We start from the raw sequence: 121,896 nt of genomic DNA on the forward strand, positions 1-121,896 counted from the left end.
CAACACAAACAATCCCCGTGTGCGCGGGTTCAAAGGTGAGGTGGAGTTATAACCATTGGCGCGTCGTAAACACCAACTTAACTAATTAAATAACCATCCCGACGCAATTCATTGGAACCAATTAATGAATTAATGTACAGCTGGTCTCTTGTAGTCAAACTGGACACAACGTTGCTTACATAATATTCCATCTTTTATAGCTCCTTTTAAAACATCATTCGTCTAGCATCGTGTATTTAAATGCAAATTACGAAAAAATAAATTGTTAAGGATCATATTATATTCCCCTGCTTCGCAGCTATTGGAGAATCATAGGCTGTTTGTGCACCGTTGATTAACCTATTGACATTGTGTTTTACTCCGAGAGCTAAAACCCACCGAGCAGGCAATCGCTTCATGCATAAAACATACCGCCGGGGCCAAATGTCATCCCAAGGGACCCCCGATCAGCGAACCGCCATAACCTCCACGGCCTCCGTTGGCGTCTCCAAAATGGTGGGAAAGAAAAGTATTTCAAAACGAAAAAGATCACCCGGTCCTTGCGAAGCCCCGAAGCCTCGATGTCCAGCCGGTTGCGATGACCAGACAACGCAGCACCGCACCCCGTTGTCCCTAAAGCGGGCCTCATGAAAATGGGTATTATCTTAATTTCGTTTATTTGTTTACCGATACGTTACCGATCGTTATCGACAGCGCAACCGCACATACCGCGCGTCAGTTCGAGGGCCCAGATTGTCTTATCGACGGTAACTTCTCGCTGCTTAAAATCCCACCCTCGAGGACTTCGCAGCATCAACATCCCAATCGATGCGAGAAGTTATGTCCCAGGCCTCCAGATTCGGTTGTTTTTTTTTAAGCTGACACGGGACCTTTCATCCGATCCAGTGGATCGGGGTTTTGGGTTGCCTTCAGCCAAATTAACAGGCGCTTGTAAGTGGAAACAAAACATCAACAACAATGCCAGTACGAAATCCTTCCACTTGCGGTATGTGCGGTCCGGATTACTACGCACTTGGGCGCCTTCTTGCCGTTGCTTCAGTTTCGACATACAAAGGAAAAAAATAAAAAGCTTACTGTCAACCGGAGCAAAAAGGTTCACCTGATAAGGATACGTTTAATGCTGATTCGATCGATCGAATAGATAAGAGATTTAAGATTTGTATTACGCAATTTCCCGAACTCGCAGCGCGAAATCTCGTTGGCATTACATTTTCGACCACGCTCTTCCAACCTTTCATTTCCCGTTCTTAACTTCTTTCTGTTATTTGGCAATGATCTTTAAAGTTTGCGCGAATGGCGCAACTTGCTAAGAAAAATATTAACACATTGCGGCGCCTTTGACGTCGAATCGTAATTCAATGCAAAACTCTCAGCAAGATTATTTATTGACGATGTTTTAAAACGGCGTTTATGATTGGCAGGAAAAAAAACAGCACTCCGCTAATAGGATAACCACACATAAAAGTATATGTTTAAAGGGTACGTTGCAAAAGGAACGGTAAAATATGTTTCACCACAGCTCTTTCCTACGCATCCACGCGATGGTTTCGCCAGAAAAGGAAGACATTCCTCTGAAAAATTCCTCCCTTCACAAAGTGTAAAAACGAAATAAAAATGAAACCATCAGGCACTAATTTACAAGATTGATAAAATTTATAAGTTAATAAACAATGGCCCAGCTCAGGGTCGCGTCCTCGCACGACGCAGTGCATTCCGTGCGCTTTCTTGTCAGTCACTTAATCATGTACCCCCAAAAATAATAAGCTTACTTTAATTGCACCCTCCTTTGAATCGCTGATGATACTGAGGTCTTGCGTTGGGGTTGTTCTTTGTTGTTTTTTTTTGCTGCTCGATAACAAAATTTAAGACATTTATGCACACTCATAAAACAGTAGGTGTTCGAAGATGAGATATGCCCGCTGGGGATGGGGGAACACATTCCAACGCCCGAAGCGCATCAGCCGAGGGTCGGAACGGAGACGAGCGTCCTTTTTTCAGCGTCCAGCTTTATAAACAGCCCGTGTTTAGCCCGTGCCCAAAGAGCGCCCGAAGTGATTCACGGCACCATCGATTTTAATCAATTTGAAATGCATTACCATAAACACATCCACGGGACAAGCATTAAAAATCAATCGCAAAAACATTGTCCCCCATCTTGGCTGGTTTGGCCGTTTTCGGACCTGGCAGAGCCTCGGAGCCATGTCCGATGCATCAGCAGTTTTTCGATTTTGTTATTTTTTTTTTATGACACAAAACCAACAATTTAACAGCATCATTCGTGGTTTGAGTATATTAAAACACAAAGGTGATGCAACATCGAATAATCGTCCACAGTTGGACGCTTTCGTTTAATGGAACTGCAGGAAAACATGTACGGCTTTTTTAAAGCAAACGCAAATAGTTTTCGGAGGCTTCAGCTGAACGAATAAGGAAAAATGTATGATATTAAAATAATCTAAACCTTTTAATGGTACAAAATTACATCCGTGATTAATTTTTTATGATCGAAAAGGAAGTAATCAATGCGTAGTTTTGTTATACAAGAACGTTCATCCGGAAACGTTACGGAAACTGAGAATGTTTTTTTAATGTTAATTACAGACAAAAATAAAAAATATGCATCAAGAAAAACTTGTGCAATAGTTAAAAACAAATGCAGGCCCTTCGTTTCATTCTCAGGTGCAAGGAAATTGTTTCAAACCTGTCCATCCCTCAGCGAAGCATATATTTGCACTTTCGAATGGTTTCAGTGGCCACCCAAATTTGGGCAGGCGTCCTTGGGTGTGGATCGGTGGTAAGCAATCTTTTGTTTTCGGACGTTTCACCAACCTTTGCGTATCCTTGCCGGGAGGGAGAGAGCGAGATGGAGTGAACGAGCCTTGGTGCTGGTGCTTAAACACGGCCGATTCGAATCGATCCTTCCAACTCCATCGTTCGACCGGCAAAAGGTGAGTGGACGCGCATTGAATTACCTACGAAAGGCTGGTGTCGGTTTGGCATTTTCGAGGATGGCTTCGGCTCACATTTTCCCGACACGCATCCCACCCCGAGCAGGGTGGAGTTTCCCCTCCCGCCATCAAGTCGTTTCGCTGTTCATTTGTCAGAATCGATCAGGACTCCCGGGGATGGTGAGACCGACGGTTAATGAAATAGTCAGACACCGTTACCGAAACGTCGCAAGAGCAACGACAAATCGTGACGATGACATCACAAAAAAGGGTCGTTGCTCGATCCTCCTCCTTGAAGTCCTTGGAGGAGGGATGCATGCTCACAACGTTCGTCTTGTTTAATGACAAAATTTCCCTAATTAAATAAAAATTCCCCGAGGGGCTGGGCTGCACATGCCGGGTGCGTGGCGAACGAAACAATTTGCGTCTTTTATTAATCAACCACACGCAGCGCGACGGGCGGACCTGAACGAAATTCGATGAGCTCGAGAGGATGTTAAAACAATGAAAACATATGACGCCATTGTTGTGCACGGTCGTGACGGTGGGCGCATGTCAAATCACTTCCTGACACGCCCTTTCGGTGTCCCATCATCCGAACGGGCAATTGCTCACTCAAGTGCATCCATCGTGCGGAAGGTGAGTTGAAAGAAGAAACTCTGGCCCAATTCCATAGTAGTTTTTTTTCGATCAACTGATTCGAGGTGATCATAGAAGATTTTATTTTAAGATTTGCAAGATTTGATACCTCACTAAAGCACAAGAGTGGTAGAATACAACGAACACTTTTGATGATAATGATATCAAAAAGAAGTTCACTCGCGATCCACAACACACACCGCATGATCTTATCGTACGTGGAGTAGACGGAAAATCTGATCTCCTTTAGTCCACCAAAGCGTCCGGGCCAAAGCCATTTATCACCGCGCACCGAAATTAATCAACCGCCATGATCTCAATAAAGATACGAACCGGGAGCGCTTTTATCTTATCGCGCCGAGCCTTCGCTTGTGCAATGCATCGGCGATCGGCACTTTCGAGCGCCGCCCCATATTCCATCGGCGGAAAACCAAACGGCCCCGAACCGCGCAAAGCAACGTACCGTGGCCTAACCCGATCTGACAGCCACCAGAAGAGGTTCAAAGTAGCGCCACAGCCCGTACCGGCGCCAACAGGTCGCTCCCTGCGCTCCACGTGGCTTCGGTTGAAATTAATAAAAATTAACAACAAACAAACATTTTAACAAGTTTCTTTTTACATTCCCGGCCCACAATCCGCCGCCGTCGCATAGACTCGCCCTTATGGGGAGGAGTTTTCCCTTTGGAGTTCTCCGCTTTTTCAGCATCAGTGCGGTCGCTTCGTGTCGAACCTACCTAGCAGTTGATGCCACGGCGTGGAAATGATTGCCCGACATTGGTCTCGAAAAACGTAAAACCGACGGTTTACCACCCTTTGTCGGCCACTCTGCGCCTCCCAACTGGCATCACGAATTTGTCCGTGACAAAACTGTGACTAGTTTTTGTCGATCGACGATCCATTGTGGCAGGCAATCGAGCGAATGATGGACAGGGCACCTTTTTCTGGGTACACTGCGAGCTGGTTGGTAGATTTATCTTGATATCGAACGGTACGCAATGCGCCGTATTCACCTGATCCGTTCCAGTTTATGCGGACCGGTGCGTACCGGCTTTCTTCTGTATGTGCATTGTCGTGTGTGGCCGCTTTAAAGAGGAAAAAAAAGACGTTGGAAACTCCTTGGAAATGACTCCGGAGTTTTTGTGCCGGTTGACCGATAGGCAAACAATGTTACGGCCATTTGGTGATCACATTGAGCTCGAGAAATGCGTAACAGATTTGGACACCGAATATCGTTGGTAATGTCTAATCCAAGCCGTGTCCAACAAGATGGGAAGTTGTAATCGATCGAGATTTCGCCGGTATCGAATGTCAGCGTTAAATTGTCTTGCGGACTTCCTTTGAGCAGCAAGAAATTTGTTTAATAATTTAAGTCATTTTTTTTTTTCAACTAAAACATATTGTCAACATATTAGAAGCTGGTATAATGTCTACTCAAACGAAATAATAGCCCAAAAAATTATACAAATATTGTCACACAGGAATATTTAACCACAAACAATATTTAAAACAGATAAAAACAAAACTAGTTAGAGTGAACCATTGAATGTCGACAACTGATTTTCCGCTTACGGAATAGATCTTATTATTTTAAATGAATTTAAAAAATGCGGAAAAAATACAAAAATAGATTACATGATGCGCAACATGCTAGAACGCAATTTATTTTCTTTTAAACCTTCTTTTAGTACATGATGAAAAACAACCCTAGGAACATGCGTTTGTCCTCTAACAGCCTTATACCTGCCAAACTCGTTCCGTTCAACCGTCCTCAACTTGTTCCAGCTGAGCGAAGTGCATGTTCTTCAAACCCCTAAAACACGCTTTAAATTGACAGTTTTCAAAGGCACGGATTTCATCATCGACCTATTGAAAGGCTAAGTTTAGCTGAGAAATAAATGTTGCGCTTTCACACAAAAGCGCCCCGTTCGCTGTGCGAAAATCTGCGCCATGCAAAAGCCGCATGCAAAACGCAATGCCGACATGTTCTCACTAAACAACTTGAGCTGCATACACCACGGCGGTGCGGGCTGTTTGCATTCCGCTGTCGATCCTGTCAGCGCGTACAAGGAAAACTTTAACCATCGTAATAAATCCTTTCCGTGGCTGGCCGTGTTTCCTCCGGCACGGTCCTCGCAGGTAAACGTTTACGCTTGATTTATCCTCGGTTTTTACCTTCCGGCCGGGATTGCAAGGTCGACGCCATGAAGAATTCACGCGGTTAGCATAAGCATTCTTTACGAAACGGAACACGTGGAGCAACGAAGTGTACGCCGCCACAAGCAGGTTGTAACTATCACCGTCACTAACGCAAGAAGGTGATCTGCACTACTATAACACATTTGCGTGCCTCTTGCTGGCCAGGGAAAGAATATGTACAAGCTAAAAATAACTCTAACCCTGGTGCATACATTCCTTAAATTTTAAACGTTAAAGAACTTTTTAACTCATGTTCTCACGTACGGTTGTTTTACCTGCTTTAACACCCTCAAAAGTGTACAACATAAGAGTGTATATTAGACACAAATGAAAATGAAATATTTCTTATATCACTGTTTTAAAATTTTTAAATAAAGAAAATAACATTTTAAGTGAAAAATAAAAAAACTAAATTAGATCATAAATTTATGTAAATGGTACTATCCACATTCGCTGCAGCTTCCACTTCACTTACGGCTCCCAAAACATTCCCGAAGAGTTCGTAGCATTTCCTCTTTGACAAGCTTGTACGGTAGATTTTCATCGTGGAAACCTGTTAACAACACTCCTAGCTGCACAAGGAACCGGATTGAGCAACAACGTGCCGTTTTCTTACACTACCGTTTCTGCTACCCTTAAAGCCACGGCTCGGAACTTCTCGACGCTGGGACGACCGTATCGACATCTCCTAGGTGGCTCCAGATGAATGTTCGGACCACCGAAGACCGACGCAATACGTACTGTAACGGAACAGACATCGGAGATCGTGCGAACAAGCACTCCTGTTTGCGATAACACAAACTACCCGATCCGGCATTGCATTGGAAGCTCGGTAAGGTTGAAGGGTTTGCCGCCGTGTGTTCGGAACTCTGTACGACCCCGACGACAGCTGGCAGCTCTCGGGAGCATGTTTTATTTTATGTTAATTCTGTTCGATACTTCTTTGATTATTTCGATATAGCCGCGCTGTGCGAAACGCAATGACCGATAAGTTTTAGAACGCCCTTGTGTCTAGCAGAGCCTGAAGACTTCTGATTCCTCCACGCTGCTGCTAGCAATGTTGCAATTTTACCTTTGGGATTTACTAGCCTATGGTCGCCACGAGTAATGAAGGTTATTTTAAATTATAGTTAATAGAACGTATATTCATACCTTGTGATGCCACAAAATGGAATCTGCTGATCAAGACATTATAAGGAATAGTATTGTAACAAAATAGCTAAATGAAGAGAGTGTTCCAAGCTCTCCCAATAACACCCTTCGGAGGGTAATAAACAGCATCACATGAATCTTCATTTGCAGCCTTTATGTCCACCCGACCGTCCAGTAATTTGTAATCAATATTTGGACAACTATTTCGAGTTAAGCTTGGGTAATAAATTTCGAATGATTAAAATTGTTCGCTTATCCTTTTTGCAAAAGCTGGTGCTACGCCACTTTCGCCCGCCGCAAAGGCGCTGATAAGGTCGTCCGGGGCACGAAGCACCATCGGTATGTCGTGTGAAATTCGATACATACTGACCAAACGGACCTCGGACTGATTCCTTCTTCCCCCCCCCCACCCACTTCGATCGTTCACACCGTGCAGCTACACGAGGTGCACACACGTTGGTACTCGATGGCAATTTTTTGAAGTTCATTAAAAATAATTGAAATTCGAAAGATTAATCGATTTGATTGCGGTCGGCGCATTCCAATGGCGTCGCATCGCATCCTGACCCGTCCGGAGGAAAACCGCCCGAATCCTTACGACCAGCGTACGTCTTAATTTTCATGTCGGCGTTCATTAGCGAAAGCCGGTCAGTTCTTTCACGGTGGATTATGGCATTCGACGATTAATCTTGAGCCATGCCCGGCCATCGGTGCCTTCCTTCCTTAGCTCGGTCCAGCACTTTACCGATCCAACGGTCATCGGAACGATTTCATCAGCTGCAGCGTGCGAGTGTGTTTGTGTGGGTGCACCATACACCACCTATGCCCGGATTGTCCTCTCTCGAGGGAATGCTTTTATGCAAATTACAATCATGGATCTTTTTCATCAGCATCGACCATCGATAGCTGTCGGCGGAATGTTCGATCTGGGAACCGAACTCCTCCGCATAAGCACGGGAATACCCGAAACCTTGTCGGGACTGCTTAAGAGCTCATGGATTGTATAATTGATTCCCAAAAAAGTAATCATGGCCATATCGATAATTTGCGTATAATTAAACCCATCATACTTTAACAAGGTATTGAGTCAGGTTAAAAAAATAAACAAGTCGCTGCACTTCGGAAACATCTTTTTCTATATAGTTTTTATAATTTTAAACCATTAAACAGACTAGGGAACAGTCAACCAAATTCCAGAAGAATGTATGAGAATATAAATTAAAATCGGTCACCAGCATGTAAACACTTCTATACTGTTTGAAAAATTCCGTTGTTTGGAAGAATTTGGTTTAATTCATGTATATTTAACGACCTGATGAATATGATTGACACTTATAGAACACAATAATGTCTATATTGTTCAGAAGTCCTGTAGAAAAAAAACCCTCAAATGAGTCCTCTTTTAAGACACAACCGAAGACATTCACAAATTAGAGAATGTATCGCTTCCAAAATGTCCCAAAGAAATGTCTAACGACGCACCACCAAAGGTTTATGGTGGGTATTTGTAAAACTAATGACCATTCAGGTGAAAACCAGACCCGTCAACACCAGTGTCCAAGCTCGGCCGCCCCACACATTCCCGTGTTCTTATCGAAACGGCGGCCACTAATGAAAGCGAACAGTCGATTGGAACACCTCCGTTGGAAAACACCGGGGGAAAACGAATGGTTCTCCTTGGATATTTCTGCTCCCGTGTGGGGGTTAGCGCGGGTTATCGTTCGGGATTGGGCTCCAAACCGGATAACTAATGATCAGTGGGCCACGATCCAGGTGATAACCGTGCAATTAAAAATGACGAGGAGCTTCACTCGGGCTCAGAATCGGTCATACATCAACCGATCCATTCGATAACATTCGGGGAGCAAGACCATCTCAACCCGGGGACAAACATGGTTCGGACAGTATTTGCATAAGGTCCCACAACAGCGAGCGGGCTAAATGGACCTGAAATGAGCCAAAAAAACGCCAGCTCAACGAATGGATCTGCATGGGTTCTTTCTTCTCGTGAGAAAGTTCAAACCGATTGAATTAAGATCGCTGCGCGAGCAAAAGCCGCCGGCTCCAAATTCGCCGACTGGATGAAAGTGGCATCTCTTCAACCCCATATGACCCCACGATGATCCGGCATATGGCCGCGTGTTTGTTCGCCTTCAGAACCGTGTCCGCAAAAACCGTGCGAACCGTGCGAACCGGTGCGTGTCCCGAAAGGGTACACCTTCCCGGGGGACATTTGTCATCGTTTTTCTCACCTCGGACACCGCGGCCTGAGTTTGTGAACCCTAAAGTTTAGCCACCCCAAAACCACCGTCTCCGAGGTCGGTAAAGTGCGAACACCTTCCGCCTGCCGAGCGAACGGTAATAAATAGCGCCCGCGAGACCGAACCGCAAACTGTAATTATCATCCCCTCGTACCGGGAGGCAGGTCCTGGTGACGCTCGAGGCCCCGGTTTGTCCGAACCTGAACCTGATGGGTGGACGACCACGCATTGAATGGGAAAATGGTACCCCCGTTTGTTCGGGAGGTGGTGATCGCTTTCGGCGACGTGACGAGCGATCCTAACCGATAGTTCAAACCGCGTCCGGAGTAATAATTCGTGCTCCTTGCCGCTTGTCGCACGCTTCAACAGGTCCATCCAAGCAAGCGGTCGGCACACTCTATTATGCGCAACAGTATCTCACCCTTCTCCTGCATAGATCGCACCACCGAACGATAGTATTGTGGAAAACAAACAATCATCTTCCACAATCAGTCTAGGATGATCTTTAGCAGGGGTGTCAAACTTCACCGACGTTCGGGACCATATTCAAAAATGTTATTTGGTTCAGCATATATTGTAATATGAGATATCGTTAAAATCTTGAAAGTTCGAGAAGTTTACGAGTTTTTGATTCCTTTAAACATAATTCGAATGTTTTTTCCCAAAACGTGTTGATAACTAAGAAATGTACCCAAAAAATTAAAGTCCTGAGATCAAAAGATGAATTCCGAAATCTGTACTACGCTGCATTTACCCTTTGGACACCCCTGATCTAACGCCGGAGTCGTTTACTCTGCGGGTCGATGGAACTTTAGCTCCAGGGGACACCGTAGCAAACGAGGCGTTAAAGACATCGCATCTGCTTTAGTGAAGTGACTCGTGCAACTTGTTACCAACTCCCAAAGAAAGGTGACTACGAAGAACGCAACAATAGTCAACAGTTCCGCGCGGTCACCATCCAATCTGATCATCGAGTACCCGCGACGAAAAAACCCTCGGCCAGAGGCACATACTTTCGAGGATAATAAATATTAATACTCCTCCAAATCGGGACCGTATGCAGATGGTGATTGAGTGTACGACTCGCGGCAGCAGAGCCGAGCTTCGAGAGGCCCTGGAGTGATGCCTGCACTCACCGGGTTTACGCCGCACATGCGCCGAGAGTTTCCAGTTGCGCCGTGGCCAATCGGTTTCGGCCGACAAATTCCAGTCGTAGATGCAATCTCTCCGTCGGTGCACGGGACCATATACACTCACACGCGGGAGCCGCAAGATATCGAGATTCCCGGCCGGACCGGACTGGACGCAATAGAAGGAAAGGCCGATTGGCCACTTGTCGACGACGACCGAAAAAGGTTCGCCCGTTTGCTACCGCCGGGGAACGCTGGCCGGCTGCAAAGAGGGATACTTTTACTGATCGATCGGCACTGATTTGACTTCAATTGCTTCGAGAACGCAAAATCAATGATGGCGAAAGGGAAGCGCCAGGCTAACCGCGGAGGCAGGCTAACGTGTTCGGAAAGTACTTAAACCGTATCTGATCTGGTCGGGAATCGAAGGACAGACTGTGTTGGTTGGAGGTAGCAAAAAGGGTTACCTTTTTCCAACGCATTTATGAATACATTTATGTCTTATGAAGAAAGGCAAAGTTGGAATGAAAAACAACATGAAAAAAACAATCTCATATTTCGAACAGTGGTTAAAAATTAAAAACTTTAATTTTTTATTGAATTCCAAAACTTCAATGCAGAAGTTAAAACAAAAAAACTCCATTAAATAACACGTGTTCCCTTCGAAACACGCTATTACGCCAATTAAGATAGCTCGAAAACGCGATCTTTAAGACTCATTGATCCGCGCGCAATCTACATTTTATCTAGCAAAAAGAAAACAACAAGGGTTTCACGACACGAATTTTCCAACAAATCTCCTCGAGCCATTTGTTACCACTCGTTCCGGTCCGATTAATCATGGTCTCATCGATCGCGGGGATCGCTTAACAGACGTCCATCCGAGACAACTAAATTCCATAATCTCCCCGTCTAGCAACATTCGGCAACCGTTGATTTTATTTTGCGCTTGCGCACAGTTCGCGCAGAAGGGCAGGAAAGGCCCACTGCCAGCTCATGTACATATGTTTCGCACCATTTGCCGATTCGTTGAACTTCGAAAGCCCTGATTTATGGGACCTGATGTGCGCGTGCTCGCCCAAACGGCGGAGTGGTTAGCGGTTGTTGGGTGTTTTTTTGTTCGAAGAAGAACGAAACGAACGGATCGAGATCGGTACGATACGTGGAGGAACGATGGAGCAAAAATCAAATTTCCCTCCCAAATGGGACCCTCTGGAGCAGGGTGGCGAAACAAGAGCAAACAGGCGAATGAAAAAGTACATCCACGGCGCAATCGCGTTTCCCATCGTGATTTGGCGCGCGACAACGAAGCCTGAACGCGAAGCATTCGTAGGCCGCCCGGTGCCCATAAGCCACGGTAGAAACGGCCGACCATCGATCAACCGGGTCCGGGCAGGTCGTACCCGGGGACATGCGCAGACATTGGCATAAACCCACCTTTCCCGGGGCTCAGCATTCCTGGCATTGCACGCTGCTCCGGGCAGCACGCGATAAAATGCTTATTTATTTCCCAATAAGTGTGATTTGGATAGAATTTATTTTAAATCATTACTTCGCCCCTCGTCGTTGGCGTGTCTGGTACGGGTGGTGGGAGGAGGTCCAAAGGGAGTTGAAATTGCAGCAACAAAACATTGCGAGTAATCGCGGCCCTTATAGACAACTACACGTGTTACAATGTAGTTTAACAAAACGCACCGGCGATTGTTTTTACCGCATAGGTTAGGTGCTTGACTCGTTAGCATTTGACCGGTTTTAAATGACACAGTGTCATACAAGAAAATGTTACTGCTAGAAAAAGCTACTGCAAGGAAGAAAAAATTCTTCCTAATGCCGAAAATTGAATCACTAATAGATTACAAAGAATTTTGAAATAAAGATTGCAACACAAGAACACACAAAAGAGAAAAGCAAAATGCAACATTTGTCTTACCAACTGTAGCGCAACAATTCTCCCTAAACAGCCTGCCGCAGAAAAAAAAACACCATCCACGAATAATACGCACGTATTAAAAACAATAATAATGGCAATATATTTTGATTTGAATCTCAATCAATAAATTCTCCCACAGACAACGGGAGATCGGCGGGGTTTGGAGCTGGCTGCAATCTACCGTGAATGACACATAGTGCACACGTCTAGCGTTTGGCATCGGTTAACCCCGGCGTTCGGCCGCCAGATGGGAGGAATGAACGCCGCTCCACACGCGCAACCATGTTTTCTACACGTGCAATGACAGATTGTGGCGCATTACGCATTAGCAGGATCGGGGTTCGTCAACCATAAGCATAGGGAAATGGATACGGAACAGATTAATTATTTTCAAACGTTCATGTTGGTAAATAAAGAGTAATACTGAAATTTATCTTTGGGAAAAATTATTAAAATTGTACACATTATTCAACTGAGATCAAAACAGAAGAATAGAATAAATTTATAGATTAGTTTAATGTGCAGAAGAAAAGAATAATTTTTAAAAAAATTCACAAGGGGTTGATCGATCGATTAACGATGATTGAATGAATCTTTTAATTAGAAATTGTACAGTTTCATGGAGGAAAAGTATGTTGATCCATAAATTGGGTTCATACCAAATGTTTAAAAAAATCTCTAATTCAAATAAAGTGAATAAATTTAACAACATAACAATTGCAACAAGGTTTACGAACAAAACTTGAATTGAATCTTCGGGCGATAATAGGTTAGAAATGCCAAATAAGAATTGGTGAAGTTAAAAACAATATTTTGAAAGCTAAAAAGATATCGAATATTCAAACTTATTCTTATTTAGCTTGAATTTTAATGTAGATCGTATTCCTGATCAAAACTATGACCTATTTACCCTTGTTCTAACGCAATTATATTTTCATCAAAACTTATCTATATGAGTTCAAATCTCTTTTAGCTATATGTTGCTCTATTTGTAGCATTCAAGCCTTCTAATCTTGTGATGATACTAACGATGCTTCCAACAAGGTCCTTGGAACATTCCTCTATTCCAAAAGCTACCGACCACTGCCTTCTAGCACTAGCTTCCCCGACATTCTCCACCCACTCTCACGCCCTATAGCTATGCATTGTTATTATGACCGCGTAAAGGATCATTCCGGTGCAACTGCCAGCTCGAACCATACACCGACCACCGGTCACCGTTCCGCCAAACACCTGCAGCGCCGCAACCGGTTGCGAAACGGCGAAACTGCGGCACGGGACGTCGCCCGGCCCGGCACGGCATCGATCAGGTGTCAAAAAGCAACACCCCTTTCCCTTTCGAAACCACTCCCGCGAGGGTCCGTCCCGTTCCCGATCTCGACGCTTTCTTCGGGGTCCCCCTCCGCCTCGGAATGCCCGATCGATCCAAATAGGTTGCGAGACGTGCGGGCAGAGAAGAGAGTAAAAAAAACACGACAACAACAACGACAACATGGCCAACGATGCTGCCTTCACGCGACTTCACGCCGTGGCCTGGCAGTGATATATGGAAGCGCATTACGCGACGCAGGTATGCGCAAATTGAAATTACCAATTAAGACAAGATATGCAACGGTCCGGGGGCGAACGGGCTGGTCGCGGGTATTGCGCCGGCATATCATCACTCTTCCCTTCCCTCCGCCCTCCACCGCAACGCCGACATATCGCCGAACGTATATGTTGACCCACTCGTGGGAAGGGTGGCGATGGTGGGAGGGAAAGATTGCGATCGTGATGCCAAAAATGGATTGCATTGTGGTTTTAGGTTATGCTCCGGCGTATCTTCGTCCCGGCAATCGTGGCGTGCGCCGCGCGGCCAGCGGGTGAACTGTTTGCGCAATGAGCTTTTCTCGATCGTTATCGATCGGGTCCGGTGCCCTTTTCGATAGCGATCGTCGGTTTGCGCTCGGGGTTTTCCTTTTCCCTTTTGCAAACGCCTCCAGCTAGGACTTAAGGAGCGTGTATGTTTTGATGTGTTGATGATGCTTTCCCTGGACGCGTGAAACTTTGATCACGATCCTGTAAAGTGTGATAAATGAGTCGGTTTCAAGATTTCCAGTTATATTTTGCGAATAAATTCGGCAAAATTACATGAAACTTCTTTTGGCAACGGATTTGAACAATCTGGTATAATAATAATACATTAGCTTGACTTTTAATATCGGACGCACCCCATTTTATCTCGATCTGGTGTCCACCCAAAGTAAGCAACTTGAGCAGATTATTATTGGTCAACGCCCCCCTCCCAGTCCTCCCCACCAGGCCCAACGAGACAAACCATAACCATTCCACCACCGATTGTAATAGCCGATTTTTATCACCTCCAAACGGTAATGCAGCGGTATTTGGCTACCATGAACCATCGACGATCCAATCTATTTCCAATTTCCCCTTCTCGCCGACTACCCCTGTTCCCTAGCACAGCGGGACGTGTCCGCTGGCGAGTCCTCATAAAAGGCTCATAAAATTTGAAAAAAAACACCCCCACGATCCCGAACCCGTGCGGTGCCTGGAACAAATCAAACCGATACCGTTTTCGATCGATCGAGCCGGCCGTCAGGGGGTGCAGGATTTAATTTCCCCTAGAAGGCGCTCTGCGGACGGAGGATTCGCGTTCCGCCCGAAAGCGGCACACGCCGAAATGTCGATACGGAGACTCCCGCGCGGTTTGATTTAACGGTTTTACGAGCCAAATATTTTACGACAAATCGTTGGCTCGCGGTCACCGACTTCTCGCGACAGGTGGCACAGGCGGTGTCCAGAGGATCGAACCAGAGTCGCGGTTGATCCGGATCCCCGTTCGGTGGTGGGGAACCCATCGGGACGGGATATGGTCACGCTGTTAAATTAATTTATATGTTATGGAACAATATTCACCCATTATTGTCTTAGGCGAAGGCAGCGCGCCTAAGAAGCACGCGCTGCTGGTGGACCGGGGCCACTCTTTGAAGCGTTTCTATTCGTAAAACTCCAGTAGCCCCGCTGAGATTGGATTCGTTTCGGTTCCACTAAGACCACTCAAGCTCTCCGCTTCCTTCGTTTTCTCTTAGGCAGCGTCCAGATTCGAGGCGTCGAGGCGATGATGGGCCCACGGTGAAACATTAAAATATGAAAACGGGTTCCATCGAACCGCTCGCCGGGCTTGGGGGCGCATCCTTCGGAAGGCCATCCATGGAGTGTGCCGTCCGAGGAGGTGTCGGTAGAATTATTAAACTTTGATTTGTCGCGTCCGATGGCCCGGTGACTTTTTTTTACGACCATCGCCCATCGTAAACCGGCATCCCGTCGGCGCCGCAAGGACTTTCCCGCTCAGCCGGTTTGGCAAGAGGGGTTTGAGAAAAATTTACGCTCTACCATTTGCTATTGAATTATTTTGACGGCCGCACAATGGACGAAAGCAAACAGAAATTAAAAATTATTGTCCCACCACCCCGAGGGATTTCGGGTTGTCGCGCGCTGCGCATAGTGCTTTTTCTATTTTATTTATTCATAATCGCCGCGCGGGAAAACGAACCAAGCAACGAATGGTGGCTAATGATTATTTATGTTCAGCTGGATTGCCGATGCACACGCCACTTCTGTTTTTAGCGTTCCACATAGAGACAAATGTTTGTTTTAGCTTTCTTCGGAAATTTTTGTATTTGACTAAGTTAGAAAACATTAGATTCGTAGTGAACAATTATTGACGGCATAGCAAATTGATCATTCATTTTTAAGAGCAAGAGCAAAATAAAAGATTTTAAATTTAATAGGGCAATACTAATAAATCACATCATATTGATGCAAAATAATTATGCCGTACATTCACCTCCCCGTTCACACGATCGTTTATGTCACGAGCTGACACCTCCACCGACACTCGGGAATCAATTTGCAACATTTGCAAACAAGGCGCGTTCCTCGACCCATCATAACACCATCGGCGGGCCATCGACTTGCAGTTGCAGTTGCATTACGATCGCGTATCATCAATTAACACCAATCCTTCACACCGAAACGCAAGCGTTAGTACTATTACTACTCATCGTTTTTTATCCCACCCCGTAAACGATCGATTATGGCACCCAAGGGAGGTATGCTGGGAGGGTGTTTGGTAAAAGTGCAGCAGCATCCAACGGTGTCAGTCGTCCGTCTGCAAACTGCAAGCCGAGTTCACCACCGGCCGAGTTGCAAGCGTCCAGAAAGGGGGAAAACCCCATAAATTGCCGTAATAACTTAATAAAGCCATCAAATCGATTGCAATTATCGGCTGACAGTTTCTCATCAAACTTTTACCACTACACGCGGGACCCTTTAGGCCTATCCCTCTTTTTCCACCCCATCCGGACTGTGCGTACTGTGTTGTTGAATGAAAAGTTTTCCAAACGCACCATTAACTCATTCTCCAGGCGGTGGAGGAGGGTAGGAGTAACAGCATCAGCTCGAGAACGCACCGAGGGAGTTTGAAAATTAATAGCTCCATCATAAATAACTCAATAGGCAGCCAGTCAATGCCAGTTGCGGCATGCCGGGCCATCTCGCGCCGGGTTCGATTGATACCGCATGGAACATATTTAACCAGTCGCGAGGGAAGGGTCACGAGAGGGGGAAGACAACCGTCAACATGGGGCACGTCCAATGCACCGGGGGTTGAAGAGGGAGTGCAGTGGGAAAATGGTGGGAAATAAAAACTCCCGATCGCGATCGCGCGAATGCAGTGGGAAAATGCAATTAGTTTTATATTTGCAGCATTGGGATGGAATAAATGTATTCCGACCACCGTCGGTGTGCAACCCGTTTTTGCTAGCTACATTCATAAATAATTAAAAGCAAATACGCACACTGCCATTTTGTTGCAGTTTATTGAACGCAACACTGGCGTTCCGAACGGGGAAGACGATCGGTCGTTTTTTTTTTGGCTTTCGTTTCGGACGAAAGTTCCCCCCCCCCCCCCCCCCGGTAGGACATACGTTTAATTAATTTTCTCCTTTGCATCGGCACGCAAAGATGTTGATGTTTTCTTTCTGTTTTCCTCTCATCAACATAAACATGTTGCAAAAATCTCACTCAAGCGTTTTTCTTGCACAACCGTGACATAACATTGAATCAATTAGCTTCACACCAATGAAAATAAAAGTTTAATTTGTTTTCCCAGCTTTTAAGACGTCTTGTGTATAATTATTTAGTATCTAAATTAAACCGCATAGGTTGCAAAATAGCTGGGCTATTGGCAAAATAATTTAAAAAGGACCAATAGTAATTAAAACAAATTATTCTAGTTTCCATTAGCCAGTAGCAACTGCACGGTGGTAGTAGGTTAGGCTCCAGTTAAAGTTAAACTCTTGAAAACCACACAGTGCGCAGTCGTAAAACGAAGACAACTTCTTTCGCTAATTTCTCAATCAACCGGTCACTCTATTTGCCGACGCCGAGTTTTGATCGCCGCCCATCGTGTTGCGCACTTGTGCACTTGTCAAAGGTCCCTTGCGCACTTTGCGGGCCTAAGCCTAAATGAAGCGTGCGTAATCGCGCGGGCACCTTGTGCACTCCGAACATGGTCGGGTGTGTGAGATTGCACCCCGAACTGGTCACAAGCCAACCCCAGCAGCGGATGGAACCGTGAGAAAGCATAAAATAATGCGCCAAATAATGCTGCACGATGGTGTAGCCTTCCGTTTGCCGGATCGGTAGCTCATTTGACCAAATTTGGCATCGCTAGCCGTGGCCACATATAATCAACCGTGGTGCCGCAAGACGCCCGGCGGAACATCTCATTACGAGCGTGTTTTGCAAGACGGTGGCCCCCGTGGAGGCAACCAGTTTGCTGCATAGACTCCGTTTGGAGTATGAACATAACAAACATACTCTACTTTACGATATAAGAATGTAGCACGCTACCACAAATTTGTATGTTTCTTAAAAAGATTCTTAAGCCGTATCTTCTTAAAAGCGAAAAATGTTTCCATGACAATTAATATTCTTCTCGGTTTTCCAAACCTGCCAATTTTGTTTGGCTACTTTGAGACGAGTAATTTATTATATGAAAATCGCTGTAAAACTTTGAAAATGATAACGAAAAACATACGATCTCATCGTGGGCCGAAAGCTGGTGGGCTTAATTTTAAATAAAATTGTCCTTAAGGCCAATCAACCTTCCGGAGGTGGGAGCCATGCAAGAGGTCATAATTAAGAAATCATTAAACATTTTTAATTCCTGCAGCGTCCGTCCTACGCCGGGTGGAACCGGTGCAAAACAAGCAATCTCTTCCGACGCATTCCTTGCGATGGGATGCATGTGATCTACCGGAATGTTGCGTCCGGGACGCGATGTGCTCTTGTTTGCGTTTGAATGCGTAGGATCCCCATGGACGTATCGATTGGCCATTTTTTCACCCTTCTTTGCGACTAACCAGACATCGGACGACCGAAATTAAAGATTTTACTCGCCAAAAAAAGGGGTGAAGGAACGACGCCGCGAGCGTGTTAATTGCAAACGCCTGCCGTTGTCGCACTCGGACACCTCGTTCGACGTGCCAATCGAGCAACCCCGAGCCCCAAGGGCAACGGCAGGCCATTGGCAAGGACATAAATATTCAGACCCTGGGGAGAAAAAAAAAAACAACCAAATTTCACGCTCGTTCTGGTTCCGGTGGGTGTGGAAATTGGCAGACGTGCATTAATTCATGCGCAACCAACGTTCGGCCTAAAAGTGTCCGAAAGTCGTCTGAATCCCTACCTACGACGCACGCCCTCGGTTTTGCTGCAACGATGCAGTTTTCTTCGGCACTCGAAAGATTTTGGAGGATTTGGTATGAACAGTCGTTTGGTGAGTAGTGTTTATGTAGGCAGTATTTAAAACAAATTTTAAGGCGGGATTTTTCTTTATTTTGCAGCAGAAAGTAATAAAAAGAGAAATGGTAGTAACAGTCAGACAGTGGAATCATTAAAAGTGTAAGAACATATACTTGATGATATAGAATTATCACCAAAAAAGGAAGCTTCTAATTGGTTGATACAGATTTTTTCAAAACCTAATTCAGTATAAATAAAACATCCATAAAACATACTCATGATTTTCAATATCAATTAGACCCCTTGATTTAAAAATCCGTTCCAAAGGAATCGATGATATACGACCGGTTCAGGCGCAACATCACAGACAAACTGTTGCCTCGTGCTGGAAACAAGAGGCTTTGAGTGAGAAATTGAAATAAATTGTATCACATATGTAGATTAAAATCATTTATTTATGTTTTCGCGTTCGCGCTCGGGTGATCAGTTATGTTGTAAGCAATCCTACAGCGAGGAAGAGCAAAACTGAACCAGACACGAGATCCAAAGTGCCCCAGAACAACTGATCGCGACGTCTTCCAAGAACGCACCCAGAGTGGAGCGGTGTTGTTTCGCCAAATATCGCCCATGAAGATGGTACTTGGATTCGTGGCATTCTCCCTGGCCCGGTTTCGCTAGAAAATTTCCTTCGAAACACGGCACAATCTCCGACAGAATAAATGTTGAACACGCTGTCGAATCGATCGGAGGGAGGGCTCGTGAACATGAACATGGACGAATTTAAATTTGCACATAAGTGCGAACGATCTTCACAGGGTTTGCTCGATCGCAGACGATGATTTCGATCCAATTCGGGAAAGAATCTCGTTCGTAAATATCGTGGCAAAAAATATAGTCAGTTGTACGAGAAAAAAACGACTAACTCTGCGATCACTATCCACCGTTTGTGGAATCCTATCACTCAAGCGTACGAGCTGCCAGTTGGAACAAATTTTGTACAAGCCTACCACAACAAGCTTGCCGATGGAACATGATTTATAAGTGTCAGAAAACTGATGTTAGCAACAGTATATATTTCTGTACGCGAATCGCTTTTACAAACGGACAATGGAAACTTTGTTTCATTTCATGTTAAGAAGGATAATATGTTTTGTCATGTTCGGCCGATAGTCAATGAAGTCATACGTAACGAATTATCATTTTAACAATAAGTTCTTCATTGCACTTGAAATACTTTCAATGTTTTTGAATTTCTTCGAAAGCTAATTATGTTCCTCAATTATCGCAGAAACACATGGATGGATATTTGTTATATAGTTAATTTTTTCTGAACGTAGTAATTATTTTTTGTTTTAAATCTTTGTGCACTGTAATAAACTATTTTAATGAGAAGTTGTTTCCTTCTATATGTTTTTAAAAATATATAATTTATTTCCACTTGACTTTCGGTACTTAACAAAACTACACTTAACTTTTAACTCATTATGAATTATTTAGACTTTTTTTTAAGTAAAGTATGGTCGGAAACGGTATGGAAATTCAAGCATGAAATCGTTTAAATGTTGTTAAAAATCTTTTTGCGTACTTGACTGTGCTGGAAGAAGAATTCTCGCCAGAAACGGTCACAAGTATTTCACCAATAAAGTAACTCGTTTTCTAAGGGTACAAACGGGTTAAAAACAATCGTGAATACGGTTAATATATTAAACCAAACAGAAAATAACATTGTTGGCAACTGTCAGCTCTTGACAGAACACGAGCATCGGCACGCCGTTATGCTTTATTTATTTAATTTTACGAGCTCGTTAAGATTTCATTAGCGCTACCCGGAGGTTGCGATCCCCACCGACTAATACAAGCTGACACTAATTTTGCCTATCGATATGCATCGATTAATTACTCCGGGGACCCGGTTGGCGTGCCGTTACGCTGCCCGATAGCGGCTGGTTAAACGGTGTTATCTATTGCTCGCGGAGCAAGATAACCTGCGTGAACCCAGCGTGCGAGGGAAGATCCTCTCGGCCACATCCTCGGCGTCGCAACTGCCAACTGCGCATGTCACGTGGTCGTGCTTATCGGCCGATCTTTCCACACCAGCGGACACGCTGTTGGGCGAACACTTTGTACATCAATTGATTCCGGAGGCCGTGGCGTGGTCCCGATTTGGACCGGCCGCATCCTTGGCACCGGAGTGCCGGAGTGTGTAAGCACACTCCGAAACGCATCAACCGACGGCTCCTAACACCCGATGGAAAGCGATAAGATCCTGGACTGCCACAAGCGAAGATCAATATTTATATGTTAATTAATGTTAGATAACCGCCGGAGACACCGGTTCGCTGGAAGTGCTTCCCTGGTTCACCTTCGGGGACAGGTTGCCCGTGGACACGGGATGATCGAGTTCAGAAAAAAAAAACAAGAAACCCTCGGTCCGCGAAAATGGGCCCGGCAAGCTTTTTATCACCGCCAACGGGACGAGACGTTGTGATAATAATTTATTTTCAGCGAAAGAAACTGCTCCCGATTCTGCTCGCGCTACGGCGTGTTAAGTTATGTGAAACAAGTTTCACTTCCTCTCGCCCGGTTCGCATCGCTAAGTGCCCCGCAAACCAGTCGCCCTTTCCTCCACTCAGGGACCTTCGGTTGGACGCGTACATAATCTGCTTATCGACGTGCTTTAATCTCGGACACCCGACACGTCTGCCGGGGCAACTGACGCCGCCCGGCCGGCCGGGATGGATGTTCATGCAAATGGAGCATAAATTCGTCCACTGCTTAAACTGGGCCTAGTGCATGGCGAGCTCTGACGCCGATCCAGGATAACTCCCCCGAAGCACCTTTCGCATGAGAAAGGGGTTTGCGACAACGCTCCATAAAAATGCCCTTTTTTCCCGAGTGACGGCGGCGAAACGTCGAGCCGGTTCTTATGTAAAAACCCATTCCAAACGCATTCTTCAGCCACTGGCACCAGGCATGAGCCTAATAATAGGGGCACCGGTGAGCACCTCGAGCCAACGGCCAAACCCATTCCCAGCCCCTGCCCCGCGAGTGTCAGTTTCGGATGAAAAGTGTAGCAAATTTTTCATCTTAATCGACGCTGTAATTAAATCATGCACTGGCAGCGTCATCTTCAGCCTGGGCTTTGCGGTGGTCAAGGGCAGAACGTGCGGTTCCATTATTTTCGCCCTTCGTCCGCATCGCGTACGGATTTCGATCGCCAAACGGCTGGGGTTGAGTCCCATCGGCGTGTGTGTGTGTGTGTGTGCGTTTCCAGGTGATAAAATATGCGCACCACTTAGCACGGTTGAGGGAAGCGCTGGGGATGTGCCTGCACCGAAGAAGAGCGAGCCTTTAAATGCAATCCCGTGGAGAAACGAATCGTAACCGATCGGTGGCACTGTCATTAAAATAAGTCAGTAGCAGAAATGAATCCCCCGAGTTCGAGAGCCCGCGGAGAGGGTCAGTGTCGAGCTACACGTGCTTCCGAACGGGATGCGGTTTAATGGCCGAACCGGGCGACTTGTAGTACATTTTTCGCAAACGACAAACCCCCCCTTTCAAGCTTAAGGGACACTCCTGTCGCGCCAGTAATGGAGTACCTAATGGCTGCCAGGGCGAGTTATTAATTTATGGCAGTTAAACTTGAAAGCATAGCAGTTTGACCACTCGATCGGGAATCAGATAAGCGAGACAGCAGCAACATTTAGGGACACAATTGCGGAAAAATTTGCGGCTAATTGTCATTGGTAGTATGAAAGTATAACATTTTTGTTCATTTTTCAAAAACTGTCAATAGTTTCGCAATCGCTTATTTCAATATAACCTTTAATCATAAAAATTGTTAATAACACAATTTAATGAATTTCGAACTAAAAGAAGAAGCTTCCTACAACTACATAAAATTAACACTGTCTTAAAAAAGAAAACAAGTTAACGTAAACTATAAACAACCTCAGCACAAATATATTGGACGATCAGCAAAACACCTGCCGTTAATAATGGAACGCCAACGTAACGTTTGGGTTTTAAATAAAATCAAATAAACCAAAACATTTAAAAGCAACTGTCTTTGGAGGTTAGTTGAGCAAGGCAACAACGAAGCATTTGACTCAGTTGTAACCTGTTACTCGTGAAGAGAAGACGTTCGTTAACTTAAATGGAACATAATTCTATGGAATTTATGAAACCAGCAATAACACTGACCTGGTTTCTTCGAACATTTTCTAAAGTTATCCTCCAGCATTGTTCAGTGTAATCAGCACCTTCAGATCCACAATCAATCGCAGCAAGTGACAGAGGAAAAACGTCAATCATCCATACACACACACACACCAGAGGGAGCATATGGGAAAATGCAATTCCGCACATTCAACCGCGGCGACCCACTTGCGCATGCGTTGGCGCAAAAATGCAAACAATGGCGTTTTCGGCACACCCGAGCGTCCCCGGCAAGCGGCCGGTCCGTTTGATCCGCGACGGAAACCGATTCGTTCGGTCATACACCAAGTGAAAAAAAAAAATGGCACCGCATCCAATGGTGATGACCATTGCGATCATATCTGGCACGCAGAAGCTGCCGCCGACGAGTTACAAATGCAGCTGCCGGCATCCGAAAAGGTGTTAAATGTGCCGCACTGCAATGTCATCCTTCAGCGCGGAAAGGACGATCCGGGCAGCACGATCCGCACCGATGACAACCGGATAATGTTCCGGCCTCGGGACTTCAATCAACGGGTAGCACTTGCGCTGGCCCCCGTTGAAAGTGTCACTCAGCTCAAGTGGTCGGGAGTGGCCGGGGAAGGGATAAGAAAGCAAAAATGAACATCATTCTTCTGTCACTGCACATCTGTTAAAACGATTGCCATTTATTTCCATCGTTTCAGGTGCATCGTGTTTCATTCCCCCTTTCTACAAATATTCAGCTAAAATCTGCGCGAAAAGTTTTTGCCTTGAACAATATCTTCTGATTCCACCAGTTCCTTAACGTATTCATTATAACACAAATGAAGAAATTAGAGTATCTTGACTGTGAGGCGTAATGTTTCCACCCTTTTTCCACCACAGCAAGGCCAGTGTGCCTTCAACAAAGACTACGCGATCGCCAACATCAGCGAGTGGGCCATCATGCCGAAGAACGAGGATGCTCTCGCGTATGCCCTGTGGAAGGTGGGTCCACTGCCTATAAGCCTGAATGCAGCACCAAAGTCCTTCCAGTTGTACAGGTACGGAAATGGTTTTCCCAGGTTGGGATGGCGCATCTGAACTAGCTCTTATTTCCGATCATCCTTCGGCAGCAATGGGATCTACGACGATGAGGCTGCGTGCGACAACTCGAAGGTGAACCACGCGATGCTGCTGCTCGGCTACACCAAAGACTACTGGATCCTGAAGAACTGGTGGGGTGGCTGGGGCGAGGACGGTTACATGCGGTTGGCGCGGGGCAAAAATCTCTGCGGCGTCAGCAACTACGCCGGGTACGTGGTGGTTTGAGCGAAGGCGTGAACCGATTTGCAACACAAATTAGGGATAGGATTATCGTAATTTGGGAGACAATTGAGGTTAAATTTATGAGACAGTTCAATTAGAAGACCATGGATACACGGAACGAGCTTTGGTTTCTTGGCCTTATGCCACGCTTATCAGAGAAGACAAAATATTATTTCACGAAATCTTTACTATAACAAACATAACAATAAAGAAAATAATTTAACCAATTCAATAAGACCAAAATTTCATTTTAAATTTTTAACTTCACTTCATCTTCTTCGTAACTTTTCTCTTCTTTCTTCCATTGAATATAAATCTGTACCGAGAGAAAATAATTTGTATCCACTACCAAGTGGACAGGATATTTAACGCCTGCGGCTACCGGCGTGAATATCGGAGAGCCCCGAAATGTTCCAAAAGTCGGGCTTCAACACCCCGAACTCGGATGAGACGCAAACAATCCTGCATAAATTACGCTAATCTGATTTCGGTGCGAGGACGGCAGCACCAACAAAGAAATTTAAAGATTGCTTAAAATGACCATAGCTGAAGAAAGGGGGGGGAAAAAGACAAGGAAACAAACCACATGGAAAGACACAATTGTACCGGTTTGCATCGCGAGCCGAACGGACGGAATGAAGTGTGAAAACGACCATTTTCGGCCCGTCGATGGTACTTCGCAAGAATGAAGGCGCGAAAGAATCGATCGACCCGCCGCGAATATGGCGTGAGGTGGCCATTTCCATGCCGGCGAAGATTGCACCCAAACAGAATCGGGTTTTGGAATACTGCAATGAAAAGGGGGTGCGGGGGATGAGCGACCAAATTGCGCCGCCCCGATACGGTCTGCCGAAAGCCGTGAATTATTGCAAATCAAAAAACATTTATTCGCCGGGCGGAAAATCACCGATCGTACCCTTCCTTGCGCCGGCGTCCCTCCTCCAACCGAACGGAAGCGCTTTCGGGCCACAATTTGGTCGCAATGACGACAGTTCGATCTCACAAATCGGCTAAAATATAACCCGAACGCGGGAGACAAGATGGCAATTTTCTGTCGTTAAACCATTCCGTCAATGTTTTATGGCGTGCCCGGAGGGCTGGCAGGATGAGCGCATCCTCGTGGAATATGGGAAAACAGAGACCGATCGAGGGGCACAAAATAGGGTGAAATAAAATTTACTCTTGAAACTCTTTTTGAAGAAAATTTGAAGAATATTAGAAAAACGTTGAAAACAATTTCTTCAAAAGTTGAATCTACGTTAGTTTCACTAAATATTTTGCATCATGCTTTTTTCAACATTTTTTAAAACATATTTTAAATGATCATTCTAGAAAACATGTTAAGATGTCTTTGTCAATTTTAAGTGCATTACAACAAACGACTCATAGAATTGATTTTGCCCGTTGTTCTTTGGCTAAGCGTGAAAGAAAACTCCCGAATCACAACGGTGTTATCGTTCAAATTTATAACTTATGGTATGGCTGCAAATTGCACACCCGCAAAAGGAATCCGCAATGTCGCGTTTTCTCAACTTCAATTTTGTCTGCACCGAGGAAGCGTAAAATCTTTTTATTGTTTTCTACATCTTGCTTCTTATCTGTGTCCTCTCGGCCACATCTTCCATTTTTTGAGCACCCAAAAGTATTATCATCACTCAACCGCGTATCTGCAACGCGCAGCGACTCTGCTAACGCCTCTGAATTGCCTGCTAATTGACGATGAAATGCACCCGATAAGAAAACACAAGCCCCTTTTTGGACGTTTGCAGCCCAAAATGCAACTGCTGCTGACATCACAAAGAGAAAAGCAGCGAAGGCAACTAACCACAGATCGGAACATCGGTTCGCAGGATGCACATCCGCACACCCAACCACCCGGCTCTGGCCTCACCGTAGTTGATGCATGGTGCAACCAGCGTTTCGACAGGTTGTGGCATTGTGTTTTTGTGTCGGCTCAGTCAGGGCCCACTTTCGCCTTCAAGAGCATTGTTCAACATTCCACTGGCATGTCGAAATGCATCAAAGGGCAAGATAAATAAACCTGCGGATGCATTCACATCCTGAAGGGAGTTTGGGGGTTGTCCGTCCAGGATCTTTTTCTTCCGAGCCTTCTTTCGCTAAACCGGTTGAACAAATGATCAACACTTGTAAACCGTCAACCGGGGCTGGAATTTGAAACGTTGGCAATTGAAGAACATGTTTTAAAACGCTAGTACATGGTTTTAGAGAAGTGTTCTTCCTTCAAACGATCTAGGTACGGTGTAGAATTATGAACAGTTTTAAAAAAGATTTTATTCTCTCAGCAGCAAACATCAACGATTCAACATAGATATCAGAAGAAACCGGCAATAAAAACAGCCAAAGAGTGTGACTCAAACATCGTGCACCACCGGAGTGCCATAAATCAGTGGTTTGTTCTGGGTGGCCTGGGCCACGATCTCCGCTTCTCCATACCGTTCTAAGCTCTCGCCCGGTCGTGCGTGATTCGTTATCAAAGCGCGAAAAAATGCTAAGCCTAACCCAACGCATGATAAATCATCGCACCGTGAGCATAAATCAAACCCCTTGTTAATGCTCCATCCACTATCGCGCACACACGGAAGCCTAAGCTGATGAAGTGTTGAAAAACTATTAGCGAATAATGAGTCGCCCGATAAGCGGATTTGGGACCATTAGCAATCGAGAAATCCCAGCGATCTCTTACCGGCATTAGCTTCTTAATACCGAAGTCGTAACCGCAGCTCTTAACCATCGTGGAGAGGACATCTTTTAAGCGGCTTTACGAAAAGTGGCTGATTCTAAACGAACCATTTCTAGGTCTTTAATGGTTGGATGGGATTCTAGTCTGATTGAGTCGGATGACCGATCCGTTTTGTGATCAACCGAATGTATGGTAAACGTAAACCACGGGTACATGTGTTAAGAATGAACCAAATCGAACGTCCTGAAAAATGTGTTGGGTTAACCTAAATTAAGTTTAATTATCGATGACAGAAACCACGCTGCTGGCACACTTCCTTTCTCCAATTATTTGATTTGATTATTAACTCGAACCCCAGGCCATGACGTGCGCTATACAACCTTCGAAGCCCAATTCCATGTCCGGGATGAGTTGTGGCTTTGATGACCGCATTATTTACCCATCGCCGATAGCGTCGACGGTGCGTTTTGATGCGAGTGAAATGTTTTTGACGGCCAGACAACCTTCCTCAACTGGACGCACATCCTGACGCGCCGTTGAACACGGATAATGGAGTCATCAGTCAAACAAAGACGTAAGGCTTCATTTTTCTGTAGATCAACATCGCCGAATCTGTCGATCGGTCGCTTGATGTTAGCGGATTTTGTGTAATCGGATCAAATTGGCACGAATTCGGAGCCCATATAAGCTATGGCGCCTTACGGCCGCGGTGCAATTTTGCTAGCGTCCTTCAGCGTTCCGTCCGCCATCGTTTCAATATTTACAGTCAAATTAAACAGACTTGTTAGCTTACATTGCGCGTTATGTTTCAATATGGTTCCATGTTCACCGGAATGCTTTTGTTTAGCACTTAAGGTTTCCTAATCAACCCAACGGTTGCCTTCCTCTTATGTGCCTTTTGTTTCAATAGTTTAAAATATTTGCAATCACCAGTCAGACATTTGTCATTTCCCAACCGCAACCTTCACGCCCAAATTGGCGTGGCCGTTCCTTTGATTTATGAGACTGAAGAGCGCAACTAGACAGGCATAGTGCGCACTCACAGCTTCACTGCCATCGGCCACGAATTCGGCATTACGAAAAATCAGCCAAAAGTTCAGCCCTGGTCACGTGCGGAAATTCCAACGTGCGAAAGGGGGTCAAACGTTGCCAGCCATCGCCAGCTTACATGAATAATCGTCCAGTTCATTAGCTGGGATTAGACACGGGATTATCGGGATTGGAGCTGGAACCACGGTGGCCTCCAGAATGGTGGGGGAATGATAAGCCCCACGAGTCGCTGGCCAGAACCACCGCAAGGAGTCACGGCTACGTTGAGAGAGTTGTCGAACACGACCTTCGAAAGGAAAGAACCAGATTAACACATATTTCACGAATCAATAACGACACGTCGAACATGCGGTGCTTGAAAAGTGCCAGCGAAACGAAAGAGCCATGATACGGCATATCGTTCGAGCAGGGCCGCACACTTCGCCACATCGTAACCGTTAAGGCAGGATAATGGTAGTACCACTCTCGATCATATATAAAATTAATCGACTTACCGCGGCCGTAATGGATCTCGATTGACAACGTCCCGAAAAGCGGGCGTATTCGACAGGATCTGGGTGCATTCGAAATATCTACATTCACTCCCAGCCGTCTTGTAGCTTAGCGCGAGCGGGTGATAAATGCATAACTGCAGCCGGGTTGCGCTATATTGTCCAACACATTCTACTTACCTGGCGGTCCAGCAACTGGAAACGGATATACTTCACGGTCAGCTGAAGGTGCAACGGAAAAATCATATCCATCAACCTGTGCGCAATCGGTGAATGGACGACACAGAAATGGCGATGAATGAATGTGGTGGAATTAATTGAAAAGCTCAATCCGAAAGTTGTACACATCAATAAGGCCCGTCGAATGGTTTGAGCGTATCCGTTCTAAGATTAAAATTATTGGAGTAAAGGCAATCACATTTGAATTTTATAAGGACGTTACTTACGTTGCGTTACGAACGTTACGAAAACACAAGTGTATGATTAAGATAATGATGAAGCAAATGATGAATAAAATTTACATAAACACGTAGTACTGTTTGTAACAAACTATCAAGCAATTAATTGCACCAAACATTGCAATGTGCACTAAGCATGTGCTAAAAATAATTGAGTCTGTTCTCGACATAACCGTCGTGTTCTATGAACCTTGGATGAAGAGACCGTACCGCATCACGGTAATTTATAATTGTTGATCTAAATAAAATGTAAATTTAAAAAGGAAAACAATCTTTAAATATTTGCACAGCAGACAGAACAAATAACTTTGTAAGACTCTTTAAGGCTATTCCGAAAGCCAAAGGATGGACGAATCCGGTGATTCCGGTTCGGATGAATCCGGTGAATCCGATACATCCGGTGAATCTGATTCTGGTGAACCCGGTTCGAATGAATCCGGTTCGGACGAATCCGGTGAATCGGACGAATCCGGTGAAAACTTTTTGAAAACTTCTTTTACTAATGGAATTCCAAAGTAACCGATTGCATGTTCCAATTACTGCAATTCCTACGTTGTTGAAGTAATCTTGGCAGTATACCACTGATTGTCAAAACGATCTTGGGAAATGTCAAACTATTCGAATGTAGTATACCTCGTTATTTACCTTCTTCTGTCGTAAGAACAACAACATTGTGTCAAGTTTTCAATTTTCCTACTCACGCTGTCCGCCCCTGGCATATTTCTTCCAGATTTGTGAAGAAAACGTGGAAAAACTTTTACAACCAACGCACAATGAGCGACGGCGAGTGTATTAATGGTGTAGGCAATGGAATACGTATAAATGGCGGCACGGATGGCGTGAAAACGCCGTTTCTGATCGGTGTTGCGGGCGGAACCGCCAGCGGAAAGGTGAGTGTGTATGTCGGCCGACGGGGTAGTGCGCAGTGCAGCGAAGATGAAAATGTGTCCCCGTCCTTGAAAATGGTGCCAAAAATAAGCACCACCAGCTGTATGTACAAACAATTGATAAAACACGGCCACTAACGTCGATGGACAACCGTTACCCCCTTCTTCCCGTCCCGCAGTCGACCGTTTGCAAGCGGATCATGGAGCAACTGGGTCAGGCTGATATGGATCATACGCAACGACAAGTCAGTGCACACAGGCGTCAAACAGTTTTACGTAATCGCTTCTGACCACAATGCATCTGCGTTTGTTTTGGCACGCGCTTTGTAGGTAGTCACCATCAGCCAGGACAGTTTCTACCGCGAGCTGACGGCGGCAGAGAAGGCACGTGCCGAGCGGGGACTTTTCAACTTTGACCACCCGAGTGCCTTCGACGAGGAATTGATGCTGCAGACGCTGCAGGACATACTGCACGGCAAGAAGGTGGAAATTAGCGAATACGACTACCGAAGGAATGCGGTCTGCCCGGAGAAAATCATCACGATTTACCCGGCCGACGTGGTCCTGTTCGAGGGAATCCTGGTGTTCTACTTCCCTGCCATCCGTGATCTGTTCCACATGAAACTGTTCGTCGATACCGATTCGGACACGAGATTGGCACGAAGAGGTAAACAGGTTTGGCTGATTTGCTTGATCCATATTGAATGTGTTGTTACCTTTTCGCAAATACAGTTCCCCGTGATATTAACGAACGCGGCCGGGACCTTGATCAGGTCCTTAACGCCTACATGAACTTTGTGAAACCAGCGTTTGAGGAATTTTGCTCACCGGTAAGGCCACTCCGTACCGTTAAAAGCATCGAGCCAATACCAATCCACGCCTTACCCTTTTCAGACTAAGAAATTTGCCGATGTCGTGATACCGAGAGGAGCAGACAACACAGGTAAACAATTTCGCAGCCGGATTGGTATTTGGGAACTGTACTTTTGTTGGTAAAGTTGTATGTGGTTCCTTCCTTTCCTATTTCTCTTTAATTTTCGAATATATGCTAATTATGAAGATGTTATTCTTAAACCAATCTTTCTCATGGACGAATGAAGACAATATTCAAAAACTTCTGTACTCCACATCGCTTTTTTAATGGAAAGTACGGGCACATTAACCATGGATCACGTAACACTTTCACATCACTTCTACTAATAAACGTACTGGTTGTTTCGTTTCTTGGGTCGAAATTAACCACAATTAGCAATAATGATTGTGATTTAAGGTGTAGCACGTAGAGTCCGTATAGAGTATAGTTCGTCGGATATAAGCTGTTTAGGTGTTAGTAACAATCGGTGGTCAGTCCATGGCAACCCCAAGGGGGCAAGCCTTCGTTGTTCCAACTCCACGTACTGGAAATGCAACTTAGTTCTACTGGATGTTTCTCTCTTTTCTCTCTTCTTGCTTCTTTCTCCACAATTTTGCAGTTGCGATCGATCTGATAGTGCATCATATTAATGAGATCTTGCATCCGAGTGGCGGGCTCAACCAGAACGGGCACTAACTCGCGATGTGGTCTCTGGGTGGTCGTGTGGGTGGTACGGAAGGGATCCTCCTACGCAAAATATCGTAGCTATCACCGCACAGCGGCCAGCAGCTGCGCACTGGTCGTCTGGTGCGTGAGAAAGCTGCCGAAGGCGCTGATCATACTAACTTAGCACCATCGGACCGGAAACCAAAAACGATCCCCGTAGCACCGTCACATTGTTCCCATACCAAGCTCTCCGCGTGTACTTGGCCTAGCAAGGAATATAAGCGTAACGGCGAAAACCTCAGTAAAGCGCATGCCAAACTAAAGTTCCAAGCAAATAGACTGCATGGTCAGCTATTTTTTTACTCTACCGCTTACGACTCAGGACTGACCTCCTGTCACGTCGGGGTTTAGAAAACAAAACAGTTAGAAACTGCTAACCAAGAACTGGGAAACCAATTAATCTACGGATACGATCAGAAAAAGTAACAGTTAGACTGAGCATTGCCGAAAAGAGCTTTTTCTATAAACATTAACCATGGTTTTTGGGTAGTCTTTCCTCCAGTCAATAAGCATACATTGTGCAAATTGTATCATATTTGCAATCGAGCAAAAACCACTACGGACAGTTTTACTACACTTACTGCTGTTATGTTTTTTAGGTTAAGAATTTCCGCATTACTTAATGCCCGCCCCCTAATCCTTCTTTACTCCTAGTTGAATTGAGCAAAAGGGAACCATAAATTTGTGACATAAGCCTAGCTACAATACCGTGTAGCAGAATATTAATGCCAATGATCCCAGTGCAAATTGACCCCACAAACAAAATTTTCTGCTGCGATTTTTCCGACAGTAATACCTAAATTACCACCAACATTCCTGATGCAATTAAATTTTTTATACGTTTCTTTTTAACTTACGTTTAATTTTTTACTTAAATTTTTGACAGTTAGCCATTCACATTCCTTTTTTAATTTACAAACCTCCCCGCGCTACTGCCAGATTATTGAAACGACGCTCCATTGAACAAGAGTAGAAGATGATCGGGATAAACCTGAACCCTACCAAACTGTTGTGTCAATCTAAAGTAAGGCCAATTGCAACACTCGGTAAAAAGAATACCCTAAACATAGCTCCCCTTCGCTGGGGATAAATGAATATGCTCACCAGCTCCTAGTTATAGTATCGTACAGATGAGAACATGGTTACATACTGCAGTTTAACAACACCGGAACAGCATAATTGGTAAACTAACTACAGTCAAACCAGACCGTGATCATTGATAGCGAATATTCTAAGGCATGTTTCGTGTGTGGCACAATAAAGAGGACATTTTCAAATACGCATACATCGGTACGTCTTATTTCATTTCGTTTCCGTTTTCATCACATTTTCGCCCGTTTGTGCAGTCGTGTGTTTCCACTTTTTGGAACTATTCCTTATTCTTGTGTCCTCAAAAATTGAACACTGTTGATTGGTTTTTGAACTGATTCATAAAAATTTCTATCACATACTACTTCCCTCCCTTCTTGGTTATACTTTCTTTGTCAGTGGGAACAAAACTTCACCGATCAGCGTCCAATCAGCTCATGAAACGTTTCTTTTTTTCCTTTTCTCACTCTTCCAGTGGCTATCGATCTGATTGTGCAGCATATTCGCGAGTTCCTGAACAATCGCACCCGCAGTGATCACAGTCCCCATTTGGCAACCTGCGGCACGAATGCCCTCAACCTGGCCGCTGGTCGAGGTAAGCCTTCCATTAACGATTCCGAGCAACACTATCGGCCTCACTGAACACCGTCAGTGCAGGACGGCCGGCCAATCGTAGACCGTACCGGCGAGGCTCGACTCGCTTTCTCTGTTACTAGCAAAATTCAGCCGGCTGCGGCATATCCTTTGCCCTGCCCCTGACCCTTTCACTTTAACGCGCATCACACATCGATGCACGCTCTTTTTCCACATAGAAAGTACAGAAACAGAACAGACCAACTCAGACTTAGATAATATGTAACGCCACTGTCCACCAAGCAGATATGCGGGCCTTGCTCTTCATGTTCAGTTTTGAATCTTATTGCACCGAACAGCCTCAGAACCTTCGCTGGTCGATTGCATTGACGAATTCATTGATAGAGACAGAAATCAAAAAAGCAAAATTTTGCAACAAAATTTACCAAATAACAGGCTAAACCACCATCACGTAATTTTACTTTCGGTAGAAGATTTTTCGTAGGCTGTAGTGCGTTTTGTATAATTTTAATTTTAAACGTACATTAGAAACACGTATATCGTGATAACATTAGTTTTAAGTACATTTAAACTAACACATCAATATTGGTTTTACTTTATTTCCTCTATCAAATCCTCTACAACAAATGAAGTTTGCATTTACGTAGGTCGGCATTTTGGGTATAACTAGGGTTATTTTTAATTCCTGAAGATGCACATTTCTATTGCAGAAATATTTGAGCCTTTAAATTATGAATTAATGCAACGATTACGGTTTCATCACCTTTAAAATTATGCATTTGATATTTAAATTTAATTCTTTGCTTAACGAGCGGTTTAGATACGCTTCTGTTTACATCCGTTTGCATTAACAATTCATTATTCTGTCCCATCAAGCAATAGTTGAAATAAGTGAACGCATTTCGAACGTATTTCCAACAAAAATTAAAGGTAGTTAGATCAAACTACACAAAACAAAAGATACGTTTTACTAACATAGCTTGTAGAAATTCGTGACAGTAAAGTTTCATTAGTCAGATTTGTAGCGTGAAGCACACTTTCTTGTCCTCGAAATGCTCGCAAACATACAAAAAAAACACAAACAAGAGAAAAATTAGCAATTAAAACACATACACACAACCTTTACACTGGAATATTTAAGTGAACAAGTAAGAAAAAAAATTCTTATTTTCATATAGAACCAGCAAACATGTACGCCATTCTGAAATGATCCCTGAAGTGATGCGCTGTTTTTGTATTTGCCGGCAAAATCAATCTCTTCCGTACACAAAGTTGCTACTATAGCGCCTATGGTTGATATTGAAAGTCTCTTTAATGTTTCTGCTGCATTTATTTTGCATTCGTTCCTTATATTTTAATTTATGGTTTTTGTTTTTGTTGTCAATGCTATTTCTTTTTGTTTTAGTTTGTTTTCCAATATTTTTCCTTTTCCTGTTGTGTACATTATTAACTGTGTTTCGTTTCATTTCTTTATACCAAATCTGATATTTCTAGTCCGTTACTTCGTGTTCCACTAGAGGGTGTACGTGTGTAAATGACGAAAAACCATATACCAAAGCGAAAACATATGTACGGGTCACTTAAACTGAAACAATCCGAATGGAGAAAAACTAAAGAAACGAAGCAAACGTCAAGTCAACCGTTATAAGGAACTTTGTTAAACCGCACAGCGGCAAAGCATACCTATTTGGAAACGAATTGAAAAAAATATGTGAAACAAAAACTGTCGAAAAATACGAATGATTTGTTCCTCAAAAAAAAAAACACTCAAAATGCAAAAAGGCACCAAATACTATCTTTAGTTTATCTGAGAACACACAACATGTGACCTGACTGTGTGATTGCTTTCAGTTAAGATACGAAAAGATGTGTTTATGTTCACAGGGTTTCACTTTTTCCCTTCAATGTGCGTCCACGAGCTCAAATCGAAAATCGAACTCACTAGTTTGCAGGATGTAATAAGTTTCGTTTAATGCTAGCTACACCGTTCATGAATTTTAGGAAAGTGCCATTACTTTACCTTAGTGCTTAATTTTCGTTACTCGTCCATGTTTATTGTTATGTTTACCGTTTATGAATGTTAAGATGAGGCTACAGTAACAGCAATGCAATGTCCTGCAAGTCCTTGATCCGTTCCCGACACCAATCACTAGCTCGATGTCAGGGCAAGAGTAATTTTGTTTGTTCTGTTCCCTCGATATGCCCAGTGGTGCACAACTCCCACGGTAACGGTAACTTTGTTTCTCATATGTTTTCGTATCGTTCGTAGCCCGTGCCGATATGGAAACACTCTCCCCTTCCGTAATCAATAGACAGCTCTATTCGGTGATGTACGATTACAGTTGAACAGCCTAGTAGCAACCAACTTGATTGTGATACGGACGAATGTGTGAGTGTGAGTGTGTGTGTGTGTAGCACCTGAAAAACAAAATTACCAAATGACCCGCGTCTCGCGACTAAGGAGTATATTATTTTTGTGAATGTCTTAAAGGAAGAACACTTACAAGTACGCAAGCAAAATGGTGGACAACAGTGAATCAAACAAGATTGAAGAGCAATACATCAATTACTGCTAAGAAATAAATTATGTTGCGTAGGATACTAAGAAAACCGGCAGGAGACGTGCAGGCGGGCAATGAACGTCGCACGGATTACCCAGTTCTACACCCAGAGGCTTCGAAGGTTGACGATGGACGGATGAATAGTGCAAACTCACCACGGTTGCAAGCTTATTATCGGGCAAGAACCCTCAGCTCCCAAGAGGACTGATAATCTCGAGTAGAGAAGGTTGTAGGAGTTAGATAAATATTCCTTTGAATAGGTAGATAACTATACTTGCAATTCTTTTTCAAACTCTGATCCAACGACGTTTTCTCTTCGCTTGCCTGTTCGGTTGGCACCGAGAACGAAGGGAATGTAATACAGAAGCAATTTAAACTGTTGGCCCAGATTCACAAAACTGTATGTACAATAAAGATTTAAAAAAAAACACCACCAAAAATATGATTATGTTGCTGTAAAATTTGGAAATAAATCAATTTTAATGTATGTTTAAACCTTGTTTATTCTCAATTACAATTTTCGTTGTTTCGTTGCGTTGTTTCGTTGTAAAGTTTTCTATCACTCAATATAAAATAAAAGATGACGGTACACCAAAAGTAAAATTTCCTAAACGTTCAGTAAAATTCTGTTATCTAGTATTTTAAACTTGTGGTGGTTGTATGTTAATCATTATTAGCATATTAGCGATGTTAGCGTTTTTGCAAAACAAAAGATGAAAGATTTTCTGCTTCTTCACAGATTTAAAACTTCTGGCCATGCTCTAGAAGTGTTATCAATTTTAAGTAGTAAGTGTGAACAAAAGGGTTCACACTTTGTTACTTTCACGTGTCAATAATTCAAGAAAATTTTGTTTTCACTGAGGTTCGTTCTTCGGTGGCCGAGACAATCGAACACAGGTGGAAAAGACTGTATGTAAATTTTAGAACATACATACAACATCTTTAATTTCATAAGTATGTTCAAAGATTTTCAATCTTCAAGTGTTGAAGGTTGTTTGGTTCAAATTCTTACTATTGAATAAATTGATCGATATAATAACTTACCATATTCACCACATTTGAAGCTTCGCAGAGTATTGGTAGCATTCAAGAAGGTCATTTTTAAAGATCCACGAAATCGAATCCTTGCATTGTAACATTTTAAAAACATAAGAAATATGTTTGAACTTTTTGATGCACCCTATTCTTCCGTTAGCTATTGCCTTCGCTTGGTACGCACTGTGGGAGCCCTGTCGAGGGCGAAGGCTCTACTGTAGGGTTTCACCTGTCCACACGCATACACCCGCACGTGGCCAGGTAGCTAGGCAAAAGTTTACAGCAACCTCCGGTGGCTGCATTAGTGTCCATTTGTTTGCCTCGGATCGACGCGACGGTGGCCATCATGCTGCCCGGTTGTTTTTCGTTCGTTTATGTCGCTTTTTGTGCGTTTTTTCACTAGTTGTTGCTAAGGAAGTTAATGGAGAAACATTCTCCAGAGTGAACTGTGTATCGTTTTTGTGTAAATTGTTCCGCATTCTGTGCAATTGTTTTAATTGTTGGCACGAGCATCTCGCCAACCGAACCGAAGTCAGAGCCCACGAAAGGTACACCTGTGTGAGCCTCGCGCTTAGAACCACCGCAACCACCAACACCAGCGTGGCAACGCGGTTTCGTGGAACCGCGACGGTGGTGGCGCCGTTGTCATGGTGTTCGGAACGCGAATCCGCCGCCGATCTCCGTCGTAGTGTGCGGCTGTTGGTGTGCAATAGAGACCACGGGCCGCAGCTTTCCGGAGCCGCCGTCACGTTCGCGTGCGTCAGTTGAGTTCGAAACCTGGTCGCGTACGGACACGGCACCTGTACGTGCACCTCGTCGCTGTTTTCCTCCCCGTTCGCGGCCACCCCCCCCGGTGCGAGGGTCGATCAAAACAAAAAACAAATCAACCAAACAAACCACCCCCTCCCGGGACACGAGATCAACCGAGAGGGGTAGCGTAAGTGTGGTGCGTTTTCTTCCTTCCGTCCGAGTTTTTCCCTCGACATTCGCTTGCGGCAGGTCTCGGCAGGTGATGTGGCGCGTGCGGTGTCCTCGCGATTGGCGCACCAACTTCTTGTTCTAGCGCTCATTCTTCGGCCCATTGTTTCCCCCCGTTGTTACCGTGTGCTAGTGCGTGTGTAAGGTGCTGGTTGAGCCCGCCTTTTGCGTAAAAGCAGTAAAAACCCCGTGTGGAAAAAAAATCGCCATCCCCTCATATACGCCCCCTTCATGGGGAGGAAATGAGCACGGCGCGATAAATTTGCGTGCGTATCTCGCGGCCCGTGCTGCTGCGTGTCACCGCGATCAGTGTATTTCTCTGTGTATGTGTGTTTGCGTATGTGTGCACCTTTCGATGGGAGTATACGTGTGATTCTGTGGCCACACATTTCTATCCACGGTTCTTGATGTCGCGATCGTACCGATCGAGCGCGCGCGCGCCTTCCGGTGGAGGATCGTTTTTCCCCTCGGTTTCATGTTTTGATGTTTCAATGTGATTTAAAAAATAAAACCTTCACCTCGTCCGCGTGCTCCAAAGCAGTAGGCGTTTGCCTTCGATTGTCAACATTTGGGCAGATCCAAGCAGCCGGATCGGTTCGGCTTGCCGTTCGTATTTTCGCGACGAGAAGATTTCGCTACACTCGGGCGAAATTTTACTTTCCCACGGTGTCCCCACACACGCCCGAGCGACGCCGCACGCGAACTGCGGCTGTAAGGAGGAAGCGGCTCGGTGCGGATCGGGTTTCGACGGGGCAACAACACTGACAACGCGGCGGTGTGGTAAGATTTGATGCGGTGGAAAAATCGAAAGGTTCGTCCGAGAGAGAGATAGAGAAAGGGTGTAGAAGAAGCAAGAGGTGAGCGCAGTGGAAGAAAAGTTACCTAGCGAGTGGAAAGTAAGCAAGCGATCGAGACGCGCAACGATAAGCGAGATCGAGATCGAAACGAGAAAGTGCATCATCACAACGGTGCTGGAGTAGAAGAAAATCGACGAAAGGAATAACAAAACACGATACGAAGTCAAGAATCGAACTGCTGCAAAGATGAGGATCCGAAGTCTACTGCTCGCTCCGGCCACCCTCGGGGTGTTTATTATAGGTAAGTGGGTGAAATGGGATAGAAAATCATAATAAAAAGCCTAAGGTAGGACACTTAATGAGTGAACGAAAAGATAATCTTTATAAATACAGTGCTTCCAACCTTTCGTTATATGAGTTGGTTTTAAGTAACTAACACACATTCAGATGATCTACTGTCAAATGCGGATTGATTTACAATGCAAAACTACGATAAAGAGAAGGCAGAAACTTTATCACCTTTACCATAAATCGTATACTATTAACGACAAACCACCTTTCCGACCCACTGATCGCCTACGTTTGGATCTAAGGCGCGACTTTTAGCAGTCTCCGGTCTAGCCGCAACGCCGTGAGTCATGCGTTGGAATTTGTAAACCGCCCGCGTCGTCACGACCACAATGAGGTGTTTCAGGTTACGGTGAACCAGCACCAGCATCGTGCCCTTCCATTGAGCTACTCCTACGGGGCTGTTTCTTGGAACGTTTTTTTTTCGCTGCCTCAACGGTGGTCGGTTGTAGAGACGGGATTTTCAATGAAGAAACAATATGTACACTCAATCCCCCTTTGCTGTATGACATCAGAGTAATTTACACATCCTACGACGTCGATGGACCAGTTTTATCGAAAAGGTTTTTTTATCCACCTTTATTATCGCTGAAGATGTACAACCTGGCAGGGCTCCTTCTAAGTGGTTCATCGTAGGAGAAGCCCACAGTCCAAGGCGTGACAAACACGCATACCACCGCATGCTAACCTGTACGAAAAAAAAACCCAACGATCAACAAACACTACCCTGCACTGAGATGAATTTGAATTCCACCGGTTTCCATCGAGCCAAAGTAAAAGGGCGAAATAGAGACGGAGCGTGGGAGAGAAAGGGAGAAGGAGAACCGATCGCGAAGACGATGGTGGGATGGGATCGTTAAGAAAGTTCCAACCGTGTAAGACGTGTACGTTATTCACGTGTGTTTGTGAGGGGGCACAGTGTTCTCCCTGGTCGTTCTTGCCGTCGAGCGCGGTTGAAAACATGCCGTAATGGTCGAAGACGCTGCGGGAATCGGCAAACCTGAAATCATCATCACCGTCATCATCAGGTCAGGTTGTGATGCGAGAAGCAACACACGCGGCAGCGACATCGCAAAGACCAACCGTGCAGGAAACTTTGAACCGAAAGCACCGAAACATCACTCCGGCAGACGTATGCGTGTGCTGACTCAAGTAGGACGAAGCGAAAAGACGCGCAAAAGACTAGCAGGAGATGGACAACAACCAGGCACGAAACGTAAAGACAGACCAACAAACAACACGCTTTAGGAGCGGGGAAAGGAAAGGGAAGAAAAGGAAGCAGTGGAAAAGAAAAATACTCACCGCGGAGGGTTCGTCTCCGGCATCCCGTTGAAGTCTTTCGTTTTTGGTGCTACCTTTCGCTTGGCTTTCGTAAGAACTTTTTCTCGCCGTACGTTGAGGCGGCCGTCTATTGTCTCGTCGCGCTGTGGGAACTAATTGGGTTCTGTTTTATGGCGGACGGTGGAGAAATGGTGGCCGAGGTCGCTCCTACGTACATGCGTGTGCGCATTAGAGTACTACCCGAAATTAAAAGGAATAACCATTTATTTGCTCGGGAAATCCGGACAGGCAGAACTTACAACAAGGGAAAAAACCAGGATTGGAACAATGAAGTTTGTGAGCAAATCCCATTAAAGCAAGATGAAGCAGTAAAATTCTAATTTTCATTACACCCGAGTTGCCGAAAGTCCGGTGCTGGTTCTGAACAAATAAAAGGGCGAATTGGTCGTAAAACTACCCGCATCCGTTGAAGGTCCGTTTCCGGAGGGAACTGAGAAACGCCTTTTTTTTGGAATCGTCAAATTTGTTGCTTTTATACAAACGAAGGGCAATCGAGATGAAAATCACAATGAAAAAGGTCCAATGGGAACTTTAAGATAGTTTTTGTTGACATCAACATCTTTTGAGGTAGAAACAAAAACTGTAAGCTAATTTTTAAATTCTACTGTTCATTTAAATATTCTTCATATCAAACAAAAAGAGTACAAACCCTGAGCACTAAACTATTTCACCTTGTTCGGTTTCTGGGCGGATTTTCTCTAGGCAAAGCGGTTTCACAGCGAAACCTTGAACTTGTAAATGTTGTCGGTGCCTCTTACCCTTAGTCAGGATTATCCGTAACGCTGCAGTTGCACCACATGGCGAAACAAAACTTCACTTTCGCAGGAATATATTACCTGCGACTGGTCGCTCCTCGAGACCCTTTCCAAAAAGCTCCAAGGAGAATAAGTAAAAGGTCACACGAACATACAAATCGATAAATTATCCTACATTTCCGCCCGTCGACGGGCCGATCGATTCTTGGTTGAGAAGTGGCAAAAGGAAAGGTTGTTGCAAAACGCTTTTTTCTGTGCCATTGAAGGTAATGCAATTAGCACGCAAAGGACTTGAACACACGTGTCTTTGGCAAACGTTTAGACGCGAAGCACCAACCAAGAAAATCATTTGCTCGCTTTCTGGGTTGCATTCTTTCGCCCAAGGGACAGAGCCCTTTTTGGGGTTCAATTTTGTACCGAAGATCGTAAATAAAATCCCCGACATCCGGGATTCCAGCTTCTTTGTTACGTTGTAAAAACAGTCCGAAGCGAAAACCAATTCGCAACATGGCGAAATCTAGCACATATTTGCTTACTTTCACGCTTCGTTCACCTTCACAAATTTCTCTCGCCGACCGGGTTCTCGCTTTAGACTAAAAACAAGGCAAAGAAACACCCTCCAAAGACGGTGTCCGTTCTTCTGAAAACTCCTTTCCACCGTCAACAGCCTTTCGAGCCTTTGTGCGAACTTCTTCGACCCGGTGCAGCACCCCGAGCGAGGCGCATTTCTTTTTTCTGTTTTGTCGGTGGCGTGCTGGAACCTTTCGACCGAAAATGAGGCCACCGACCGGCGGTCCGACGACTCCGAGAGTGCTCTTTCGCCCAAGGGCCACCGGGGAGTGTCCGGATGGTGTCGCTTTCAACCCTCAACTGGCTTGCTTGCTTGTTGTTTTTGTTTTCTTATTTCGCCTCTTGCTTGACCGCAATGACGTCCCTTTCGGGAAAGGGGATCTCGATCGGGGGCAGCTTGGCTGACTCAACCGGACACAAAAGGGCGGCAAAGGAGGACAACCGCGATGCTGTCCGATAGTGCTGGCCGGTTTGAAGCCAATGCTCAACGAAGCATGATACCGAGGTTCGGTAATTTTCGGGGCTTCTTAGGAAAAGCCACGCAGAAAGGAGTGTGAAAAGATGCTGAAGAACTGCAGACTTAGCTTTCGCTGAGTTGATAAAGTAATATTTACCTTCTTCTTACCACAAGATGATGATCCCATCATCGTCAATGTTTGGGTACGTTCAATGCTTTTTTTAACTTTGTATTCCATTTCACTATGAGTCAGTTTTAAAGTTTTTGAAAGAAGGTGCTCAACCTAGAAGGAGTCAGGAACCCAGTTTTTACAGCTGAAATGACATTGCGGTCCGGAGTGTTTTTCCTTGCAATTCACAAGTTGATTAACAATTTTGTCGGTTTTACACATGCAAAACATACGGAGGGATGTAAAGGTGGAAGAATGTTTACTTATTGGGTTATTGTGAAATCTTTTCTATATCGTATCGAAAGCAGCCTTTATTAACACCATAAATAACCCACGCCTCTCGTCACGAATTCATAGTCCACCACTAGTTCGGAAGAAAACTTGTTCGACATAAGCCCCAGAGCTGCGAACATTCGCCGTAGCTACAAAAAACCTAAAGCACACCTACTAATTAAACCATATTCGCCAAACTGTGGACACCGTTTTCACACCCTCTACGTTTGCATCTCAAAAACCGGGTTAATAGCCGTACCGACCTCGAGCCGCCACCTACGAGTGCGTGCAGAGGTAAATGTGAATGAAAACATTCGTTCGTTTCATTCGGCAAACACATTTCTTCGGCCCAAAACCCCGCCAAGGTTTGCAGCAAAACCAATTAAATGATTCATCTAGCCGGTCACCTTTCGCGCAGCGGGATGTAAACTATGTTGTTTGCGTTGTCATAGCGCACGTTGCATGGTGTTGTTTTATGCTAAGCTACTAAACACCGTTAGAGGCGCTCCGCGGGCGCACTGGCAACGGAACAAATCAACAAACAAAGAACATACCAGGCAGGATTCGACGGGAATTGCTGCCCTTTTAAAAACCGGTAGCAGATGGCTGGTTTGTCGCCAGGATTTTCCCAGCAGACTCTCTACCGCATGTCATTGGCATGAGTCATTAGCTGTATATCAGTTGATCATCGATCAACTTTGTTCAATTACTCATTAGCATTGTTAAGATAAAAGGGAAAAATAAGGGAATTATTTTACGGTCATTCTTACAATTCATTCTTTCCTATAAAACTGTGTTGGCCGAGCGAAACATAAAACTATCGGTATCGAATATACTTTAAGACAAATATTCGGTTTTAAAAGTTGCGATCATCGGTATAGATAAATTGGGTTTTCTGTTTTTACAGAAGTCTTATAAATTTCCTCAACAACATCTACCATTTGATTTGTGCATTTGGTTGCGGCAACCTCCTTGCCATATTTATATTGGAAATATTTTTTTTCCAATTGAGGAAACCAAGGCAAACTTTACTTATAAGCATGCGTGCTCTCAAAAAGAATCCAGAATAGCATAGTATAAGTAATGCTACTTTACTTGTAATGATTTAAAAACTATCGTTAAAATTTAAAATCGAAGATTTGCAAATAACATTTCATAATGTAGAAATTTTTGAAAGATTTGAAAAAGTGATCCAAAATTAAGTAAATCCGATTGATCCATTATTACTTTACATTTTATGAACAAACTTCATACAAATACATTTAGTATTTACGATAACTCCAAATTATAGAGCGACAAAGGAAGATATTTACTAAATAAGTATGATATACTCGGGTCCGCGACAGCCGAGCGGTAGCGCCGGTTAGAAAATCGTCCCATGAGCGCCGGGGCTCACCACCTCGACGGCGTGGGTTCGAATCCCAACCGAGACCGTACCCTCCCCTGTACGAGAGGACTGACTATCCACGTACAACAGGGAAACAAGTCTCGTAAGCCCTTAACGGGCAGGCATAACCAAGAGGTCGTTACGCCAAGAAGAAGAAGTATGATATACTGCATACAATAAATACGTACTCCCAACAGACCATAAAACTAAAACAGTGTCGATCGTATCAGATCGGGTTTTTAGAGTTTAATAATGAAATTCCCTTCAACCTGCTTTCATCGCAATACATAATGTCATTTCCATCAGACCAAACATGCAGGTGCATACATACATTTCACCCATTGCGTTCGAACAATGTGTGCTAGCCTGATTTCAAACCCACAACATGTACAATGGGCTGCCGAACACGCCACGTCCAGACGGGAGTGGTGGAATGTTTCCCGATTTTCCCAAACCCACCCTTTCTGTTTTTCCCCGCCCAAACCCAGCCTTCCCAGCGTCCTGCACGCTTGCTGTCATTCATTCTTTCTATCGCTCTATTTTCTTTTTTCTTCCCTTTTTTTGTCATTCCCGTATCATTGTTGGTGCATGTTTTTCACCCTGGCGGGAAATTACATTGCGTACCGGGCTGCAGCATAGAGGCGATGGTGGAAAATGCAAATTGATACGCGCCACTGAAATCGTACCGAAACCACACCGTATCGTATCCCTTCGCCAGGTGTGTGACACATCTCGGGCCTTTGGTTTGCTCGTTCGAGCATGCTACAAAGGTACTTTAAGTGGATAAAGTGCCGCGCCGGGTTTGGTTGGTCGTGGTGGGTGGGGTAGCATCGGCTGGCCTTTCGCCACCACCCTAACCAGCTGGGTGGGTGTTCTTTCGTCATTTTCGCTTCATTAGGCTTTGCTTTCCACTGGCCGGCCTTCGGTCAGAACGTGGGCCCCCCCGTCAAGTGTCCGCCGGTCCGCCGTGGTATCGATTTTATCGTACGCCGACCTACAACCGTCCTTTATGAGGGGTGTGTGCAATTGAGCGTAAGTGTGCGGTATTGGGTTGGAGTTGGTGGAGCACGCCAGTCGCCACCGAAACCGCGCAAGTTTCAACCCCGATCCCCGGTGGAGCAATCGGACGCCTCGGTCTACTCACGTGTCCATTCAATCCGTTTGCTCGTTCGTTAACACCGCAGGCCAAGCAGAACCCGAACGCTAATCACAGCCTGTCCACCCGGGGGGGAAATACCTTCCGAACAGAACAATCGGCGAGCGCCAAAATTACTACCGACGTGTGGCAGCGATCAATCTCTTGGCCGGTGCCGCATACCGGCGAACACTTAAAGTGTAATTTATGCTGCCGCATCGAAAGGTGTGGGTTTTCTTGGGGTAGCAAAATCGCCCTGGTATGGTAATGTTCCCTCTCGGGGGTGAGAAACGTTGATAGTTTAATAGCAAAACGCACCAAAATCACTAATTATTATGATTACTTATCCCTTTTCCTAAACATTTCTCCTTCTGGGTGCGTGGTAAAGGCTATGATTGTGATATATGATCTCCAGATCCGCCGATACGGACAGTCAAACTAGCGCTAACACGTGTGAAATGCTTGAGAATCATGAGCTGAAAGTTAAGTGAGTTTTGATTGCTGGTCTTTAAAAATAAACTAAGCTAACAATAATTATTATTTAATGATTACTTGACCAATTATTGAGTTATAGAAACGGATTGGTTGAAGTAAAGTTAATCTCCTCCTATTTTCGATCCCGGTTGGAGATACGTGTTCGTTAAGTTGTATCAAATAAAGTAACATGTGTTTAACTATAATTGTATTTTTGACAATCAACTTTTTTAACACGATAATTTGTCTACTGACAATCTGTACACTCCCATCCCCTCTCATCCCAGGGGCGGATATTTCAAAGCACCACGTTAACTGGAAAATTGACGTCAACTATGATGTGTACATCATTTCATTTTCTTCATATACCCATTTTTTCTCCTCCCTTTGCGATCGCGCTTGGTTCGTAGACGCCGTTTATTTTTATTTTTTTTCGGACACGTTACATAACCCTTCGGTCCATTGCGAACGAACCGGCTGGTGTGGTGGTACTATGTATCATGGTTGTAAGTTCGGTATTGTGCTAATCTCAACCCCCTTCTCCACCGTCTCGCGGTAGGGTAGGTCTGCACGTGGCACTGTAAAACCCACCCACCGTAGTGTGCACATGATTGATTTGTGGGAGATCGTATCGGATCGGTTTGCGGTGCGGTGCGAGACCGTTTTGATTTGAAATTCCAAAAAATTAACCGCAAAACCAGCGAGAGTAGCGCTACCGACTTGCGGGTTCGGCACGCTTTATGCCTTTTAATCCCATTTCTTAAACTATTGCATATGCTCGGTTACGTTGAGCGGGCTTTCTATTGAGCAATCATGAGCTGTACACTTTTTAATCGATCTATTGGGAGAATTTAATAGGTTTTTATGTTCTTTCAATTGGTCTCTTTTGTTACTATTTTGTTTATTTTAAATTTTGTTGTGTGCACCAAACCAAATTTTTTATTTTATAAACAAACGATTATGCTGTTGAGAGCCTCAATCCTTTTAATGTGTTTACTTATCTCTTATGCATGTTTGTATGCACTTTTGCTCGAGGACGAAATTAATGGTGAACAGAAAAATACCCCCAAATGGCTTCCCGAAGAAAGCAACCGCACAACAAAACGCTCATAATTATGCTGACCGAAACCAATCGCCGGTAAGTGACTATTTAACACGAAGCTACAAACCGGGAAGCGCGGCAAGCTTTTGAACGCCGGTACCATGTTGCCTCCGAAAAACCGGCACTTGATGCGCGCCTCAAGCCTTATGTTACTTTCCCCGCATAAAATCACACACACACACACTCACACACAGACCAATTGGCAGCTTGGGACGGGATCGTTAGACAGGCTCTCGGTTGAGGCTCCATTAGCAAGTCTTAATGACTTCCTCGACGGTACGATGGAACGTGATCTCGTCGAAGCCTGTGGGAAAGCAAAGACGCGCTCGCAGAAAAGGAAGGAGTCGGGTGAACATGCTCCATAACACGTCCCGTATAGTGCACATTGCCAGTAACATTGTCTGCCGGTTGAGGTTAAGACTGGTTGTTCTTAAAATCGGAAGAAAGGGGAGCTACAAGCGTGATCCTACAAAACCCCGCCTTGGAAAAGAGGTGTTAGAAGATTATTTGTTTTATCGTCGACAACGAGTTGTATGTTTAGATTAGAATAATGTATCATTAGGTGTTGATCGTGAGCAGTTCGATGCATGAGTTCGTTAGAAGCTTCATATGAATTCATGATCAAATGCCTCACGACCATGCCAAAGGATTGTCATTAGACTAGAATTGATATGTTTAGAGTGTGTCCAATTTAAAACTGTAATGGAATCATCGCATAGGCAAACTACGTTGCAATAACAAACAACCTCCATGAATCTCCATAATGCACGTTCTATGGTCATTAAGACGTTAAAAACACCATTCCCACTTCGACTGTTTTGAAGTTAATTGAAGAAGATCCCAGAAAGAACCACCAAAAGCATTACCTTCACATTCGAACATTGAACTTTCTTGAAGCCTTTTTTCAAGAACCCCGTCCCGACGTTGTGCCACCGTTGTGTCACGGACTTTGGCCACCGTCGTTTACTTCGGCTCTTGCTTTTATTTCTAGCGCACGCGAAACCTCGCAAAGTTACGCATCGCGGCGACTTATCTTCCGTCTGCAGTTTTCCGTTGTTTTCATTTCGCTTCTTTTCTTTCTGTTTCCTCCCGCAAGGCAGCATTCGTGCGACATTTGTTTTGGTTCGCGGGGCACGTAATTATGCTGACAGTTTTTTCTTCTTCTATTTTTCTTTTATATATTTGGTCTTGCCAGTGTTTTGCACCCGCTTCTGGGTGTACGATTCGATCCGATGATTAATTCGTACCCCTGTCCCCAATCACCTTTGCGCCACCCTCCGAAGACGTAATCTGACAGCAATACCGTTTCTTCCAGCGGAGGTGCATGCTCGTTTTTCGACCAACTCTTGCTTCCTGTCCCTTCTACCACGCGACGGTTTACGTTCCGCTCGTTGAAGGTGGTTCGTCGGGGTGGCAGAAATTTAATCGCTGAAAAAGCTGCCAATTTCCGCTGCACGGTGGAATGCCGCGGGAAGTGGAAGTATTTTTCATATCCGATACACTTCGTTTTGATTAGTGTCAACCTTTTAATGGCAAATCTGATTATGGAGCAATCTTCCGTACAAGAATTATTATGAAATCATTCGCATCGTTTAAGCGGGACGGCTATTAAGGTTTTTTAAGCAAAAAGATTAATTTAATTCCAGATGAATTTTTAAAATTTTAAAGGCTATTTTTGGAGCTCAACCTTAAAATGAGTCATTGATAGAAAATGTTCCATCGCTATCTTCCCATTCCTCTTCGTTCCTTGCGTTCATAAGTCGCGAGTCAATGTATGAAATCAAAGTAAACAATCCGCGGAAAAGATTATCTCTTTCCCGCTTTTAGTACGACTGATAACGGACCCAACGACACGAATTACAGGACAGTGTTTTACAACGCCCCCATCATCGATAGACAACCCTTCCTATTCTGCTCCCCCAACATTGGCCACGTAATGTTGTTCTGATTAATTATGAGCCCTTGCCCGGACCGAAGGCGATTTGTTGTGCTTGGGTTTTCTTATCAGCCTCGTCGTAAGGTTCGTCGGTGGAATGCAATTGTTTGGATAGAAAGAAAAGACGATACTTTCAAGTTTATTGAAAATGACGCACCTACACCAACGCAATTCCGAATTGCGAAAATGTGTACATTATCTTATCTCCTAGCACAACATTGTGGGCCAATCGGCGAGAGTCAATGTTTCCCCGTGGAACGCCACAATATCTATCGTGGCACGTAGCGAAAATATCATTTTTATCCAATTTGAGCAACGGGTTTTCAGTTTAGAACATCATAAACGAGTATAAACTGAAACCTGTAATTGATAACTTTTAAAACAAAGCCCTTTTTCCAGACCCTTTTTGTGGGTCGGGAGTGGGAGTTAATTTGATATGGGTTTGTTCTTTAATTGAAAAATAAAAAATATCTTCAAGCCAGGCTGCAAACCGGTCTGATTGAAAGGAAAACCCAAATTGATCAAAATAATTGGTGAAATTAATTGCGACCGAAGGTGGGCGTAGAGGTTAAACATTATATCACTCGAGCGGCTGCATAAATGGAATTTTTTCAGTTGGAAAACGTTTTCCTCACCACCGCAAGAAGGTCAAGCAAACGGAGGGGGAGATGAAAAAAGTGCGAGGGGAAACCGAAGCGCACGCGGTAGATTTTCACTTTAAATTTCACTTTCGATCCACCAGCCAAAACCTTCACGTAACCTCTCGCGGTCGGTGTTTTTCTTTTTGTGTTTCATTTTGTTTTGGTTTTAACACTGACTTTTGTGTTACCGCCACGTTTTTGGTTTTACTTTTCGGTACCTTTCCACCATGCTGTCGAGCATCTTGTTTTCGCAGTTCTCGTTTTATTGTTTTCCTGTGTGCAAATTGCCCGCCAATTGGGAATTGGGAGGAAAATTTCCATTCAATAAGCCGCTCACTTACGACGCAGGGCTCCTACTGTTTAGGGTACGGTCGTTAACCTACGAAGCGTTCGGATTGGAGGAGCAAAACTAGTCGTACCGGGCGTGAATTGTCTTAATTTTATGAGATCAGCCCCTGTTTGCCCCTTCTTTCCGCGGGGAAGGCTTAAGCAACGGAAAAAGGAGTGAGAGAAAAAGGTTTGAAGTCAATTATGGAGCAACTTGTGGAGGCTGATTTAATGCCGGTTTCCATTGGCAACGGTTCGCAATCAACTCAGCATCAGCTCACTTCATCGATTGCTTTTGTTTTTCGTACATAATTTCTTCTTTTACCACTCATTTCCAATAATCATTTTCTTTTCCTTATACCATCGTTCAAAACAACTCTGATCGTTCTCTACTCGGCGATGACCTCAGCTATCGTTTTTCACTTTCGACCATGAAAAAGCATCGAATGGTGTGTCTTTCGGTGCACGGTTATTTGACGAGTTTTTATAACCTCATCCTCCCCGGTGGAGAATGCCAGCTACTGATGGAGTGGTTTTCGATTCCCTCGAACGGCTCCCGGGTGAAGCGACGCACATAACCGTCGACCGTCGTCGGCTGCTGAACACGAGACGTGATTCTTCCAAGCGATTCTCTGCACCTCGACACGGTCAATGTCGCTCGATCGTGAAAGATTATCGGCTAGTTTTGTGCAAAACAAAGACATTCATTTTATTGCCCCGAAGTGGAGTGAAACGAAAAGACTCCGTGAGTTTTGAGGGGGAACGTGTGTGGAGTAATTAGCGACCGACGACAAATAAATCTACGAAGACTGTGCCGGTCAAGCTATCGGCGTCGTACACGTGCCAGGGAGAAGTGGGTAAGAGTTGGCAACCATTCGCGACCGTTACGTAATCGCTGCCTGAGGGAAACGGGCATCGTTTACACCAAGTGGCTTAGTGCCCTCATTGCAGTTGGTTCTGTTCAACGTCATCGTCGTTTTCCTGAGGCGTTCGACTTTATGAAGTGAACCAGGTCGCAAGATAGTAGCAAAGCATATCATTTTATGGTCCAGGTTTGTTTGCGACTTCGGAAGGAATAGAAATCTTTTCAAAGCACGTTTCTAGGCATTGAAAAGCATCACCCATAAACTCTCAAGTGATTTGAAAACAATGGCTCATAAAAATTAATATTTGCAGCGCCACCGTTTGCAGAGTAAATTTAAAACACGCTTCCATCGAGAGATGAATCATGCTAAAGTCACGATCAAGTAGCACATGTTAATGACACTTTGCTCTTCTTGAATCCACGACGAACGGATTTAATGAAAATCCACACATTTTGCTGCTCCGAAGAATGAGCATCGCAAACGCTTCATGCAAATTGCATCCGAGAAGAGTGAATCGAACGTCCAACTTCCTTTAATTTCCTTTGCGCGGTTTGTTTGCCATCGGAAGTGGCAAGATGCGTCCGGCAACCTATTCGTCGCTTAAATATGCGGAAGGCGTCTTTCTCATGCGCGTTTCGCTTCGTGTCTTAGTAAAGTCCTCTCATATGATCGTTGCTCTACCTTTGTTCAATCACTTCTTAGGCCATTCGCCGTCTTACGGGTGTTGCGATAAAGAGCATCGCTAACGCTTGTCCGTCTTGGGTAACAACCTCGCAAGAAGAAACAAACCCACGGAACCGTGACCACGGCGGTAATGACCCCAAAAAAGATGGGCGTCGTACAACGCAGCCATCCGTGCGGTTCTTGTTCTTCACTGGTGTTGGCCCAAGTTGAATTTCTTCATCAACAACCCGGGGGCTGAGGTGAAGCAGTTTAGATTTAGCCTTAGATGATACCTTTGAGTTGAAAACCTACCTAATTTGTACGTAACATAACACCTACGCTCGAGAATACGAAGTAACCTGAAAATACCAGCATGCGTCCATGAGTCAGCAGTGGAAATATGTTGATGGAATGTTGCGATTAGTTAGCATAAACGTGTGTCCATCGTCTAGTTTGTCGGTTCGTCCGCGTGTTGGAGCGTGTGACCACCCGCCCTAGCAATGAGCTGGTACATTGTATTCGGTTTGGAGGTGATTTCGAGTCACGATTGGTATTTCAGAAATTGGAGCGAACGAAAAAATTCAATGCGAGACGCAAACCACGCTCAGTATATGATTTATAACCCTCGCCTTGTTTGGAGGAATTTCGTGTCGCGTGATTTAGAATCGAATTGTAGTTTCGTTTGGAATCGTTCATAAATGGAAATATTTGAAATAAAGCTTCTAGAACGTATTTAAAAAAAATCGAGACATTTTGTTCTATTTGAAATGCAAAGCAAATTAATTTATAAATTGCAAAAAGTCATGAATAATTAAATAGTTTTGATTAAAACTTCCAATAATTTGAAAGGAGCGGCGAATTATCTGTTTTCCTTCATCTAGTTCATATGGGAAAAAAATAAATTGGTATGTAACTAGCGAGATAATATACCGGCTACAGACGGAAGACTTCAATCAAATTATCTTACCTCCCCGGTGAGTAGACGACGAACCCCACAATGAAAACCTACCACAACTTTCCTCCGACGGTCAGGCGAGAGAAAATATAATCCCGCGGTGCTAATTAAATCCCTTATCTCACCGATCGCCTGCCAGATGGACAGATGACAACGTTTTTTCTCACGATCTCACCAGCCGGCAGCTATCTGGTTGAATTTCCACGCCTCCGTCGCTGCCACCGGTTGCAAACGGTGGTGGATAATTTACCTTCCGAAAGCGACCGATATGACGCCTGTTTTCACTTTCCGCCATTGGGCAGCATTACTCGCACACGTGAACCAACCCGGGCGGGGAAATTGTCTTTTGATCCCCGCGATGGTGATGGTAATTGGTGTGCGGAAAAGAAACATTTGTGTGCTGCCAAAGTTCCGGTTGGTGGGGCGACTTTCCAGGCGCCATTAACATTCGTCGCCGGCAGAATGTTAATGAAATTATCCTCTTCACCAGCCACCCCGCCCTGCACTACTTCTCGTCTCGCGGCCAGCGTCTCAGCAGCACCGCAGGTGGGAAATAAGTTCATCAGCATGGAATTGCTTCATGTGGTGCTAGCGTAGAGTAACATCTCGAGCCGAGGACGGTCAAAGGGCTGTCGAGTAGAGGAATTCAACATAACAAAACAAAAAATCAAGTACACGTCAAACACCACTGAGAAAGTATGAAACAATGAGTTTGCATAAGACGACCTGCTCGTGACGATTGTTGCGGTTGTGATGAAAATCATTTGTACTCAAGAGAAAAAAACTCTGGTGCGAAACAAAATTGCAGAGATGCTGAACTTTTCATCCAGTTGGAAAATTATGCGAAGTTCAAACGACTCCCCATTGATTGCCCTCAACTGGTGGTGATTGCGTGACACAAAGGTGTGATTCTGTGATGAATGACATGTGGTACGAATGGTAGCCAATTCTTCTCCCTAGCGTAACATAATCGATCGAAAAAGTGCTTGGTATTCACGCCGATACTGTTTCCACATGGAGATAACTTGTGTTCGAAAGAAGCTCCCCAGGTTGGATGCTACAGTTGAGACCGTACCATGACACGCGTTTTAGAAACACTACATAACGGCACTTCTTACACCCTGTTCGGGGACCTACTTTGGACAGAAAAATACCTGACATCTTCACCTTGGAGCAGGTGTCGCCAGGCGCGTTTGGAAAATTTTAGCAACGTCACCGGCTCAATTTTCCTAACGGGATCGAGCGTTCTTTTTGTTTCCTTAAACGACCATCTTCGGGTGAGGTTGGAAAAAATCTCAATAAACGCTATCGGATTGGTTGTTGGGGAGCTAATAATCACTGATATTAATTTTCTCGATTGTTTATAGGATTGGAATCGAGAGAACATGGGGATACTTCTCCCTTTGTCATGATGAAATCCTTTCGACACGCACCGTATATAAGAGACAACAGTTATATTAACTGGTCTTGTCATCATTTAGGGGTTAAATAATTATTTTTTTCCGATTTAGACAAAAAATCGATTGAAATTATCGAGACTCCTTATTTCTTTTGTTATTGAACCTACAAAGATATTGACAAAATTTCCGACAAATTAAATCTCAAACAAGATTAATAAGATTAATACGAACCGAAATGAGAGTATATTATTGTATTCGTTGAAGCGTTATTGTTTTGCAATTTTAAAGTGTTAGTTTATAAACGGGACAACTAGAATAAATTCATCGCTTGGGAATTGGAATCGCAATAGAAATTGACATAACATAAGATAAAAGATTGAGCAAAACCAACCGGCCTCGCTCGCTAATTTATAGCTACTGTATCCATAATAAATTGCCATCCAAAATACCGTGCGATAAAATTTTAACGTTCTTGTCTTATGCTTTTTTCTCTACTCTTGTTTCTCTTCCCAGTGATCCTCCAGTGTTCGGCGCCGACCGTGACGGCGATACAGACGGAAAAGGAAGCCTACTTCAATGGTTCCGCCTACCTTAGGTTACAAACGCCAATGACCCTATGGAGCTATTCGGCGATTAGTTTTAGGTCGTGCAGAGGTAAGTTCGGGTTTTTCGCAAAACGACCAAACGCAAGGGTAGCAATTGAGTTGGTAGTTTTTAGTTTTTCCTGCCTGCCAGCAACATCGACCACAACCACAATTGAACCGCGAGGAACCGGGAAAAGAATAACCATAGGAAGCTTACAAATGGCCAATGTTATTAAGGAGCGCTGCTTGTTTAACTTGGCAACGGACATAGGCGGTAGTGAACTGTGTTTTTCCTTTCCCTACCGGTGCCAAGTTGGACAGAGAAAATTTCAAATGATCATTCTTGACCACCAAGAGCGCCTTCCCTGTCCATCGGTTCAAGGCAAGGCCGGATGGGAACGTGTGGCTATCATATACATTTATTTCCCGACCAACCACGGTCAGTTGCCGCTTTCGATACGCTTCAGGTATCGTCGGAAAACCATGCCACCACCGTGATTCTGACCCCTTCTGGTTCTAGGCCCCGAGGCCAAATAGGTAGAGGGTGGTAGGTAGAGTGGGGAAGCTGTGATGAAAAACCATAATAAAATAGAACCTACCGACCGATCCACGGTTGGATTGATGGGCAATGGCTTTATCGCCTGGTGGGATGGCCGGCATGGCGATCACGGAAGGGGCTCTAAGAGGGTAGGGGGATTTTGGAATTTTTTCGCGCACAAGCGAAACGAATCAGTATGATGCAATTCTCCACTGCGACTCACTAACGGTAGAGTTATCGAAGAACGGACCCCAATAAAACCCACGGGCGAAGCAAAAACGGAGAAAACCGTTCATTTTACGGTAGGAATGACTTTTAATTTTTAGCTAAGCGAGAAAAGGCAACGAGATGGTAAAAGCTAGGCGATCGACGGTCAGCGATCTCTTAAGAACTATTTTTCTTGCGCTAAAAACAACAATCAGTAAGGCGTGATTTGATTGCGTAAATTATGAAGAGTAAAACAAAGAAGTGCTCAATCTTTAAGCGTTAAACTATTACTTAAAAGTCCACTTCATAAAAAAGGGAATGAATTCTTCGACATTCCAGCCCATGTTGGGTGCGATAAATTAAACCAGAAAATGCCGTCAACTTCCCATGATCGTATAGCAAAGGGAGCATTTCATACTGGCGATGATCGTCGGCAAAGATTGGCGCCGAACAATGGTCTATCATCGCGTTGACCTACAAAAAACCTGTGACTTTCCTCCGCCCTGCACCGATTTCCCATCGAACCCGTATCCCACACGATTACGGATACGGTAAAGAAAGTATTGTTTGCACGACTTCAATAACCCTCCACCCGGGAAAATTCCGCCGCCAATCGAACCGACTTTGAAGAAATCACACCGAATTGTTTTGATCCACCCCGGGCTGGTGCGATATTGAGCTGGTGTCATGTAAAAAAAAGAAACCGCTCCGTTTGGGAAATGATCTTGAATTCAAACAATGACGAACATTCCGGCACAAAAATGGTGGAACGTTTTTCTTCCGAACCTGCATACATGTAGAAGGGGAGCCTTACTTTCACTTTGGATCTAACGCGTCATAAACATTCCGTAAAACTATTTTTTCCTCCCGCCGATTTCTCACTTTCGTCGCGGGAGCACGATTTTGGGAAGTGTTTGAGATTGGGAAAAAGAAAAAAAAACGAACGATCACATTCGACCCGTTTTTCTTCCCGGTGATGTCGAACAATGAATTCACGAAATTAATAGACCGGAAAAACTTTTCGCGTGCACCTGGGTTAAAGGGTTTTACTGGGCGTTCACTGATCCAGACCCGGGTGAATTTCCAATTGAAAAGTGAACCCCAAATTAAACGAACCTGTCCCGCGATGGCTTATCATCTTCCGGTGGGATGGAAAATTATTATTTTTCTGCATTAAAATTTCTCTTACGCCTTATTTTGCGATAAACAAGTGGCGATGCATAAACACCAGGCATGTGAACCATAAAAGCACCTGTTTTAGGTTTTTTTTCGTGTTTAACGTCAGTTCGGTAATTACGGAGCAACATGAAAAAGTAATTGATTAAGCAAGGTGTGTGTCGAAAAGACGTCGAATGCAACAGGCTGCAACCATAGGTATCGCGGATGTTATGAGTTTTCAATAGATTGGCTGCAACGGGGTTTTCAACTTGAGTTTTCATACTTAACACATAAGGATACTCACAGCATTTTTATGTTATTTCTTGCAATTCTTTCGTCTGAATTCAATCGGTAATATAAAATTCAGGCGTTGTTAATATCTGGTTCATAAGCAGCTTCTATTTTAGATTCAGTATGATTAGTCATAGCTGATTATTCCCGGAAAAGCATAAGAAGCTTATGGAGAAGGTAAAAATAAACGTCTTGATCAAAATGACATTCAATTTGACTCCCCGTTGCGTGATGCCGGTGTTAATCCGGATGACCACCTTCGTTGGACTATGAGTCAGTATCTGTTTTTTTTTTATTTCACACTCTTTGGAGTTTCAACGAACGATCAGCTCAATCTTCTTCTTCTTGCGAAAGCTGCTGCGCAACTGCACATGCAAGCCCGTGCAGGGTTAGCATTTATGTTGTTGCACCGAGTACGCCGAGGCCGTGCCTTGCGTAGGCACCAATGTAGCACATGGTGTTCGAAATTAGTACTTACCACTAAAACCTTGCGCATTCACACAAGCCGGCGCCGCTTCCACGGCCCTTTTGGTGGAGCGCTAAGACAGGCGCGTGCGAAGCAAAAGAATTGAAAAGTTGAAGCTGAAAAAGCTCATTTTCGTGCGGCTGGCATTCGGCGAGCGACTTTAGCGAGCGTCGGTTCCCTGTCAGCATATTCGGCGTCTTGTGTTGACTCACCGGCGGTTCGCAAGCATGTTGTAACCTTTTCGGCTCGCTCCATCGATCCTTCCCCCTTGCTCTGGTTTTGCCATCCCATGTGCGCACGCAAAAGAAACCGGATTTCTGACCGGAATTTCGTAGTCATGCCTTGCATGTCGCAGCGCCAGGAAAAATTGGGCCAAAAGCGTAAACGTGGTGTGGGGGCAGGAAAGAGGAAGCGCCACTCAACGCTCCAACGTTGGATAAATTGCAGCGTGTCGCGTTCTCAGGCGATGCTGGTAAACCGGGCTACACCGCACGATCGTTGGCTTGATGATCGACACCTTTTACCGAACACCTTTGGTGGTGTTGGGAACCACCATTCGACTCCATCTTGGCTGGCATCGCCATTGACCCTGATCACATCGAGTAAAGCGAGGGCAACACTCCCTCGGGTTCCATTTATTGGGGAAACACACACACCTTTTAGTAATCCAGTTTCCACACGGCGGGGAAGTGTTTTCCTATATGAAAAATGTATTTCCTTTCCTGCTGGTTCGGCGGGAATAAAACCGCCGTTAGCCACAGCTTTACATGGTTGAGAAAAAAAGCTCGAAGCACTAAATTTTTGACGATGTGACAGTTTACAGAGGGCGTGCTAACTAAACCAACGGGCCGCTTGCTTGTGTACTTTCGTACAGACATTTCCGCTTTCCGGCAACAAACGCGCCCCTCCCCCCTACATACACTTTACGGTCAACCTTTCTGTTGACATCAACAACAACAACAACAACAACCGTCCACCGAGCAGCGTTTAACGGTTCATTGCGATCGACAAACAACCGGGCGGTGACAACAACAACGGCAACAAACCGCTGACCATGTCGACCACGGAGTAACCTCCAACACTACGGTTCGTTCGTGGAAAAGTTCAAAAGTGTTTTTCCCGACCGTAGTACCGTAGTTCCTCTTCCGCCAAAGCTGGGTGTGAATGTCCCACTCGATCGGCCCGGCGTTTGCCGTGTGTGACAAATTGGGTTTCCGCCCGAAACTGTGTCACGGCAACCGGGATAGGTTAATGGGGCTCGAATGATGAGCTCGTTGTGAAACTGGCTTTGCTCCACATCAGCGTGATTGGCTTTTTTGTCACCGAATTCTCAAGTATTCAAAAGAGAGATGACCATTTTGGGGTGGTTCAAATCCATTGGCACTAGAAGCTTTTCCAAAGCTAGGGTGTATAATTGTCCCGAGATTAGATTCCTCGATGAGAGAGTCATTGCAATTCTTGAGAGACATAAATCAAATCGGCAATTTATTGCCATACCGTCACAGAAGGCCATTTAACAGGAACCTCATATTCAACGGACGCTTCGAACTGGGATGACCTAATCTAATGGAAACAAGTAATTTCTTAGGCTCATCCAAAAAGCAAGGAGAATTCTACGGAGCCTCGCACCATCTCAACATTCGCATATCCAAGATGGGGCTTTTTATTTTAGAACCTCATTGAGCTCCCAACTCCTTAAAAAACAAAAGCGCAACTGCGGACTCTCGAACAATGAATTATTCTTAAACTATTCGATATGAAAGGATCGATAATTTTGTTTCGGATAGAATGTCATATGTTAAAAATGATTAAAGTTCATCAAATGTTGTACCCGCTCCAGAAGGTATAGACTTTTTCTATGGCATTCTTTACCAGTTGTAGAAAGTCCATAAACCGCTCGTTCGACTTGAACTTCCTGATGGCAACCAGTTCAACGTCATGCACAACAATTTGACCCAACATATCCAGCATCATCTACTCCAAGGTCTGTTGATCTTTCGCATACAGTTCAACATTCAACTCCCCTGTGGAAGATCAATCGGGTTTAATACCAACGATCTCCATCTTCCAAACTGCTTTAACGTCTTCTCGCTGGTCGTATTTCGAGCCGTTTAGATCCTATTGTACTGCCGGATGCTTTTGTGCAAAAACGTAAATTGAGGACACGCTTCCTCGAAAACCATTTCTTGCGTTGATGGAATCGGGGGTCTCATTTGGAATTGGAATACGATCTTTTTAAACTGGCTTCAATGGTGCACATGCATCGAAACAAAAGCGTGTCTTGGAAAGCCGAGTGTAAATTGCGATCAGCTAAAAGAGACGCATAACTCTGGGGCTCTGGGGAGGACTCTATAGGTAACGTTCCGTAACGATCGATGGTCTACGATTGTTCCGCGTTCGGTTCGCTGGTTCTACGGTCGTTAGTGGGTCACTCCCTCTGGCCAATTTCCATACAATGCCGTGCCGCCGTGGGTCACTCGTAGCCCGGCTGTTGGATCGTAGATCACGAGGATCGCCTCTAACTGGACTCTTCTGGTGTCTGTTTTGCAGGGGGAGAAATTCTGTCGCAGGTGTACTTAAAACATGCGCTCCTCATTTCGGTCCTACCGGATGGCGTTTCGATCCGACTGACGACGCCTGGCAAGCAGCAGCACGTCGAAGCACGCCTACCCGGGCACCTGCTGGACAACCACTGGCACACGCTGGAGTTCGTCTACCAGACGGGATCGCTGTACTGCGTGATTGACAAGCAGCCGACGCTGATCGCCAACCAGAGCTACAATGCGCCGCTGCTGCACGATCAGGAGATCAAGAACGAGGCGGCCGTGCTGATCCTCGGCAAACAGTTCTCCGGCTGTCTGCTGCACGGTCCCGGTTTGGTGTTCAACGCGAGCGCTATGCACGCCGAAGCGGTCGTGTTTGGACCGTGTCCGCTGGCCGGCGGTCCCTGCACGGACCAGGACGTCCTCGAGGGTGTCCCGGTTGATTACTGCCTGCACGAGCCGTGTATGCAGCATGGTACCTGCGTGTCCGGGGCCGACTCGTACGAGTGTCACTGCACCGCGCGCTATACCGGCAAGAACTGCCAGCTGGACATGGGCGCACCGTGCCAGAGCTACCCGTGCCAGCATGGGGGCACCTGTTCCGAGGACAGTAAGGGGGACTTCCGGTGCAGCTGTGCGTCCGGCTACACTGGCTTCCTGTGCGAGACCGAGCTGAGCGTCCATCCGCTCTGTGCAACGACGCCGTGTGCCAACAACGGCACATGCCGAGTGCCGCCCGGAGCAGCCAGCTTCGAGTGTGACTGCCTGCGAGGCTTCACCGGGGCGCGTTGTGAGATCAACTCGGAAGACTGCAAGCCGAACGTGTGCCTCAACGGAGGCCGCTGCATCGACGGCGTGGATGCGTTCACCTGCGACTGCAAGGGCACCGGGTACGGTGGCACACTCTGCCAGAACAACATCGACGAGTGCCTGAGCAATCCGTGCCACAACGGCGGCACCTGCTTCGACACGTACGGTTCGTTCCTGTGCGACTGTCCGCCCGGCTTCACCGGGGCCAAGTGCATGCTGAGCATCAACGAGTGCAAGTCCCAACCGTGCCAGAACGGTGGCACCTGCGTGGACACGCGCGAGGGCTTCGAGTGTCGCTGCATTCCCGGATACAACGGAGCACTCTGCGAGCTGGAACCGGGCTGTGGTCAGTGTCCGCCGGACTCCGAGTGTATCGCCGGTCGGTGTGTCTGCAAACCGGGCACGACAGGTATGTCACTAGGCTTCCCTACCCCTCCCCACCATACCTATACTCCTTAGATCCAAACTCGAACGATTCCAACTCCTCGCTCGACTAGCCGCACGCGCACGTTACAAAATTCAAAATTTTATTCACCAACCATCAAAAAAACATCCACCAATCCTTCCTGCTCTCGCTTCCCACCTCCCTGCTCTCCCGTTCTATTTTCTTGTAGGCCTGGTAGGACTTTGCGTAGAGCAAACCACGGCCGCCGCCGTCGTTACGATCGCGTCCAACACCAACATGAACGCCGCCGGCACAAGTGCACAGAAATCCCAGGCCCTCACTACTAATGCATGCTCTAGCTATTGCCTCAATGGCGCCAGCTGCGTTGCCGCACCCCCGACCGGAGGCGCCGGTTTCGCTCAAAATTTTACCTGTGTTTGTGCTAGCGGATTTACAGGTTGGCTACTTATATTCGATATATTAATCTATTTTTATCTACTACTTAAGTTACTTCTAAAACTTGTATACATTGTCGGTGTGTTTCGCTTTTACTTCAAGTTTTCTGTTACTGTCCCGTCTGTTTGTTTTTCCGCTTGTGTTTCGTTGTGCTTTTACGAACAGCAATTGTCCTGTCACCGCAAAATATCGACACTGTTTCTTGGCAAATTCACGTCTTGATTCTAATGTTATTGAAATTGGTTAAATTTTTCTTAAAATGTTTTACTCAAATGTTTTATTCTGTAAAAAACTTGATTACATAAAATGCAAAAATACGTAAAAATTCAAAAATTGTATCTTTATCAATGTTTTCTATCATGAAAGGATGAATGCTCTTGTCGATATTGCTAGGATAAAATTGAACAGACCAATTTTGATAATTTCAAAAACAGATCCTTTTTATAACTGTGTACCAAAACCCAACGGAATGGTGTCGATGGAATCTGCTTCGCTCAGTGTTGCCTCGAACCTTTTTGATTGAGATATCCCTAACCTTTACCTTCTCTTGTACATCGCTTCAACAACGCCAGGAAACCGCTGTGAATCGCCGATCGCGCTTCCGTACTCGGACGAATGCAACTGCCTGAACGGTGGCAGCTGCGCACCGAACGGTTCCACCTGCATCTGTCCCCAAGGATACGAAGGGTCACGGTGTGAGCGAGAGACGAGCACCACAGGTCCCACGGGAAGCTCAGGAGGATCCCTCTGCAGCCCGTCCAACTGTGCCGAACCGTTCCGCTGCATCGGTGGCAAGTGTCAGTGTCCGGATGGTGTGGCGAGCTGCGACAGTCCGTGCGCCTCGTCACCGTGCCAGAACAACGGATCGTGCTTCCTGCAGGGCCAAGGGTACGGCTGTAAGTGTGCGCCCGGCTACGAGGGGAAGCGTTGCGAGAACGACATCGACGAGTGCAAGCGGGACGGTATCTGCGGAAACGGCATCTGTCAGAATACGCCCGGCTCGTTCCGGTGCTTCTGTACGCCCGGGTACACGGGGCTCAACTGTGATCTGGACGTGGACGAGTGTCTGAGCCGGCCGTGCAAGAACAACGCCGAGTGCCAGAACAAGCAGAACGACTACGAGTGCATCTGCCCGCCCGGGTACACGGGGAAGGACTGCAGCGTGGACATCGACGAGTGCGAGGGTAACCCGTGCTCGAAGGGCTCGAAGTGTCTGGACCAGGTGGCCAACTTTACGTGCGTTTGCGTGCCAGGAATGACGGGACGGTTGTGCGAAATCGATATCGACGATTGTGAGGTAAGCTGGCCGAAAACTCCACGGTGTTTCGCGTTTCGATGAACTAACGCCCTTCTTTTCCCGACAGAGTCAACCGTGCCAGAATGGAGGACGCTGCATCGACCAGCTGGGTGGTTTCCAGTGTGACTGTGGCGGTACCGGGTACTCGGGCACCTTCTGCCAGACGAACATCAACGAGTGCGAATCGAACCCGTGCACCAACGGGGCCGAGTGTGTGGACAAGGTGAACAACTACACCTGCACCTGCTACCCGGGCTACACCGGGAAGAACTGCGAGGAAGACATCGACGAGTGCGAAAGTGCCCCGTGTCTGTACGGCGGCACCTGTCTGCAGCACTCGAACCAATCGCTCTACCAGTCGGGGTCATTCCTGGTCGCCAAAGGGCTCCCGAGTTACTTCTCGCAGTCATTCTCGTACGCGATCGCTGACGGCTACGAGTGCGTCTGCGTGCCGGGCACGATGGGCACCAACTGCGAGACGAACATCAACGAGTGCGAATCAAACCCGTGCAAGAACGGCCAGTGCGTGGACGGTGTGGGCAATTACACGTGCGAGTGCGAGCCGGGCTTCGAGGGAGCGCACTGCGAGACGGACATCGACGAGTGCCTAAAGTATAATCCGTGCGTGCACGGCACGTGCATGGATGGGCGAAACAACTACAACTGCGACTGCGATGCGCTCTGGGGTGGCAAGAACTGCTCGGTGGCGCTGACGGGGTGTCTGAAGCAACCGTGCCTGAACGGTGGCACTTGCATGCCGTACCTGGAGAATGAGACGCAGCACCGGTTCAACTGCTCGTGCCGACAGGGCTTCCACGGCAAGACGTGCAACACGGTGACGACGATGTCGCTCGTTGCCACCAGCCTGCTGGTGGTAAACACGACCCGCGACGAAGGCTACGACATTCAGCTACGCTTTAAGACGACACTGCCGAACGGGATCCTCGCTTTCGGCAACGGTGCTACCTCGTATATTCTGGTGCTGAACAACGGGCGGCTAAACCTACACTCCGCACTGCTCAACCGCTGGGATGGCGTGTTTATCGGCTCCGAGTTGAACAACAGTAAGTGGCAGAAGGTGTTTGTGGCGATTAATTCCTCCCATCTGGTCCTGTCAGCGAACGACGAGCAGACGATCTATCCGATCGCATCGTACGAGGGAACCAACGGTGCCAACACATCCTTCCCGATCACGTACCTCGGTGGAACGACACCATCGTTGGCACAACCCTACCTCAAGCACATCGCTCGGGCCGTGTCGAGCTTCGTCGGGTGCATGGAAGACGTGGTGATCAACGACCAGTATGTGCTGCCTGGGCAGGAGCAGGAGTTTACCAGCCTCACCAACATCGACACTGGTTGCCCGCGGACGGAACAGTGTCACCCGAATCCGTGCCATTCGAACGGCCACTGTACGGATCTGTGGCATACGTTCTCGTGCAGCTGCCAGCGGCCACACCTCGGGCACACGTGCAAGTACAACATTACGGCGGCCACGTTTGGCCACGAAAACACCACCAACTCGGCCGTCAAGGTGACCGTGAGTGATGTAGCGCGCCGTGCCATCCGCTCCGTGCTGGACATCTCCATGTTCATCCGCACGCGCAAACCCTCCGGGCAGGTGTTTTACCTCGGTTCCGATCCGGAGAATCAGAGTGTCAGCAGCAGTAACCAGCCACCCGGAGACGCCTCGTACGTGTCGGCGTTCCTCGCCAAGGGCGAACTGCTCGTGCGCATGATCTTCAACGACACACCGGAGGGCTACACGGTCGGTGGGAACAAGCTGGACAACGGGTACCTGCACCTGATCGAGGTGATCCGCAACTCGACGCTCATCCAGGTGAAGCTGAACGGTACCGAGTACTTCCGCAAGACGCTCTCCACCTCCGGGCAGCTGAATGCGCAGGTGCTCTACCTCGGAGGCCCACCGCCCAACGCCGACAGCATCAACAGCCTGTACAAGGACGACTCGGAGAAGCAGTACTTCAAGGGCATCATCCAGGACGTGCAGGTATCCAATGGGACGCACGAGATGATCGTTGAAATGTACCCGCTCGCCAACGGTACCGACGGGCTGGTGCTGCCGGCACCGTTCGGGCAGGTCACCATCGACCGGAACTCGGTGCTGGAGGGCATCGTTTCGGACGATCTGTGCCGGAGTCAGCCGTGCTATCATGACGCGTACTGCGAGAACACGTGGAACGATTTCATGTAAGTGGGCTCCAGTGAGGAACCTGTTATTATCTGATATTCTGACTGCCCGAGGGAAGTCGGAGACATATAGCGATCATCTAACCGGCATTTAGTCAAAGCGTTAATCTTGGCATATCTTCACGTTTCTTCTCTTTGACACAACATATGCGCACTCATGCAAACACACATACATCTCAAACATACCTCAAACCATTCTCACCATCCAGCCAGTGCAAGTGGCTAGAGTGGTTGGGATCGTTAGTCGAAGTAAAACGGTTCTGGGAACAGTTTACCGCGGCTAGGTAACGAAATGCCCTTCCTTCCATGGTGTTGTAATTGTTGTTATCGTACGATCCTCGTGTTCAATTACGGTCAAGTTAATATTTAATGCTTAACTATCTACTATTGTTATTCTTCAAATAGTAAAATGATCCAAACATGTAACATACAGTCTTAACAAGAGCCTATCCGATCTCATCGCAACATTAATAGTTATTTGCTGAAACAATCTCATTGTTGAGATTCATAATTAATGTCAGGTCCCGCACCTGACCCGAAGTCAGTAAAAATAGCAATTTATTTTTAAATGGTAGAGCCATCTCTTCACTGACAAATGTACGACCTAGTGGAAAATCTGTGAGAACTTGTGAGCGAATAAGGAACATAGAAAAAGATGCATCCATATGATAAACTTATTTTTCCCAAGTGGCACTTGATAGAACTGTGAAAATTATCGATATATATCGTATCGTTTAGCTCTGCTGTTTTCAAAATGGATTCTTCTATTCTGTTGCATTTATCATTATTTCAATTAAATATATTGTTTTAGTTTATTTTCAATTTGTAAAATCTACTTCCATAAAATTTTACAAAATGTGTTACTTGCGGATACAAAAATGTTGGATGTGAAAGGTGGTGTTCTACAAGCAAAAATACGGTGAATGAGCACAATATCAAAATGATTTTTTTGTCGGTCATTCTAGTTGAACACTTTACCGCGATAATCTATAAATTGGGACAAACTAAGAGGTTCCCTTTTAATTTCCCATACTATTTTTGCTGGATAATTAGAGAAAGTGTGCACCATTTAATTTATTTTAAAGCCTTTTGTTGTTTCCTATTTTTTACTTTTAAACTTTAAACTGAAAGATTCAACTGAGCATTAATATGTTAAAAAAGTGTCACGATCCTTCTGAAAGGAACAAAATTAATGATTAATTTCCAAATTCAAATATTAACATGGCCAAGGCTCCCTAGTAGCTGATGTCCATTTAAAGTGCTCGATTTCTCGTTTTTCTACATGTTATTTCGATACAATATTATAAATTTTGTTAATTTGATATTCTCTCGTCACTTCCAGATGTACCTGTCCAAGAGGCTACAAGGGCAAATACTGCCAGGACATTCAGTTCTGCGAGCTGCAAAAGTGTCCGATGAATGCGACCTGCCAGAACCGGGACGCCGGCTACGAGTGCATCTCGAATATGACCTTCTACGATGACAAGGAACCGCTCGTGTACACGTTCGAGGATGCGGACCACAAGGAGATCAACATCGAGACGATCGAGATCTCGTACCGGACCAAGTTCGGTGGCACGCTGCTGTACGTCCATGATGGCGATATGTACTTCGAGATCTCCACTATCCGCAAGCTGGTCACGATCTCGTGGCTGCTGTCGAGCGATCTGCCCGAAACGCACCGCTTCGAGCGGGAGCTGGGTGACGACGATGACGATAGCTACGATTGGCACACCCTCTACGTAAGGGCGAGCTCGGGCGGCAACCTGGAGGCGGGCTGGAAGGGCTGGGAAACCGCCATCGATCCGCAGCCGAGTCTGACGGCTAGCATCGATTACTACGCGTTCCGGCACCTGTTCTCCGGCCGACGGCAGATCTACCTCGGCGGTATGCCGGCGACGGCACACATCGAGAACAACTCGGTGGTGGGCAGCGGGCTGGACAAGGGTTCCTCGTTCAAGGGTTGCCTCGGGGAGACGCGCGTCGGTGGCTACCTGCTGCCGTTCTTCCCCCACGAGGCCATCTACCCGGACACGTTCAACCTGACCGAGGCGCACTTTACACTCAACTCGAGCCAACCGGACCAGGGCTGCATCCTGTGCTTCCAGCAGTCGTGCAAGAACGGTGGCGTTTGTAGTAACCCTTCAGAGCAGTACGCATGCGATTGTCCGGCCGGTTACGAAAGCGACGATTGCTCCCAGAACATCGACGAGTGTCTGATGGCCAACTGCACCAACGGGGCCACTTGTGTGGACGGGGTGGCCAACTTTACCTGCCAGTGCGTCGAAGGCTACGAGGGCCGGCTGTGCGAGATCGAAATCAACGAGTGCGATTCCAACCCGTGCCAACACGGAGGCACCTGTCGGGATCTGCTGGCCGAGTTTGCTTGCACCTGCCCGGAGGAATACGCCGGACCGCAGTGCGAGGTGTTCCGATTGGTTACCTGCGAGAACACGCCCTGCCGCAATGGATCACGTTGTGTCGACGGTTACAGTGAGTCACCGGAATACGCAATTCGAAACGACATCAAAACGTTCTTGTAACATTCTTTATCTACTCCACACCACAGATATGACCACCGGAAACAACTTCACGTGTTCGTGCAGTGCCGGATTCGCGGGGCCACTGTGTGACACTCCGTTTTGCGCGATCGAACCCTGCCAAAACAGTGGCTTCTGTGAGACGGAAGCAATGGTAAGCATCGCAAACGACATACGGCAAAGAACTTTCAACTAAAAGTTGTCGCTTTCTCGCATCCCGCAGATTCCTGTATGCAGCTGCCAGCCCGGGTACGTCGGAACGTACTGTGAGACGGAGGTGAACGAGTGCGAATCGGCACCGTGCCAGAACGGTGGCCAGTGCGTCGATTTCATCAACGAGTATCGCTGCAACTGCACCGGCACCGGGTTCGATGGCAAGCACTGCGAGCAGGACATCAATGAGTGTCTCCAGGAGCGGATCAGCTGTGGTGGTCGAGGCGATTGCATCAACACGGAAGGTTCCTTCAGGTGCGATCAGGTGGAGGTTGCCATCGTTGAGCGAGCGAAATTATAACACCCCAATCGATTGCTTCATTGCAGGTGCCGCTGCGAGGAAGGCATGTGTGGGAAGGACTGCGCCCAGTTCGATCCGTGCCAGCAGAATCCTAGCATCTGCCTGAATGGTGGCATCTGCGTGGAGGATTGCGACAAGGAGCGACGGTACTATTGCAACTGCACCGGCGGCTACACCGGCGTCAACTGTTCCGAGCAGGTAAGCTAGCCGATCCGCAAAGCTTCTGCCTCCGACTGCTTAGAATGCACTCGCGTGAAATACGGGATCCTGCTGGAAGAAATCATCACCACAATCATCACATCGCATTTCTCATCTCACATTCTTTCTCTTTCGCGTCATCTCCGTCCCTTCTAGGCTGATAACACTATCAACGAGATAAGCTATCTGGACACGGTTTACTACTATGTGCATAACTTTGTGGGGAGTGTTCTATTCTTACTCTAATCAACTCTTTACGCACCGTAGACGAGTCTACGCCTCTCTGTACATGGTTTTGTTACGGATTTTATGTTATGTTTTTCCTCTCATGCTTTTCTAAATCTATAGAACTAACCGATAACAAGTTACAACTAACCCAAAAAATAACTTATATGGAGTATTTTAAAAATGTAGAAACGAAATAATCACTAAATTAGTTACGTATCGAGTAAATAACTAACAACTTAAGCATCTAGTCCGGGATAACAATACAAACACGTAAAATTGTTTTGTATTCAAATTCATCTTTCATTGATCAATTCATTTATGACAATGAAACCAATCATTAATAATATACTATCTCCATAAACTACACTCGATCTTAATACAGATATTTAAAAACCATGGAATTCTGCCGTTATAATTGTTCATTGGAGTTTTGGTTAAGTATTTTTGTGGTCCGATAACTGCTACAAAGCATATGAACCGATTGTATGATTTAAGAGCTTTTTAACAATTGAATCAGAAATGCTGTATTTTCGTCCTTGATTATTTCCGCTGATTACACCAAAAATTATTCGTTACACCGACTTTTTCAGTTCACCGGTTATCACTCTATTAAACTAGTTGGTTCGAATTGAGCAATTCGTTTTGTACTCAATTTTCGCATTTGAACTGCGCATTGATTTGTATTATTATTTCGTTGCTTGTTACATGACAAACAAAACTTTTAAATACTTCCCGTGTCGTTTAAATTGTTTATGATATGATTTAGGCACTTGAAAAATATGGGAAAAGGAAGTCCAATGGTACCGCCCTAATAATCTCCTTATCATCGTTGCATGTTTTTTTTTTTGATGAACGCTTTATTGCATGGTACAGCAAAGTATTCATAGCTTGTGATCTTCAAGTAGTAGAAAAGTAATGTTACTCTCTTTTCCCATTATACCCTACAGGCGACGCTTGAGGCGGAAGAAGCGTCGGGCGCAGACATTGTCATCATCGTGGTACCGGTCGTGATCGGTATTCTCATGATCGCCGGTGCCCTGATCGGAACGTTCCTGGTGATGGCCCGGAACAAGCGGGCAACCCGTGGAACCTACAGCCCGTCCGCGCAAGAGTACTGCAACCCAAGACTGGAGATGGACAACGTACTGAAGCCCCCACCGGAGGAGCGACTGATATAGAAGGGTGGAAAACGGTGCACCTCTTCCTTCTCCTTTACGTTTGTTTGTTTGTATCCTCCCGTTCCGTACGTTCCCCTCGGGTATGTGTGGCCACACACTCCATACATGTCATACATTCCACTAGGTAGGCAAATTACACTGCGTGCGCGTACGTGTAACGAAACTCAGCGAGAAGACAAGTGGTGCCTTCTTATACGTTCCATTTTACTGAACACGATAGACGACACCCCCGGACCTCGTCCTGCATTCCATTGCTAGCGATAAGAATAGAAAGGACACTCATTCTCCCACGAATCCCGAAACGGGTTTCTTCTGATTGTAAAAAGATAGTTTAGTTAACAATAGAGTATCGAGCATGAACGAAGGGTTTTTTTGTTTCTCTGTTAAGTATAAGGACACTATGACCCCGTCCCCCGGTGCCCGGTGTCCTCCGCCAACGTTCGCGTGCGGAAAGTGGTGCTTTTGATCCCCCTTTGATCGGTGGCTTTAGAGGGAAAGTTTTAAGTGGAAAGGGGGTTTAGTGTTTGTGTTTATTTTAAAACCGCTTCCGCCGACGACTACTGATTACATTGTGATATACACTGCGGAAAGTCGGCGAGTCTCTTCCGCCCCGCCCGATGCCCAGGAAGGGAGACGACGCAGGGCAACTGTTTGGACCAAGAAGGATATGGTTGCGGCCAAGCCAAGGTCGAACGTGAAAGGCATTTAGCCTAGACTATTTTTGTAAGAAATATATACCGTCCAATCAAATAATCAATAAACGATCTTTCCTGCTGGCTGACCGCACCTCACTTAAACAATTAAAAAAAAGTTGGATTAGACGAAGGGCAGGCAAAGGACAAACGACTCAAAATAAAATTTCCTCGCTCATCTGCTCGCGAGCCATCCAACCCTCTCCGTTCCTGTAGCAGATTAAACTAACATTCTAGGATTTAAATTATAAAACCTTCGAAATGTGCCTTCAAAATTATGCTTTTGGGAAATTGTAAAAAAGTTAAGCCTTGCACAGGAAAGTGGAGTGAAACAGCAGAAAGCAAGGAACAACTGCCTTCGATCATCTTCATGAGGTACGCTCAGGGGTTCGAAGTAAGAAGAATGTTATCTGTTACCGGTTTTCTTCGGCGCTTTGGGACGCTCCGTACTTCCTGCAACCAAATGCAAACTTTTATCGTAGATTAGGACACGGAGTAAAAAACCATAAAACTAATTTGTTTAGGATTTGGGTAAAATATTGCATCTCACAACATCGCAAAACAGCGGTTTCCGTCTCATCACTTCCAAAAGGCTTTCGTAATTTTTGCATGCAGCAGAGAGAAAAAAAACAATCATTTTTATAGTATGTATTTTACTCATTCGCGCATATGTGAAAACATTATCAGAGAAAAGTGGATCAATATTGTGTAAAGTAACACAGTAGGCAAAGATAAGCAACGTAATTTTATGCGATCGATAGTGTTCAAGCCGGATTGATATAACGAAGCGCTTGGGCGGAAAGGGCAAATAGTTAGTTAAAACAAAACAAAACTAAGGTAAGGATAGCGCAATGACTATGAGAAAGTGAGAACGAAAATAGAAAAAAAAATCAAATAAAAATTCAATGATTGATAACTTTCATCCTTCATGGTTTGATTTATGGTAAAGCCATATTTGAATAATATTCCTTAAACACTTCAACGAAAGAAATAAACTACGAAGTCGCGGCAAAGATACACTTTCGGATGGTATTTTCTCGTACTACTAGAAACAAAAGCCCCGATCATTGTTGAATGATAGAATTCGTATGTTTAATGTTTTCTTTTCCAGTTCTGTATTTTTAAAGAGTTTGTTCTTTTGTTTAAAAAAAAGGCATAACTTGTGAATCCATTTTCCAGATTTCCAAGAGCGAGAGTTTGATTATATTAGTTGTAACAGAAAAAATACTACCCATATCTTCAAGATTCAGGCTCCACACGTTGTCTACAAAACCCGTCCCCGATACTGTCGTCCCTGCTACCACCGTCGTGTTGTGTCGCACAAATCGTCCGAACGCTTCCTAGCGTGTCCATTGGCGTATATGTTTCTAAACTATCTTCCGATCGATGGTTTTAGGTGTTTTATTTAAAAAAAAAAGCGAGAAACAGTGGAACAAACCAACGCGTTTTAGTAGGTATTAAAAACAGTATTAAATCGTCTCCCCTCCCTGTCGTAATCTATCTCCTGCTTCAGTTCCCTATATATCCTCCTCCAAGCGGTTAACTCTGCAACCTCTAAGATATTACTTTGATAACAAACAATCGCGCAATCATTTTGCTAAACGTTTTCTCTTTGATGATCGGTGTTGTAAAGTAACTAACTAACTCGCTAACTAATCTAGAACTAATGTTGATCAATTCTCGAACAAACGTGGTTATCGTAACTTTGTGTTTGTGTGTTCGTGTGTGTGTGTGTCTTTCTCAACCCCACCAGAAGCGGTTCTATTTCAGATCGCTGTACATCTGCCTTAAATAACCCGTGTGGTTTTCTCTAGCACGCGTTTACAGCGCTACAACAATGCGCACACCGTGTTTTTGTCTATCGAACATCCTTTCGCCTTGTTCTTGTATGTATTCGTTTTGTTTATGTTGGGTAGTATGATCCTGCTGCTAGTTTATTCGGTTAGGACTTGTTTGCTTGTATACTCTAATTTCGTGATTTTTACATAATAATTTAACGAGTTTTCTTTAGTCAACATTGCGGATAGCGTTTGCTTTGCGCCGTCAATCTGCTCTACTTCAGTGCCATGGTCGCCTTCGTTTTCTACCTTGTTTTTTTTTTACTTGTTTTGTCATTCACCCTGTCACGAGTTTAGTTTAGTACACGTGTGTTTCCCGCCGCTCCTCTTACACCATGGACCTCCGCAAGACAGCAAACCCCAAGGGTGGCACTTCGTAATCCACTTCTTTGCCCCTTATGTCTTTGATTAAACTATTTTACAGCTTTCTTATATTGTTTTCGCTTAAACGTTAATTATCACATTTCATCGCGTCCTTTTACGGCTGGTCATTTTCTTTTAACGGTTTTCCACCACGCTCCCGACCCCGCTTCAACCCGGGTCGCAAAGGCCTTTGGGACCTTTACTCTCGCCTCTAACGATGCGCGTTTATTTACACACTTTTTGAATACGCAATTATTATTATTCCGAGCACCTTCTGGCCCCCCGGTGCTCGTTCAGTTCGTTGACGTAGTACGATCGATCGGTTTTCCGTTTTTCCAAGCCAACCCGCGGCCAAGTAAGCAAAACGTGAGCGTTTTTTAGCCTTCCCTGGGAACGCGTGTGCGGCTTTTTATTGTATCGTTTGCTAGCTAGTAAAAGTCGTTTAAAATTCTGGCATTATACGTGGAAATAACTAAACCACACAATGTAAAAAAAAATAAATGATCTACAATAGGAATAAAAGAACAAAGGATTTGTGTAAAAAATAATAATGATATAGAATGGAATCATCCTCTGAGCCCACAAGGAAATATACCTTCCCTCTGGCTTGGCTTGGTTCAACAATTACCTTAGCGGTTGATGACTAACGAAGATTCAACTCAACAGGTGCTCTGTGCGTATTTCCATCCGTAACAGGGTGAAAAGGAACTTCCTCTCCCAAAGGTTGAACAATTATTCGGTTCGGTTTACCAACCAACAAATATTAGAACGTAATAAAGTAACATTATCGAAAAACGGGGAACAATCGAGCCCCGGTGATGGAAAGTTTGGCATAAAACAAAAGCGAAACGTACGAGTTAAAGAATACCTAAGAATGGCGTCCGAGAAAAGGCATGCACATGCACAATACTTTGTTAGAAACTAGTTTGTCATACAGTTGACACGCTCACTCGTGGTACCCTAACCCCCGGTTGGATTGTTGGGGTTTGTTTGACGGGGTTTTCCAGGTGTAGGATGCATGTTGCTCCTAAACAGCCGATCGTCCTTCAAACCCGGCTTTGCCTATACGATCCCGTTTACCCTTTTCCTGTGTCTAGCTCTACATGTATAAGGCGATGATGAAACTAGCTATTTACAATTAAATTACACGGCTAGATCCTAGCGGAGGAGACCGTCCAGTGGCATTAAAACAGATTCCATCCGACGGGGCCCTAAAGGATGACCAAACAATGAACGCGGTCGGTGATTTTTTTGTATCGGTTAAGAACCACGGTAACGCCCAATGCTACAGATACAAGATTGATGTGCTTTTCGAGGATACTTCAAAGCACTGCGAGTGTCGTGTAGCAGCATATATTCAGTTCGTGCTTGCAGTAGCTGCCGCTTCGTCTGCTATTTCCGATTCACCTCGATCTTCTGACGCAGGCGTTGCTAATTGCTCTTTCTCCGGCTCACACTTCGTTTCCGTTTCTGTCTCCGTAACCGGAGGAACGGTGGAAGAGGTTACTTCCGGTACATCCGGTTCGGTTACACAATCACTATTGATGGCAGTCGTATTCGTTGCACTCGTTGCACACGGCACGATCGTTCGCTCTCCGGATGCACTGATGGGAGTGGTGACCTTATCCGCGCCGGAGGTGGACTCATCAACATCAGCAGACAGCAGTGGATCATCGATTGGAACGGTCGAGCTAGAAGAGACGAGCGTTTGCAGACCGGCCGTATTGTATTCCTTGACACCCTTCTCGCCGATCGGTACGTGCCGTGTGCCAATCTCCACCAGCAAGATCGTGTGGTTCACGTTCGAGCGGAAGTGATGGTCCGGATGGTTCGGCTGCCAGTAGTGCACGACGAGCCCTACCATCCCCTCCTGCGGGCACCAATCTTTCCACGACTGGCGGCCACCGCTGGCACGGAATTCTTCGTTCGGCCAGATCACGTCGATCCGGCGACCGAGATCAAGCGAGTCACAGATCTGTAACGAGTAATACGAAGTGAATAAGACATCATTCCGACCTGACCTTTTTTCGCTTTGAACACCGAACTAGAAGAGTAATGCACAGGGGCATCAAAAAACTAGAAGCGCTTAAAGATAGTCATCAAATATACTAAAAAGTAGTCGTTCCCAAAGTTATAGCATGTTGAAATAGAGCGGTCAAAATGACCGCTAAAAACATTTGGGACCGCAAGTTGATTCTCGGAACTAGTCAGACTTTAAGGAGAGCATTTTTTTATATTAAGTCGTTTTCGAGCGATTAAAAACGAAAATTACGAAGCGGTCAACATGACCCCTCTATGGATTCTTGCGTTATAGTCGAATGGAACTAACTCTAGCTGTATTAAAATACACACACTGAAATCTCCACAATTCAGAGGGCAACTAACCTGTGATGCATCAACAATAATAACCTTCCGGTTCAGGCCGATGGGCGGTGGACGAAGCTTCCAGTGTCGGTACGGATTAGCCGACGCTACCGCCGGCGTCTTGCCAAACAAATCCACGGTGGACGACTGTTCCGGTGGCGATAGGGTGAACATCAACGTTCCCGGGACACCCGGAATGCGACTTCCTGCGGCTGCCGCACCGCTCCCACTGGCCGTACCCGGCCCGCCGCTCGTATCGTCGATGTACCGCACTTTGAAACCCTCGACACCCGAAAACGATTCGATGAACAGACGCTGCTTGCGCGGCATCGTCGTACTTGGGCTGCCACCACCCGCCGTACTTTGGCTTTCATCGTCCGCTCCGGCCGAACTTTCGTTTCCGCTACCACCCGCTACCCCGCCGGAAGCGGACCCAACAGCCTCGCTCAGTACCTCCCGGAACGAGTCGCGCTTGTTGAGCTGCAGTGCGGTCCACTCGAGTCGGTCCTTGCTGGTACTGCCAAGGTTGCGCTTCGCTATCATACTCCTCTCGCGCACACCCGCTCCTCCCATCGCCGCCATCGCTTCCCGTTCGGCGTCACGCTCGCGGTTCAAAAACCCGGCCAGCAGCGTCGTACTGGTTGGCTTGTTGATGCTGGCCATACTGCCCCGTGCCGCGACCGCACCCGAGATCGACATATTCTGGCTACCGTACGACAGTGTGCCGGCCGTCCCGGAGAGCGTATTGTTCGGCGTCGGTGTGTTGCAATAAACGCCCTGCATCTCCGTCATCTCACCGTCGATGATCGTGGCACTGCCGCTACTGCAGCCCTCCCGACACCGCTGCCGAATGCGCTGCCAGCTGCGGATCAGCATCTGCTGGATCTTCTCCAGCGTGATCTCCCCGCCGACAATCCGGCACAGCTGAGCGTTCGTTTCCGCGTACGATGTGGTCAGCGGCGACACGTAGATCGGGTAACCGATCGGCTGATCGCACGACGAGTTGATTATATTGCGCAGCGCCTGTTTCGCGTTCTGAATACTGCCACGCTCCGGGTTCCGATTGCGCAGATAGATCAGCTCCTGCTGCTGGCCCGCCCAAAGCCCCCGCACACACTCGCGGTTCAGCTTGATGACGCGAAAGTTCAGGAAGCGCTTCGAAAGCCGTATCACCCGATACTCGTCCGACCCATCGTCCATGACGTGACGCAAGGCGAGCAGGTGAGGTGTCCCACGGAGGACCGCATTGCGCCACAGTGGATCGGCTTCGTGCGAAATGACCAGCTCCTTCGTGTGGAAATCGATGGCGTTGTACAGGTTGCTGTAGTCATCGTACTCATCCGGGCAGAGAAAGTGATCCTGATGAAGCTTCAACGACATCCGGACGGCCGGTGCAACGACACCATGCAGCAGCTCCATGTCGGCAAACACCCACTCATCGCGGGGACATGTAATGCGAAAGTCCCCCTTGAACAGCGCGTGCAGACCGTGCAGGAAAAACTCGACGTTACACGACGCACTGTGGCTGGCCGTTGCGAGCGTACGTCGTGCAAGCAGTGCCAGCGACATGCACAGCGAAGTCACCAGTGAGTCACGATTCTGTGGAAAGGATTCAAAAAGAAAAAAATGTATGCTGTAAAATCTTTCCGCCGGGTTTTCCTTCCTTCTACTTACCGAAACGAAGAATTGCTGCGTGTTGTTGGACGACCCATTCGTGGCCGTTGTGGTGGACGCACTTGCACCATTCGTCTGCGATGAGCCGGGTGTGGCCTCTGCACCATTCGAAGATGGTCCCCCAGCCATTCCACCGTTTCCATTGGTTCCACTCGATTCACCGCAATCCACATCAGCCTTACCGCCATCTGCACCCATCCACCCACCATCACCGGACCCGGCAGCCTTATCCTCCTTCTGCTCGACACCATCACGACCACCTTGACCCTCTGCTGTCCCCTTGTTCCCAGCGCCAACGCTCGTTGACGATGAAACCATACAGTTTCCTCCACCGGATGGGGTCGCGGCCACCGTTGTTGTGGTGTTGGTTGTTGCTCCTGCTGCTGCTGAAACATTCCCTTGTCCTTGCCCTTGCTGCGGCTGCTGCTGTTTGTCCGGACCACGATCGTGCGTGGCAGCATGAAGTTGTTGACGTTTTTTGTCACTACAGAACTGAATCCAATCACCGTACACACACCAAAAGCTGGCTCGCGTTATTCCGGCCGCCCGATAGTCGTAATCGTCGTCCAAATTGTTGTTGAACACCGGATCTAGGTCCACGAACTGCCGGTCCGTGGTGTGTTCGAGCGCTTCCTCGATCGCCTTTGACGTTAGCCAACGGAGGAGCTTCGGCGAGCGAAGTGTGTAAAAAATTATGCTCTGGAAGAAAAAGTTGCTGGTTAGTTATCGACAGGGAGAGAGATGATCATTCCAGTGAATATTCGAACTCACCTTAACATAGTACGAAATTAGAACCTTCCGAAACTCAAACACCTGCAGCGTTGCTGTGGCCGAGTTGTCCGAGATGGAGTATCCCTCCAGGACGTACTTGGATGCCATCACCTGCCAGGCGAGCCAGCGAGTCGTAAACATGGCATTAGCACTCAACATTCGCGGCAAATGGCCGATCGTACAGCAGCAACATCCTACAAAGGAAGAAAACCAATATAGATTAGCAACTGGACAATAATTGCAAACTATTCAATCATACCAATATTATCCTCCACCTCCTCTGAGATTGCTTCAACTTCCCGCTGCTGGCAGTAGGTACCACGGAACTCGAGACCGCGCATCTGAAACGTACACAGTCCGTTCCCCAGCTCAATGATGTGCACGAGACAGTTGAGATAATCCGAGGCAAGCACTGAAAGAGTGAGAAGGACCGGAATGGGTTAGAAATTTCACAAAAAATTGATCGTCAAATGAAATCGTCTTTAACCTTACCAAAGCAATCTCCTTGACTGACGTTTCCCCAGCGGCCCATCATCAAATCGCCACACAGCGAGTGCTGCAGCGAGCGGGTCAGGTGCTCGTAGAAGATGCTGTTGAGATTGTTATCGTCCGCACCGAGATCGCGCTCGAGCTGCGAGCTCAGCCGGGTGTTGGAGTGATCGATCCGGCGGGTATTGTAATCGCGCTCCCAGAACTTAATCGGGCGTACGTACGAGGTAAGAAATATGGCACTTCCTAAGGGCGGGGAAGAAGCGAATGGATTCATAAGTAAAGATCGCTTTGGAATAACCTTTCTCATTGGTACTTACCGAGGAATGGATTTAAGGGTGTCGATAGGACCGCACTGATCGCCGTCTGCAGGAAAAGCATCGCCGAGTGGGGTACACTGAACGGCTGGGCGAACGCATGGAACGCCGATCCCCACGTTATTTGCCACGGTGCGATATAGGTGACGACGAATTGAAGCTACCGGACGAGGATTGATAATAAAGATTAAATTTAAAAACACCATTGCGTGGCAGAGATGGCATCCTTCTCACCTTTAATAGAAACTCCGCCACCTTCCGGTACAGGATCGAAATGAGAAAGTAATCGAAGAGGAACGTCTCGCTGGACATTTTGTAGTCGAGGCGAAAAAATAGCACCGTAAAGATGAGTATGATGTACTGGCTGCCCACATCGGAATAGGCATTTCGAACACCTTTGAAAGGAGAATCGTACAAAGTTTATGGATGAAAATAAGAAATGCTCCCAGGTTGGAAAACCTACACCTACACCCCCGACTTACACTTTAGACTGCACACCACGATTAACAGCGTGCCGAGCGTTAGCCCGAACTTGTCCACAATCAGCACCGCATCGGCCGTCAGCGCACTGACAAAGATCAGCGGGTAGAGGATGTTCCGCTCGAAGAAACACAGCAGCACGTACATCGTCTCGAACCACATAATCTTCGAGAGGTTCTGCACCTCGAACAGGCCGAATTCGTCCGGTTTCAGAATCGGCTTGGCGATGCACAGCCACGGCAGGTGCTTGCGCAACTGCGGCACGATGTAGTGCACGAGAAACCCCAACAGGCAGGCGCCCGTGTGCAGCACGTAGTTAATTTCCGGCTGCAGCACCGTAAACACCGTACTGCAGTGAAGGCTAAAGGTGGCCAGCGACAGGACGGCGCAAACGACGGCATCGTTCTTTAGCCGGGCCGTCACCGTGTCCTGCAGTTTCCGGGGCAGTGGGTCGTCCAGCTCCTTCGAGCCACCACCATCGCCTCCTCCCCCTCGACCACCCGCCTCTTCGTCAAAGTCCCGGTTCATCTCGTCCGTCGAGCGTGCCGTCGATGACTCTGCTCCCGCACTCGATCGCCTCAGTTCTCCACCGACACCGGCACCTGCCCCCCCTTCGTCTTTGCCGTCGTCGCACGAATCGGACGATAGCTTCGAATCCGCCTTGCTCGACGCGTCCGAATCGTAGTCCGAGTGCGTCAACAGGTTCGACTTGATCACCGCCCAGAAGTACGTGAAGTCGCTGGTACAGCGCGACAGGTGATACGCCACCGTCACCAGGCACGCACAGTACATCGAGAACAGTACGTGCTGCGTACCGGTCTCCGATAGCGCCCCATAGACGAGCCCATACAGCAGCGTACATGCGACGATCGAGCGCACGACCGAAAGGAACGACGCGAGCAAACTGCACGAAGCGTTGCTCCCGAACAGATGCATATCGATCTGCTCCAGCGCGTACATCGTGAACGTGTTGATCTGCGGGAACAGACCCAAGCTGAACAGGAACGGAAACGCAAGGATCACCACCGACAGCACACTCTGCGCCGACTGGAGGAAGGTGATGATCGAGATTGGGAAACCAAACAGGACGATCGATAGCGGTGCTCGGGCTCCCCCCGCAATGCCCAGCTCCAGCTCGTACTCGCGCAACAGCCTGTGCACAATGAGCAGTAACGCGCAGCACAGACAAAAGTAAACCGGCCGCGAGTAGGTGACGGTTTTGTTGAACCCATGGATCGGCGAAGCGGCGTCCGGTTGGACACTCTTCAGCAGCGAATACTGACTACCGGCGATCACGAAGCAGAAGATGAACGCGTACAGATCCTCGTAGAACTTGAGGTACAGCACGAGCGAACCAAGCAGCGACACCAGCGTGCAGAGTGCAATCGCTAGCACCACCTGCGCCCAGCTTGTGTCACGATCGAACAACGCCAGCAGCTGCAGCCGATTCATCGAGATATTCAGGTGCTCGCGGAAGCAGAGGAACTTTAGTGGAAACCGATAGTACCGCTTCGGGCGTACCACCTTGGCGGCACTCACACCACCGCCACCGGTGGTCGTTTCACCGTACTGCACGACATCGATGGTGCTCTGGCCACGCGAAAGACTACAATCCGTCGACGCCACCAGTGCCTTATCGACGATCCCGCTTCCCGAGTTGATCGAGGCACTGTTAAAGTCATCCACCGTCGAAGACATCATTCCCACCGTAGCTCCCCCACCGGAGGCCGACGTTGAGGCGAGTCCACTTCCCACACCTCCGACCCCACCTACACCAGTTCCTCCACTGGTCGATGGACCACTGATGCTGATCGTACGATGGTGGTGATGATGATGCATATGCGAATGCGCGTGCAGATGATGGTTGAGCGTACTGAAGCGCTCCTTGATCACATTGGCCGCACAATGCAGCCACCGGTCGGAATCTCCCGTTACGTAAAAGTTCATCGGGACCTCACCGACACTGCCGGACATCAGTTCGTTGCAAAGCACACGTGCATTACCGTTGCCCGTGCCATTGCCTCCCGCAGCGGAATTGGCCATCGCAGCTATCGACTGTAGTCGGGCCTGCTGGTGTTGACTTTCCAATGTTTCCAAGTAATAGCTACTATTATTGTTATTGTTGTGGTTGTTGTTGTTATCGTCGTCCCGCCAAAAGTCTGCGCCCGGTGTGGCCACCGCACCGGTCGATGATCCGGACGCACCACCACCGCCCCCGTTATCGACACCGTCGGATGGTTTCAGCATACGCAAACGGCAGTTCAGCTGCCGATACGGACGCGTGGCAGGCAGTGGCACTGGCCGACGAAAGGTGAACCCATTGGCCGTTTGTTGCTCCGAGAGTGCGCTGTTTCCGGGCAGATAGATCGGTGGAATGGCCACGTCGGAACGGTAGTTGAGAAACGTAATCAACGGGGCGGCGGTTGAATTCTCCGGAATACGCTCCGCCGAAAGCCTCTGCGAGAGCGTCCGATTGTACGCCTTGCTGCTCGCGTTCGGATAGTTATCCTCCACGCTTAATCGACGCGCACCCATATACATCCCCCCGGACGGGGGTGTCGTCGTCTTCGGAATGGCACCCAAACTACTACGCTGTCCTAACGAAACCGTCCCTTCTGTCGAAGCACTCGCAGCTCCCTCGCCAATCAGCTTCGTCATACCGCTGGGGCCCGGAAGTTGCGGTTCCGATTCGCTACTTCCAACCGTGGCCGCATCGGACGCACCGCCTCCGTCACGAGCCGTTTGCTCCTTCACGATCAGCAGATCCTTCGAGCTGGCACTAGCCTGCTCCCAATCGCTCGACGAGTGGCACGTCATTTCGTCGAACGTTTTCATCGTCGACCGGAGTAGCTTGTGGTGCGGACCACCCTCAGTCCCACCCCCCGTCGTACTGATCGTCGGACTGGAGGACGTTTTCTTCACCTCGCTGGCTAGCTTCTGCGTCACCACCGCACAACAAGAGCCATTTTTCGCCTCCACAATGCTTCCTCCCGCATGGGCCGATGCCGTTCCGACCAGCTGCTCGGAGTTCGTTCGATGAGCCCGAGGCTCCAGCAGAGGCGATCGCGATCCGGCATTGTTTTCCGTGTCGGAATCGGTTGACTGAAGGCCCGCATCTTGAGCATCGAGATCGGATTCGTCCGCCGGATCGTCGAGCGCAATCACAGCCATCCCCGATGCGGGTAAACGTTGCTGTTCTTGCTGCTGCTGCTGTTGCTGTTGGATTTGCTTCTGCTGATGGTGCAACCTACGAAGTTGATCGTGTCGCGTAAGATCCTCCTCGCTGTCCGCTATCCGGCCGTGCAGTTTCCGTCCATCATCTTCCGCTTCCGCTTTGTGTTTGGCAGCTCCTTCGACTCGATCGCCACAGCTATTCACCTGATCTACAAGTGCGTCTTCGCCACCGTCCACATCCACAGCTTCCATCGCGCCATCGTCTTCCTCTTCGTCATCCTCATCGCCATCGTCTTCCTCCTCGTCTTCGTCCTCCTCGTCTTCCTCTTCCCGGTCCTCGTCATCCTCGTCATCTTCCAACCCTTCGTCCGAGTCCGAGTGAAGATCGAACCTTTGTACCGGTGTCTTATCATCCAGCGCCATCCTTCCACCGCTACTACTCTTGATGGGCGTACTTTCGTCCGACTGCTCCGCGATCGGATACACCGGTTCCATTCCGGCCCCTCCGCTCGATACTCCCTCATCCACCCGGGCCGGTTGACCATCGGCACCGTCGCAGACGTCCACCAACCCGGATCCACTGCTTCCTTCGTTGGACTTAGTAAACAAGTTCAGGTACGGATTGCGCGACAAGCTTTTGCTAGGCGGAGGCAGCACTGTGTGGCGCGGGTTTCGCAGCGTCTGCCCACCGATTACCTCCACACTGTTGGGGTGCGTTGGCGTGAGGTTGGGAATCGAGGCCGGACTGCAGCAAATCTCCAGCGCCGCGCTCTTGATCCTGCGCACCGACGTTAGCGAACGCGGCATTGGACGTCCCGTGGCACCACCGGCACCGGTCGTGTTGGTTGTGTTCGAGTGACGCCGCCGTTTACTGGACGAAGGGACACCTTCTCCGGTGCCCCCGTCATTCGATCCGTTGTTCCGTCCACCGCCACCACTAGATCCGATCGCTCCGGCGACGGCACTGCTGCTACTGCTCGCTACCGTTGGCAACTGCAAGGCCGACATGGTGCTACTCGAGTCCCTCCGGATCGGTGGAGTGGCCTGATGCAGCAGATACCCGGTGGTACCCTTCCCACTGCCGTTGGTCGACTCGTTTCCTCCACTCGGATCGGCGCTCGCCAGCTGTACGGCCGATTTCGTGTAGCTGTGGTCCATGTACAGATCTGGTTCGCGATTCTGCAGCGCCAGCAGATGATGATGGTGATGATGGTGATGGTGATGGTGCGAGAGCTGATGGTTGCGAAACAACGACATTATCGATTTGTTGCTCTGATCGTCCGAACTTAGGTGCCTTTGCAGCTGCATACCACCTCCCTCGTGACCCACACCTCCACTGCTGCCTCCCCGTTGACGGCGATTGCGCGTCCCATCTGACACATCTCCGTGTACCGTTCCTTCCCCTCTCCCAGCCCCTCCGCCCGTCGCATTATCCGCACCCATACCGAGCTTCTCGGAATCGAGCGAAATCTGACGCTGCAGCTGGGTGTTCATGAAGCGCTGCTTCCGCTTCGATTTGTACTGATGCCGCCGGAGCGACGCGTTCGACTGGGCACCTACCATGCGCGTACTACCCGGAAAGTGGTCCTTCGTGCGGCCACTTTCACCGCCACCCTTCGGTTGATCACCGAATTCGCGCGTCATCTCGCGCACGACCGTCTCGAGCACGAGCTCGGAAAAGCGCTCCTGGTTCGGCGTCGACAGCGAACGCTTGTGGGTGGCCGTATTGCACACGTCCGCCGAGTGCGTTTGCACCGTGTTACATCGCACGATCGACCCGCTGCCCACAATCGGACCGTACGGCGTTTCACTGTTCGCTTCCGCCACGTGGTTGCTCCGGAAGCAGGTGTCACTGCAGGCGGCCGACGCCGGGATCGAGTCATGCCTGCCGGCCGCCCCGCCACCACTCAACCCACTATCGCTCGACTCGGAGCTGTTCTTCCGGTGTACGTCCACCTTCAGGTCGATCGTGCTCGTCACCTGCTCCTGGTAGTCGATCGAGATCGCACTGTTGGCGTAGCTGTTCTCGTCGCTGTGCTGGTGTTCGACGGACGTGCGCGACGACACGTTGACCGGGGGTGTGCCCCCGCCGCCACCGACACCACCCACACCCCCGCCGCCCACCTGCCCCGTGCCGAGCATTTGCATCTCCATCCCCGGCTCGTCATCGTCCTCGACCGTTTCGTGCGGTACCTTCCCCGCTCCACCCGGACCGCCGAGCCCTCCGCCCACCAGACCGCTGCCACTGCCCGGCTTCTTCAGATTCGTTTCGGACAGCGTACGGGCCCGGTCATACATCCGATGCAGCGCCACGTTCACCGTCTTGAAGAAGGTGATGATGATCGCGATCAGCACGCAATAGACGCTCCATACTGCTACGGTGGTGGGAAAGTACTGCAAAGAGAGAAACAGGCGCACCGTTACTGATAGTGAGTAATTTTTATTGACAAAATTATGGCCATTTTTATTATAATTCCCCACTAAACATGGAAAATGAACGCGGTGTCTCCGGGGTTATCGCACATTGCACCTCTCCGCTCCTTCCGGGTATCAGCCGAGTTGCTATTTTTAGCCACACGATTACTCATTCACCAACAAACAACATTAAACATAATGTACGCGCCACCACCATTCTGTGTAATGCAAAGCCCGGTGACACGGAAGATAGATAGCTTATCTACCGATGCAACTACCGGGGGGCGATTGGAACGACCGATTCGTTAGCTTCGGTGACTCGGCAGAACGCACATAACAACCTGAGATGTTTCAAGTCGTTTTTGTCAACATACAACCATAAATAGATGGCTGCTGAGAGTGTCAGTAGAGCGAGAGAAACCTTTGTATTGGAGGTATCCTATTTAATTTATTAAACAAGTCAATTTCGATCGTTAGGAGCGTTGTTGAACACTTATTCGTGTTTATAACTATAATCAACTAGAAAAGGTAATCACGGATTACTTTGAAGGGATTGAGCCTGTTTTTGACGTTATAATTAAAAAGGTAATAAACTCTTGTTACTAATTGTTGGTACATGTTATCACAACCCAAAGAAGACCATTAAACATTCATGCACTCAAGCATAAAACATTCGTCTAGAACAGAAGTCGGCAAAGTCCGGTCCACCAACTGATTTTATCCGGCCTTTTTTTAAAGAAAATTTTAATGTTTCATACAAAAAACCCATCTCAATTTTTATCGGCTTTGTTCCCGATGTCAGATTTGTTTTCTTCCCAAAAGTGAAAATTAAAATTGTTGAACAAGCTATATCTGTTGGTATAAGTTGAAAAAAAAAACAATATTCAACGAACATAAGTTTGAAAATGTTCAAAAAAGTTTAATGATAAAATTTCAAATATTTTATCTTTTACCACATTTTATGTAACTTTACTATATAAAAGATGATACTCCATTTAAAAGGGTACTACTTTGAATACATTAAGTCATCGCCCGCTTTCGGTTTCCTTTTTAACATCTGGTTCTTTTTAGGAAATGTATGCCGTCCCCTAGGCTAGAGCAATTTTTGTTTAAGAAATCCATTCAATATAAAACGTACTTCAATCATTCCTTCCTGAGGCCATCCTTTATCCATAACACTTGTCAGCATCAACATATCCAAAGGAGAATTTTTTTTTTTTAAATAAAGCAAGGGAACTGAAAGACCAGTTCTGTTGAGTACACAGTACTGTTAAACGCGTTACACAAAAAGGTAAACAGATAATCGTAAACCAACAAACGCATTTACAGGCGCGCTGCTAATACGTAGCAGGAAAAAAAAAACGGTGACATGTTAACTCGTTATCTTTCTCCACGTGTTGTGCGGACGCCTTGGCGACACACACCGCGTGTCCGTTAAGGTGGAAAAATCAACCAGAAATAATCGACCGCAGTCGCATTTCGTCTAAGTTCCGTCCTTTGGAACGGTCCCGGCCACTGACGCAAGAGTGCCCTCGTTAATCGCAACGGCCGGTGCATAACGATGTAGCACAAAGACACGAGCATACAACACGCGGTCCAGCCCAAGAACGGGTGGTGGCCACCGGATCGAGAGGACGCGAGAAATGAAAGTGCGAACAGGTCGCCACCACCGCGTGGCCATCACCATCATCATCATGTGCTCGGAAAGAGCGTTCCGAGTAATGCAATCGTCTCCATTCCTTCACCCGCACATTCGCCTCCGAACCGCGACCGCGTAGATGTACGGGTTCGTTGGTTGTGTTGCCGGCACGAATGCGTTACGGTGGGGGGGAGGGGGGGCTAGGACTAGTTTACGCCGTCGCGCTTATTACCGTCAACCTTCTCTCGGTGGCACACGGAACCGGACGACTCGGGGAGATGGTGCCATATTGCCGGTGGGCAGGATTTGGCGGAGGTTTTAGAAAGGAAATTAGAGAAGAAAACAAGGAGGTGCAAAATAGATTAAGCGCTAGTAACAGCTACGCAGTCACAGAAGACCCAGAGGGGGTAGAGAGAAAGAGAGAGTTTGTATAAACTACTGGAATACCGGTTGCCAGGAACTTATTTCGCGAACGTCCAACAACAATTGAAACCCACGAACATCGGTCGCATCTTTTTCTGGGTTGCTGGAAAAGGTGAATGAATGCAAATGCAAGTTCATAAAAGGTGAAAGATGTTTAACAATTTACTAATGGCACTTGAAGTTGATTTTATGGTTTATTATATTGTTCGTTGGTGATTGCATCTCCAACTGTTAAACGCATTTTGTTAATAGATTTTCCTGCACATGAACTTGCCATGTCTCTGGCATTACTTTAAAACGTACCACGTTCAAATTTATTTCCCGATTAAATATTTACAGAAAACCCCGTTCAGCTTGGTTAATTGTGTGTTGAATGGTTGAAGGAAGATCAATTCAACAATTCAAAATCCACGTCGTTTTAGAATGCATCCCGAACGTCTTGATAAAGAAGGTGCATATTATAAACTTCATAAATTAATTAGTTTTCACACATGGTTTGGAGACAATATGTTTCACATACATACACATACAACCCATTTGAAGCCAACCTAATACCGGTACGTTGTTGCACAGTAGCATCGGGATTCGACCTTGGTGCTGGCAATAGCAAGCAGCAGAGCAGCACCGAGACTCAAAACTGGCAGCTTCGCGAGCTTTGTCTGGGAAAAGTGCATCGCATCTAATGTCAAGAGCGAACCGTGGAAGAAACCGTGGTGATGGAATTAATTCGCCACGGTTTGGTGCGTGCAGGGCAGGCAGCAGCAAGTACGGTGGTATCCATTACTTCCAGCTGACGGTCGGATGTGCATTATCAATTAAGAGACCAAATGCGTTTTAAGCTCGAACGAACGAACAAACGAATGCATCGCCGACGAGAGCAAAATGCGGTGAATAAAAATGATAAAACTCTTGCATGAAAGATAGCCACCGCTAATCCTTCGCCGGGGCATGGGGTTTTTTTATTTCTCCATTTCGCTGTCCATCAGGGAACAAATCTTGCCGAATCATCGTCGCTTATCAGGCCCAAAAATTGTATGCTAAAAAGATAAGCGAACGCACGACCAAAAACTGGGGAGATGTTTCTCCTACGATGTAATCCATCGAAATGGAAGACGTCCCATTTGCGAAATCTGCCCCTATAACGCCAATATAGCATCACTGTCCTCAATTTATCCCCAACACCATCACCGGGTAGGGGTGAGCGATAGCGAGCTCGGCTCAAGAACCATATTATGAAACAAGGCCATGGTCAAGTGTAATAGCTTGGCAAAGGTGGCTCGCTGGCTGGCAGCATTAAGTAACCTACTACTACGAATCTACTTGAATCAATCGACACAGAAACAACGGTCGTCCGACACACGCCGCACCTATCTCCAATAATTACGTGAGCGTTAAGGGAGCGCGGGCGTACGTCTGTGCACTTCTCTCGCATTAATGCAAGTAGCAAATGCACATTCCCTTGCCTGCAGCTTCTGCATTCTGGTGGGGTGGTTTCAATTGTGTATACGCATGTTTCTTCCCGCACGTCGTCGAGTCGTGTGCCCATCAAATGTTGAACACTTATCGTCGACCTCTATTGGTGGTCAATTTTAGCAGATACTCGTTCTCCGATCGGACATTTGAACAGTGTTTGATGTGCCCTTCTTTCCCGTCGTCCCAGTTAATCGACATCACGTGAGAGCAAATACTGTTTGCCCTCCTTCTTTTCAGGGCCCTTTTTGAATCGAACCGTTTCTTTTCTCCGCCTCAGATGGGTTAGATGCCACTTTGTTACATTCGTTTAGCATCGGGAACACGCTGAAGGTCGGTAACGTAAATGAGAATGTTTGTCAATTGATTTGATGATCGACAATTACAAAGCCGTCACAGGCCACCGTCGGCTCCGATGATCGAGATGCTTCATCTTGAGGAAAAAAAAACATTCTACCACTTCCCCCGGCGTTTCGTACCGTGCCTTCTATGTGGCGGGTTTATAGCATGAATCATCTGCGACTGGCGACAACTTACCATGTAGATGATGAACGGGAGGAACAACAGAAACAACCAAATGTACAGATGGACGGCATTGCAGAAGACATTCTGATGCACGTCGTAGTACCAGCCACCGGTCAGGCTGGCGAGCACTCCCTGGCGCAGGATTTCCAACGTTTGCGAACCCATTGCTGCTCGTTCATTGCATACTGCTGCTCGGCGGCCACCGTTTGCTGCCGTGCCGTGGCCGCACCGTATCCGTCCCTGCTGCCGACCAGTGTTGTGTTACCATTCGTGTTAGTGTGCTACCATGCCAGCCACACGGCGCGACGGTCAACGTAGCTGTTTTGCAGCTCAGAACCGGATCGCGTTCGATTGACGTAGTCGCTCCGGATTTTCACAACGTTGCTGCTGCTTTGGATTTGAAACGTGGGCTACTTTGGTATTTCCTCTGACCATTCGTTTTGTCAGATCGAAAACAACAAACTCTTTTTTTTCTCGCTGGTGCCAACACACGCGCACGCATTCGCTCGTACGACCTCGACGCACTATTTATTTTTGCGACCCAAACACTGCCTCACACTTCACTCCACGAACCTCACAGCCAAAAGGCCTCGAAGGAGCGTGATGGCGTGTTGCCTCTTTCTTCTACCGCGGAACTAATCAACTTTCTTTCAATCGCACTCCACTTCCTGCTTACTGCTGGCTCACTCGGCATGCTTTAGCGCCGTAGTACCGCGCGCACTTCACCATCCGACCATTTATCCGAATGTTTTCGTACGTGCCCGCAAGGAAAAGATTCCGTGCACATCCACACGGCCTTCCCAAAACCGGACCTGCGTTCGACTTGAGATCTGCGATTTTCCTACCACCGCACGATGCACTTTCTCAAAAAACGTTGGCCGACCCCCAACCGAGAAGAATTCACTTGCTGGAGGAGAACGATCGCACCAGCGACGGTACGACGAACGGTGCTGTAACGCGCTGTTTTGTGCCCCCGGATTGAGACTGCTTTTCTTCTAGCCCGTATCGGGACGATTGCTGCTTGCTTTTACGACACCTTTTCCACAGGCGGACACTATTCCGATAGGGCAGACTACGCGGAACCGTCTCGGAGCGATATGCTAACTAAAATTAGATGACTAATATTCGCAGCATTACAAACTATTTCGCACACGGACTCGCTGAAACTCGAGGCTTGCTTTACTCCTTTCTTTTCTTTGACTGTTTCTTCAAGACTTTTCTTTCCGTCTTCTCGCCCCCCACCGCACTCTTTTCCGCATCAAAGTCCGCTGACAGCTGCTTTTTGACAGCGGCGGACTGTCAAAACCCCCCCAAGGTGCAGATATACGACCGCTTGTGTATACCTTGGGCTGGAAAGGTAAACAAGCACCCCGCGCTGCACACCGCAAATAATCGCACATCATCGCACGAAACTTATCAGTCGTTTTTTAAAGCGGCTCGTCGCTGTGAATTTTTCGTGATACTCACGATCGGCAGTGACCTCGCTCAGTGTTATATCCGTAGTTTCTTATTAGGTAAGTTTAATTTTATGAAAGTTTTGCTAGTTTTTGAAGGCAAAACATCAGATGTAAAGCGATTGTTTACAGCTGGGAGGGTAGCTGTTATCGTTCTTCCTCTTTTTTAAGGTGTCTTAAATTTTGGTTCCTGATGTACTGTACATGATAAGCCGTTTACCGAGGAATCTTTGTTTGACATTCGCCAGGAAAATTTTAAGAAGAAGGTAATACGCTACTTTGCGACGATTTAGTTTTACGCTATCTTACCAAACAAATATTCCGTTCACAGATACTCCCCATACTGCCGTTGACCTTGTGCCTTCCGAATTGTCTGGTGGCGGTGAACCGAAGCGAGAAAGTTAATTGGCTAGATTGATAGTGCAAGACGTAGCCTTCTCACTGCCCTCCAAAATGCCCTCGGACGTGAAGGAATTTTTACGCCAAGCAGCAATGCAAGTCGGCGCGGGCGGATCCGCTGGCTTCGTGGAGGTTTGCATTATGCATCCACTCGATTTGGTCAAAACGAGGCTGCAACTTCAAGCTAGTCCCGCTGCTGGTGCTTCCAAGTCTGCTGTAAAGTACCGCAATGAGAAAACGAATGAGATGATTCGTTATTTATTTCTCCATTCTTGATATTTCAGACATACTATAATGGTGTATTCGATTGCATCCGTAAGATGGCCAAAGCGGAGGGAGTCTTTTCGCTGTATAAAGGTATCTTACCTCCGGTGTTGGTTGAAACACCGAAACGAGCCGTTAAATTTTTAACCTTCGAACAGTACAAGCGATTCTTCATGTTCGGATCTGACAAAGCTACACCTCTGGTATGATAGATTACCGCATTGGGAAATATTCGACAACCACATCAAAACCATGTTTCGTTCTAGACTTTCTCCTTAGCTGGACTAGGAGCGGGTGTAACGGAAGCGATCCTTGTAAATCCCTTCGAAATGGTTAAGGTGACCTTGCAGGCTAACAAAAACAAGTAAGAATGAACATGCCGATGGCACGAAAATAAAATTAAAGCTTTAAAACATATTTTATCCATTTTCAGAATGGGACAGGTACCGACCACTTGGGCTGTTACCAGGCAGATCATCAACGAATCTGGCTTCGGTTTGAACGGGCTCAACCGTGGACTGACGGCTACCATCGGGCGAAACGGGGTGTTCAATATGATTTACTTTGGTTTCTATCACAGCGTCAAGGGCATTGTGCCCGAATATAAGGTACAGAAAATGGTTTGGTTTCATCAGATTGTACGTTCAACATCATCATCGAACTATGTGACGCATCTCTCGTCTAATGCTACATCACATCGAACAATTTGCCTCATATTCATCGTGTTTCATGTTTCGTCCGCTCTAACACAACAGCTGCCCTTAGAGTATGGTTAGGGAGAAATGGTAAGTGGTGGGTGATCTGTTATTTAATGTCAGTGATATTGTTTTCTGGTTGTGGGTAGTTTTTTTTTCTTTTGCTCCATCCCGTACTTGTCGTATCTAACCAACATGATCTGCCACTTTCTTTGCTTGAATGATCCGCTGCTTCCATTCGTATATTGCTTGATTATATAACGCAAAATTATGGCTTTCGCCAATCGCTTCTTCGTTACTAATATTTGTTCATTTCAAAATCATTCCCGATATTACTGTTTGTCCATCCAAACAATAGAAAAAGGTTAACTGCTGCATAACTAAGAACATTTAATATTGATTTAATCTGTATCAGGATCCCGTGCAAGAATTCCTGCGCAAAGTTGGTATTGGATTCGTGAGTGGAACCCTCGGATCGGTCGTGAACATTCCTTTCGATGTAGCAAAGTCTCGAATTCAGGTTTGTAGTGAACAGACTGATAGTTATGTTTTTTTGCTCCTAACCATCCCTACGTTGGTTGTTGTTTCCTAGGGTCCACAACCGGTACCCGGACAAGTGAAGTATCGTACCACATTTGGCTCGATCGCCATTGTCGCCCGGGAGGAAGGCTTTGCGGCGTTGTACAAAGGCCTCACTCCGAAGGTGATGCGTCTGGGTCCGGGCGGTGCAATCATGCTCGTCGTTTACGAGTATGTGTACGAATTTCTCGACGGGTACTTTAAGTAGTTGTATAACCGAGTAATGGGACATGCAATTAAAGGAGGAGTGCCACGAAGAGCATAAAACAACATACCGTTAGACTAACCCCAGCGGCGATCGTTTGGAAGTTCCTTGTTTGAACAAAACTCTTTGAAGATTTATCGTAAACGTGTTGCATTTAAATATTGAGTATTTCAGTCAGCTGTTTGCAGGGTTTTATATAAACATTTTTTTGTTAAACAAACTATTCCAGAACAAATCTTTAGGCCATGATATAAGTATTATTTTGAGGTGTAATGTTACAAAATGGATACCTGTATAAATTGGGTAATTTGTTGTTTTAAATAAAAATGTTTTCTTATTCAAAGTTGAACTTCGAATCTTTTTTAAACATCATAATGCGATCTTAAGCAGCGAAATGAGTATAAATAAACGTGTTACTACTTACGCTGGTTGCAATAAAAAAGGTTGACTAAAACGTAACTAATCAATGTTTTTATTTGTCTTCATTTTGTACAATTATGCTAACATCACGTTCAAACACTTCTTCCACTTAATATTAATTAAGCTGCTGTTCATCACGGTACCCCGTAGTGAAAAAGAATTTCTTTCATGTGTAATGACTGATATTTACAAATGGTGTGAGGATGAGAATTTGTCAAAACTCCGTTCGCTACAAACGGATGCTGCGGAAGGCTTCCGCCTTAGGAAAGATATTTCGCTAAAGGAAAGGTCCAACTATTAGTACCGCTGTCCCCGATAGTTGCCGAATGTTTGCATCTGGTAGGTGGATGCAGCCGGTTCGGTGTCGTCGTGGTACGTGACCAGATCGTAGGGATTGTCGTGTAGCTTCACACGGCTGTGCGACTTGGCGATCGCCGGGGATGCCGCGGCCGTCGGATAGTACAGTCGGTTATCGTACAGTGGCTGGTTACTCGGGTAGCCCTGGCTCGGCTGGACCTGCTGCACCTGGAACGGGCTGGCTAGCGGGAATTGAGCCTGCGCCGGGAAGAACACGTTGTTGCCGAAGTATTGCTGCGCGGGGAATTGCGCCTGGAAACCGGCTGTCGGTGGCCACACCGCTGGTGCCTGATGGACGTAGTGCTGATAGCTCACCAATGGGATCGGTGTCGGTTGGAATCTTTCATCCCCGAAACCGTTTCGCACATCAATCCGCGTATCGGAGAGAGTATTTACCGCTGCCGGATCGATTGCTGGAGCTGCTTCGGTACTGGATGCGCCGTCCAATTCTTCCTGAGGTTGATCTTCGGCAGCTTCTGGTGCAGGGGAGCTTTGATCGAGCTGCTCGGGTTGAGAGGACGATGCCTCGGGAAGTACCGTCGTTGCTTCCGGAAGTTCCTCCGGGAGTTCGGTGGGAGCAATCGGTGCACTCTCGGGAGTAGTCATTGGAGGAGCCTCTGTAGTCGTCGTTGTCGTCGTGGTCGTGGTCGTGTCCTCCGGTTCCGGCTCCTGCGTTGTGCTAAACAGTGAAACTCTCGTCGGTTCGAGTGCGTCCGCTTCGAACGCTTCGCTGTAGGGATTCGAAGTTTTCCGATCCTCAATCCACGTGGGAAGATCATGCTGCAGCGTGGGCTCTCGGTGAGATGTTGGCGAAGGCTTCTGCTTACCCCCACTGAAACCAGAGAATTTGCCTGCCGATGCCTTCAGAATGCTGGTCAGGGGATTCGCGAACACATTGTCCTGCTTCGGTTCCACCTTCTTCGTACCCGCACTCGCACTGGGGCCACTTAGGCCAAGAAATTGAACAAAATGGTTCACCAAAAACTGTACAGTTCTCCGGTTGCGCCGGAGGGCTCGCTCTTCGTCACGTCGATCGTCGCACAAACCACCAGGGACAAGGATGGCCAACGCGGCCAGGACATACAGCAGCACCACACACTTCATCGTAGAGCAGTTTTTCAAGGTAAGTTGCACAAAAATCTTCAAATTCACAATTGTCCCAAACACCCTCTGGCCATCTGAGGCGTTAGTTAACGCACCGCAAGCAGTGTTTCAATTTCACAGATCACCGTCCGATCCGGAGCACGGTCACAAGTAGACTGATTAAGCGACCTCCACCGGGCGTAGCTTATTAGAATGGTTCCTGCCGCCCAACGAGCCAACAGCTCCCCCATCTCGAGCTGACTGATTCATTTCACTGGTTAAGGCCCTCTTTTTCATTTTTCTTAATGTCCACCCTTCACTCCACCGTTTCAGGTTGTCCGGTTCGGCATCCCACCACCCAGAGGCGAACCATTACTCGGGCGACCTGGGCGACTTTTGGAGGTACTTTTATTGCTTGTGGTTGGCTTTTTTGTTTACCTTTTCGTCGGCAAAACGCAAAACCACGCTCGTAATGTATCATTAACCCAGCTGGTGGAGCATAGTACGCAGCAGGCACGGTCCCCATCGTCTGGTTAAGCGGTTCAAACAACCCCTTAAACCTCTTCAGCTTCAGGTGGTTAACCAATTTCATACAAAGTGAGCAGGTTAAATTTGTACCCGTTCAAGATATTCACCACGACCAGCATACCCTCTTCGCCATGGCGCAGGGCGGTCTTCTTGTGCACTGGCCCAGCATTAGAACATAATCCGGTCGAATCGCGCGCACGCGCGTAGGAACGAAGTCGAAAGTTGTCCTGGTCCGGACGAGTTCTACGTGCTCGCGCTGCTACTCCACCCCTAGCGGTGTACATTTTTCGAAGGACCGAAGGATTTACTCCCCTCCTCCCCCCACCCATCCTCGCTTGACAGTCGAGGCGGTAAATTCGAAGCCAAAGGGAGGTGCAGAATAAAAACCTATGTACCGGCCGCATGAACCAGTTTTGGCCGCAAGAATCAGCGTCAGCGATCTTAAAATTCGTATCGATCGGGTTCGGTCGGAAAACCGAAAATTGCAAAATATGCCGTACCTGTTTTGCGTGGCGACACTTTTGAATGGTTGTACGATTTTGAAACGATAGGCATCTGATCGGTTATTACTTTCGGATAACCGGATCTGGCCTTAAGAATCATTCCGAGTACTCGAGAATCGTATTTCTGCATTACTTTCACATTCCGTGATCGCTACTTACAAAAGTTTTTTATTAAGTGGCTTTATTTTATCAAAAATCTTATCTCAATAATATGCAAACAACAATTACGATATTCCCTCCTATTTTTACAAATAGCCCGAATGAAGTCAAACGGATGTAGAAACTATTTTTAAATATCACTAACATAAATGAAACAAAAAAACGAGGTTATCTCCAAACATCTGCCCAACGCCTTACTACCTTTAACCTCATTCGGAGACATATAAATGAATATGATAATGAACTGGGCAAGTAATTATTATGGGTCAGCAAACACATAAAACCGGCTTTGGCTTTGGGATGATGTGTTCAAATGAGCTTTCTATTACGCAACGGTGGTAACGGATACAGTCCGAAGCTGTCGCCAGATTAGCTAAACTTTATTGCCTGCCTAACCTAGTACTTCAAGAAGCGCTTGTTTTTACAATGCATTTACCGGAATGTAGTGTTTGTTGTTTTGCTCTGTATGGAAGAAATATTTTAATATTGTTTTGAAATCATTTTACTCTGTCCATAGTTAATTGAATACTTCACACTCAAACTGCTAAATCATGTCGGCGCATTAGCTCCGTTTAAAACTTCTAACTTGCCGCGTCATGCTTTTTAATATTTTTTTAACGTTTTAGTATAGCCTACATTAGAGGTTTTTTTTTCTTTATTTCCAGAACGAAGCAGATGGAAAGATTCCTAAACGCACGAAACGTTCTGTTGACCGAAAGGACTCGATCGTTCAGATAGTTCTAGTTATTCTTATGCTAACTAATTATGCCTTTGCCAAGCACGATTTAGCTTCGTGCGTCGAACGCCTTTGCTGTTGGAAAAAGAAAAGTGAATGTAGGGCGTCGAGCAAAGTTTAATAGATCCGCGGGCACGATGGACCTTCGACTGCGAGTCCGGCTACTAGCTGGGAGGTGTTTTCGGTGTTATGTTTTTTTTGTTTCTTTGCTCCACTTGTATTCGCCACTGCATGAATCACACATGCATTTAAATTGCCATTTGCCAGGCCTCCAAAAAAGGTGGGAAACGGAGGAAGTGGGTAGATTAAGGAAACACATAAACTTGATCTGATTTAAAGCAACAATTTTGCTGCTGCAAAGAATAACACGCATTTACGAATTACAAAGTTATCTTTGAAATATCCTTGAAAAAGGGGAAACAGCCGAATTAAACGAATAAACACAGCCTATATGGTAACATATACCCGATTACTTTGCCGGCATCGGTACTTTTCGATCGACCCACCAAAGGCGCGATTCGAAGCCGGCACGAGACGTTAATCGAGCCTGTCAAATCGAGAGAGTGTGTGACTGATCCGCTGCAAGTGCATTGTACGACGGGGCGTCTACGGAGCACGGGGAGGCCGGTTTCAGCACGCGAATTCAGGGTTAACCGCCAGAGACACCCTCCCGATCGGTCGATGTCAAACCTGCTGCTCGCTGGATTGTTCGAAAATGTATATTTTTTTACTTCTGCAAAACCAGGTTCATTTTTTAAGAACTAATTTCGGTAAATCCTGAACGAGGCTCGTGCACGCGTGTCCTTGGCTTTGCTGTACCATGCTTGATGGACAATTTAGACGTACCACCCGACATCTGGTGTCCCGCATGCCAGGACTACTTGAGTCGTATCCTGCACAAATTTTGGAGGGTTTGATTTTCATGGGTTTTTTGTTTTTTGTTTTGAATAATGTACCATTTACTTTCACAAAAAACCGGACCCGTTTAGTCTAGTCTAGATGGAACCGTTCAGAACGGTGAGACGGCGTCCTCCATCCTTCGATCGTGGCGCAAGGACTCCACTGCAGCGACCCTGGATGCACAAACCCACTCACCTAGTGTTTCGTTCGACTACGCTTGACAACCGCTTGTTTCCAAACTGCTTGCAGGGCTTGAAAAAAGGGGGTTCTACCCAAACCCATGTGAAAGTGAAAGCATCGAGTCGGGGTTTTTCGGGGCGACAGTTTCCTTTTCCCGCGAGCGATTGGGATTTGGACTCACCACTTCTTGGCGATATTGTTTATGTGCATTCTGACCGTGCGACCGGTGCACTCGAATGGTCTGTTCGTTCGTCCGAAGGACATAGAGCGGTGGTTGATGAATTTTGTTCTGAAGTTGGAACCCCAAGGTTTATCGGGAACGATTTCGTGAGACATAAATAAACTCGAACATTGGAAGCCGTTCTGTATTCTTGCTGGGAAATGAAGGATAATTAAGTGTTCGATGATAAATTTGCGTTATAAATATAGAACTCTTTGGAATTGAATTAAAACCATCTGGGGTGGGAATTCCTGCAGTACCATATTCTACGAGTTTGAGTACATACCCGTGGTGGTAGCGTAAACAACATTTTAAGATTTTTCAAAGAAGCATAAAAGGTACATTATTTATTACTAGTGATTATATGCTGATAATGACCGATATGACTCATTAAGTCATTGAGTTCTGCTAAACATCTCTCTTCGTTTCCTTTTTTATAAACCATAATTTTTAGTTTCGTAAAATGAAAATATTCTTTGAATGTTTATGTATTTCGCTGTTTCAATTTTGTTCTTAACACCAGACTACATTGCTTTGACACCATGCGAAGCGTTTTTAAAATGAGCGATCTAAGCATCTTCTTATGAATAGAGCAACAAGCATAAACATAGTATAAGAATGCAGTTTGTGAATCTTTAGAATAGTTTAAAACATGTACAGCCGTTTTCGAAATATTGAACGAAAAAAGTTAATTCGTAAACAAACCCGTCTTAGTCATCTTTTGATGTAAAGTAAACAGTTCATTTCATATTTAAATTTTTGCGAAGTACGTGTTAACGTACTTCCAATTTTAAATTTCATATAGAGTTTTCTTCGCATAAACCGTGCTGTAGTTTTGTTTCATTTGGAAGTTTTGCTCAACCAAGGTAATAAATAAAGCCGACATTTACGATCCGAATAGTGAGTGCGAGGATTTGAGTCCTTACACCGGTGGAAATGGTAAAAATCGATCCCTCGCCCCCGATCCTTACGCAACCCTCTCGACTGCGTATGCGCAATCGCAATGATAATGCCGGTAAAAATTAAATCCACCACGTCCCGCCCATGTGCAGAACTGGGTAGAAATGGAGGGAAACCCGCATTGAAGATAATCGGTTTCGCATGGTGAATCGATTTAAATATAAATCACCACCATCGTAACATCGGAAGCAGCTCATCCCTTGGTAGAGACAAACCTGGCGGGGGTCAATAAAATTGCAAAACGAAGCTACGCAAAATCGGCATCGCAGAAGAAGAGGAAGAAGGTCCCTGGTACAGGTGGATTACAAGATTACTTATGTATGTATGCGATGCACAGCTGATGCGCCACGGCGTGTACGAATCCCTTTACGCTCGGTCGGCAAAGAAAGCACACCACGAATGGGACGAGGGACCCATTTAGGGGAGCATCGCCAAAAAATCTAACCGTCTGTGCTGCACCGGCCCGGAAAGATGCACTTTTGCTACAAGCAAACAACACACATTCGGGCCCAAAAAATGGCCAACATTCCCAACGCTCCATTCACGGGTTGGCGCACCGGTCTTTCCGCTCGTCGAACGGTGAACGTGCCACGAGAGATCGATTATGCTACCGATGGCGTTCACCGAGTGTGAGAGAAGAGGTAGTGCGTGTGAGAGGAAGTCCGGGTGTGAAATACCAGAGCACGGGGGGAGACAGGGCGGCCGACGTTTTACTCACCCAGTACACGTAGCCAAAAATATAAACTGGCCGCAGTGAAAATTGAAAATCCAGCAAAGCTCACCAGAGTCCGGCGAGGAGGTGGAAGCCGTCCCTAACGTGCGAGACTCATCGTGCATATCAAGAAGCACGCACTGTCCGTACGTAGCCGATGCCGGTCGGCAGGAAAGCAAATCACTTTTCATTTCATTGCGAACACCACGACGAAATACCAACACTTGCCGCGATGGGCAAGGGCTCGAAGGAACGAAGAAGCCCCCCACTGGCGGCCGAACTACTTCGAAGAATCCCTCCATCCTGCTGGAGGTAACGATAGTTCCGCATTATAAATATGACCCACCGGGACCAGTGGTCAACTCATTGTCAAGTTGGCCTTCGGTTGGGTCATTAGATAAGTCGGTGGACATATGCGTGCGTGGCTGTGAAGTTGGAGTTTCCGGTGCCATCCCTATTCTGCTCCTCCGTGAAAGTAGTGTAGTTTCGGTGGACATTCTCCCCGCACAGTGTGACATCATGAACCGGAGCGTAAAGTGTTTGCTTGTGGTGCTTCTGGTGGGCTTGATCGTGTTGGACCAGGTGTCCGGTTTGCAGAGGAAGAAGAAACGCGGTATATACCACGGTCTGCACGGGTACGCGCTGGCCGGCGTCGGTTCTATTCCCTTCCACAAGGGCTACCATCCAAGCCCGTACGCTCGATTCCCGGGCCTGCACAAGGGTTCGTCGATCGGTGGGGTACTTCCGCCCGGATACGCGCTCTTCCCCGGTGGCGCTAGCGTTGCGTCCTACCACCGTAACTTCCCGCGCTACCCGACCGTTTACGGGGCGAACCTGTTCCCAGGATTCGGCGTGGCTCCGGTGAAACCACTCGCCGCCGGTTTTGCACCACCACTCGCCACCGGATTGACACCTTTCGCACCCGCGCCAGCTCTTCCTGCAGTTCCTGCGGCCGTACCCGCCCCATACCCACAGGCCTACTACCCGCTGGGAGTCGCACAGGCCGCCGGAAACACGCAGCAGACGCAGTTCTTTGCCACCTACCCCCAGAAGCCGTTCATCCCTGTGGCCGTTCCGGTGCAACCGGAGCCAGCGCCCGCCAAGGTGCCGGTCGTTATCCAGAAGCCCTTCTTCACCGCCTTCTCGACCGCAGTCCCAACGGGAGTGTACAACCCGGCCGGTGTTGCCGTATCTCACGTGCAGCCACAGTTCGTCGGTGTTCCCGTGGTCACCGGAAGTGCGAGCGGTGTAACGCCTACCTTCGCCACGACTGCCAGCAGCGGCACGACGGTCACACAAGCACCGCAGCAGCCTTGGCGGCCGGTGGTGGTGAACCAACCGGCACCACCAACCCCAACACCACCGTCCAACGCGTACCTACCATCGTACGCGACCTCGCAGGGACAGATCTACATCAGTAGCACACCCGCCCCATCGCTACAGGACCATCAACAGCAGACACAGGCACACCACCAAGCACTGCTGGAGTACGAGCAGGGTAAGCAACACTCGTCCAACAAACCTAAGAAGTCACAGATCCTTATCAAATATCTCTCGTCCATAGCATCCCTTCACCAGCAGGGCGGAAGCGGTGCGTTCAACGGTCAACCGTACGATGTCGCCTCCAACCATGGCCGGTACACGGGTCCCTCGAGCTACGACGTCGACATCACCCACAATGGCTACCAGAAGAAGAAGAAATAGGACACTCCAGCCCGGAGGCGCCGTTTGGTGGTGTTTCCGTGTTAGTCACATGCCAGCAGTTTCTTGTTTCGCTAGACAGGGAGGCAAGTTTCACTTTTCGTGGGCTGAGCCCATTTGTGTAGGATCGTGTTTTTGTTGAACTAATTTAAATCGAATAAATTATTACCTTTTTCGTCCCCAAAATGACACTGTGAGACGGTTTTATTGCGATTGGCCTTTTGGGAGCCGGCATGAACGAACGACTTCAACGTTACCCCTTAAGCGACGAACCCATAAAGACCACCCTTGACACTTTCGATCACGATTTGTCACGGTGAACCGACGGTATGGCACGTTTCGGCTCACAAGGTACGTGATCAATGTTTGAGGCGGAAGTACTGTTGGAGCCCAGGTCGTGACTAATTTCACCGAAATTCAATCTGATGGGTTAAATAATTTTCTAATACCTAACCACAAGCATACCTTCCCTGCAGATGGGAAAGTAAACTGAACGGGCATTCAGTTTCCGAGCACCCCTACGGGACATGCATAATTTTATCGCGGCATATTTGGAAACATTATCGATTGCATATTAATTTAATAACTTTTCCCTTCGGTGCCTTGCTCAATACGCACTTTGCCTATCGATCACGTGCGATGGAACGTGTGTCAGGGTTGTTTGTTGTTAGTTTACCAATTTAAAAATAACGCTCTTTTGGAAGTAACCCATATTGCATACCTTCGGGGGTATTGATACTACGTTCAATAGCGTTACCAAGCGTTACATTGTCTTGATCACAAGAGTTCGCAGTGCATTAACCCTTGCAGCATCAGTTCGTAGCGGTAATTTTACAGGTGCTAGGAGGGTCCGCGACAGCCGAGCGGTAGCGCCGGTTAGAAAACCGGCCCATGAGCGCCGGGGCTCACCACCTCGACGGCGTGGGTTCGAATCCCAACCGAGACCGGACGCTCCCCTGTACGAGAGGACTGACTATCCACGTACAACAGGGAAGCAAGTCTCGTAAGCCCTTAACGGGCAGGCATGACCAAGAGGTCGTTACGCCAAGAAGAAGAAGAAGAAGGGAATGATTTGTAGGTTTGAGGTAAAACAGCGGGAATATCGTACTTTCATCGGGGTTAACGCGTACTAATGCGGAACGAGGAAATCTAAAACTTATCGCTCATTAAAAGATAAGACTCCGATCGGAAAAGGCATCACGATTTGTCGGGAGATTATTTTCTAATCAGCATGCACAATCTATCGCATTAGTCCACAATACAAGTGTTTACCAATCCATTCATGGTTTTCACAAAGTTCATTCATTCAATGAACGGTAAATACAATTCAAATGGCGTGTCGTGGTACAGTTATCGTCATTAAAATAATTAACATATTCACACTACTATTTAAAGGCAATTATTTTCAGGGAATAGGGACCTCTATGTATGTACTAACGATGAATCAAAAATGGGAAGCATAGTGGTATGGGCAAATTCAATTTTAAATTAGAGTCTCATGTATCAATACTAGAAGTCAAAATAATTTTACTTTATTGGTAATCTTATAATACCAAACACATATCGCGGAAGTAAAGAAAATTATTCTAGACATAAATAACATATGTAACAGAACAGTTATCTCATGAAGCAAGCAACATTTGTTTTGATTTTTTTTCAGTTGTAATTAACACTAATAAAGTTATGAATTTGAACAAAAGGTTCTAAGGGTATTCTGTAGCATGAGCTCTTGTTTATCTATTTAATTGATATCCGCTTGAAGTAGTGCATGGTGTTTTAATACTAGAAGACATCAACATTTAGTAGCGTCGTAAAACAAACTGTTGAAAAAAGACTATTAATGGATTCGTTAGACAAAATCTAAATTGAGTAAATTTAGTTTCCATTTTTATTGATACCATAGATTCGAAGTAAGCTTTAAAGAAGACCATTGATATGAATTTGAAAACGATTTTCTCAATAGACGGTTTATATTCATCATAGAAAGCACGCATATTTTACGTAAAAGATTTTTTCCATTCTTTTATTGTACTGTACAAATGCTAGAGACTAAAGTAAAAAAGAGTAGTTGTAATAACACAGTAGTAGGCAAAGTAAAGTAGAATATAAAAAAACACACTCATTACATTAGTCGTATACTTTCGAAAGTATTCACAGCATCGGTCCAAGGGGGGTTCATTGATCAAGAGAGAAATTTAGAGGGGGGCCAAAACTCCCCCGATGGGTGTACAACCCAAAGGAGGGGCAATTGAAGGTGGAAATTCTCTGCAGTACGGATCAAAAAACGCTGCTTTGCGCCAGAGACACTGATCCCATCACTTTCCAAGGGTCCCTAAGGATGTTTCCATGAGCTTGAGGGAACTCCCGAAGAGTTGGACAACTCTTTTATCGGCACCGGAGCTTTCTGCACTCAGGATACACACACACACACCCAAACTAAGGCACGCACACACTTGCACATACACTAACACACTAAGGAAGGAAGCGGTGCTTATCTGGATGCACGGATGTTGGGCTTCCTTGAGGAAGATGATGAGTTCGTGGTGTCTTGGTAGCTGGCAGCTTAGTGAAGTCCGTAGCCGAGACCGTACGGGTAGCCGGAGTATCCACCGGTGTAGCCACCGTAGTATCCGGAGTGCGCGCCATAGCCCGGGTACGAGCCGTAGTAGCCGAGGCTGGATCCGTATCCGAGACCCGAGCCGTAGCCGAGTCCGTGACCGTATCCGTATCCGCCCAGTCCGCCGTAGTAGCCGTGTCCGGCCAGACCCGGGTAGCCGGAGTATCCGTAGCCGAGTCCACCGTAGCCGATTCCACGCTTCTCGGTCACCTTCGACTCCTCAGCACCGTAGACGGCGGCGACGGCCAGGACGAAGAACAGAGCAATCTATTCGGAGCGAGGAAGAAAAGCGCAGACCAGTTAGTCGGTTCGCTGGACACGAAGGATCCTGCCACGACTTTGGTGCGTTGGACACTTACGAAGGACTTCATGATGATGCGTTTGGGTTGGTTGAGTTGGGCTTGGGTTGACGAGTAGAACACGTTTGTGGAGTGATGTACCGTGCTGTACGCTGGGATTGCAGGAGGCGAATTGATGCCGTCGTTGAAAATCGCCATTACTTTTATACGAAAAGCGGTACCGTAGAATTTCCCTGCCCGAGCCGTCGTTTCGCACGCTCGCCGCTGCATTCGTCGCTGGGTTGCCCTTTCCCTTTGGTTCTACAATTGCACCCAGTGCAGCCGGCCCGACTGACTCATTCGTTCGTACGTCGTACAGGTTCCCCCCTCCTTTCAGCCGTTTGTGGCCGGCAACAGATGCATTTTCTCCCTCACGCCACCGAACCGCGGGTTCACGACAGTGCGAATTTTCCTCTCCGTTAACCCTCGAACCTGCGGGGCATGGAGTACTTTACCGATCGACCGGCTGGGGGATGGCGGTGGTGGACGGCATCGACAAATGCAGATGCAACCCTTTGGGCCTCCCCGTTCTTCACCCCATTTCACATCCCTGCAAGAAGGCGGGGAGGGTTGCCCACGACGATTCGTTGTTCTTTTCAAACGCCGGCCACCCGACGATGAAGAATGGCATTTGTTCAGGCGCAAATCACACCACCGGGAGGCACTGTTTTTCCCGCGGCTGGCAAAACAAGCACCTAAAAAAATACCCCCAATTGTTTCCTAATCGTACGGACACGCCAGGTGGAGGAACACACGCGGGGTGTGGAGGAGTTTTATGCTGTCATTCTATCGTTTGAGTGCCGCTTTGCGCCCCCTTTGGCGGAACCCCGAAAGTTCGTTGGGGGTGTGAAATTAAAACGACTAAAGCGCTAATCACACCGGCCTAGAGCCAGCTACAATGTGTTTTCCTTGGGGGATGCCGAAATAAAAAAACACCAACTAACAGCACACACGAAGAAAACGGGAAAATCACACGCAAAACCCGCAGAACCACCGCCGGATCGGTCAACGTAAGTCAACGGATTTATGACTCTATTTTTTGCCACCATTTTTTCCCAGCTCCTCCCATCGAACACCATCCGAAAAACATTCCTGATGCTGATAATGGTAGAAAGAATCGTACGAATTGGGGTCATCGTGCGAGAAAACATCCCCCAATGGTACGGTTAACGAATTCATTAATTGTTCATTAATGATCGCCAAGGGAAGCGATCGGATGCGATGCTAATTTTGTGCAAATAGGCACTCAGTCTAACATGGAGCAGCCAAGCTCATTACATTCGTGGGTACTTGCTTAGCGAACTGACTTGTTAGATCAATAAAATTATGACCATTTACATAACCGCAATGATACTCTAACAAAATGTGTATTTTTAATATCTTTCATTCCACTAAACATTTATCAGGAGCTTCAATGTTTATCATTCTTGATCTTTGATTCAATTAGTACAGTTTAGTACGCAAGCTCTGAGCATATGACTTTTATCGCATCCCAAGAACACCACCAAGCAACAGCTACTGCTGCCTTGGATCGACCCGTCGATGTGGCTAGAAAATATCAGCAAACTAATAAATAACACTGCCGATGTTAGCGAGCCGGGTCGTGAGAAACAGTCCAACCGGCGGACGCATGTCGAGAACCGACAGCACATTTCCTGCCCCAGTCAACATCGCAAGCACCCTTCAATTCACCCCTCAGATGGAGAACCCAAGCAGGAGTATGGCTTGGTACTTAGTTGGCCCTCTTGAGGTGATCTAACGCACGAAAATAGGCCTCGACCGGGGCAAGGGAGGTAAAGAAAGTGACCAAAACCCGATGCGGCCGGGCGCCTCCAAGAGGTGCGTCCATGTCCAAACCGAACCCTAAACCGAACCTCCAGCCACCGTAACACCACCCGTTTACTGACCAGCTGACTATCTCCATCGGCCGCTTGTTGTCGATGCTCTTTCTCTCCATGCCGCACGGAAAAGAAAGGCCACCTATTTGAAGCATTGGAGCTAATGCGCGAGGCTGCTGCAAGAGAGACCGTGCCGGCTCAAATGGGGCTGACAACGGCAGACCAGACCACGCTTCCAGTCTAGACCACGCCAACGAGATATATGATGCAACGCGCGACCAGGGCGCACGCGCGTCCATGTTATCCGTTACGCAGCGCAGACGTCGGGAAAAACAACGCTCCGTCCGTGTCGAGGGGGTTGGGGCAGGAGGAAACAAATCGTTCACGGCCGAACTGAGTGTCAATGCGTCAATTCGACCGGGGCGAGAACGGCGTAGGACAGTGTTGACGAGGACGAAACACAATCCCGGGACTACGCGGAGTGTGAATGAATTATCGTTTCGGCCGCGTGGACGACCGCGTGGAAATATTAAGTTGTTTTCGGTTTCGATCGTTTGCCGACGGTTCGAAAACGGGCCCGTTCGTCGGGGATCATCGAAACCGCGTATTTTGGGTTCCGACGCGTCCGCACCACGACATGCCGATCACGTGTATCCTAGTTTATGGAGAAAACTTTCGGCACCGCTACCGTAGTTATGTTTGATTATTGTTGACTGCTGGGGCATGGCGGAAGTAAAGGGGTGTGTTCAGGAACTGATCAAAAAGAAAAAAATACCACTTTTGTTTTCCATTTCAAAGTAGTAAATTAGTAGGAAATATAAAAGTAGCTTCGAAACAACACTAAGACAAAGTCAAAACTAAGAAACAACTTCAAGTGAAACAAATGTAGAATCCAGGAGAAATATTGTTAAAAATGTAAAAATAGAAAAACTGGTTTCTACAGTGCAACATGAATAGTGTAAGGACTTTAATTTAATTTTCATTCCAACATTCAATAGGATATGATGGTATGATAAGGAATATACTGTGGCAAATAACAATATTGATACCTAAACTACTATTTTTCTCCATAGTCAGTCTTCTGGAACAGGGGAGGTTAAGGTCTTAGTTAGTTTTCAAAACTTGAGTAAAACTGTGTATACAATTCACTTTATTCAAATGATGCCTACACATTATTGCAGCAATCAAAATAAGAGATCAAATGTACATGATCACTGAAGATAAATATCAGTGTTTAGCCCTTATGACCCTAAATTATAATTTTAACAGATTGTAGCATCTATGACGTTGAGGACTTTGTTTGGTGCATACGTTTACTAATATACTTATTAATTGACGTTTGACCTTGTCTATCATTTCTCATTCTGTAAAAGACCCTACGCTATTCTTTACCCCTCTAACTGAAATGTGGACAATTCGTTTTGGTTGGCTTAAAATATGGTCGTGTACAATTTTGACAAACGATGTACCACCAGGGAATATCACTCGTCAACCCCGCTGACCTCAAGACGACGACATTAAGCCGTAAGCTGTCCTATCGGTGGGATAAGGCGTACCACCAGGTTCCTCCGACCCACAGTCCATTATTGGTAGCGATGATACGCGCTGCACGCAAATCTCACCATGCAGAAGCCCATGTGCCGGGAAACAATTGCGCGGTTGCCCTTGCCACACACAGGTACACACATATTCTCACATTTGTAGGGCCCTTGGCAGGGTGACAATTTACCAAACCAATTGCTGCCCCGTGTCGCTCCCGGTCGCCCAGGTGGTGACTAACGGCCCCCGCGGAAGGTGCAGGAGAACATAACGTGACAACCCCCTCACAAGACACCCCACGCGCTCGCACAATCTCACGGCCCCGCTACACACGTTGCAACCCCTCAGGGGCCGCCGACCGAAGTGGCCAACAATGGAAGCTAACATATAACTACCGTGCAATGTCCGGCTGGGCGTCCGACAGTCCCTTTCGGAAGGGCGCGTAATTATCGGAGTCGCCAAATGTTGGCCCTTGGCAACGTTCCGTCACACGCTATCGGATCGGGTGCTCGGTCCATCGGTAGCGTCGTAATCATCCCCGGCTTGGTTCTCCTCGGATAAGGTTCGCTTGTCCCGTCGGCTCCCTGAGGTTTCCTCTTCTCCGAAAGGTTCTGCAAAAAATACCACCAGCGAAACTCAAGGTTCTAACCCTCTGGGAACTATGCTTCTGAGGAGCTCGTTCTCTAGAAGACAACAAACAACATAAAGCCCACCGGCAATGCGCCGGAAGGTGTGAAGCGTGCCGGCGTCTCGCAGCGGCTCGATTGTTTCCGAAAGGGTCGCCGCGCGAAAAAACGGGGGCAACAGTGTCACTGCCGGGCAACCCGTACTTCTTCCTCCAATTTCACCCACCAGCAACGAACCTCCCCAGCGGTAGGTAGGTTCCTAATGGTGGAGATAACCATCTAATGAGCGCAACGGGTGCCATTGCGGGAAACGCTTACTGACTTTACTCCTCCGGCGGCGATCGTCTATCGTTTACCGAGACGGACCGATTTCGATCGCGGAAGACATGCGTCCTTGCTGCCCTCTTCGTAGGAATAAAGCGCGAACCGAATCCAATTCGCGCCGGGCGACATTTCAATCCAACCGTGGATCCTCGTGAAGCCCGAAGAAAATGAGCAATTTATCAGCATGTCAAAAGAATGTTAACTTAATTACCGCCACCGATCGGAGGGTTGATATTTCGCCGTAATCTGCATCGGCCGGTTCAAACCCCGTTGGGAGCGGTGCATGATTAATAGTCACCCGGTTGGGTTGGGAAAATAATTTAGCCCACACCTTGCGGCGGAAAACAGTAGGTCGGGGAGGGGCTTGGATCGAAAAATAAAACATCAAATAACCTTTTATGACGATCGATGGAGATCTTTTCTTTACCGAAGGGGAGCAAGGGTTGAGTTGCTAGAACAAACTCGATCATTACTGCCCTTGACTCTGTGACGAACACCTATCCTAGACGTTGGGTGGAAAACACGATAATAGTTTTCCTTTCAGCTCCAATATCCAGGCCGTTTCCGTGTTGGTTCCAACATACACTGCCTTGGGTTTGAAAACCGCCGTTCAATGTTGTATCAATTTGCCAACTCAACGAACGCCGCGGTCAAGCGTGAAACCGCAAATTGGTTTATCGGACCATCAGGAGTTGAACCGCAGTTCAACCCGCAGTTTGATGCCGTCATTATTCCTATCACAACAAATCAGGCACACCGGAGACCCTGCGCTGGTGACGGTGGAGTCCGAATGGCGGCTCTTTGTCCTACGCCACCAATCTTTCAGCTATCAGGTCTCTAGAGCCCAAGGTACTAAGAATGTTTGATCATAACTTTCAATTAAGCCAAAAGTGCTGATGGGATTATGATTCATCGCGCCTCATTGGAAGGCCTATATTTATAGTCTGGTTTAACTCGGGCATGGATCTAAATTATCTTGTAGAACTAGGGCTCGGAAAGGTTAAGGGCAGAGTAAAGAACAAACACCGCGACAAGTTACACCACCTCATGCACGGTTGACGTCATCTCTGGAGTTTGACTATCGAAGTACTCCAACACAGTTCGTGTTAAATGTTATACTCCTCATTTATTTAGTTTGGAAGCTTCCTTTAAACAAACTCTCTCAAGCCAGAAGATCCGTCGGGTTGCAAACGTTTAGCCCCATCCGATGGGGACCTTGTTTGTAAAAAAGGTTAAAAATAAATAAACCACACTCCGGGAGCGCGTGGTAATTGAAGACCCTCCGGCGTTCCGGTCTGCTCTCTAATGGCCGCTGATGGCAGCGTTCACCATGCCCACCGTGTACACGTGGTCTGTGAGGTGTTCAATCTTCGTAACCACGGTGATCACGATCCAATGTTTTTCTGGGAAGGGAGGATCTGATTTAACACCAGCTTGTAGTAGCAGTCTGGTAGGATGCTTTACCAATCGACTGATTATTGAGCCCGATTCTTCGGCGGAGAGATGAAACAAGGGAAACCGTTCTTAGCCTCCGCAGACTACCAGTCAGTCAGCGAGCGGGAACATTGGTTAGATCCACTCCTAACCTCCACTCACCAGGTCATCGTTTTTGTGGTGGCCAACGAAAATGTTTACCTTCCTCGCAGAAAGTACATTTTAATCACGACCATTATTTATAGCGCAACAGATCGAATTGAAAATGTAATTGCCAACGGCCGGCTACGATCGGTCGGCATGGAGGCTTGCGTTGATCTCCCGCAGGAGAAGGAGTGCGGACGAAAGCTGGAACCGGCAGCGCTTTGTCCCATGTTCTGCTTTGCATTCTGGTTGTCGACCACCGGACCGGTCCATTATTACCAGCAAAGCGCGATCCGATTCGGTAAGATGCCAGTCAGGGGGTGTCAGTGGCCGAGTTTAAGAAGCACTCTTTTGGATGGAGCCGATTTTTAACAGACTCTTGTTAGCCGGATTGATTCATGAACCGATTGTAAGCGGCGGTAACAACGCGGTTTATTCGCCGGAGGATTAAAAACGAAGCAACAACACGATCTTTACCGTTTTTCTTGTTCTTACAGAGATAAGATTAACACACTTTCATAAAGCTTAAAAGATAAACAATCGAATAAATATAATTTGAAAAACCTCCAACGGACAACCCAATAGACCGACTCTGGCTAGTAAATGTTAATTCTGTTCATCGCAATCCATCAGCCCTGACATGCGCATTCTCACAATCGCCAGCTTCCTTCAGCCCGTGGGGACAGAAGAAAAATGAAACGCTACGTTTAGCACCGGCCTGCCATTAATTAAGCCATCACATTTAAAGTTCTTGCCCAAAGGCCTTCGGTTAACATTACGGCCTGGTGCATTGGGTGCCTCGTGTGGGCTTGACTTAAATATCGTAGGCAAATCCGGTTCATGGGGTTAATCTGACATCTACTAGGTATGTCTTGCAAGTTCTTATCTTTTCAGGTGATTATTCTGCTCGGTTTTTCTGTTTTACGCATGCGACAAATACGAACTAAAATACAATAATTTTGGGTTTCAATTCAACCAAATACACAGGAATTTTCATGGTGTACGAAGGGGTTTTCCTGCTCGTTAATCGTTAATGCTAGTAGGAAAAACAAACAACATAACCAACTCTGCTCTAACACGTTCATTGAACGAAATGGTCCTGTGCCTCGCATCCCGTGCGATCGCGAAAAGGAATGCACCTCAACCGAGGGGGGAAAGTGGTCCACTCGGATCACTTTCAACTATGGGTACCGCAATTTGCAGGCGAGGTCTTCGATAAGAACCACCGCCAGCCGGTACGAGCGTATGGGAGGCGGCCGGTAAATAAGTCATCGCGATTACCAGCGTCTCAAGAGGTTCGGTTTGGGTCGGGCCGTTTGCCGGTTGACACAGTTCGACCCAAAGGTTGCGATGGTCCAGAAACTGGTTCCAGCGTTCGGTTGCTGCTGGTCAGTCGAATGCAAGCAATGAGAAAAGACGAAAGGGACCGTCTAGGGCAGACTGATTTGTGTTATGTGTTGTTGTTTTAGCTTTTTCTTTAAATTTCCCTTTCTTTTCCTCCGTTGCTTGGGAAATCTACAAGAGGAATATGAAAAAGGCTCTACAATTCGTAACACGTGCTGATATGCGATAAATCAAATAAAGAAAGTTACCAGCAGGTTGTCAATAGTTTTGATTCGAATAGAATACACTCCACGTGGATGTAGTCGACGGTTATCAATCATAACAACTTCATCGTATGGTGCGACGTAATCTAAAATTCTATCATCGAGTGCATTTGCAGCAACGCGACATTTACCGTCCTAGAATGTCCGAAAGATTTGAGCCAGCTAAATGCCATTATCTTCGTTCTTGCGTTTGAAAAGGGCCGGACGAATTTTCTACCATACACCGAACCAGATATCCAACGGTCCGGGTTGAATTGCACCCGTGCCAGGTACTGGACCGACATACCACGGTCAACTGTTGCCCCCTAGTGGGCTCGTGAGCTATGAGCGCCGGAATGCAACGCCAAGCGGAGACGCCAAGGAGTTGCATCGCACGCAGCGAACCGTGCATCTCGATCGTGTCCTCATCTCTTGCGCTGATGTCATAGAGCGCCGTTCGGTGTTTGCACAATCGATGAAATCGAGAGTGGATAATGACCGGGTACTTGCGTTGCCATCTATTAATTCGCTAATCAGTACGTCCGATGCGCCCGGTTCGAATGATCACCGGTCAGCAAGCGAGATATGCAATCGATGGTTTGTTATTTTATTTCAAACCTGACCTTCGCCGCCCGTGTCCAGAATGATTTTCTAACTGGGCGGATATTACGGAAGATTCGGCGTGTAACGGATCATTGTTTGCGAGATCGTGGTTGATTGATTCCGTTCTATGGCAGATCGATCAATCGGTCCTTGCTGTTTGTCATCAGCTGGGAGATTAATAACTGTGCTTTGGCGATCCTGGATCGGCTGCACGATGATGAAAGCCTCCGGGGATTAAAATGATGAGAACATGATACGTTCGGAGGAAGTGCCCTATGAATCGAAAGTCTGTGGGGATTGATTTATTGCCGGCACATCATGTCCAGTACCGATGATGAGGTCAGCTCCAGTGACGTTATTTAAGCCAACAGCCTGTGTGCAAAAGAGTAGACCGATCGGACATCGTAAATAGGTCACTCGAAAAGTGCAGTTGGTCGATATGTTGAAAATCACGTATTGCCATTTGCATATTGGTGTGCATATTTTTGAACATCTTCGGAAAAGACCTACGAACGGAAGGGCCTTCTCCGGATGGTTGATGGGAACACGTACCGGCGAGTTGGAAGCATGCTGTCGGGTACCAGAAGTGCATTTTAATTTCACAAAGATGTCAAAAGCATTCGCGAGCGCTGATGGATGGTCATATGTGGGACAAAACATGTGTTACCACATTTCACCACCGTTCACGGCGCACGTATCGATCGGTTGGGCGTGTGATGTTGCATAAGTTTTTTTGGGTTCAGTTTTGTAGAAATATAGCTTATTCAAGTCTAGCAGAATAAAGCATACTTAAATGGAAATTTTAAAGTGCACCTGAACTGCTAAAAAATCTAAAACAAAAATTTTTAAAAGTATCCAAAATTTAAAAAATTGATATAGACTAGAAAGAAAAATATTAGTATTGCCATGGCCGTGATAAAGATTCAAACAAGAATAGGATTGTGGTGTTTCACCAGCTCGATGATACTTTTTCTTTTTATTAATACCCATCGGCGGATTCTGGAATAATTTATCGTTATCGTCTCAGTTGTTTGCTCGAAACTCCAAGCGTTCCTTTACCACCCTCGTAACTTTCCTCGCAGTGACGGCCACAGGCCCGTTTCCTTGCCCACGTCGGGTCGATGCCACTACGCCGAGTGCTCTAATGTTCCGATCCGGCTTCAGTTGAGGAACGATGTGAGTGACGTTAGTCGTTCATTAAGTTGCAGTTGAGTTTTAATTAGCTGAGACAACGTGACCACCATCAACAAATCCTTGACGTTCGAGTTGAACATTTGCGCAAATTGATCTCCGCTCATGTTCGGCACCGAGTGAATCAGGTCCAACAGTGCCCGGCCGACCGTATTGTCGGGCTGCTGCTTCTCGCTCAGCACATCCTCCACGTACGCCAGCACCTCCCCGAGCAGTGTCAGCAGCTTGCCCGAGGCTTCGGTAACCTGCGCCAGGTCGAGCATCGGCGAAACGGTGCGCGGACGGTTGGCACTGGTCTGCAGTCCGATTGTTTTCATGCACAGCTGCAAGCCCACCACCTCCGGCTCGTAACTGGTCACTTCCACGTTGATGGGCGTGAACATGCAGCCACTCTTGCCACTCGGTACGCCGAGCGACACACAAACGTACGCCTTGATACCCATCCGGGCGCCCGTCAGCGAAGTGTCCAGCGTCAGATGGATCGGATTCGTGCACTCACGCGCATAGTACTCGTGGATGACCGAGCTATGGTTCGTCACTTCCTGGCCGGTTGCCCACCATCCTTAGAAACAAAACGAGACACGGGGTTTGTAGTGCCCATTGTCCAGAGCAGCACCATTCCTCCTTGTCAACAATCCATGACTTACCCACAACATTCTCGGACGCATTTACCCGCTGATTCAACTCATACAGATCGCTTGCGTAGCCTAGCTCAGCTTCCACCTGATCCGTATGCTCCTTGTGCGGCAAGCAGAAGCAATTGGTCACCTCTACGACACCCTTGTCGGTGGAACCTGCGGAAAAGTGCAAAAAGTTGTGGTTATGTTTGTCGGATACCAACTGGTGCTAGGGAAACCCCGGTTCCTTACCGAGCAGCGTGCCGATAACACGCTCCGAGTCATTGTTTCGTCTTTCGTAGGCATCCACAATCTGGAACAGCACTACCGGATGTACCCGCACGGTTAAATTCAGTGGCAAATTAATCGTCGACATGATGCACGGGGATCGGACCAAAGACACACTTTGACAGAGACATATTAGTGTTGGCAGAATCGGGATTCGGAAGATTCTAAGATTCGATCCCTAGACGGATTCCAAAGATTCGAATCGCATTTGACGGATTCTAAAGATTCGAATCCCATCGGACAGATTCTAAAGATTTGGATCCCATTTGACGGATTCTAACCGAGGAGCCACACGTAACCGGTCGTGCCCGGTTCCGATTTTCTGACAGCAATATTGCTGCCAATGGCCATTTTACACTATCTTCCAAAATCGACGGACAGAAATATTCCTCGTCTATTAAGGGTATAAACAGTAAACAGTAAACAAACAAAGGTTTGACAGCCAGTACCTCTTTCCACTGCGATGCCTCCCAAAAAAATTATTGGTTGGTTATGAGGAGTCCATGCCTACCAAAAATACACTTGGCAAGGTTCTTTTTGGTAGGCTTGTATACCTTTGGTAGGAAAGTGCAGCAAGGTTCTCCTTGGGTTATTATTAACTCGCACTTCCGAACAAGTTGCTTCGATTTCATTAAAAAGAAAACAAATTTTGGCAATCGAAGCCACATGACGTTTCGTTCGGCGATTGGTAGGAAAGTGCAGCAAGGTTCTCCTTGGGTCAGTTGGTCTGCATATTTCCAAAAATGACTACATTGTTCGTGTTGTTTGAATACAATTAGAAGAATAATGTCAACTATACTGATATTATTATGTAAATCATTCTTTGAATTAAACGCATCATATGAAAAATCGGCATTGGATGATCATGATTCGGATGATTCGGATTCGAAGACCCGGATCTCATTATGGATTTGAATCGAAAGATTCGAATCCCTGTTGGGATTCAGTTTCCCCATCACTAAGAGACGTGATAAACGTCAACCTCGTGTTTACTGATTTTATTACTATGACCAGTTCAGTGTTTGACATACAGGTGGCGCTAATTTAGTTCTCTAAATTACATTATTTAAGGCCTCATATGAGTTTTTTGATCTTAAGAATATGTTTAATGTAAAAAGTAAAATTTGATATCATTTATAGAGCTTCCTTGTTCAAATTTAAACGCATTTTTAATCTCTATCTTTGTGTAACCTCCTCTATATCTCACAAAATCAAACGTTACCGCGCCTATCAGCTGTCAATGATAGACAGAAAAACAAATATTCCCCTCGCAGCACCCCCACCGTCGCATCCTATCCCTTCGCTTGTTTTGATTTTCATCACACTTACGAAGTCAGTTCGCGAATTACCAGCAACAAGAGCAGCAGCAGCAGTAGATAGTGTGTAGGTAAAACGAAAAAACCAGCATGATTTCGGAAGAACGCGAAATGCTGTTGATCACCAGTTTGTGAAGTGAATTAGTAAAGATGCTCGCACCATCTTTAACCCGCTAGAAACGTTCGGTGAATCATTTGCGTTTGTGCATTACCGCTGGTACTGTTTCCTTTCTTTCCTACACACCTTCGCTCGCGTGTTGAAGGGAAACTAGGTTTGAAGAAAAAAAGCCAGCCCCCCTCCCTCCCAGACGGTGGCATTGCACTTCCTTTGTTTGAGTGGGTAGCAGTGCTCCACCGGACGACGGGCCTCGTGTGGCAGCAGGAAAAAGGAAGACCCGTGCAGACGCAACGCAAAATATTTTAACTACGCCTCACTCGAACGGTGGTTTAAGATTTTCGCACCGCTTTCAGTCTTCCTCATTGATTCCTACTGCATTAATGGTATGGTTGGTAAAAATAAGGGCGTTCAACTGGAGGGGAAGGAAACATGGATGTTGATATTATTAAATCACTCGGATGGCTTTCAGCACCGCCAGTCATGATCGTCGCTTGATGTGCGCTCTGTTTCGAAAGCAGAATGTTTCGGTAACCTGGTCGTATGTAAATTGAAATCAGCTGGTAGAAAAGTGGTACGATCGTAAACACACAGAGGGTTTCAGCTGTGCGAGCAAGTGTGGCGAGTGCAACTGTGTTCGTTGTTCATTGTATAGCCAATGGGCAATAGATGTGCCAACCGCTTGTCTTTAAAATGTAGCGTATCTCCTCCACCGTAGCTAACCAGTATTTTTTTCCTCTTACCTTCCGATATCGTGCACGGTAAACAGCAGGAAGCTCCCCTAGTTTAGAGTTGGGGAGACATAAAAAAACAAAGTTGTGACGCACTTGCGGGCAATCGTGCAAATGTGACCCACTCGAACCTCCTCAGTTAGGAATCATTATTGACCGTCACCGCAGTCAACATACTGAAAAGAGATAGTGCCTCGGAGTCGCTGAGAATCCTTGCTCGTATCAGCAACGCAGAGCATGCAAATATCTCCACTTTTAACTAAAGAACGAAAAAGGAATTCATCTTGGAAGCCAAAGCGTTGATCATCATCCCATCAACCATAAAAAAAAAAAAAACAATTTCTTACAGTCAACCCAGGTGAGCAATTGGGGTGTTGTTATTATTGCTTGCTGAGCAAAAAGTGCGTAATTCAGTAGCAAGCAGCAAAACTATACTTGATGGCAAAAAAAAGAAATTGTTACCTTTTTTTTCGTGTTGACATTGAACCACAGAAAAGTTGCCCCCGCGACCAGCTGTGTGCGCTAGTGTGTGCCTCTCCGCCCAACTTGTTGTGTGTGTGGATGGATCGCGTAGTTTCGCGTGTTTTTTCTTCACGTTGTCTACGCTTTGCTTCTTGTTTCTTGTTTTACCATCTGTTCGATTGACAACATACAGTGAGGAACGTAAACATAGGTGTACAGTTATCAGAAAGACAATTTTTGTAATTAATATCATATAAAGTGAGAAATTTATGCTTTATTGATAACAAAACGGATAAAAAAACTATTCTTTCATAGTACCGAAAGAAAGTCAGATAGCAATGAAACATGATTCACTATTCAACAACAGTACTTCATTGTTATCAGTAACAAGTGTTTAGTAAACAGATGAATCAAGTGCACACACCGTACACGCGTGGCGTTTCGTTTTCTAAAATGTTTCCTCTTTTTCGCTTCATACTCCACTCCAATCAAGTCAGCATTTGTTTACTCCACAAGGATGGTGCTGCTCCACATTTTCCTCTGACATTTATAAACAAGAAAAATATTGCTGCATTAGCAAACCCATCTAATCGGCCGGCCTTGTTCCCAGATGCTGCTGCGGCTATCCCAATCAGAGACGCAGACGAAATAACCGCACGGAGTGTATTTTGCATCCCTTTGGATGTCGCGCAAACCGCAATCCGACACCGACATTTGAGACGGTCAACCGCAGACACCGCATTCGCTGTTCCCTGGACAAGGGCATTCCACACGCGAGCGCGTGTGCGGCATAACCATGACATCGAACAGGCAGTACGACACCAAAACCTACGACACGCTAACGAACCAGGACACGAACCCGTTCGCCGGCGACAAACCGCCGGGATCGCCCACGATCGAGGAGGAGGACACACCGCAGGTGATCCACGTTGTACCGGAAACGAGCAAAGGTAAGAATGTCGGCGGTGTGATGACCATCCGTACCGTTTTGACGACATTCGGTGTCTTTTCCGTTTTAGCACGATGGAACCACATAGAAGATTTGGATTCGTTTTTCACCCGGGTCTACACTTACCATCAAAAGCACGGTTTCTACGTGATGATGCTGCAGAAGCTGTTCGAACTGTTTCAGTTTGTGTTCGTGGTTGTGCTGATCACGTACATGTTCAACTGCATCAGCTATGAGACTCTTTTCCGGTGCGTGCACAAATGCCAACGGGGACAGTTCGTTTTAATCAAAGCAATCTTTTTTTTTTTTTTTTGTACATTCTACAGTGACAAGATCATAGAAAATGAAACAAAAGTGTCCCTAAGCGATGCCATGATAAGCATGCCGGAGTGTGCCGCCACACTCGGTGGATTCCAGTGGCTGGCGTTGCTGCTGGCCGGACTGTTTTGGATGTTTCGGTTGTTCAAATTTTTCTACCAATTCTTTCAATTTTGGGACATTAAAATGTTTTACAATACGGCGCTGAAAATCGATGATGTAAGTTATGGCATTTCTTTTGGCAGTTGTGTGACATCAACCACTGATCGGTTTCTCCGTTCACAGGCTGACCTGGACAATCTCACCTGGCACGAGGTGCAAAAGTGCATTCGGGAGGTGCAATCCGAGATACAGATGAGTATCAACAAGGAGCAACTGACTGAGCTAGATATTTACCATAGAATCTTAAGGTAAGGTGGTCACCGCACACGAGAAAATGCTTCGTGATGGGTTTTAATGGATGAAACGTTTGGTTTCAGGTTTAAAAACTACATGGTAGCCATGATGAACAAATCGCTGCTACCAGCCACGACCAAGCTGCCATTACTAGGAAACGTAGTACTAATGAGTCAAGCGTTACGCTACAACATAGGATTAATTCTATTCTGTAAGTACACCGTGCGAGCCGCAAACCGTTAGGAACGTTCCTTATTCCCATTTCCTACGTTGTAAATCACAGGGGGGCCATGGTCGCCGTTCGAAAACAACTGGCATCTGCGGGAGGAGTACAAGCGGCCCAGCATGCGCTCCGAGTTGGCCGCGAAACTGTCCAAACAAATCCTCTGGGTTGCCATAGCCAACCTCGCCCTATCACCGTTCATCTTCCTCTGCCAGCTGATGTACTTCTTTTTCAATTATGCCGACGTAAGTTTAAGACGATCGACCGGGAAGACATTAGTCCTACCTTCACCGATGTGTATTCTTTTGTAGCTGATCAAAAAAGAACCCGGCACGCTCGGCATTCGATGCTGGTCTCAGTACGGGAAGCTCTACCTGCGCCACTTCAACGAGCTCGATCACGAGCTGGACGCCCGACTTACGCGTGCCTACCGACCGGCAGTGAAGTATATGAATTCGTTCTCTTCCCCACTGCTGACCGTTATCGCTAGGTAGGTTCGTTGATTGAGAAGAGTTTAAAATCGACTGGCATGGAAGAAAATAATGCTAATTATTTGTCCTGTAGAAACATTGCCTTCGATGCGGGTGGCGTAGCATCGCTTATTTTGCTGTTGGCCGTGTACGACGAGGATGTATTTCAGGTGCAACACGTGTTTACACTCTTCACCGTCCTGGGAATGATCAGCGTGGTCGCAAGGTAAAACGATTTATATCACACCGAAGGAAAGACGATGGATGAAATCTGTTTTAACGCTCCCTTTCTGTTAGATCGCTCATCCCGGATGAAAATATGGTCTGGTGTCCGGAGCAGCTGCTAAGAAACGTGCTGGCGCACGTACACTACCTTCCGGCGACATGGCGTGGCCACGCGCACTCTTCACACGTGCGAGATCAATTTGAGTTGTTTTTCCAACTGAAAATTGTAGGTCTTTAGCTGCGCGTTTACTTTTGTGTGGTCATTGTCTTATGCGAGGTGATATCTTTTTTCTGTTCTAGATGTACATATTGAACGAACTGTTCAGCCCATTAGTGGCCCCGTTTGTGCTGCTGTACGATCTCCGCCCGAAATCACAGCAGCTGGTCGATTTCTTCCGCAACTTTACCGTGGACGTCATCGGGGTGGGCGACGTTTGCTCGTTCGCCCAGATGGACGTACGGAAGCATGGCAATCCAAACTGGCAGGTGCCGGTCGTGGCGGACGACAAGGATAGCGAAAGTGAAACGCCTCTCATCACGCCCACATCGGATCCGGGAGGACCGGCGCCAGCAATCGGTACCGGTGGTCGTCCCGCACCGCCGCTCGGTGCCACGCCGTACAATCAGGGCGAACATGGCAAGATCGAGCTGTCCCTCGTACACTTCACGCTCACCAATCCCACCTGGCAGATGCCACCGGAAGCGAAACAATTCGTGCAGGGCATAAAACGTCACGCGCTGCAAGACCTGAACCGCCAGCGGGGTATGATGCTCGGGCTGCACAACCCCACCGCCATGGGACAGAGTCTGCTATCGATGGAGAGCATGGGTGCGGAGTATTCCTCCATCATTCAGCCGATCCTGCAGACGCACAATCTGTCCAACTCGCAGCATCTGGGACTTTCGATGCATCTCGGTGGGTTCGGTTCGCCCATACCTCCGATGACACCGATGGGTGCTGCGGTTCACCAACCCCCGGCCGTACACCTCCCTCCGCAGCAACTGCAACAGCAGCAGCAGCAGCAATCTCACTACCATTTTTCGCCACCGTCGTACGACTTTGAGCGGATGCTGCAGCAAAATCTGACCGACGCCAGCACGGTGGTACCACCGATGCCCACGCGGAGCACCTTCCTGGCCGACATCAATGAGAACGATGACGAGAATGCGGGCATGGGTGGTCCCTCGATGGAACCACCACCGTCGGTCGGAGCTGGTCGCATGCAAGGTGGCGATCCGGAAGTGGAAGCGAGTCGCTACGGAGCGACACCGGCGTTGGGTGGAGAGGGGATGATTTTCAGCACGCGCGGAGGCATGTCGCGTCGCGAAGGTCCTGCTAGTGGCTCCCGCAATGGGCTGCTGTCGAGGTAAGATCCAACGAGTGCCTTTCTTCAAGGGGGAACCCATAATGCATCCGTTCCTTTCGTTCCACAGTCTCTACGGTGATATGCCGGCGTATGTGCAGGCACCGCACGAATTTACGACCGCCGACATGTGTCTTAGTACGTTGTACCTGCACGAGTTGCATCACAATCATGTAAGTACGGGTTTGGTGAACCCGAATGAAACATGTTGTCTTGTTATCCTTTTGGTTTGATTCGATTAAGTCAATTACGATTCCTTTAGTCCATTCTTTAGTTCTATTCATTTTCAATTAACCATTGAACCGAGCAATTCCACTATTTTCGTTAATATTTGAACTGACTCCTTTTCCTCTAAATTTATAATTTTCCATAATAACAACGAAAAGATAAAATACCTTCTATTTTTTTCAATAATTAACTAATTTTCATCATTTTAGATTCATTTGTATCATATTTGCTACTTCAACTCCTTTTTTCCGACAATTACTTTTCTTTTTTCGTTCATTTGGCGCATTGTTCCTGTTCTCTGGATTCCTGTTATCTCCATTGTTATGTTGCAATTAGAGAATAATGTTTTTAATCCAATTAAAGTTTTCATGAACCGTTTCTGCTCCCATCTTTTTTGTATTCTAATTTCTATTTTCATTAGTTAACGTACACCTCACACTTTCCATCTTCTCTCCTCTCTTCCTTCCAGCTGCGACGTCAAGGTGCTAGCTTGCAGCTTGACATGGACGCACCGCCACCGGGCGCCTTCCATCGACCGTCGGGCGGCGGTGCGGCTGGCCGCTTCCTGGGAGTGGGCAATATTCGCCCGTTCGGCTCGGTAGTCCAGCCATCGCTAGTCAGCCACCCGTTGCGCACGATCGCGCCGGGCATCATCGGTACGGGTGCCGGTGGAGGAACCGCAGGGCCATCGAGCTCTTCATCGTCGTCGGCGGCAGCGGCCGAACGGACGCCACTGCTCGGAGGCAAAAAGTCATAGCACCGGGCCGAATGGGTCTAACGGCTGTGGGAGGACAGACCGAGCGAGGGGGCGGCGGGCGTGACGACGGTGTGCAATGTTAAGTTTGAGCAAATTGTGTGAAAAAATGTACGCGAAGCACACCGAGCCTAGATGAATGCCCCCCGCACCCACTCACCACTGATACTCGTACCCTCATCTCATCGGACCGAGAGATAAAGGAGGAGGTTTACTAGTTTTGCGTGATAATAACATGGGTAAATCCAACTTAATATAAGGGGTAAAAACAGTGAAAGCAATGATAGATACAACGAAGAGTTAAAAAAAACACCTGTGAACGGTGGCTGAATGCTTTGTAAATACATCGACTAAGAACAAAACTGTTATTTGCACCACACAACTAACAACAGTCACGAGAACTACTCTGAGCGATAGGAAACGGCAGCTTCCAACAGTCTCAACCTCCAGCGGGAACCTACTGTGGGATATTATTGAACGCAATGGCTGTTTGTTCAATAAGATATCTTTCCCACATTGCAACCGATTTCGTCAGTTTTCAATACAAGCGCATTAGCACAATTTGTAAATGACTTCAAACGAATCATGTAAAAACAACAAACAAGCCAAACCACTATTCGTAACAGCACCAGAATCAAAACAGCAATACGGAAAATCACGTTAAAGATTGGAGTCGTCACAGAAAGGCGTCGTAAATGGTACAAACGGAAGATTGCAGCAAAGATTGGGGAAACGGACGAACACTCGGGGCGAAAAAGTTCTAGAACGGAGTGTCACAGTGCATCCTGTAAAAAACGACATGAGTGGTTTAAGAAGATCGATTGTAAAAAGCTTACGTAAGATGATAAAATAAAGAAAAGGCATATTTTTTAAATTTTATACCACGTGACATCTTTCATTTCTGCTCAAACCATTTCAAAAAACTTTGGAGTTTGAGTAAAAACTATTAAAGCGATTAATTTCGGATAATTCAACAACACTTTTTACATGTGATATGTTTTGTGTTTTAATTGTATTGTGAACTTGCGAACATTGCCCCCCTGTCCCCATCGTGTTGTTTCTCTGAAACAGTAAGACCTCGTTATTACTTTCCATTTCTATTGGTTTATTTAGACTGTTTATGCGTTTACCCTCTGTAACACGTGACTCGCCGCTCCCCCCAGTCTACACAGTGGCCACTACCCATGACCTCCTCCCTCTGGCACCCGACAAAAGTAGAAGAAGTTTGGTTTGTTACATGTATATAAAGGTTGTTGTTGTGTATTGAAGAACATTTAGTCAAAAAAGCTGGTACGGGGTGTTTAGTTCCTATGTTCCTTGCCAACACCATTCCCT

At 46.7% G+C, this 121,896-nt stretch overlaps 9 protein-coding genes across 13 annotated transcripts; 6 read left to right on the forward strand and 3 right to left on the reverse strand.

Annotated features, from left to right (window-relative positions):
- The first annotated feature begins 23,659 nt into the window (after positions 1-23,659).
- Positions 23,660-24,556, forward strand: LOC131261010 (cathepsin M-like). The gene is made up of 3 exons (XM_058262886.1): positions 23,660-23,800; positions 24,131-24,288; positions 24,361-24,556. The coding sequence occupies exons 1-3, from the start codon at positions 23,660-23,662 to the stop codon at positions 24,554-24,556; spliced, it is 495 nt and encodes a 164-aa protein (XP_058118869.1).
- Positions 24,557-29,941: 5,385 nt separating this feature from the next.
- LOC131260905 (uridine-cytidine kinase) lies at positions 29,942-35,159 on the forward strand. 3 transcript variants are annotated; one of them, XM_058262754.1, is made up of 7 exons: positions 29,942-30,143; positions 30,320-30,385; positions 30,471-30,807; positions 30,873-30,970; positions 31,035-31,083; positions 33,284-33,403; positions 34,897-35,159. In XM_058262754.1, exons 1-7 carry the CDS (start codon positions 30,027-30,029, stop codon positions 34,917-34,919), a joined length of 810 nt encoding a protein of 269 aa, XP_058118737.1. In that variant the 5' UTR covers positions 29,942-30,026; the 3' UTR covers positions 34,920-35,159. The 3 variants fall into 3 exon arrangements, with proteins under 3 accessions (XP_058118737.1, XP_058118735.1, XP_058118738.1); XM_058262752.1 differs by lacking the exon at positions 34,897-35,159 and having other exon boundaries at positions 33,284-33,450; XM_058262755.1 differs by lacking the exons at positions 33,284-33,403; positions 34,897-35,159 and adding an exon at positions 31,613-32,996.
- A 2,388-nt stretch (positions 35,160-37,547) lies between these two features.
- On the forward strand, positions 37,548-70,783 carry LOC131271345 (protein crumbs). 2 transcript variants are annotated; one of them, XM_058272746.1, is made up of 12 exons: positions 37,548-39,074; positions 54,086-54,226; positions 59,367-60,578; positions 60,784-61,011; positions 61,583-62,307; positions 62,375-64,518; positions 65,861-67,011; positions 67,088-67,212; positions 67,282-67,526; positions 67,599-67,770; positions 67,927-67,998; positions 68,946-70,783. In XM_058272746.1, the coding sequence occupies exons 1-12, from the start codon at positions 39,020-39,022 to the stop codon at positions 69,174-69,176; spliced, it is 6,501 nt and encodes a 2,166-aa protein (XP_058128729.1). In that variant the 5' UTR covers positions 37,548-39,019; the 3' UTR covers positions 69,177-70,783. The 2 variants fall into 2 exon arrangements, with proteins under 2 accessions (XP_058128729.1, XP_058128730.1); XM_058272747.1 differs by lacking the exon at positions 67,927-67,998.
- A 1,101-nt stretch (positions 70,784-71,884) lies between these two features.
- On the reverse strand, positions 71,885-88,361 carry LOC131272147 (protein pecanex). The gene is made up of 10 exons (XM_058273788.1): positions 87,823-88,361; positions 78,167-83,732; positions 77,919-78,079; positions 77,688-77,844; positions 77,371-77,613; positions 77,138-77,290; positions 76,879-77,072; positions 76,108-76,806; positions 74,455-76,032; positions 71,885-74,044 (listed from the first exon to the last, which is right to left on the reverse strand). Exons 1-10 carry the CDS (start codon positions 87,973-87,975, stop codon positions 73,427-73,429), a joined length of 9,522 nt encoding a protein of 3,173 aa, XP_058129771.1. The 5' UTR covers positions 87,976-88,361; the 3' UTR covers positions 71,885-73,426.
- An 852-nt stretch (positions 88,362-89,213) lies between these two features.
- LOC131258474 (mitochondrial 2-oxodicarboxylate carrier) lies at positions 89,214-91,742 on the forward strand. Its single transcript, XM_058259799.1, has 8 exons — positions 89,214-89,324; positions 89,397-89,530; positions 89,596-89,879; positions 89,948-90,130; positions 90,194-90,291; positions 90,361-90,535; positions 91,038-91,142; positions 91,215-91,742. The coding sequence occupies exons 3-8, from the start codon at positions 89,718-89,720 to the stop codon at positions 91,407-91,409; spliced, it is 918 nt and encodes a 305-aa protein (XP_058115782.1). The 5' UTR covers positions 89,214-89,324; positions 89,397-89,530; positions 89,596-89,717; the 3' UTR covers positions 91,410-91,742.
- A 6,941-nt stretch (positions 91,743-98,683) lies between these two features.
- On the forward strand, positions 98,684-99,868 carry LOC131261026 (nematocyst expressed protein 3-like). Its single transcript, XM_058262908.1, has 2 exons — positions 98,684-99,662; positions 99,729-99,868. Exons 1-2 carry the CDS (start codon positions 98,684-98,686, stop codon positions 99,866-99,868), a joined length of 1,119 nt encoding a protein of 372 aa, XP_058118891.1.
- Positions 99,869-102,428: 2,560 nt separating this feature from the next.
- Positions 102,429-102,853, reverse strand: LOC131259632 (keratin-associated protein 19-2-like). Its single transcript, XM_058261171.1, has 2 exons — positions 102,842-102,853; positions 102,429-102,749 (listed from the first exon to the last, which is right to left on the reverse strand). The coding sequence occupies exons 1-2, from the start codon at positions 102,851-102,853 to the stop codon at positions 102,429-102,431; spliced, it is 333 nt and encodes a 110-aa protein (XP_058117154.1).
- Positions 102,854-111,853: 9,000 nt separating this feature from the next.
- LOC131271692 (eukaryotic translation initiation factor 3 subunit F) lies at positions 111,854-113,133 on the reverse strand. Its single transcript, XM_058273201.1, has 3 exons — positions 112,975-113,133; positions 112,753-112,899; positions 111,854-112,667 (listed from the first exon to the last, which is right to left on the reverse strand). Exons 1-3 carry the CDS (start codon positions 113,096-113,098, stop codon positions 112,075-112,077), a joined length of 864 nt encoding a protein of 287 aa, XP_058129184.1. The 5' UTR covers positions 113,099-113,133; the 3' UTR covers positions 111,854-112,074.
- Positions 113,134-114,354: 1,221 nt separating this feature from the next.
- On the forward strand, positions 114,355-121,445 carry LOC131260549 (autophagy-related protein 9A). Of its 2 annotated transcripts, XM_058262299.1 has the most exons (14): positions 114,355-114,393; positions 115,211-115,530; positions 116,245-116,584; positions 116,654-116,831; positions 116,910-117,120; positions 117,187-117,311; positions 117,381-117,508; positions 117,581-117,765; positions 117,832-118,010; positions 118,085-118,216; positions 118,288-118,441; positions 118,516-119,582; positions 119,650-119,752; positions 120,277-121,445. In XM_058262299.1, exons 3-14 carry the CDS (start codon positions 116,431-116,433, stop codon positions 120,562-120,564), a joined length of 2,904 nt encoding a protein of 967 aa, XP_058118282.1. In that variant the 5' UTR covers positions 114,355-114,393; positions 115,211-115,530; positions 116,245-116,430; the 3' UTR covers positions 120,565-121,445. The 2 variants fall into 2 exon arrangements, with proteins under 2 accessions (XP_058118282.1, XP_058118283.1); XM_058262300.1 differs by lacking the exons at positions 114,355-114,393; positions 115,211-115,530 and adding an exon at positions 114,707-114,832.
- Positions 121,446-121,896: the final 451 nt, after the last annotated feature.

This window comes from Anopheles coustani, chromosome 3, assembly GCF_943734705.1.
Source record: "Anopheles coustani chromosome 3, idAnoCousDA_361_x.2, whole genome shotgun sequence".
NCBI lineage: Eukaryota > Metazoa > Arthropoda > Insecta > Diptera > Culicidae > Anopheles > Anopheles coustani.

Excerpts from the sequence above, each read along its gene's own strand:
- LOC131261010 (XM_058262886.1), top strand. The coding sequence starts at position 23,660 with ATGCAGCTGCCGGCATCCGAAAAGGTGTTAAATGTGCCGCACTGCAAT. Across the intron at positions 23,801-24,130 it reads CTCGGGACTTCAATCAACGG|CAAGGCCAGTGTGCCTTCAA; the intron begins GTAGCACTTGCG and ends TTTCCACCACAG. Across the intron at positions 24,289-24,360 it reads AAGTCCTTCCAGTTGTACAG|CAATGGGATCTACGACGATG; the intron begins GTACGGAAATGG and ends ATCCTTCGGCAG.
- LOC131260905 (XM_058262752.1), top strand. The coding sequence starts at position 30,027 with ATGAGCGACGGCGAGTGTATTAATGGTGTAGGCAATGGAATACGTATA. Across the intron at positions 30,386-30,470 it reads TGGATCATACGCAACGACAA|GTAGTCACCATCAGCCAGGA; the intron begins GTCAGTGCACAC and ends CGCGCTTTGTAG. Across the intron at positions 31,084-33,283 it reads GAGAGGAGCAGACAACACAG|TGGCTATCGATCTGATTGTG; the intron begins GTAAACAATTTC and ends TCACTCTTCCAG.
- LOC131271345 (XM_058272746.1), top strand. The coding sequence starts at position 39,020 with ATGAGGATCCGAAGTCTACTGCTCGCTCCGGCCACCCTCGGGGTGTTT. Across the intron at positions 39,075-54,085 it reads CCTCGGGGTGTTTATTATAG|TGATCCTCCAGTGTTCGGCG; the intron begins GTAAGTGGGTGA and ends TTCTCTTCCCAG. Across the intron at positions 62,308-62,374 it reads TCGATATCGACGATTGTGAG|AGTCAACCGTGCCAGAATGG; the intron begins GTAAGCTGGCCG and ends TTTTCCCGACAG.
- LOC131272147 (XM_058273788.1), bottom strand. The coding sequence starts at position 87,975 with ATGGGTTCGCAAACGTTGGAAATCCTGCGCCAGGGAGTGCTCGCCAGC. Across the intron at positions 77,845-77,918 it reads TGGCGGAGTTTCTATTAAAG|CTTCAATTCGTCGTCACCTA; the intron begins GTGAGAAGGATG and ends CTCGTCCGGTAG. Across the intron at positions 77,073-77,137 it reads GGAGGTGGAGGATAATATTG|GATGTTGCTGCTGTACGATC; the intron begins GTATGATTGAAT and ends CTTCCTTTGTAG.
- LOC131258474 (XM_058259799.1), top strand. The coding sequence starts at position 89,718 with ATGCCCTCGGACGTGAAGGAATTTTTACGCCAAGCAGCAATGCAAGTC. Across the intron at positions 90,292-90,360 it reads TTGCAGGCTAACAAAAACAA|AATGGGACAGGTACCGACCA; the intron begins GTAAGAATGAAC and ends ATCCATTTTCAG. Across the intron at positions 90,536-91,037 it reads GCATTGTGCCCGAATATAAG|GATCCCGTGCAAGAATTCCT; the intron begins GTACAGAAAATG and ends AATCTGTATCAG.
- LOC131261026 (XM_058262908.1), top strand. The coding sequence starts at position 98,684 with ATGAACCGGAGCGTAAAGTGTTTGCTTGTGGTGCTTCTGGTGGGCTTG. Across the intron at positions 99,663-99,728 it reads ACTGCTGGAGTACGAGCAGG|CATCCCTTCACCAGCAGGGC; the intron begins GTAAGCAACACT and ends TCTCGTCCATAG.
- LOC131271692 (XM_058273201.1), bottom strand. The coding sequence starts at position 113,098 with ATGTCGACGATTAATTTGCCACTGAATTTAACCGTGCGGGTACATCCG. Across the intron at positions 112,900-112,974 it reads TGTTATCGGCACGCTGCTCG|GTTCCACCGACAAGGGTGTC; the intron begins GTAAGGAACCGG and ends ACTTTTCCGCAG. Across the intron at positions 112,668-112,752 it reads TGCGTCCGAGAATGTTGTGG|GATGGTGGGCAACCGGCCAG; the intron begins GTAAGTCATGGA and ends TTTGTTTCTAAG.
- LOC131260549 (XM_058262299.1), top strand. The coding sequence starts at position 116,431 with ATGACATCGAACAGGCAGTACGACACCAAAACCTACGACACGCTAACG. Across the intron at positions 117,312-117,380 it reads ATTTACCATAGAATCTTAAG|GTTTAAAAACTACATGGTAG; the intron begins GTAAGGTGGTCA and ends GTTTGGTTTCAG. Across the intron at positions 118,011-118,084 it reads CTGCTGACCGTTATCGCTAG|AAACATTGCCTTCGATGCGG; the intron begins GTAGGTTCGTTG and ends TTTGTCCTGTAG.